This window comes from Vitis riparia, chromosome 15 (assembly GCF_004353265.1).
Source record: "Vitis riparia cultivar Riparia Gloire de Montpellier isolate 1030 chromosome 15, EGFV_Vit.rip_1.0, whole genome shotgun sequence".
NCBI classification, from domain to species: Eukaryota; Viridiplantae; Streptophyta; class Magnoliopsida; order Vitales; family Vitaceae; genus Vitis; species Vitis riparia.
The window spans coordinates 52,451-185,214 of record NC_048445.1 but is presented as its reverse complement, the minus strand read 5'-3'; the positions used below and the strand labels follow the sequence as shown (position 1 = coordinate 185,214).

Below are 132,764 nucleotides of genomic sequence, written 5' to 3'. Positions count from 1 at the left end.
TCTCTTACCGGTCATCAGGAGATTTCTCTACTTGAAGTTCTTAAGAGGTGCAAGAAAGCAATAGGATGGAAAATATCTGACTTGAAAGGAATCAGTCCTTTGGTTTGTACACATCACATATATATGGAGGAAGAAGCTAAACCAATTCGTCAACCTCAAAGAAGATTGAATCCTCATTTACAAGAAGTGGTGCGAACTGAGGTATTGAAGCTACTCCAAGCGGGTATTATTATCCATATCTGACAGCCCTTGGGTGAGTCCTACTCAAGTGGTACCAAAGAAGTCAAGTATTACTGTGGTTTAGAATGAAAAAGGCGAAGAAATTGCTACACGCCTCACTTCAGGTTGGAGGGTGTGTATTGACTACAAAAAATTGAATGTTGTGACAAGGAAAGATCATTTTCCACTCCCATTTATTTATCAGGTGCTGGAGAGAGTCTTTGGCCATCCTTTCTATTATTTCTTGGATGGGTACTCAAGGTATTTCCAAATTGAAATTGATGTTGAAGATCAGGAGAATACCACTTTCACATGTCCGTTTGGAACATACGCCTACAGAAGAATGCCTTTTGGTTTATGCAATGCACCTGCAACATTCCAAAGATGTATGCTTAGTATCTTTAGTGATATGGTGGAGCGAATTATGGAGGTTTTCATGGATGATATCACCATATATGGAGGTACATTTGAAGAATGCTTAGTAAATTTGGAAGCGGTTCTTAAAAGATGCATTGAAAAAGACTTGGTGCTCAATTGGGAGAAATGCCATTTTATGGTACGTCAAGGAATTGTCCTTGGCCATATCATCTCCGAGAAAGGCATTGAAGTTGATAAAGCAAAGGTGGAACTTATTGCCAAATTGCCATCCCCAACCACTGTAAAAAGAGTAAGGCAATTTCTTGGTCATGCAGGGTTCTATAGGAGATTTATACAAGACTTCTCTAAGCTTTCAAGGCCTCTTTGTGAACTTTTAGCTAAGGATGCTAAGTTTGTCTGGGATGAGAGATGTCAAAAGAGTTTTGATCAATTGAAGTAATTTTTGACAACCGCTCCAATAGTAAGGGCTCTGATTACTACCAAAAAGTGCTATTTTGTAGACCTAACCAAATGGTTTTAAGCACCTTTGTGTAGTAATCATATTCATTTAACCCAATTAATTCATTAAGGTCCTTAGTAATTGGTTTTAACCATTTTGTGGCAAGTTTACATGTTTTTATCAGCTTATGAATCAATTCAAGCATGCCAAATGATGGAGGAGCTAATTAGACAAGTTAAAGCAAGGATTTTGGAAGTTTACAGGCTTGAATTTCAAGTGGAAACACGAGCACAAGCAAAGAGAATGCAAAGAGGAAAAACAAGCAAAGTGAAGAGGAAAACAGAGGACAGCAGCTGCAGTCTTCTTTCGAACTTTTGGAGCACTTCCCGAAGTCCATTTTCTACATGCTATATACCATTTCAAAGCTCAGGAAGTCAAGAATCCAACGCTTCAAACCGTGTACAATTTGGAGCTGAAATGAGGAAGATATGGCCTTCGGAAGACAACTGCATCAAATCTTGTGAAAATTTCGCAAGGTGAATTTCTCCTTGCGAAATTTCGCAAGGAGGATTTAGGCACATTGCGAAAATGCCGAATTTCCTCTGTTTCTCCACGCACGCACCACCGACTTCCCATATATTTTTAGCTTGATATTTTCTCATGTAAATTCCTTTTGTAACCTTGTAATCAACCAATGAAAAGGTTGCTTTTGTATTAGCTTTTGTAATTTAGCTTGTTATTGTCTTTAAATAGAGGTGAAGAGCCTTAGACAAAAAAAGCTTGTAACCCGTAACCTTAGAAATTATAAGAGCTCTTTTGTTCAAAAGCTTCTTTTCTCCTTTCTTTCTCATTTTCTTAGTAGCCAAACATCCTTGGAGGATGAAATCCCCAAGGATGAGAGGCTAAAACCTTTTAGTTTCTTGAAGTAATGGATGCCATGTGAAGCTCCCGTGTGAGGATGGAGATTTCCAAGCCATAAATGTAAGTAGCCAAGCATCATAAATGTTTTCATTCAAAGTAAAGCTTTTAATCCCTCTGACTTGCTTTGAATGGCCAATACTTGATAACCTTTTGGTCTCAGTGGATTCTTATTGTTAGATCCATTGACGTTCATTAGTTATCTCCTACGAGCCATTGTATTGCAAGGGAGGAGATGTCCTATATCAATAAAAGAGCATTTATGAGGTTCAGCTACCCTTTTTGTAAGTTTTCAAGGACTAAAACTTAGTTGTTAAACTCATACCGGTTCGGGAAGTAAGCATCACCTTAGTTGCTTCCCCAACTCGAGGTGAAAAGTCCCAAAATCTCCATTTTTACACCGTGAGTTAAGCATGGCTATCCAAAGCTTTGAGAAACTTCTTTTTCCATCTTTTAACCTATTTTCATGTTAGTTTAGTTTACAACACCTTCATCTTTTTATGTTTTCATCTTAACCTAATTTTTATTAAGAAAAGTTCACTCCATCCTCCGAACTTCACCAGTTAAAGTAAAAACCCATCCCAGTGTTCGATCCTAGAGCCACTATACTATAGTAGCTTTGCTACTTTAGTGTAAGGACGTTAGGTATAAATTTTGTTGATACCCTTACATGCCAAGCTACCAAGAGTCGGGTTATCAAATGGCGCCGTTGCCGGGGATGGTGCTACTTCACTGTGAATACATCAGCCGGAGGTAACTTGTGAGACTTCTCATGAGTAAGGTGAATTCTATCTCATTTTTCATTTACTAGCTTTTTATTTTAGTTTTAGAGCATTTTTAACTTAGTTTAGATAAGTTTCTTTTAGCTTTTAACTTTCATTTTTAGTTTATTTTTCATACTCTGTTTTTCCTTCCGCATGCTCTGTTTTTTTTTCTTTTTCTTTGTTTTGTTTATTTGTTTTGTTCCAGCTGAATCCGTGCATGCCCTATTGGATTAGAGACCAAGAGGGAAGGTTAGTGCGGATAGAGACTCCACGAGCTACTGAATTAGAGATTATTTTGGAAGTCATGGAGAATCAGCCAGAGGACCAACATTCACAACACGGGCAGGGGAATGATCCGAACTTGTATAGGTCCATGAGGGACAGGATGCACCCTCCGAGGATGAGTGCACCATCTTGCATCATTCCTCCTACAGAGCAATTGATTATCAGGCCACACATCGTGCCTCTGCTTCCTACTTTCCATGGGATGGAAAGTGAAAATCCATATGCGCACATAAAGGAATTCGAAGATGTGTGCAATACTTTTCAAGAAGGGGGAACAGCTATTGAGCTTATGAGGTTGAAGCTCTTTCCATTCACATTAAAGGACAAAGCCAAGATATGGCTCAATTCTTTGAGGCCGAGAAGCATAAGAACATGGACAGAACTTCAAGCTGATTTTTTGAAGAAGTTTTTCCCTACTCACAGAACGAATGGATTGAAGAGACAAATCTCCAACTTCTCAGCACGTGAGAATGAAAAATTTTATGAATGCTGGGAGAGGTATATGGAGGCCATCAATGCATGTCCTCACCACGGCTTTGATACATGGCTTTTGGTGAGCTATTTTTATGATGGCATGTCATCTTCAATGAAGCAGATATTGGAGACAATGTGTGGGGGTGATTTCATGAGCAAGAACCCTGAGGAGGCTATGGATTTCCTAAGTTATGTCTCAGAGGTTTCCCGTGGATGGGATGAGCCCAATAGCAGAGAAATGGGGAAGAGGCCAGTTCAGCAAACGTCAAGAGGGGGAATGTACAATCTGAGTGAAGACATGGAGATGAAAGCCAAGGTGGCTGCCATGGCTAGAAAAATAGAGGAAATGGAGTTGAGAAAAGTTCACGAAGTCCAAGCTATTTCAGAACCTCAACAACAAGCCAATCCTTGCTCCATCTGTCAGTCATTTGAACATATGGTGGAAGAATGTCCACTATTCCAGCAGCAAGAGAAATGTTCGGGGAACAAGCTAACTTGATTGGCCAATGGAAGCCAAATTCAAATGCTCCTTATGGCAACACGTACAACTCTAGCTGGAGGAACCACCCAAACTTTGCATGGAAGCCAAGGCCAAACCCATATCAGTCACCAGCCCAATCAAGCCAACAGAGTCAAGGTCAATCCTCAGTTGAGCAAGCACTCGTAAGCCTTAGCAAGGTTATGGGTGACTTTGTGAGTGAGCAAAAATCCATCAACTCTCAACTAAATCAGAAGATTGACAACGTAGAGAGTACATTGAACAAGAAGATAGATGGGATGCATAATGAGTTGTCTCAGAAAATTGACAACATCCAATATTCCATCTCAAGGCTCACAAATTTAAACACTGTCAATGAGAAAGGGAAGTTTCCCTCTCAGCCTCACCAAAATCCTAAGGGGATACATGAAGTGGAATCCAAGGATGAGGATTCTTCAAAGGTGAGGGACGTGCAAGCTATTATCACTTTGAGAAGTGGTAAGGAAGTGCATCAGCCGGAGCATGATCAGAGGAAAGCCAAAGAAGACAAGGCTGATAGAAAAGAAGAAAAGAAGAAAGAACAAAAGGGAAAGGAAGTTCAGATGAAAGAAAGCATCATTCCTAGCATGGGTGAGGAACCTCAAATTCTTTTAAAGGAAGGCATGATGAAGAATCACATGCCTCCTCCTTTTCCTCAAGCCTTGCGTGGGAAGAAACCGATCAAGAATGCTTCTGAGATTCTTGATGTGCTAAGACAAGTGAAGGTGAATATTCCTTTACTTGATATGATCAAGCAAGTACCCACATATGCAAAGTTTTTGAAGGACTTGTGCACTGTGAAAAGAGGACTCAATGTTACAAAGCAAGCCTTCCTAACCGAGCAAGTGAGTGCTATAATCCAATGCAAGTCTCCAATCAAATACAAAGATCCGGGGTGTCCTACAATCTCAGTCAATATTGGAGGAACCCAAGTGGAGAAGGCATTGCTTGATTTGGGGGCAAGTGTTAACTTGCTTCCATACTCTGTATACAAGGAGCTGGGGTTGGGAGAACTCAAGCCAACATCGATCACCCTATCCTTAGCTGACCGATCAGTGAAAATCCCCAGGGGGGTAATAGAGGATGTATTGGTTCAAGTTGACAAATTCTACTATCCAGTAGATTTTGTGGTGCTTGATACGGATCCCATTGTCAAAGGGATCAACTATGTTCCAATCATCCTTGGAAGACCATTCCTTGCAACATCCAATGCAATCATCAATTGTAGGAATGGGGTCATGCAACTCACTTTTGGGAATATGACATTGGAACTCAATATCTTCCATCTATGTCAAAAGCACATCCATCCTGAAGAAGATGAGGGCCCAGAAGAAGTGTGTATGATAGATACCCTGGTGGAGGAGCATTGTAATCAGAGTATGCTTGATCAGTTTAAAGAGAATCCAGATGAAAGCCATGAATATCTTGATGATGGGTTAGCTGAACCCATGGGAATGAATGCCGTTATGTCAAACTGGAGACAAAAGCCAGTGATCCTCCCTTTGTTCAAGGATGAGGAAGAGATGAAAAAGCTAAGGATGCAATCCTTAAGCTTGAATTGAAGACCCTTCCTGCCGAGTTGAAGTATGCTTACTTGGAGGAAGGCAATAAAGCCCCGGTGGTAATTTCTTCTTCTTTAACCGTTTCACAAGAGGACAATCTTCTAAGAATCCTTAGAAAGCACAAGAAGGCCATCGGATGGCAAATTTCTGATTTGAAGGGGATAAGCCCATTGATTTGCACGCACCATATTTATATGGAGGAGGGAGCTAAGCCAACTCGTCAGCCACAGAGGAGATTGAATCCTCATATGCAAGAGGTAGTAAGGGCTGAAGTGTTGAAGCTTCTTCAAGCGGGCATCATTTACCCCATTTCAGATAGCACTTGGGTGAGTCCAACCCAAGTTGTTCCAAAGAAGTCCGGGATAACCGTAGTCAAGGGGGAAAATGGGGATGAAGTGTCCACACGCCTCACAACTGGTTGGAGGGTGTGCATTGACTACAGGAAGCTGAACACAGTAACGAGAAAGGATCACTTCCCTTTACCTTTCATGGATCAAGTCCTTGAGAGAGTATCTGGGCATCCTTTTTATTGCTTCTTGGATGGGTATTCCGGGTATTTTCAAATAGAGATTGATGTGGAGGACCAGGAGAAGACTACCTTCACTTGTCCATTCGGCACCTATGCTTATAGGCGGATGCCTTTTGGATTATGCAATGCTCCTGCTACCTTCCAAAGATGCATGCTTAGCATTTTCAGTGACATGGTTGAACGAATCATGGAAGTCTTCATGGATGACATAACTGTGTATGGGACTTCTTTTGAGGATTGTTTGTCACATCTTGAAGATGTTTTGAAAAGATGCATAGAGAAAGACCTCGTACTCAATTGGGAGAAGTGCCATTTTATGGTAAATCAAGGTATTGTTCTTGGGCACGTAATCTCAAAGAAGGGTATAGAGGTAGATAGAGCTAAGGTGGAACTAATTGTGAAGTTGCCACCTCCCACCAATGTAAAAGGAATAAGGCAATTCCTTGGGCATGCCGGGTTCTATAGGAGGTTTATAAAGGATTTTTCCAAGATTGCCAAACCTCTTTGTGAATTATTGGTGAAGGATGCCAAGTTTGAGTGGGATGATAAATGTCAAAGGAGTTTTGAGCTTCTTAAGCAATTCTTGACATCAGCGCCCATTGTGAGAGCACCAAATTGGGAGTTGCCATTTGAAGTGATGTGTGACTCAAGTGATTATGCCATTGGGGCTGTTTTGGGACAAAGAGAAGATGGTAAACCTTATGTGATCTACTATGCAAGCAAGTCTTTGAATGATGCTCAAAGGAATTACACCACCACTGAGAAGGAATTACTTGCTGTGGTGTATGCTTTGGATAAGTTCAGAGCTTATTTGATAGGGTCTTCCATTGTGGTATTCACGGATCATTCAGCTTTGAAGTATTTGCTAACCAAGCAAGATGCCAAGGCTAGGTTGATTAGGTGGATACTTTTGCTTCAAGAGTTCAACCTCCAGATCAGAGATAAGAAAGGTGTTGAGAATGTGGTAGCTGACCACTTGTCAAGGCTCAACATCGCTCATGACACCCATGGACTTCCCATAAATGATGATTTCCCTGAGGAATCCTTGATGCTTGTGGAGGAAGTGCCATGGTTTGCACACATTGCCAATTACTTGGTCACGGGAGAAATACCAAGTGAATGGAGCTCTCAGGATAAGAAAAATTTCTTTGCCAAGGTCCATGCATATTATTGGGAGGAGCCTTTTCTCTTCAAGTATTGTGCGGACCAAATTATAAGGAAGTGTGTGCCTGAACAAGAGAAGCATGGGATCCTATCTCATTGCCATGAGAATGCATGTGGAGGCCACTTTGCTTCTCAAAAGACGGCGATGAGAGTTCTTCAATCGGGTTTTTGGTGGCCCTCACTTTTTAAGGATGCCCATGAGGTAAGTAAAGGATGTGATAAGTGCCAAAGACTAGGCAAGCTTTCAAGGAGAAACATGATGCCTTTGAACCCCATCTTGATAGTGGATCTTTTTGATGTTTGGGGCATAGACTTCATGGGACCTTTCCCTATGTCTTTTGGCCACTCCTACATCTTGGTAGGAGTTGATTATGTTTCAAAGTGGGTTGAAGCTATACCCTGTAGAACCAACGATCACAAAGTGGTTCTCAAGTTCCTAAAAGAAAACATCTTCTCGAGGTTTGGAGTGCCTAAAGCAATCATCAGTGATGGAGGCACTCACTTTTGCAACAAGCCCTTTGAAGCTCTTTTGGCCAAGTACGGAGTTAAGCATAAGGTGCTACACCTTATCATCCTCAGACGAGTGGCCAAGTAGAGCTAGCCAACGGGAAATTAAGAACATCTTGATGAAGGTGGTGAACACCAATAGGAAAGATTGGTCTGTTAAGCTCCTTGATTCCTATGGGCGTATAGGACGGCTTATAAGACTATCCTTGGGATGTCACCGTACCGTCTTGTTTATGGCAAAGCTTGCCATCTTCCCGTTGAGATTGAGTTCAAGGCATGGTGGGCCATTAAAAAGCTCAACATGGATTTAACTAAGGCTGGGCTAAAGAGGAGTTTGGATTTGAATGAGCTTGAGGAATTGAGAAATGATGCCTATCTCAACTCAAAAATAGCTAAGGAAAAGCTAAAGAGATGGCATGATCAGTTGGTGATCAACAAAAAATTCTTCAAGGGACAAAGAGTCTTGCTATATGACTCTAAGCTTCACCTATTTCCGGGAAAGCTCAATCAAGGTGGGTAGGGCCTTTTGTCATCCACCAAGTACACTCACATGGAGTAATTGAGTTACTCAACTCAAAAAGTGAAAAGACCTTCAAGGTAAATGGGCAAAGACTCAAGCCCTACATCGAGCCATTTTCCCGTGACAAGGAGGTACTCATCCTCCATGACCCATCACATCCTTGAGAAAGTGTGGTAAGTTGATGAGCTTAGCATGAAAAGCTAAGTGCTCATCTCTTTTTGTTTTAATTTTAGTATTACATTCTTGTTTACTTTGCATTTTTAATACTTTTGCACATATTTTGTTTAGGTTTCTTAGTTTTGATTTTGATTTTTTTATGTTTTTAATGGAGCTTTGATGTCCAATAGCAGGTACGAAAGCTCACAAGCTCACAAATGTGGAGAGAAAGGTGAAATAGGGGAGAAATATATCTAAGTCCAAGCTTAAAACCCCATTTCGCAACTCAACAAGTGAGTTGCAAAATTTTCGCAAGGTGAATTTCACATTGCGAAAATTTCGCAAGGTGAATTTCACATTGCGAAATGCACATTTTGGCAAGATGCAAAATGCAACCTCTCGGGATTGCACTTTCGCAAGGGGAGTAACCAGTGCGAAAATTTCGCAAGGTGAATTTCTCCTTGCGAAATTTCGCAAGGGGTAACCAGTGCGAAAATTTGCAAGGTGAATTTCACCTTGCGAAATTTTTTCAAAGTTTATCTCCAATTTTAACACCCCTGCAAGCTACATTCAAATGCCATTGCAACTTATATGAGTATACCATCATGGCATGGACCCTTTGAGCCTTGTCCTCAGCTGCTCAAAGTGGGGCCCACTCATCATTTTTGTAAATATTTAGTATAAATTCCTCTCTCATTCAATTTTTGAATTTTGAAAAAGGTGGTTCAACCTTCTCAACTCCAAGTCCACATCATAAGAGGTACCACTTCCTTCCTCCTTATTTTCGATTCAAACATTGAGGACAATGTTCATCTCGGTTGGGGGAGAGATGAGGAAGTAAGTATTAGTTTAAATTTTTATCATACTTAGTTAAATTAGCTACTTTTTAAAATTTTTAAAAATTTTTGCTTTAAACTCCATGGATATTAAGGATTAACTCTCAAAATTAAATGAGAGAAGTCGAGTTTCAACTTGATTACATGAGTCTTAGAGTTTGTATTATGCTCTTCTAAAAGTTGATGAATTGTTGAAACTCCCATTGCATGCAAACTTATCTCTTCCACCTTAAGCTATTCGCACACACATACATTAGATTCCGGTTATAAGATGTGAAACTATCTCACCCTCTAAGCTTGAGAAATCATAATTTGACACCTTTAACCTCTCTTTAATAGTGTTGGGACACCTCATAAAGACCAATGAGTCTTTGAAAAAATAGAAAAAAAAAAAAGAAAAAAAAAAAAAAAAAAAAAAAGAATAAACTTCTTTGCTTGCCTTGAAACCTGAGCATGGTCCGAAGGGGTGGCGAAAGCCTTTAAAGCCTGGTGCCCTAAGCCTTTATTGGTTGGGAGTCACCGATCCTCTGCTTGTTACATGGGTGAATTGGTTAAGTTTAGTAAGTGAAAAGAATTGTGAATAAGAGGTGCGTTCCTAGCCTATCAAGAGATGGTTAATTTTGCTAAGCTTAAAGAAAGACTTAGGTTGGGGGGAGATGATAGTTATCCATACTATACTCGGAAGCTAATCACATTAACACTTAGCTTTTAGTGGAAGAATTTGATTTGGATCTTTTGAGAGTGGAAATTCTTTTGATGCTTAAACTTGCATAATATCCATTCTTTGTACTCTATGATCAAGTGAATGCTTTTGACAACTCTTATTATAGGTTGAGTTTCACATCTTTATTGATCCATGGATGTCCATCATGCCACTCATATCATTTTTTGGAGTGATTTGCATGATCCCTTTTATGTATATTATTATAGTTACTTAGTTTTTATCTCCTCCATTGCTAAGGGACTAGCAATGAGTCGGTTGGGGGGTGTGATTACTACCAAAAAGTGCTATTTTATAGACCTAATTATAATGGTTATAAGCACCTTTGTGTAGTAATCATATTCATTTAACCCAATTAATTCATTAAGGTCCTTAGTAATTGGTTTTAACCATTTTGTGGCAAGTTTACATGTTTTTATCAGCTTATGAATCAATTCAAGCATGCCAAATGATGGAGGAGCTACTTGGACAAGTTAAAGGAGGATTTTGGAAGTTTACAGGCTTGAATTTCAAGTGGAAACACGAGCACAAGCAAAGAGAATGCAAAGAGGAAAAACAAGCAAAGTGAAGAGGAAAACAGAGGACAGCAGCTGCAGTCTTCTTTCGAACTTTTGGAGCACTTCCCAAAGTCCATTTTCTACATGCTATATACCATTTCAAAGCTCAGGAAGTCAAAAATCCAACGCTTCAAACCGTGTACAATTTGGAGCTGAAATGAGGAAGATATGGCCTTCGGAAGACAACTGCATCAAATCTTGTGAAAATTTCGCAAGGTGAATTTCTCCTTGCGAAATTTCGCAAGGAGGATTTAAGCACATTGCGAAAATGCCGAATTTCCTCTGTTTTTCCACGCACGCACCACCGACTTCCCATATATTTTTAGCTTGTATTTTCTCATGTAAATTCCTTTTGTAACCTTGTAATCAACCAATGAAAAGGTTGCTTTTGTATTAGCTTTGTAATTTAGCTTGTTATGTCTTTAAATAGAGTGAAGAGCCTTAGACAAAAAAAAAGCTTGTAACCCGTAACCTTAGAAATTATAAGAGCTCTTTTGTTCAAAAGCTTCTTTTCTCCTTTCTTTCTCATTTTCTTAGTAGCCAAACATCCTTGGGAGGATGAAATCCCCAAGGATGAGAGGCTAAAACCTTTTAGTTTCTTGAAGTAATGGATGCCATGTGAAGCTCCCGTGTGAGGATGGAGATTTCCAAGCCATAAATGTAAGTAGCCAAGCATCATAAATGCTTTCATTCAAAGTAAAGCTTTTAATCCCTCTGACTTGCTTTGAATGGCCAATACTTGATAACCTTTTGGTCTCAGTGGATTCTTATTGTTAGATCCATGACGTTCATTAGTTATCTCCTACGAGCCATTGTATTGCAAGGGGAGGAGATGTCCTATATCAATAAAAGAGCATTTATGAGGTTCAGCTACCCTTTTTGTAAGTTTTCAAGGACTAAAACTTAGTTGTTAAACTCATACCGGTTCGGGAAGTAAGCATCACCTTAGTTGCTTCCCCAACTCGAGGTGAAAAGTCCCAAAATCTCCATTTTTACACCGTGAGTTAAGCATGGCTATCCAAAGCTTTGAGAAACTTCTTTTTCCATCTTTTAACCTATTTTCATGTTAGTTTAGTTTACAACACCTTCATCTTTTTATGTTTTCATCTTAACCTAATTTTTATTAAGAAAAGTTCACTCCATCCTCCGAACTTCACCAGTTAAAGTAAAAATCCATCCCAGTGTTCGATCCTAGAGCCACTATACTATAGTAGCTTTGCTACTTTAGTGTAAGGACGTTAGGTATAAATTTTGTTGATACCCTTACATGCCAAGCTACCAAGAGTCGGGTTATCAATTAATCTATGTGATTATGTAAATATTTTTACAGAAGGCTCATCAATAAGAAAGGTTAGCAACTTGCTTGGAGGGTGAAACTCTACTCAAACAGAAAACTTTAGTTTTTAACATGGACTATGTAGCATATATTTGGATAAGGTTATGCTCCAATCTCCACTGCTAGCAAAAATAGGGGCACAACCTCAAGGACCTGACTTCCCAGCTAGAATTCTTCTTAGGTACTGTTTTTGTGGATGGGAGAGGATAGTTGATATAGAAGAGAATCCAAAAGAAACATTAGTCAATCATATACGTCACAATTTCAATGTTTCTAACGTATTTCTCTCCAGTAAACCGAGGCCCTTCTTTCCTCACATAGAACAACAACAAAAGGTTCTCCATTTTTGTGGTTGCTTCAGATAAAGTGGTCTATCACAGTACAAAAGACATTCCAATTGAAGGCAAATGGAAAATTTGATATCTTAAAAAATCATCATAATTATTGAAATTGTCAGAGACATTCATAAACATATTCTCAGAAAATGGGGAAATTGAAAGGAAAATTTTGGGTAAATTGGGTATGCTGTAAATCATCAATCCAGGAGTATCCAAGACTTGTGATTGCCATAAGAAGAACCAATTAAACCAGAGAAAAAAAAAAAGGAAAAAAATCATCAAGAAATGAGGGTTTCAATCTCACCAAGATATCAAGCTTCCCAAACTGGGCTTTGATGAAATTTGCAATGGAAGAAATACTAGCAGGATCCCCAACATCAAGCTAATGAAAATCCAGATTAGAGAGACCAGATCCTTTGAGACTTTCTAGAGCTTCAAGACCCCTCTTCTCATCTCTAGCTGTTAATACCACTCTCACCCCATTGGTAGCCAACTGCCTACATATTTCCAACCCAATCCCTTTATTTGCTCCCGTAACAACTGCATACCTGAGTCACACCCAATACACAAGAAAGTAAGAAAAACAGTTGTTTTATATGTGGTTGGAGATTGTGAAAAGGGCAATGGGATAAAAACCAAGTACCTTGTTGCTGCTTCAGCCATTGTTGATGAGATGGGTATTGTGTTTGAAGTGCGGAAGAAGATGGAATTTTGTTTCCTTGCAAGGTTTGTTGTACTAAAAACAAGAGTAATGAAGATTATTGTAATGCATTCGATTGAGACAGAAATTACAATTTACAAGTAGAGTTGTTGTTTCCTTTCTTATTTTTTGTGGTACTCATGATTGGATATCGACAAATTTAACAGGCTTTAGTTTGAATTGTTTGGCAAATCAAACTTGGTGTTTGGTAATTGTTTCTAAAACTGCTATACTATATCACCAATTTTTTTGATAATTCATTCTAAAAATATAAAGTTTTTAAAAATAGATTTAATATATTTTTTTATCATTTTGTGTAAAATATTATTAAAAATTTACCTTTGATTTTTCAAATACAATCTTATTTTAATTATTTTTAAAAATTATTCTTGATAAAAATAAAATAAAAATAACAAGCCTTAAATTTTTTTATTATACAAAGTCTAAGGTTAATTATAAATTTAGATAAAAAAATTCCTACACAAAACAAAGACTTTTAAAAACAAGTATTAGACTTGGAAGAAAAAAGGAAAAAATGAAATTCTATTTCATATATTATGAAAGCGTGAGCTTTTTTATAATTATTTCATTTATTATGAAAATGAGTTTTCTAAATATTCCCTTATATTACCCATGTGATAGATGGTTTCTCTTCTTGGATATCTTTTCAATTACTCTCTAATTTCAAATCATTTGACATTAACAAGTTCAACAAGACAAATTAAAGTTTTGCCCTTTCAATTTAAGGCCTTGTAGACCCCTGTTGTGGTGAGGGCCCGGGGGAGAGTTGATGTTTCTTTTTCATTTTCATTGCATTTTTTTGAAGTGTGGGGGACCCCTCTCTAGGCATGGATCCGGCTGCATTGGACATGTAGCAGCAGGGGGTGATGGCTGCCATGAAAGTGGTTGAAGAGGCCATGCTGGCTGATGGATGAACAGGAGGGCAGGTGGTGGCTTGCTAAGCAAGGAGGTATCCGGAGAAAGAAAGACGGGGATCCAAAAGTAAAAGGGAGACATTCTGGAGCCCGGGGGGGAGGGGGAAGAGAAACAAAAACTGGAGGAGGAAAAAAAAGGTAACTAGAGAGTTGAGTTGCTTGAGGAATATTTGAGAGAGATTCTGAGCTGAGCATTTACCCGAGACTGAGCAGTAAGTTGCAGCTCAAAACACCCAGCTGAAGAAGAGACTTTCAAGTTTGGTTACTATGCTTTCCGCGTATGTTTTTCCACTCTTCATACCTTTCGTATCTCATTCTCTTGGATTTTGAATTCTGTTTGTTGGGTTGTTGTGGTCTGTTGATTTTTGGTTTAATATTTGAAGGGCTTGCTGTATTTTTGTGCTCTGTTCTTATGAATATCCTCTGTTTTTAACCCATTGCCAGTTGTTTCGTTTGATACGCATGGTAAGAGTGCCTCTTCTCATCCTCCAAACCCATCCTCCATACTCGTTTCCTCGTTTCACTCACACACCATCATACCTGTCACCATACATCATTCATCCCACCCTTAACCTCACACCGTTTATACCCATAATAATTTACTACTCAATCTCCACATCTCCCATACACACTGTGGGATCCCCACTAAAAAGTGCCATGTGTCTCCCTCTCCTTTGGCCACACGGACGATTCCCTTCATAACACATGGCATAGCTAATTCCACCTGGATGTCTCCCAGCCGCCATTATGTTCGGCCAATGATCCACCTCAACCAGGATATCTCATATCCGGATCTGGCCGACGTTCCACCTTCTCCAAATACTTCACATCCGGCGCATTCCACCGGATGGAAAAGGATGACGATTCAGCTTCCCCGGATAGACATGTCCGGCTACTCTAGTGATAACATACCCGGGCAGCTTATCTCGTCAAACACTCGCGATTCGCCGGATCCATCTCTGCCCACAATCGAAAAGATAACTCTAACGACACTGACAACCAAGTTCCCAGAACTGTCACTCATCATTAATGCAAGATACATTCAACAAGACATTCCTAAGTCTTCTCAAGTTTCCTGACACATCCCCGATATTTAAAAGTCGTAAATTGCTGCAACGTCCACCGCCAAAATACCTTCCTGACAACCGCCTTCTGACACCAGAAATGTCACGATTGCTTTGCCTATGAGCCACAATCATGACAATGGGACCCACTAGCCAAGCGGTGCCATGCTTTCTGACACTCTATAAAAGAGGCTTCGTACAAGAAGGAAGGTAAGCTAGTTATCCATAAAAAAGAAGGCCAACTATCTCCAAAAACAACCTGATAGTTTGATCTCCTGATCCATGGCTGATAAAACCGTCGGAGGGTGTGTTTGGACATCCCGTTCGGACACCTTTTTACAGGAGGAAGGAGGAATTGCTACTCTGTGTTGACCGAGATTCCATTGCTGTTGACGATCACTGTAGCGGGGGAATTTCGCCATCAACATACACCACATCTATATACATTCATTCCATTTCACCACATTTTCTCTCTCTACGTTTAAGAACAAACCCAAAAAGCTCTCCCTTCTTTCTCGCTCTTCCTTTCTTTTGTTTTCTGTCTACACATGTATTTGGGTTGTTTTATCCATCAATGAGTTGTGACTCCAGCCACCATTTCGGAGGAAATGGGGTGCATGGTCTTGCGGTTAGCGGCGAAATTCACCTTCTTTCCGCTGTCGCCGACGACGTACCAGGTGAAGAAACGCGATGATGGCAGGCTCGTGGCGGTGTCCTCTTCGATGCAGATTCCACTTACCGACGATAGTTCGCTTGATGTTCTGCTTGTCGATACCAAGCGTGGCAATAAGATCGTCGTTTTCTATCCGAGAAACCCTTATGCTCGCCTCACTCTGCTGTACTCTCATGGCAATGCTGCTGACCTTGGCCAGCTTTATGATCTCTTTGTTCAGCTCAAGGTCAATCTTAGAGTTAAATCTCATGGGATATGACTATTCTGGCTATGGAGCCTCTACTGGTAAGCCCGGTGAATCCAATACTTATGCTGACATAGAAGCAGTTTATGAATGTCTTGAGACTCAATATGGAGTTAGCCAGGAAGACTTAATTTTGTATGGGCAGTCAGTTAGAAGTGGGCCAACACTGCACTTGGTTGCTTAAATGCCCAGCCTGCTGGAAGCCCAGTTGCCCAAAATGTTGGTTGGACCCATATCCAACCTTGGGCCCATATCCCAAATGCCCTACACCTACATGGCCATGGCCACTACACCACCTAAAATACCACATTTCGTTTTTTTATTTTTTTGTACTTTTTTATATTATTCCTCATACCTTAATATCAAAGTTTAATTTTTCAGATTCCAAATCCTTAAAACTTAATTTTTCGAAAATTTACTTTTTTTTTCTTTCTTTTTCTTTTTAAAAAAATATAATAAAATAGTAATAATAATAATAATTTTCCAAAAATTCTAATTCTTCAATTTAAATATTCGAAACTCTAATTCCTTTCAAAAAAAAAAAAATTATTGTCAAATAATTTTTCAAAGTCCCCTTTTCTTAAATTTAATTTTCGAATTTTTATTTTCCAACAAAATTCCAATTTTCTAATTTCCACATTTATTTACTTAATCATTATTATTTATGGTATTATTATTATTTTACTTATTTATTTTTAAAATTCCACCTTTTAGTAATTCTTCAAAATTTTGATTTCCAATTTTCAAATTTATTTATTTGATCATTATATTTCTGTTACTATCATTATTCTATTTATTTATTTTTTTAATTTTTTTTTAAATCCCATATTTAAATCATTCTTTAAAATTCCGATTTCCAATTTTCAAAATGTCAACTCTCACATTTATTTATTTAATAATAATTATTTTCATTATTATTATTATTTTATTTATTTATAATTTTCAAAACTTCTATCTTTAAATAATTTTTCAAAATTTCGATTTCCAAATTTAATTCCTAATTTCCGAAATTCCAATTTTCCATTTTTTCGATTCCCAAATCAAATTTCCAATTTCTAAATCCAGAATTCCAATTTTTGCAATTATTTATCTAATCACTATTATTTTCATTATTATTATTATTCCGTTTATTTATTTATTCACTTATTCATTTATTTAAAATTCCATCCATAAATAATTCTTCAAATTTCCAATTTCTAAATCCAGAATTCCAATTTTCGCAATTATTTATCTAATCATTATTATTTTCATTATTGTTATCATTCCATTTATTTATTTATTGACTTATTCATTTATTTAAAATTCTTTCTCTAAATAATCCTCCAAAATTCCAATTTTTGAATTTAACTCTCAGTTTCTGAAATCCCAGTTTTCTAATTTTGGAACTTAGTTTCCAATTTCCAAAATACCGATTTTCACATTTATTTATTATTATTATTATCATTTTATTCACTTATTTCTAAAAAAATCAGCCTTCGAATGATTTCCAAGATTTTATATTTTGTAATCCAATTTTCATAGTTTCTACTTCTCAAATAATTTTCAATTCTGATTTCTTTTAAAATTTAATTTCCAAAGCCCCAATTTTCGTAATTTATTTATTTTTAAATCCCAAACTCTCAAATAATTTTCAAAATTCTAATTCCTTTCAAATTTAATTTCTAAAATTCTCATTCTTACATGTAATTCCTAAAGATCCAATTTTCAAATAATCTATAAAACTCCAATTTTCAAATAATCTCTAAGACTCCAATTTTCAAATAAATTTCAAAAATCCAAATTTCCCTCGAACAGTTTTAGTTTATGTTTGGTGATACATGTGATATGTTTTGTACTCTTTATTATACACTGACCCCATTTTTATGATAGCACATTGCTCGTTTGTGGCTCAGGTATGCATCCACTCCCATTCTAGTAATTCTCTATGCATGTTTTGATTCCTATATGTATATAATCGATTTGAGTATCCATTGATTTTCCTATTGATTGTCATGTCAACTTCATTTTATTAGTAGAAACCCAACTTTAAGGACTTAGAGGGGTGCTATGGTTTTTTTACTGTACTTTCCCGATAAGTAACCTGACCCCCGAGCCCTATCTGGTTTTTTGTAGATCACTTTTTCCAAAATGAGGAGTCACGCTTAGGGTTTTCTTTCTTATTTTGTTTACCCTTTTAAAAAATAAAACAAAAATAAGTGGCGCCTCCAAGTCATTTTTCAAACGATAAAATCATTTTCGAAAATAAAATCAAGCTCGCCATTTAGTGGAAAAAGCATGAGCCAAAATGCGGGATCCACAGGCCTTAATTTGAATTAAATTATGCAATTCTTTGAATATTTACAATATATATATATAAGGGTTTGGCTTTGACAAACTCTTCTCTCCCTGCCCTTTGCACCTTGCCCTTTGAGGAATCTATTGGAAAAAAACAAGACACCTGTAAGAAACAAAACAATCCAGAATTTTAATTTAGAGCAAGACAGATGTTGACTCTTCAATATTTTAATAGATAACGAATTTACTATAGGACAAGTTCCAAAAAATTAATCAATTTATAAATTTATTCTAATCTAAACCTAATTTTTTAGCATACGAACCACACCTAAGTTTCTAAATATGTATGTGGTCATAAAAGCAAATGCAAATGCAAGATAGATGATGACGTTCATGTGATAATAAAGATTGATTTTTTTCATATAGGAAAATGACATTGTGACATCATGGATCACGCTTTGGATAGTAAACTGCGTCTATGATGTCACTAACAACGTTTTTTACAAGGTTCAACCAATGAAACATCATTAATTTAATTTTTTATAATCATGTCATGTGGTCATATATAAAAGCAAGCACAATATTATTATTGTAATGAAAATTGATATTCTTAAACGATATAATCCAATGACTAAGTCAAAAATTAAATTAGACGGTTGGTTTTCATTTCTTATATTTTTTTGGTACTCATGATTGAATATAAATAAAATTAATACTAGTTTGAATTGTTTAAAAATAAAACTTAAAAAAAAAAATGGTGTTTTATTACTGTATAACTGTTTTGAGAATTGTTATATGATGTAACTATATAATCGTTTTAAAATTTTTGAAATATGGTTTTTTTAGAATAAATATGAAATGTTTTTAAATCATTTTTATGGGTTATTATTAAATATAATTGAGATTATGACAAGTACGTATTTGAGATTTTTTTTACATTCAAATTCTTAGATGTAATCTTGTTATAATTATTTTTAAGAATAGTTATTAATAAGATAAAAATCCCTAAAATTTTCTATTATACTCATTAAAAAAAACTCCTTATTGTAAGGTCAATAAATAAGAAATTGATTATAATTTTAAAAAAAAAAACCTCTTCTATTTAAAAAAGAACAATTTGGTTTTAGAACAAATACTGATAAAAACTAGTTTCAATTGTTCAAGAATCCAAGATCACAAGTCATTACGCAGTTAGAAAGACATTCCAACATAAAAATTAGTCACCCTACAAATCTAAGCTCACATGCCATATGTACTAACAAAGCATTCCAGCATAAAAATTAATCATAAGCAATTCTGGGTGGTCTTATTAGCCTGGGATTCATACATATTATAGAGAAGCCATAAACAGTATCTCTGTGCTATGATGTTCTTAGTTCATATGAAGTAATGAATCTTTTTCAGTTAAAATTCAGACACTTCCTTCCGAACGAAGAATTGGCCGGAAGGCCCCCCATCAGGCAGCAGAGCCAATCTCACAGGGCTTTCAGCACCTTCTTCGATAGTTAAGATGCCACTGTTGTAGTTTAGATCTGTTTTGACAAAGCCAGGACAGACACAGTTGATGCAAAGAGTAGGATACTTCCTGGCCAGAATCCTTGTGTAGGCATTCAAGGCTGCTTTTGAGACTGTATAGCCAGACAGATTAGAGGGCCAGCTTTTAGCTTCTAATAATCCCTCTTTGAAATCTTTTAGAAACTGGTTTAAGACCTCATCCACCCTCTCTTCTGTAAGGTTTTCAGCATCACTTAACACTGCTTTTGCCCATTCATTCTTAATATTCTGGAACAACACAACAAGAAAAGTAATGTAAGCAAAAATAAGACTTGGGGAAATGCTTCATGGACTCCCACACAAACAAAAGGCAACAGCCCTTAATCATTCACAACAGATGATTTCCAGGAAAATAAGCAAGTTATGTGCATTATATAATAGTATGCATTACCTCAATATTATTAATTACACTTACCAAACAGCATCAATCAACCCTTTTCTTCATATGGTTTTCTTCTAAACAAATCAAGATGTGACAAGTAGATCTTCCATCACCAATCTAAAGTTCAATAAGCTTACAAAAATATTTTGTTCTGTTGATTCAATCAAGGCATCTTTTGAGTGGAGCTGTAATGAAAAATTCACAATGAAACTTGATCCTTCCAAGTTTCAAACTGAATCATTTGGCTCCAATCCAACTCTACTGAATTTCCTCAAATTGCCCAATTACAAACATGGTTGAACATCTTAAGTATATATCAACATTGTATTCTGAATGAGGATTAGTGTTATTTTGCACCTGCAGCTTTCCCATTGAGGAGGAAACATTGACAATCCTTGGCGAATCTGACAACTGGAGAAGAGGAATGAAGGCTTCAATCATCCTCTTTGGCCCATAATAGTTTATTTTCAGGCATTCTTCCACCAGCTCGAAAGGCTCAAGCCTTATTCCCTTCCAATTGACTTTTCCTACTTCCTGCAAAATAAAATGAAGAAAATCTCAATCCTCTTGGTAGCCATTATATTCCCTACTCCAACATAAAAAGAGAAGAAGAAAACTGCTTCTGGTATGCAACAAGATTTTCTTCCATAATTCTAGTTTCTAGAAAAGATTTTCATCTTCCTTTCAAGAGAAGGTAGAAGAAAAACTCAACAGCATGGGGCCTTAGAAGTCTAAATGTTGCTCCTTTTCAACTTTCAAATATACCCCAATGGCTATTAGAATTTCAAATCCGCTCTTCTTTGAACTTACAGCCACAATCAATTGCTTTAAGCCAACAAAGAAATTGTGTATGATACCTTACCTCAGCAGAAGCATATCTTGACCTTAAAGCATCAGGATCCGTTACAACCGTTCCACCTATCCCTGCATTGTTCACCTGTCCAGTATCACACATTTCTATTATCCAATTTTTAACTATAAAAGAACAAAAAAATAAAGAAATAAAAAGAAAGTTATTAGATACCTTCCAGCTATTTAGAGGTCCTCCATTCCTCAAGAAATATTCACTTCAAAAATTTTCAAGGAATCATGGTGGATGAGGAGACATTTGTTTTATCAAGTGCAAACATATATGGAATTCATTGGCAAATCCACCTCATAAAAGTTTATGCAACTCCATATGGATTGATGGATATAAAAAAGAGAGAAAATGATGGAACCGAGGAGAGTAAATAGGGCACTGGTTTATAGTGGAATAAGTATAATGATATACAATCTGGACATTACACAATACAAAAATTCTACTTGTGGGAACGGTCAAACCAAAGGACACATGTTATACGAAGAGACACGAGTCATTTGGCGATAGGGATTTCAATGGCAATGACCTAGAATGACCGCCCTGCTTTGAGGCAACCATTGCAACAAGATGTGAACCTGTCCCCTCTTAGGATGGCAGACGTTGCATCTATTGTGATGAGATAAACAATAAATGCTATTAACTCCTCCTACATTGCATCAGAAGAACCTTTAACATAAATTATGAAGCTATGATAGTTAATCAAGGACAAGATTAGGTGATCAATCACTCAGCTATAGAATGGAGCAGACAGCTCAATAACTGGTGGGATCAGACCCACCAAATCAGTGCAACCCTGAATGATATAAAGACGCACAAGGGAAGGGGGATTTCTCTATTTTGAATTCCTTCTCTTACCAATTTATCTATTTAAGCCCTTGAGATGCCCATCATCGACTTGATCATCAGAAAAGAATTGGCCTAACTGGCCTCCCCACTCTAACCATGCATTTTAGTGTTATAGAGGAAGGCTCATCAGTAAGAAAGGTTAGCAACTTGCTTGGAGGGTGAAACTCTACTCAAACAGAAAACTTTAGTTTTTAACATGGACTATGTAGCATATATTTGGATAAGGTTATGCTCCCATCTCCACTGCTAGCAAAAATAGGGGCACAACCTCACCAAGAAATGAGGGTTTCAATCTCACCAAGATATCAAGCTTCCCAAACTGGGCTTTGATGAAATCTGCAATGGAAGAAATACTAGCAGGATCCCCAACATCAAGCTGATGAAAAACCAGATTAGAGAGACCAGATCCTTTGAGACTTTCTAGAGCTTCAAGACCCCTCTTCTCATCTCTAGCCGTTAACACCACTCTCACCCCATTGGCAGCCAACTGCCTACATATTTCCAACCCAATCCCTTTATTTGCTCCCGTAACAACTGCATACCTGAGTCACACCCAATACACAAGAAAGTAAGAAAAACAGTTGTTTTATATGTGGTTGGAGATTGTGAAAAGGGCCATGGGATAAAAACCAAGTACCTTGTTGCTGCTTCAGCCATTGTTGATGAGATGGGTACTGTGTTTGAAGTGCGGAAGAAGATGGAATTTTTGTTTCATTGCAAGGTTTGTTGTACTAAAAACAAGAGCAATGATGATTATTGTAATGCATTCGATTGAGACAGAAATTACAATTTACAAGTAGAGTTGTTGTTTCCTTTCTTATTTTTTGTGGTACTCATGATTGGACATCGACAAATTTAACAGGCTTTAGTTTGAATTGTTTGGGAAATCAAACTTGGTGTTTGGTAATTGTTTCTAAAACTGTTGTACTATATAACCAATTTTTTTGATAATTCATTCTAAAAATATAAAGTTTTTTAAAATAGATTTAATATTTTTTTTTTATCATTTTCTGTAAAATATTATTAAAAATTTACCTTTGATTTTTCAAACACAATCTTATTTTAATTATTTTTAAAAATTATTCTTGATAAAAATAAAATAAAAATAACAAGCCTTAAATTTTTTTATTATACAAAGTCTAAGGTTAATTATAAATTTAGATTAAAAAAAATTCCTACACAAAACAAAGACTTTTAAAAACAAGTATTAGACGGGAAGAAAAAAGGAAAAAATGAAATTCTATTTCATATATTATGAAAGCGTGGGCCTTTTATAATTATTTCATTTATTATGAAAATGAGGTTCCTAAATATTCCCTTATATTACCCATGTGATAGATGGTTTCTCTTCTCAATTATTTTGAATATCTTTTTAATTACTCTCTAATTTCAAATCATTTGACATTAACAAGTTCAACAAGACAAATTGAAGTTTTGCCCTTTCAATTTAAGTCCTTAATTTGAATTAACTTATGCAATTCTCTGAATATTTACAATATATATATATATATATATATATATATATATATATATATATATATATATATAGGGTTTGACTTTGACAAACTCTTATCTCTTTGCCCTTTGCACCTTGCCCCTTGAGGAATTTATGGGAAAAAAACAAGACACTTGCAAGAAACAAAACAATCCAGAATTTAAATTTAGAACAAGACAAATGTTGATTGTTCAACATTTTAATAGATAACGAATTTATTATAGGACAAGTTTCAAAAAATTAATCAATTTATAAATTTATTCTAATCTAAACCTAATTTTTTAGCATACGAACCACATCCAAGTTTCTAAATATGTATGTGGTCATAAATGCAAATGCAAGGCAGATGATGACGCTCATATGATAATAAAGATTGATTTTTTTCATATAGGAAAATGACATTGTGACATCATGGATCACGCTTTGGATAGTAAACTGCATCTATGATGTCACTAACAACGTTTTTTACAAGTTTCAACCAATGAAACATCATTAATTTAATTTTTTTTAATCATGTCATGTGGTCATATATAAAAGCAAGCACAATATTATTATTGTAATGAAAATTGATATTCTTATACGATATAATCCAATGACTAAGTCAAAAATTAAATTAGACGGTTGGTTTTTATTTCTTATTTTTTTTGTGGTACTCATGATTGAATATAAATAAATTTAATACTAGTTTGAATTGTTTAAAAAATAAAACTTAAAAAAAAAATGGTGTTTCATAACTGTATAACTGTTTTGAGAATTGTTATATGATGTAAGTATATAATCGTTTTAAAAATTTTGAAATATGGTTTTTTTAGAAGAAATATGAAATGTTTTTAAATCATTTTTATGGGTTATTATTAAATATAATTGAGATTATGACAAGTACGTATTTGAGATTTTTTTTACATTCAAATTCTTAGATATAATCATGTTAGAATTATTTTTAAGAATAGTTATTAATAAGATAAAAATCCCTAAAATTTTCAATTATACTCATTAAAAAAAAAACTCCTTATTGTAAGGTCAGTAAATAAGAAATTGATTATAATTTTTTTTTTAAATCTTCTATTTAAAAAAGAACAATTTGGTTTTAGAACAAATACTGATAAAAACTAGTTTCAATTGTTCAAGAATCCAAGATCACAAGTCATTATGCAGTTAGAAAGACGTTCCAACATAAAAATTAGTCACCCTACAAAACTAAACTCACATGCCATATGTACTAACAAAGCATTCCAGCATAAAAATTAATCATAAGCAATTCTGGGTAGTCTTATTAGCCTAGGATTCATACATATTATAGAGAAGCCATAAACAGTATCTCTGTGCTATGATGTTCTTAGTTCATATGTAGTAATGAATCTTTTTCAGTTAAAATTCAGACACTTCCTTCCGAACGAAGAATTGGCCGGAAGGCCCCCCATCAGGCAGCAGAGCCAATCTCACAGGGCTTTCAGCACCTTCTTCGATAGTTAAGATGCCACTGTTGTAGTTTAGATCTGTTTTGACAAAGCCAGGACAGACACAGTTGATGCAAAGAGTAGGATACTTCCTGGCCAGAATCCTTGTGTAGGCATTCAAGGCTGCTTTTGAGACTGTATAGCCAGACAGATTAGAGGGCCAGCTTTTAGCTTCTAATAATCCCTCTTTGAAATCTTTTAGAAACTGGTTTAAGACCTCATCCACCCTCTCTTCTGTAAGGTTTTCAGCATCACTTAACACTGCTTTTGCCCATTCATTCTTAATATTCTGGAACAACACAACAAGAAAAGTAATGTAAGCAAAAATACGACTTGGGGAAATGCTTCATTGACTCCCACACAAACAAAAGGCAACAGCCCTTAATCATTCACAACAGATGATTTCCAGGAAAATAAGCAAGTTATGTGCATTATATACTAGTATGCATTACCTCAATATTATTAATTACACTTACCAAACAGCATCAATCAACCCTTTTCTTCATATGGTTTTCTTCTAAACAAATCAAGATGTGACAAGTAGATCTTCCATCACCAATCTAAAGTTCAATAAGCTTACAAAAATATTTTGTTCTGTTGATTCAATCAAGGCATCTTTTGAGTGGAGCTGTAATGAAAAATTCACAACGAAACTTGATCCTTCCAAGTTTCAAACTGAATCATTTGGCTCCAATCCAACTCTACTGAATTTCATCAAATTGCCCAATTACAAACATGGTTGATCACCTTAAGTATATATCAACATTGTATTCTGAATGAGGATTAGTGTTATTTTGCACCTGCAGCTTTCCCATTGAGGAGGAAACATTGACAATCCTTGGCAAATCTGATAACTGGAGAAGAGGAATGAAAGCTTCAATCATCCTCTTTGGCCCATAATAGTTTATTTTCAGGCATTCTTCCACCAGCTCGAAAGGCTCAATCATTATTTCCTTCCAATTGACTTTTCCTACTGCCTGCAAAATAAAATGAAGAAAATCTCAATCCTCTTGGTAGCCATTATATGCCCTACTCCAACATAAAAAGAGAAGAAGAAAACTGCTTCTGGTATGCAACGAGATTTTCTTCCATAATTCTAGTTTCTAGAAAAGATTTTCATATTCCTTTCAAGAGAAGGTAGAAGAAAAACTCAACAGCATGGGGCCTTAGAAGTCTAAATGTTTCTCCTTCTCAACTTTCAAATATACCCCAATTGGCTATTAGAATTTCAAATCCGCTCTTCTTTGAACTTACAGCCACAATCAATTGCTTTAAGCCAACAAAGAAATTGTATATGATACCTTACCTCAGCAGAAGCAATTCTTGACCTTAAAGCATCAGGATCCGTTACAACCGTTCCACCTATCCCTGCATTGTTCACCTGCCCAGTATCACACATTTCTATTATCCAATTTTTAACTATAAAAGAACAAAAAAATAAAGAAATATAAAGAAAGTTATTAGATACCTTCCAGCTATTTAGAGGTCCTCCATTCCTCAAGAAATATTCACTTCAAAAATTTTCAAAGAATCATGGTGGATAAGGAGAGATTTGTTTTCTCAAGTGCAAACATATATGGAATTCATTGGCAAATCCACCTCATAAAAGTTTATGCAACTCCATATGGATTGATGGATATAAAAAAGAGAGAAAATGATGGAACCGAGGAGAGTAAATAGGGCACTGGTTTATAGTGGAATAAGTATAATGATATACAATCTGGACATTACACAATACAAAAATTCTACTTGTGGGAACGGTCAAACCAAAGGACACATGTTATACGAAGAGACACGAGTCATTTGGCGATAGGGATTTCAATGGCAATGACCTAGAATGACCGCCCTGCTTTGAGGCAACCATTGCAACAAGATGTGAACCTGTCCCCTCTTAGGATGGCAGACGTTGCATCTATTGTGATGAGATAAACAATAAATGCTATTAACTCCTCCTACATTGCATCAGAAGAACCTTTAACATAAATTATGAAGCTATGATAGTTAATCAAGGACATGATTAGGTGATCAATCACTCAGCTGTAGAATGGAGCAGACAGCTCAATAACTGGTGGGATCAGACCCACCAAATCAGTGCAACCCTGAATGATATAAAGACCCACAAGGAAAGGGGGATTTCTCTATTTTGAATTCCTTCTCTTACCAATTTATCTATTTAAGCCCTTGAGATGCCCATCATCGACTTGATCATCAGAAAAGAATTGGCCTAACTGGCCTCCCCACTCTAACCATGCATTTTAGTGTTATAGAGGAAGGCTCATCAATAAGAAAGGTTAGCAACTTGCTTGGAGGGTGAAACTCTACTCAAACAGAAAACTTTAGTTTTTAACATGGACTATGTAGCATATATTTGGATAAGGTTATGCTCCAATCTCCACTGCTAGCAAAAATAGGGGCACAACCTCAAGGACCTGACTTCCCAGCTAGAATTCTTCTTAGGTACTGTTTTTGTGGATGGGAGAGGATAGTTGATATAGAAGAGAATCCAAAAGAAACATTAGTCAATCATATACGTCACAATTTCAATGTTTCTAACGTATTTCTCTCCAGTAAACCGAGGCCCTTCTTTCCTCACATAGAACAACAACAAAAGGTTCTCCATTTTCGTGGTTGCTTCAGATAAAGTGGTCTATCACATTACAAAAGACATGCCAATTGGAGGCAAATGGGAAATTTGCTATCTTCAAAAATCATCATAATCATTGAAATTGTCAGACATTCATAAACATATTCTCAGAAGAGGGGGAAATTGAAAGGAAAATTTTGGGTAAATTGGGTATGCTGTAAATCATCAATCCAGGAGTATCCAAGACTTGTGATTGCCATAAGAAGAACCAATTAAACCAGAGAAAAAAAAAAGGAAAAAAATCATCAAGAAATGAGGGTTTCAATCTCACCAAGATATCAAGCTTCCCAAACTGGGCTTTGATGAAATCTGCAATGGAAGAAATACTAGCAGGATCCCCAACATCAAGCTGATGAAAAACCAGATTAGAGAGACCAGATCCTTTGAGACTTTCTAGAGCTTCAAGACCCCTCTTCTCATCTCTAGCCGTTAACACCACTCTCACCCCATTGGCAGCCAACTGCCTACATATTTCCAACCCAATCCCTTTATTTGCTCCCGTAACAACTGCATACCTGAGTCACACCCAATACACAAGAAAGTAAGAAAAACAGTTGTTTTATATGTGGCTGGAGATTGTGAAAAGGGCCATGGGATAAAAACCAAGTACCTTGTTGCTGCTTCAGCCATTGTTGATGAGATGGGTACTGTGTTTGAAGTGCGGAAGAAGATGGAATTTTTGTTTCCTTGCAAGGTTGGTTGTACTAAAAACATTCGATTGAGACAGAAATTACAATTTACAAGTAAAGTTTTTGTTTCCTTTCTTATTTTTTGTGGTACTCATGATTGGATATCGACAAATTTAACAGGCTTTAGTTTGAATTGTTTGGCAAATCAAACTTGGTGTTTGGTAATTGTTTCTAAAACTGCTATATTATATCACCAATTTTTTTGATAATTCATTCTAAAAATATAAAGTTTTTTAAAATAGATTTAATATATTTTTTTTATCATTTTCTGTAAAATATTATTAAAAATTTACCTTTGATTTTTCAAACACAATCTTATTTTAATTATTTTTAAAAATTATTCTTGATAAAAATAAAATAAAAATAACAAGCCTTAAATTTTTTTATTATACAAAGTCTAAGGTTAATTATAAATTTAGATAAAAAAAATTCCTACACAAAACAAAGACTTTTAAAAACAAGTATTAGACTTGGAAGAAAAAAAGGAAAAAATGAAATTTATTTCATATATTATGAAAGCGTGAGCCTTTTTATAATTATTTCATTTATTATGAAAATGAGTTTCCTAAATATTCTCTTATATTACCCATGTGATAGATGGTTTCTCTTCTCAATTATTTTGGATATCTTTTCAATTACTCTCAAATTTCAAATCATTTGACATTAACAAGTTCAACAAGACAAATTGAAGTTTTGCCCTTTCAATTTAAGGCCTTAATTTGAATTAACTTATGCAATTCTTTGAATATTTACAATATATATATATAAGGGTTTGACTTTGACAAACTCTTATCTCCTTGTCCCTTGAGGAATCTATTGGAAAAAAACAAGACATTGTAAGAAAGAAAACAATCCAGAATTTAAATTGAGAACAAGACAGATGTTGACTCTTCAACATTTTAATAGATAACAAATTTATTATAGAACAAGTTCCAAAAAATTAATCAGTTTATAAATTTATTCTAATCTAAACCTAATTTTTTAGCATACCAACCACACCCAAGTTTCTAAATAAACCACGTACCAAAATAATTATTTTATCATCTTAATTGTTTTTTAATAGAAAAACAAAAAAATACAATAAAGGCTACATGTGAATGTACATAAGAGGAGCGACACAAATGCAACAGAAATAGCGACTAGGAATAATTAATTAACTATGACCATCTACCATTTAAATCATTAATAAAATGTACATTTTACAATGATTTTAAAAAATATTTTTAATATTTTTAATACTTAAATTTTTTTTCAAATATTAGAAAAATTAAAAATATTTCCTAAAATTATTATCAAATGCCACCAATGAAAGATTCTTCTACTTTTTTTTTTAATTGCTCCTCATATTAAAATAAAAATCTGATTCCTTTAAAATATTATAAAAGGAAGAAAAAAAACATAGGTGGTGTTTGTTTTTTTACTTAATTCTAAATAGAACCTTAATGCTTAATAGTGTTAAATATTAGGTTGTTTGTTTTTATAGTATTTTATTTCTATTAAGTATTAAAAAATTAAAAAAACCAATATGTTATTTTTTTCTATTTAAAAAAAACTACATATTTTAGCTTTTCCTATTTAGTAAAAAGTTTATAATAAGTCGTGAAAAAGTAGAAAAACAAACAACCTAAATTCTAAAACTAAATTGCTTTTAGCAAAAAACCAAAAAAACAAACACCACCATAATTTATGAGGAGTCTCGAGTAAAAAAGAGAGAAAAAAAGTTTAACCATAAATTCAAGAGAAAGAAAATTTTGTTTACTGGCCAAAACCACAACTAGTGCTCTCAACAGCCAAATGAGTGAAGTGCAAAAACCTTAAAAGTATGATACAACCTACGTAAGATCACAGACGATTATAACTTGCCTGGGAGAGTTTCTTAAATGCAAAAACCAGCATTTCAAGGTCAAACACCATTTTTTAATTAAACTAAAATTTTAAAAAATGTCGAAGTTATCCATATTACCCAAACATAAAACTAAGCCTTCGTGGGTAGTCTAATTAGCCCGAGATTCATGCAAGCCATATGAGAAGCAATCAACAGAGTCTCTATGCTATGATGTTCTTCTTTCACATCCAGTAATGAATCATTTTTAGTCAAAATTCAGACACTTCCTTTTCTAGAAAGAATTGACCAGAAGGCCCGCCATCAGGCAGCAGAGCCAATCTCACAGGGCTTTCAGCTCCTTCTTCAACAGTTAAGATGCCGCTATTGTAGTTTATATCTGTTTTGACAAAGCCAGGGCAGACACAGTTGATGCAGAAAGTCGAGTATTTCTTGGCCATAATCCTTGTGTAGGCATTCAAGGCTGATTTCGAGACTGTGTTGGCAGAGAGAAAAGTAGGCCAGCTTTTAGCTTCTAATGATCCCTCCTTGAAATCCTTTAGAAACACATTCAACACCTCATCCACTCTCTCTTCTGTGAGGTTTTCAGCATCACTTAACACTCCTTTAGCCCATTCATTTTTTATATTCTGTGACAACACAACAATAATAGTAAGGTAAGCAGGCATTTTCTAGGAGCACATTTCTCAATTTGGAAATAAAAACTCAAAATTTAAAGATAGTCCCTTCACCAATGTCTCAAGAGAAGGCCAGTTGGGAATAAAAGAAAAGAAACATTGAATGATTCACGCATACAAAAGCCAACAGCTCTTAATCATTCACAAGAGATCATTTTCAGAAATATGGGCAACCCATGTACATTATATTCATATCATACCATGCATTACCCCCTATGCGAGAGTATTGATCAACACTTTCCTTGATGTGGTTTTCTTCCAAACAAACAAGATGCGACAACTAGTAAATTTTTTGTTGCTAATCTAAACTTCAATAAGCTCACTAAAAGCATTTTGGTCCGTTGAATTAACCAAAGCAAATTTTGAGTGGAGTTGAAATGAAATTTCAGTACCAAACTTGACCCCTCCTAGTTTCAAATGGACTCTATGTGGCTCTCATTCAAGTCAAATTGCAGTTCCAAACTTGATTGAACATGTGAGATGGGTGCCACCACTTTATTTTTGTTTGAGGATTAATGTCAAATTTTTGTACCTGCAACCTCCCCATTGAGGAGGAGACGTTAACAATCCTTGGCGAATCTGATAACCGGAGAAGAGGAATAAGCACTTCACTCATCCTCTTCGGCCCATAATAGTTTATTTTCATGCATTCTTCTGCCAGCTCGAAAGGCTCAATCATTATTTCTTTCCAATTGATTTTTCCTACTTTTGCCTGCATTATTAGAAGAAAAACTCAATTCTCCAGGCAGCCATTACACCCCTACTCCACTGACCCAAAAAAAAGGAGAAAGAACAACAAAACTGTGTCGGGCAGTTTTCTAACTTTTGGCAACCTTTAATACAAAACAGTTTTTTCAAAATTTGTTCTGAAAATAGATTACTATTTTTATAACAATTTGAAGTGTTTCAATTGGGATTTTTTTTTTTATAGAGTATTATGAGCAACAATTGAAAATATGAAAAGTATTTTACAAACTATTACATTACATGTAAGTGTATAAACCCTTAGAATAAGCCAAGAAACTTGTTTTTCATATTTGAGTTCTCAACTAGAACTGTTCAGAACAATCTTTGAAAGCATTGCCAAATAGGCTTACTCTCTTTCCTTTTCCAAATAATCACTCCATGTGCGATCTTTTAGCCATCCACACTCACTTAATTTCAGCCAACAAAGAAATTATATACGAAAACATACCCGAGCAGCAGGGATTCCTAATCTGAAGCCATCAGGATCTGTTACAAGCGTTCCAATTATCCCTGCATTGTTCACCTGTTCAGAAGTCCACATTGCCAATTACCCAATTTTTAACCATAAACTGAAAAAATAAAGTAATGGAAAAGAAAGTAACCATTTGGAGGCCATCTATTCCTCAAGAACTAATCATAAGATTCACTTCAAAATTTTCAAGAATTATAAGTGGGTAAGGAGAATTCTTCATTTGGGTGGTTGTGCATCATATAAAAGTAGTCTACCACAGTACATAAAGCATAACAATTGAAACTCAAAGCATTCAAACTCCCAATATTAAGTTCTAATCCAATGAAATTGACCATCTTCACAAAGCATCAAAATCATCACAGACATATCATATCAAAAAGGAGGGCAAAATCAAGGGAAAAATTGGGTAAGTGGGTATCCCACAAATTTTCAATTCCGAAGCATTCTACATATTTGACTTGTACAACAAAAACCCAGAAAAGAAAAAAGATGGAAATGAGGGTTTAAATGATACCAAAATATCAAGCTTCCCAAACTGGGTTTTGATGAAATCTGCAAGGGAGGCAATGCTGGCAGGGTCCCCAACATCAAGCTGATGAAAAACCACATTAGAGAGACCAGATCCTTTGAGACTTTCAAGAGCTTCAACACCTTTCTTCTCATCTCTTGCTGTTAACACCACTATCACCCCATTAGCAGCCAACTGTCTACATATTTCCAACCCAATTCCTTTATTTGCTCCTGTAATAACTGCATACCTGAAAAGATACAATGTAGAACAAAATAAGCACAGTAGTTGCCGTTTATGTGTTTGGAAATTATAAATAAAAAAATAAAGAATAAAAGAGTTAAAAAAAAAAAAAGGGGCCATGGGAGAAAAACCCAAGTACCTGTTTGTTGCTTCAGCCATTGTTCTGGAGTTGGGAATGCTGTGTGAAGTGAGAAACTAGGCTTGTAGAAGGCAATTGATTTGTATTTCTCAATTTTATTTTATTTTTTGCGGTACCCATGAGTCAAAACTCAAAGAACACAGATAGATAAGATTTCAACGCGCTTCAATTTTTTTGAAAAATGAAACTTAAATGAATTTGTGAACCAGTCTATAATTATTTCAAAATATTGTAAAATTATGAGTTATATTATTTATCCCAAAATATTCCCCTTTGATTATTCATATATTTGTTATGGATCGTCTCTCACTTAATTTTTTAATTAGGTGGATAATATTTTTTGAATCACTTCAAGTTATTCAATATTAATGATTTCAACACGTTTGAATTTCTTTAAAAACTAACAAATTTAGTATGATAGTAATAAAATGTTTAGAAAATTTTATTAGATTATAGAATTAATCTAATCCAAACCCAATTTATTAATAATCCAATTTGACAGTCTAGAACTCAGTTTCTAAACAAACCATGCAGCAACTAATAATTTTATCATGTTAAAAATGACAACTTGCTTACTCTTAACATGATTCTTCCATATAAACTTGATGAAAGTATTCAAGACTTCTTTTTTATAGATTTTTCTCTTTTTATGTTCCTGATACCTTGAAACAAAATGTATAACTAATTACATCATGTCAATACTTGTTATTAAAGATATTAAATTTATTTTTTATAATTATATTTTTAGTCAAATAAATTTTATGTGAATGCTTGTTAAACAATGTAATTTTCTTTTAATGGTTGATAATTAATTTTATTTTTAGAAAGATTAATAGGTTAGTAGAGTTAACAACTATTGTACTAAATTATTTTCCTAAGAATTCATGTTTTCATTGACCCAATGAGAAAATATAATAAGTGAAGGCAATTTGACACTTAATTAATTACTCACTAAATACAAGATGAATAAAATATGAAATCAATTCTATAATAAAATAAATAAACAAATAAATAAAATATATTAAGAACGAAGAAGTAATGAATAGATGTTTTTAGGTTCAATATTACTTTGGTATTGTATGGATATATGCTATTATTGTATATTATCGATCATTATTTTTTTATAAAATGAATAAATCTTTAAAAAATGTTTTTGAGATAAGGAGAAAGGGTTAATTTTCTTGTAATTTAAAATTTTAATGTAAATATACTAAGTTACCATAGGTTTTAGATTTCATTCATCTAAGATACTATAAATCTATTTCATATATAAATTTTATTTTTTAAAAATAAAATTTAATTTTTAAAAAATGATTTAATATTCCCATCTAAAATATTTTATCTCAAATTTCTTCCAAAAATAAATTTATGGGATTGCCAATGAAGAGATTTGAAAACAAATATAGGAAGAATAAATAAACGAGAGGGAAATGTACCTGAGGGAGGCCATGCTGGTGTGGATGAGAGTGGTGGCTGTGATTATGGATCGTGGGGATGTGTCTTGCTTTTAAATGAATACCCAGAAGAGAAGAAACTGCTGTGGTGGGCAGGAAACTTCCAAAGAAGCTCAGAGACTGGAAAAGAAAATGATGGGTTTGACGGGAACCTCAGCTGCAGTCTCCATGCTGTTTGAAATGGCCGTGGGTATCGGTGATAGGTCGTGTATGGGTGAGGTGGTGAGGCTGTGAGTACTGGATGGTGAGTAGGTGGAGATGGAGTTGTGGCTGAAGGTGCTGGTGGGTGTTGAGGTTGGAAATGGTGGCCGCTGCGGTGAGGGTGGTGGGGTTTAAGATGATGGCTGTAAGCGGTGGCTATGGATGGTGGGTGATGAAGAGAGTAGCTGTAGCCTTGTAGGAAGCGGTGGGTTTGAGGTTGTAATCCTGGGTGCCTCCAAATTTCGAGTATTTTCGACCTGCCTTTCTCTCCCCGGAAGGAGGGAAATCCTCTACTTTTTTTGTTGGATTATTTACCCCATCATTACCTAATACCTACCCAAGTTTTTCAAAATATTTCATAAAATTTAAGTTATTAAACAGTAGAATAAATATATATATATATAAAGCTTAAAATATAAAATAAGAAAATTAAAGCAACACCCAAATAAAATAAAAAAATGATTTTGGTACCATAGGTGGAACCTTTTGTTTTTTCTCTTCTGTCACATGCATACCTTTTTGTCTTTTTTCTTTTTCAATCCACCATCTCAAAATCTACTCCATCACAAAATACCACAAGACTTGCTTTCTTTCTCTCCCGGTATCAATCCAAGCCTCATATGGTTTGTTTGTTTTTCCCTTTTTCTTTTTTTTTTTTCTTTTAAGTTCGTTGACCACTTTAATGCTTTTTTTTGGTACCATAGGTGGAACCTTTTGTTTTTTCTCTTCTGTCACATGCATACTTTTTTGTCTTTTTTCTTTTTCAATCCACCATCTCAAAATCTACTCCATCACAAAATACCACAAGACTTGCTTTCTTTCTCTCCCGATATCAATCCAAGCCTCATATGGTTTGTTTGTTTTTCCCTTTTTCTTTTTCTTTTTTCTTTTAAGTTCGTTGACCACTTTAATGCTTTTTTTTTTTCCCCTTTGTTAGGGAATTTTTTAATTTTGCTACTTGACTTATTTGGTACCCGAAAGAATCTAAAGTTTCATGGCTCCATTTTAGGGTGAGTTCAACTATTAGGATTTTCTCCACCTATATCCTTTAGAATATTTGATGGACGGGTTTTTTTAGAACTTAGCATTAGGAATTTAGACAGAGATCCCAGTATTAGGATTGTAATTTATGTTCATGTAATGTGAAAGATCAAACATTTAATTAAATAAATCGATTCAAATAGGATATGCATAATAATTAGGCTCATATGAATCCAAATAAGATGTAATTTTTAAATAAGTAATATGTTGTATAACCCATTTAATCCATTTAATAATTAAATATTATTTAATAATCAAATTAAGTTAGTTATTATATTAATTTATATGATTAGCCTCTCAATATAATATGATTATGATTCAATTTTTACCTATTTATTTTAAAATCAAATTTTAAATGAGTTAAATAGGTTTTAATTATAATTAAGTTAATTAACACAATTATTAAATAGATCAATTTGAGGTACATTTGTTTAATGCAAATCAATCCAAAATAAATAAATTTATACAAGCCAATATGAATTTGATTCAAATAAGATTATGTTAAACTCAAACCAACAAAAAAAAGTGTCAAATGGTATAAAACTTTATCACTCCTCCATTTGCCCTCTAATTCCAACTCCGAACTCAACCACTTTTTGTAGAGCTTGGGATGTTAGTCTACTCTTAGTTTGGGCACATTTTAAAGAGGGCAGAGTCGAAGCTTGCTCCCCTGCGCCTAATCCATTATTTGTTTTTGAGTTGGATCATGGATGACATTGAGCTCTAGTTTAAGGTGATGTTTGTTTTTTGGCTGAATAGAAAAAGTCAAAATATTTGACTTTTTCTATTAAGGTAAAAGTAACATGTTGACATCATCCAATATAACTAAAGTGAACTTGTTATCAATAGGTTCAATTTAGTTATGTTGAATGATGTCAATAAGTTACTTTTAACTTAATAGAAAAAACCAAATATTTTAACTTTTTCTATTCAGCCAAAAAACAAACACCACCTAAGTTTCTCCACATTTAAGGAGTTGGACTCTTAGCCTGCTTGCCAAAATGTGGCTGAACTCAAAGTAGGCACTAAAGAGCAAGCTCCATAAAATGTGGTTAATGTCTAATAGCACGATTGCCAAATTCACAGTATGCACCTAAGAAACAAGTTAAGAGTCTCCTCCCCAGAATATAACTAAACTTAAGAGGAACATTGAAGGGAAGGCAAGGCACACGAGATAGTAGGCAAGGTTTGTTATGTTGGGCTTGCCTGATCCATGTCTAGGCTGGGCCACTTCGCTTAGACCCAACTTTCCACATGAGCGGCCCAAGCTTACAGCACATTTTTATGGAAGAAACGATGAGCCGATAGGGTACTGGCCTGAGGGTTTGTTGAGAAATTTCACGAGCCATGCAACCACAGCAGTATGGGGAGGAACAGCTGTTGGGGAAGATCCTTTTCCACCAATGGGAAGCGGCCATAAGTTCACAGAATCGCCGGAGGGAGGCTACGGGTCTGCATGTTATATTAGAGGGATGAAGGTTGTAGAAAAATTGGGAGGGAATTTCACTGATGTTAATGATGGTATGCTTACAAAATTTGAGAACCGTCCCATATGCTACACTGTGGGGGGTTCAGGGGTTATGGAATTTTTGTTGGAGGGGCTGGTGGACTTTGTGGATACAGCGGATTATAATTATTTTATGTGTTCATTTCGATGCCGTAGAATTCTCCATATATTATTTTATGATATGAATAATAATAATAATGTTTGTGTACATGATGTTTTTATAATTTTGCTATCTTCCTCTTTAATCACTTCTGTTTCTGTACTCAATAATCAAATTCCTAAAACTAAACCACCCATCCATTGACTTAGATTGTCTAAAAATATATTTTTTTTTAAATAATAATAATTTTTGGAAGAGGTTGGACTGGTTTGATTGATTATGTTAATGTTGTGACATAAACAACTAAGAAAGGGTGCTTACAAACTTTAGAATAAGTTTATATATTTAGTTACATTCATTTACAAGTTGATAAACATAAAAATTATGTGCATTAAAAATGTAGTGATTTTTTTTAGGATAATAGAATGATAATGGATATGTGAATAAAGTTTATTTTAAAAAAAAAAAGATTTTGTGTGATTTTTTTTAGATGTCCTTAATAGTTGAATTTTGTATTTGTTTTATTAAATGAAATTTGAAATGCTAAATATACATTTATATTGAATAAATATCATGATTATATTTCTATAAATGTTAATATTAAATATAAAAAGAAAAATGGAATATATATTCAATTTATATTTCTATAAATGTAACTCCATTATAAGTGGATAAATATTTTTGTAGTCGATTTATCCCGTGCTAGAATTAAGCTTCTTGTTAATATGTGCATTTCCCTCTCTAACAATTATATGAATTACTCAAACAATCCTAATCATTATCTGTTATGATGGTAGAAAAATAATAATTTGTTTGATTGTATGATTTAAAAATAGTTTTTTATTTTTAAAAAACAAAAAATTGTTTTTAAAATTTTTTAATATTGTTTGATTGTTGTTATTTGAAAATAATTTTTAAAAATAAAGTAAAATATAAAATAATTTTTAAAGAATTAGAAATTATTTTCACCAATTTTTAAAAACAAAAGCAAACTATAAACCCATTTACCCATGTTTTTTAAAAAACAAGTTTTAAAAAACATGACTATTTGGGACTTAGATTATTACTATTTAGGGATTTTGAAGAAAAAATATGCAACAATTTAAAACAAAAAAAAAAGGGTGTGAAGTCGTGGATATCCCTTTTGTGGTCTCCTAAAATGAAAATATTCTAAGTGAGCACCCTTTTCAAAGGTCCTATCGACCAATATTCGAGTGGCACTTGTGGCTCTTTTTTCCTTCTATTTACTTTAAATCATTCTACAATTATTTTTAAAAACAATAAATAAAAAATAAGTGAAGAAAACTTAAAATAATTAAAATATATTCTTTGAAAATACCTTATTTTTTAAACGAATTTTAGAAAATTATTTATGCTAAATAAACCTAAAAACATTTTTTTATTTTAAAAAAACAAAAAACTATTTTTAAATATAATTCACAAATAGGTTCATAATGTTTTCTAGAATAAAAGTATGTTTGGAGAATATTCTTAAAAAAAATTATTGGGAAAAGCTCTTAATATTTTCTAAAATAAAGCATGTTTTTGGCCATATGATTTAAAAATGGCTTTTTGTTTTTATTAATAAAAAATTGTTTTTAAAAACTTTTAATACTATTTGACTAATGTTATCTATAAATAATTTTTAAAAATAAAGTGAAATAGAGAATAATTTTTAAAAAATAAGTGGAAATTGTTTTAACAAGTTTTTAAAAACAAAAGGAAAACATGAATCCATGTGATCATGTTTTTCTGAAATTTGTTTTTAAAAAACAATTTTTAAGTTAAAAAATAAAAAATAGTTTTTAAAAACAAATATTAAAAAATATGGTCCGACGAATCCAATTTGTTTAAAAACTTAGACCCTATTTAAAATATTGACAAACATACTTTTGTTATAAACAACATCAAACAACAGTTTTTAAAAATTATTTTCAAAAACAATTTTTAAAAGCAATTAGTAAACATAATTTTAGAATATTTTCAACCTTTTTTATGTTTTCAAATTTTTATAAGTATTTTATTTTAAATTATTCCCCATATTTATATAATTATATTTTAAAATCATTTTTAAAAATAATTAAAATATATTTTTTTAAAATACTCTATTCTTGTGAAATTTTTCAAAAACCCGAACATCAACAACCATGTTTTCTTTTTCATTTTTTTTCTCAAAAACAAAAAATTTTCCCTCACATCCAAATCCAAACACATAATAGATTTTTTCTTTTTCTTTTTCTTTTTCTTTTATCGGTTATTCTAACCCAAATATTCAAAATTATTCAGGAGAAGTTAACACATTGAAATTTTATAATTATCCTCATTTTGAATAAAAATACATTCAAATTCTTGAAACTATGGTTTCAAAATCAAAATAGAGAAGATAAAGGAGATTAGAAGTCAAATTTCATCAATATTTTAATGGAGATTTATTCAAAGTAATATTTTTGGATAAGAAGAAATATTTTTTTTTTTAAATTCATAATTATCCTTATTTTGAACAAAAATACTTTCAAAATAAAACTCCAAGATATAAAATTCAAGCTTATATTCTCCCCACCATTCATTTTAATCTTTGGGTTTTGTGTTTTTCTTTCTTTCTTTTTCCATATATCAGAAATGGTCTTGTTCCTTAGCCAGCCTGAACTCAGCGTGGGTGTTTTTCAGGGAATGTTGCAGGGGATATTAGAAAAAAGAAAGGCAAAGAGACCAAACAAACCACCGTATGGAACTGAATCGAGACGCGTCAAAATTTTGGCATGTAGGAATTGTAGAACCCCCTTCTCCTCTACTTTGACTCACCCTATAGAGAAGGTAATGTCTCTACATTCTTTTACTTTCTTGGTATTTATTTTTTCTGCCATTTATGATTTATTTTATTTTATTTTTAGGTGAATGGCCTCGATGGGGAACCCTATCCAAATTGTTATCATGTTAAAAAAGGGTAAGTTGTTTTTTTTTCTTTCCTTCATTTTTAATTTAAGCTCTCTTTAATTTTCATAAAAGAATAAATTAAAATATATTTAAAATTAATACATTATTTTTGTATATGTTAAAACCAAAAAAATGAGATGAGGAACCCTATCCAAATTGTTATCATTTTAAAGAAGGGTAAGTTGTTTTTTTTTCTTTCCTTCATTTTTAATTTAGGCTTTCTTTAATTTTCATAAAAGAATAAATTAAAATATATTTAAAATTAATACATTATTTTTGTATATGTTAAAACCAAAAAAAAGAGATGGGGAACCCTATCCAAATTGTTATCATGTCAAAGAAGGGTAAGTTGTTTTTTTTTTCTTTCCTTCACTTTTAATTTAGGCTCTCTTTAATTTTCATAAAAGAATAAATTAAAATATATTTAAAATTAATAAATTATTTTTTATATGTTAAAACCAAAAAAATGAGTTTTTTTTTTAATCTTTATTTTAATACCTTACATAGAATACCAAACATAAAAAAAGATTTTTTTTTTTAAAATTGAATATTATGAGATTTTTTTCTCTATTTTTCTTAAAGGTATGTTTGGTTCTAGAAAATATTAAGGAATGAAAAAAAAATTATGTATTTTAAAATTATTTTATATTTATGTAATAAAAGAAAATAAGAGAAATTAGTTTGAAAAAGAATATAAAAATAACTTGTTGATTTTAGATTTATTTTTTATTTTTTTAACCTTTTTCTATTTTTTTCTTATATTTTCCTTCAATTTTTTCCAAAACCAAACATAATTTAATCCATGTTATATTTTCTTTTGGGGAGAATTGAGATAATATTTTTCTCACTATTACATTTGATTTATTATATATATATAGGGCAAATTTGGAGATCCAAGGGCCTAGAAGTTTTCATACTGCCCATCTCTCCAATGGAAAATCAATACTGTTATTGAGAGTGGTCTGCATTCCATGTCGTGTGTTAGCTGGCTTCCAAGTGGTATATATGTTTCTTTTTTGTTATATTTCAATAAATTTAATAAATTATTTTTATATATTGTTTAAATTTTTTGTAATATTTTAAATTTCAAGCAAATAATTTCTTATGTTATTTTAAAAATTCCTTTTAGTTCCATGTGGACCGGAACAATGATGAAGACATAGACATAGACTGGAACAGTGATGAATACTGGAACAGTGATGAATACACAGACTGGAACAGTTCCAGTGATGAAGACACATATTGGAGCAGTTCCAGTGATGAAGACACATATTGGAGCAGTGATGAAGACACAGACTGGAACAATGATGAAGACATAGACCTCGACGTTGGACACTTCATTCTGAATGCAGTGTAAGTTATTTAGGTGTGTTCGATAATAATTTTTTTGAGATAGTTTTAATGAAAATGACTTTTTAAAAAATACTTTTAAAAGAATCACTTCAAATATGTTTTTTATGAAATATTATAATTGATTTTTTAATTTTTTTAGAAGTGTATCCTTAATTTTGTCTAACTTCTAATTTCTTTTTCAAAAACCGTTTTTGCTTAAAAAGTACTTTTAAAAAATATTTTCAAGCCAACTCTTATATATATATATATATATATGCTATTCTCATCTTACTTTGCATTATTTGAAAGTGTATTTATTTGAATGTTTGTTTTTAAAATATATAACTTTTTGTGAAATTTTAGCATACTTGATTTTTTGTAAAATTTTTTATTTAAATAATATTATTTTTAAAAATAGTTTTTAAAATATATTTACAAAAATACAACCCTTTAAATATTAAGATCCTCTCTTCAAAATAGGATTTTTTTTTTTTAAAAAAAAGGATTTTATCATTTTTTTTAAGAATTAAAAAAAAAAAAAAACTTTCCTTAAGCCTTTTACATCTTACAATATATTTGTATTATATTTGATAACAATGATGTTCTTGATTTCAGATTGTCCAATTCCATTCCGTGAGTTCGTGAAGCAATTAGGGAAGTAGTGGAATTCCTTCAATAAATTTTATTTTGCCATTAGCGAAGAAGTAGTGGATTTACTTCAATAAATTTTATTTTGTTTTTGGACTCTTTCTTGATGTGGGAATGGGATTGACTGAAGCATAAATAAATAATCAAATGAGAGGTCCAATGAATGGATTTTATCGCCTCTTCCATTCATTCCAATTTTGCATTTCTCATCTTTTATTTTTATTTTCTTTTATTCTTAAATTTTGCATGTAGCATTGAGTAATTGAAAAAGTGATGCTATATATGTGACATTGGGCATCAATATGCATTTTAAAGAAACTATTGAATTATTATTCTACTATAAAAAAAATATCGATTTATTTAGAGTTGTTTGATAATAATTTTAAAAAATATTTTTAACATTTCTAAAATATCACTCTTAAAATATATTTAATAATGATTTTAAAAAGTGTTTTTAATATTTTTAATATTTAAAAAATAAAAATTTTATTAAAAAAATTGAAAACACTTTCTAAAATCACACTCATTTTTATATTTTTTATTTAAATAAATTAAAAATACATAAATTTTTAATTATATTTAATTTTCTTTTATATTTTCTATAGTAAAACCAAATATAAGAAAACTTAACATTTCTTTCTTTCCTTGATACTTCCTATCAACCAAACCTTAACGTTTTTATTGGAACACTACTTATCAAATATAACCTCTAATAACGTTGTTGCTCACAAAAAGTCCTATTAACTTTAGCATCCATTTCTCCTTCAAGAAAACTAGTAAGAGTGTGTTCCACAGTATCTTCATTCAAATTGCTTTTAGAGAGACCGTTTTCTTTACAAATGTTTCCAGGCAAAGTACTTTTTCAAAAGCGTTTCTTACACTAGAAGTGCTTTCTAAAAGCACTGCTAAAGAGACCCTAATTTGCCTCAACCCATACGCTAGTATGGTAGAGGGAGGCTCTTGCATTGTGATTGTTAGGAGAGACTCTTGCATTGTGAGTGTTAGGAGATTAAGTAGAAGGCCTCATCTTCAAGTCTACATGTAATAAAAATTATAAAATGATCCTGCGCCATATAAAAAAAAAAAACTACAGAAAGTAAGAGGTGATCAAAAGGGCGGTCAGTGGTCGAGCAGGCCAGGCCAGGTCGGAAGCGGACTGCTGGAGAACATCTTCACATTTCTCTCCTCCTATAGAGCCCCCTCCTCCGTCGAGAGGGAATGTCCCTCACAACTCCCTTCACCATCGTAGGGCAAGAAGGGCAAGCACAAGATTATAACCACCTGATGAGGGATTTGCTCATTGTGGACCAAATCAAGAATGGAAGTTAACCATAAGATCAGCTGTCATCATCTACGGCACCAATGTAGGTGAGGTCTGTTCGCCGCACTCTCACAGTCCCTCTAAGCCAGTTAGATGCCCTAAGATTAGCGTGGTCACCACTGCCATCTTCAAATTGATAAATTGTAGTTTTTTTCATTCATACTTTCATTCGTTCATGTACAGAGTATATATAGAGGGTAATCACCATTCTAAGAATGGGAAAGAATGATACAAGGAAATAATGATATAAGGAAATAACAACTAATATCCTAATATCTCAACTTTCCTAATATCTCAATATTCCTAATATCTTAATATTCCTAGTATCTCAATATTCCTAATATCTCAATATTCATAATATCTCAACTTTCCTAATATCTAAACATTCCTAATATCTCAACACTAAATGATATAAGGAAATAATGATATAAGGAAAACATTCCTAATATCTCAACACTCCCCCTCAAGTTGGTGCATAGATGTCACACATGCCCAACTTGTCTAAAAATTTTGAGAACACTTGACTTGAGACAGCTTTGGTAAGAATATCGGTCAATTGATCTTCTGATCGAATCTTAGGCAATTCCACAATCTTATCATCTAACTTTTCCTTAATGAAGAATCTATCCACCTCGACATGCTTTGTACGATCATGTTGTACTGGATTATGAGCAATATCACATGCGGCTTTATTGTCACAAAACAATCGGATTGGTTGCCTAGATAGGTAACCTAAATCCTGTAAGAGGAGTCTTAGCCATAATGCCTCACAAAGTCCTAGAGCCATACCTCTAAATTCCGCTTCTGCACTTGAACGAGCGACAACATTCTGTTTCTTACTTTTCCATGTCACAAGATTACCACCTACAAAGGTAAAGTAACCAGATGTAGATCGCCTATCATCCACTGCACCAGCCCAATCAGCATCAGTATATACTTCTATACTCTGATGATCAACATTTTTTGCGAATAAAATTCCCTTCCCAGGAGCATTCTTCAAATACCTCAAAATACGCATGACTGCATTCATATGTTGTTCTCCAGGATTATGCATGTATTGACTCACTACACTCAATGCATAAGCAAGATCTGGTCTTGTATGAGCTAAGTACATTAATCTCCCCACAAGTCTTTGGTATCTTCCCTTATCGGTTGATACTTGATTAGGCTCAACACACAATTTCAGACCTTCTTCTATTGGTGTATTAATAGGTTGACATCCTGACATTCCAGTCTCCTGTAAAAGATCTAAGGCATACTTTCTTTGAGACAGAAAAATTCCTTCACTTGATCGAGAAACTTCAATCCCAAGAAAGTATTTCAGAGGACCTAGATCTTTCATTTCGAATTCTCTAGATAGATAATTTTGTAGAGCTTTTCTTTCTTCAAGATCATTTCCTGTAACTACCATGTCATCCACATATACGATGAGTGCCGTAATCTTACCATGTTGCTTTTTTAGGAACAAAGTGTGATCTGAATTACTTTGACGATAGCCAAAAGCTCTCATTGACTTTGTGAACCTTCCAAACCATGCTCTCGGGGATTGCTTCAACCCATACAATGACTTCTTCAATTTGCACACCTTCTGACATTGCTTTTCTGACACCATGCATCCTGGTGGAAGATCCATATATACTTCTTCAGATAACTCGCCATGCAAAAAGGCATTTTTCACATCAAATTGTTGTAACGGCCAATCTAGGTTTGCAGCTAAAGACAGTAATACTCGAATTGTGTTGATCTTAGCTACATGTGCAAATGTCTCTGTGTAGTCAATTCCATAAGTTTGAGTGTACCCTTTTGCTACCAGTCTTGCTTTAAATCGTTCAATACTACCATCTGCCTTGTACTTCACAGTATAGATCCAACGACACCCAACTGGCTTCTTTCCTGGTGGACATTCTACGAGTTCCCATGTTTCATTCTTCTGCAATGATTTCATCTCTTCATTCATGGCTGCTTTCCACCTTGGATCAGCTAAGGCTTCCTGCACACTGTTAGGAATAGATACAGTAGATAATTGATTTACAAATGACTTATTTGATTCAGACAAACGATGGGTAGACACATAGTTGCTCATGGGATATTTGACTTTAGTAGACAATTCAGGTTCATATGTGGGTTTAGGAATACCTCTATTATGACGATGTGGTAACCGTTTCATGAATGGATCAGGCTCCAAATTAAGAACACCCTCAACAGACGACGATTGGTTTGGTATTTCAATGAAGACATCTTCGGACCCAAATTGTTGACCACTCATATCCAACTCACCCACTTCTTGGTTCACTAGTTCAGATTGTCCAGATTCATCTTCCTCAAAAATATGATAATCATAATCGAGAGTCTGAATTTCCTTATGGTACTCCCCCTGAAGTTCAGACTCAGATGAAAAATACATTGAATCTTCATGAAACACCACATCCATTGTAATATACATTTGTCGAGTTGGAGGATGGTAACATCGATATCCCTTTTTGTGCAATGCATATCCAACAAACACACATTGCAATGCATGAGAAGTTAACTTGGTGCGTTGGTGCTTGTGTAGATGCACAAATGCCACGCAACCAAAAACACGAGGAGGTAGATTTGGGACGGTTGGGGCAACTACGACATTAGTAAGAGCTTGGAGAGGTGTTTGAAAGTTAATTGAGCTAGAAGGTACCCGATTGATCAAGTATGCGGCAGATGTGATTGCTTCTCCCCAATAAGATATTGGTGTTTTTGCTGCTATCAAGGAAGCACGAACAACCTCTAACAAGTGTCGATTTTTTCGTTCAGCGACTCCATTTTGCTGGGGTGTATTGGAACAAGTAGTCTGATGAATGATGCCATGTCCTTCCAAATACTTTTGAAGATCAGAACTTTGAAGATGGTATCAGAGCCATGGAATTGAAATCCTGGATATTTTGTCGCTATGGTAGTCCGACAGCGATCAACCATCCTAAGACAAGCCCTAATATTGATAAGTCAACCTTCAAATGCACTCACTGCAATAAGACTGGTCCCACCAGTCTGGATATCCCACAATTTCAAAGCAACGACTCTTGGTATGACCAGGAAAACAATAAGGAACCGAGGGTTTGAACCATGGACCTTTAGATCATGTTTAGGCTATCAACACTTTGTTATTAATTATAATAATCGTGATCAACGGAAGAAGGATTCCAAGAAAACCTCGACTGCAATTGTTGCCGAAATAAAAATAGAGGCTAATGTTGCTGAGAAAGCCTCTGCATTGGTAGCCGCTACTGATCATGGTGGTAAGTTTTTAAATACTTTTACACCTGTTATTAATAGTACATGGATAATTGATTCTGGTGCTACAGATCATATGACTTTTGATTCTAGACAGGTTTCACCCCTTAGACCTTCCTCACAAAAAATTGTTTCCACAGCCAATGGTAACACAACCCCAGTTATTGGGGAAGGATCCTTAACTCTTACTGATACTTTGAATTTGGATTCTGTTTTAGTTGTTCCATCTTTAGATTACAATCTTTTGTCAGTTTCTCAAATCACTACAGCCTTATCTTGTATTGTCATTTTTTGGCCTGAATTTTGTGTGATTAAGGACATCCAAACAAGACAGACGATTGGTTGTGGTATTAAACGGGGAAAACTCTATTACTTGGACTTGCAGTCAAAGGATTCAAATAAGTTGCAACAAGCCTTGATGGCAGATGGATCTGAGGGGGAGAAGAAAAAGTCTGAAATTTGGTTGTGGCATCGACGTCTGGGACATGCTTCCTTTGGTTATTTAAAAAAATTGTTTCCTAGTTTGTTTGCAAAGAGTGATATTTCTAGTTTCCGTTGTGATATTTGTGAATTGGCTAAAAGTCATCGTGCTTCGTTTCCGTTAATTTTGAATAAAAGTCTGTTTCTTTTTATGGTTATACATTCTGATGTTTGGGGCCCATCCAAAGTCCCAACTTTGAGTGGCTCACGTTGGTTTGTTACTTTTATTGATGATTGTACCAGAATGACATGGTTATGCTTGATGAAGACCAAAGATGAAGTGAACTTGTTGTTTCAAAAATTTCATAAAATGATTGAAACTCAATACAATGCAAAGGTTCGGGTTTTGCGTAGTGATAATGGTGGAGAATATCAAAGCTCTGATACCATCTTCAAATTGATAAATTGTAGTTTTTTCATTCATACTTTCATTCGTTCATGTACAGAGTATATATAGAGGGTAATCACCATTCTAAGAATGGGAAAGAATGATACAAGGAAATAATGATATAAGGAAATAACAACTAATATCCTAATATCTCAACTTTCCTAATATCTCAATATTCCTAATATCTTAATATTCCTAGTATCTCAATATTCCTAATATCTCAATATTCATAATATCTCAACTTTCCTAATATCTAAACATTCCTAATATCTCAACACTAAATGATATAAGGAAATAATGATATAAGGAAAACATTCCTAATATCTCAACATGCCAATCACAGCAGTGTTACCTGAAGATGGTCCGGCCCCTGCCCCGTCTTCCAATTGCCTCCATGGATCAATTTCTATATCGTGGTCCTGCTGCAACGGCATATTCTTTAGTTTCCCAGGTCGCACCAAAGAACTGGAATTCCTTTTGAGACTGGTTTGTATTTCCAGGGTGGAATGCAGGAAATGAGAGGCTCGGTCGAAGTGAAGCAAGGGCGGCGGAGGAGACAGATGGTGGCTGGCAAGAGATGGAACACCCGCCAGAAGGGACAAGAATTGGCATTGCAGCTTGGATACGCCAGCGGATGCAATTGCATGCAATCCAAGTCATTCTGCACTATAAATAAGATATGTAGAGAGACCATTCAGCATTCTTCCTTTTTTTGCCTTAAGATTTGAAGGTTGAACTAAAAAGTTCGTGCACACAAAGTGTTCGAAAAAGGAAGGGAGAAAAACAAAACTATACAAGAAATCGGGCAATTCCCTATGGTTAAACAATTGTCATCGAGAGAATTTAAGGGTATGCTCATTAACAATGAAATGATGTCAAATAGTATGTCAACAAAGAATCGAATAAATTCTCTGCTCCCTCACGATCAAATCCAGAAAATTCCTTGATAGATTCAGTGGTTGACTTTGAGGCAGGCTTCGACTTCAGCCAATTCGGCTGACAACTGCTCAACAAACCATGGAGAACCAACAACAGCCGATCAAAGAGACTTTCACCAGATAAATCAAGAGAAGCAGCAGTAGAAGCCTCCATCAGTGACTCTGTCTCCCTCTTTGAGGGAGGACTCTGCGTGGAATAAAGGGAGAGATAAGTATTACTGAGGCAAGACTTTGCCTCATGTTTCGTGATTGCTCCCTGACCAAGGACAATAAATTGTTTAAATGCTTGTCCTTTGTAATTTTACGCTGAAGGTACTTCACAATTTGAAGAAATGGCCAAACACAACCACACATGCATAAACCAATTTGTGTTGTTCCACATCGAATAGGGGAGAAAGTTCCTAGTGCTATATATGTAGAGTTCATCTTAATCAAGTAGACGCATTTTAAAGCCGTGAGGATCCCTTTGGATCCAAAGTGGACAATATTTACATGGTTGGGAGCGGGTCGTTACACAATTACTTCAAAAAAAAAAAAAAATCCATTTGTTAGCCAATAACTTGTAGGTGACCTACAAGAAAAATCAGCAGATTTGCATAGGTTTGTAACATATGACTAGGTTATTAGTGGATCAAAAAGGCCAAAGCAAGCTTATACAGCAAGAATGAGTTATCTGTGACCAACATACATGGGAACAATTTCCAGTAAAACCAAACAAGCCACAAGACATAAAGTGTTTCCGATAAAACACACACAATATTCAATGAATTGCACTGAGAGAAGCTTTAACGGGTTAGCATATAATTACCCTTCTGCACAAATGATAGGAAGCAATCTTAGGAGGAACTGCAACCCCAGTGCCATGGAAGCTCGCAATGCTGCAGGGGAGGGTGGTGCAGAATCAGCTACTCCAGTTGGTCGCCTAGCTAAACCAGGATTACCACCTCTCATACCTTTCCTTTTATTGCCTTTGTTTGCAGGACCTTCAACTCCAGAAAGAACAGCTCCTGCCTGCTTAGTTGTCCCACGAGTAACTGTATTTATTTGTTGTTCAATAATATGCCTCTGCTTGATCAAATCACTTGCAAAGGCATTGCGTGAATCGTCAGAGCTTTGATCTATGCAAGGAAGAACCAATTCAACAAGAGCTCTCTCAGTTGCATGCTGTTGGCTGACATTGAAACCTTCAAAGTTAGACATTTGGGTAGAACCCTTTTCCATATCTTTTGGAGTCTGTACCTTCTTCTACAACCTCCCCTTCTTCAAGGGAAGTGACTTCGAATTTCTTCTTATCTCCCTTGGTGGCAACTGGATCCAAACTAGAATAAGACCAACCCTATGGCTTCCAAAACTGGACCTTAGTGGAGAGACCTTTACTCTCAGCAATATTAATAAGTCGTTGTCTAATGGATTTCCTTCCAAATAGAACATCTTGACCTACCAAAAATCCATTTAGCTTGCAACAACGTTGAATCTTCCAAGGACCTCCCAAACAAGTGCACCACCTCTGAGAAAAGGGTTGCGGCATAAGGCCAGACAAGTAACCTTGTCAGAATGATCAGAATGAAGTTGTTCTCATTCTTAGAAGCCACAGTTTTTTCAGGGTTGGGTGAGATAGAGTGAATAGCCTCTGCTAAGGACACATCATGGTTGTTGAGTTTTTCAACAAGGGCTTGTTCATTTAGCAAAAGCCTGAGCTCAACCCATTGCCAATGAAATTTTGCAGGTTGCAGGGTATCCAAAATATGCACTAGCTTATCCAGAAGCTTGGTCTCATTTTCTGCATATGGAACTTTCGATTCAGCATGTTCAGAAACCCAATTTACATCATCTTGTGTGAATAAAGTGTTTGGCATTTGGCAATCAATGATGGCATTCAGGAAAAGCCTTGCACGTAGATGAACAAAGGTCATAGCTCTCAAGTGCAGATCTGGACCATTCAATTCTAACATGGCTGCAAACTCAGAATCACTAGCATCTACAGCTACAAGATCATAGAAACCGTGAGTGTCTCTCATACACACATCCAGAAAAGGCAGATGCTTTATGGCATCGCTTATGGCCATTGTTAAAGATTGATACAATTGGTGGATGTCCTCACGGTTTGTGATGTTAGCATTAAGAATAAATGGCCTCCATACAACAAATGAAAATATTGAATATGCAGGCGGAAATACTAAATTAAGAGGGAGTGTTCGTTGCATCCTTGATAGACCTACTATAGATGGTTCACCCATGAGATCCACAACTAATCCATCACAAACAGTTTTGCAGTTCCCAATCAGCAGCCTAAACCAATGCACACAAACTTCAACTGAATTATCCACCTTAAAAGCCCCAAGTGACCTGGGATTCCCATTCGACTTGGATCGTGTACTTCGTATAAATTGAATAACATCCAGGCCCTCCTTTAACCTGAAGACAGTTACCATCCTCTCCAAGCTAATGACTCCATGAATAACTGGCCCAATAACAAGTGCTGACGCAGCAGCTAAAATATTGGTAGCTCTCCCAAGTTTGGCAGAGTTATTCAGAATTTCATTTGACACGGATGCATTGGAATCATGAATTTCAGGAGACAACTGAAACTGACTACAAGGAGCCTTTACAAGAGCAAAAGTTATAGCAAAAGCAAACGAAGCTTCTACTGCAAGTGCTATCTCAAATACACGGCTTTATCGCTCTCCAAGAGCTTTCTTAAGTAAGCATAGTGTCACGGACTTAATCTTTTCCTAAGCTCGTGCGGTACTTAGACAAGTCAAGACACTTGATCTTGTTAAGTCAGCCTGACTCCCCATGCTTAGCTTGCTAGGCTAAGATGCTCACAACTCGAAAGCTTTAGAAGTCGTGGTAGGCAACTCTTAAAGAATGAAAACTTTTATTACTCAAGGAAGCCTTTACAAGTGCTTTGAGAACTCACTTGCTTGGTGTCTTGGCCAAATGAGCCCCTCCCCTCCCTCCCCTAAAATTTATAGGCACCAATGGAACTCTCTAGAACCTTGGAGGGTTCCTTACAATTCAAGAACATTCTAGATCTTCCTACACTAATCTATGTACAAGTCTATGTACATGAGGCTTTTAGAATTCTCTAGAAAGCCCTGAACTCCTCTCATGCCTTCCACCAGGGTGTAGAGATGTGGAGACTTCTCTAGACATTTCTAGAAGCTTCTACACTCTTCCCACTAATGGCTAAGTGTAGGAGTCTCCAGAAGCTTCCTGGGCTCTATATAAACCCATTGGAAGGCTCATTTGAAACATCATGTGACACTCTCCCCCACCTGAGTTGCAGACGTCCTCGTCACACCTTCTGCCCGGAACTACTCAATTTGCTCTTGGAATTGCCATAGTGCATCTACTGGCTCCCAGCTAGCCTCGCTCTCTAGTAGTCCCTTCCATTTCACTAAGTACTCCGTAGCAGGAGGCACACCTCATCTCTTGATGACTTGGTCTACAATGATGTGTTCTACCTCCTTGTCATAGGAGGTCACGACTGTTGTAGGTGCCCTCTTAGACAACCCTCGACTTGGATCATTCTTGTCTTCGTGATATGGTTTCAAGTAACTCACATGGAAGACAGGATGGATCTTCAACCTTGGTGGTAACTCAACTTTATAGGACACCTTGGCGACCTTCCTAAGTATAGGGAATGGTCCTTCATACCTCCTTACAAGGCCTTTATGCATTGGCCTTAACGATTTGAATTGTTGAGGAAGGAGCTTGACAAGTACCATATCTCCAGCCTTGTACTCCGTGTGACATCGCTTCTTGTCAGCCCACTTCTTAATCTTCCTAGTGACCCTGTCCAAGTATGAGCATGCTATGTCAGCTTGCTCGTGCCATCCTTTTGCGAACTTGAAAGCCATCGGACTTCTTCCCATATAGCCTATCGTTAATGTGTGAGGAGTTAAGGGTTGCTGCCCAATGGCTAGCTCGAACGGGCTCTTATTGGTTGCCTCACTCCTTTGCAAGTTGTATGAGAACTAGGCTATATCTAACAACTTAGCCCAATCCTTATGGTTGGCACTCACGAAGTGCCTCAAGTATAGCTCTAGCAAGGCGTTCACCCTCTCAGTCTACCCATCTGTCTGTGGGTGAAAGCTTGTAGAGAAGTGAAGCTCTAAACCAATAAGCTTGAAGAACTCCATCCAAAACTTCCCAGTGAAACGTGGATCGCGATCACTAATAATATACTTAGGCAACCCCCAATACTTGACTACGTGCTTTAAGAATAACCTAACCATCTCCTCCACAGTGCAGTCAATAGGAGTTGCTATGAAGGTCGTGTACTTAGAGAACCTGTCCACTACTACTATGATAGAGTCGTTATCCTCTGACTTGGGTAGCCCGATGATGAAGTCCATGGTGACGCTATCCCATAGGCGCTCTGCTATTGGTAGTGGTTCCAATAGGCCTCTAGGTTGTCCTTGTTCCACCTTGTCTTGTTGGCACACAAGACAAGTCCTTACATAGGCCTCAATTTCATCCCATATTTGAGGCCAATAGTAAGCTGACTTGAGTAGTGCCCTTGTGCGTCGTTGCCCAAGGTGCCCAACCCACTTGGTGTCATGGCACTTCTTAATCAGATTTCGCCTTATATTCCCCCACTTAGGCATGTAGATTCGTCTCCCCTTAGTGTAGAGTAGGTCGTCCTCCACCCAGAACCGTTTAGTCTTCCCTTGTTGAGTGTCAGGGCGATGAGGCTCTTAGCCATTGGATCATGTTGCAGCCCCTCCCTTAGAAGATCCATTATGTCTCCTTGGGGCTGGCTCGTCATAGATGCTAGCTCTGCCTTACGACTTAGGGCATTGGCCACATGATTAGCACTTCCTGGCTTATACTCCAGTGTATAGTCGAATTCAGCCAAGAAGTCTTGCCACCTAGCTTGCTTAGGACTCAACTTCTTGTGTGTTTGGAAGTAGCTGATGGCAACATTATCGGTCTTCACTATGAAGTGAGACCCTAGAAGATAGTGCTTCTAGGTGCGCAAGAAATGGACGATGGCGATCATTTCCTTTTCCTGCACTGTATAGCGCTTCTCCGTGTCATTTAGCTTGTGGCTCTCGAAGGCGATTGAGTGCCTATCTTGCATAAGGACTCTCCCAATAGCGAAGTATGAGGCTTCTGTGTGTACCTCAAAGACCTTGGTATGGTCGGATAATGCCAACACCGGCTCCTCAGTCACAACCTTCTTCAAATCCCTAAAGGCTTGTTGGCACATTTCGTCCCATTCCCATGCCTTATTCTTCTTAAGAAGATCAGTGAGTAGAGATGCCCTTACCGAATAACCCTTGATGAACCGCTGGTAGTAATTAACTAAACCAAGGAAAGATCTGAGTTGAGGTACCTTGGTTGGTGCATCCCATTCTTGGATGACTTTCACTTTGCTATCATCCATCATCAGTTTGCCATCCTTGATGCGATGCCCTAGGAAGTTCACTTCTTCCTTAGCAAATAAGCATTTCTCCTTCATCACATGTAGCTCATTCTACCTTAGGATCTTAAAGACCTTCCTTAAATGTTCTACGTGCTCTTTCAGGGTGTTACTGTAGATGACTATGTCATCCAGGTACACCACCACGAACTTGTCTAAGTAGGGGTGGAAGATCTTATTCATGAGGGTGTAGAACGTTGCTGGGGCATTGGTGAGGCCAAAGGGCATCACTAAGAATTCGTATGAGTCATACCTGGTCACACATATAGTCTTCGACTCGTCCCCCTCTGCAATCCTTACTTAGTAGTAGCTTGACCTTAAGTCCAACTTCGTGAAGTATCTCGCGCTACCAAGTTGGTCAAACAAGTCAGCGATGAGCGGAATAGGGTACTTGTTCTTTATCGTCACTTTGTTGAGTGCCCGGTAGTTGATACGCATCCGTAAAGACCCATCATGTTTCTTTTGAAATAGGACCGGCGCGCCATAAGGAGCCTTGGATGGTTGAATGAACCCTGCGTCCAGCAACTCCTTAAGTTGTCTCCTTAGCTCCTCTAGCTCGGGTGGCGCCATTCTATATGGCCCCATAGCAGGGGGCTTAGCTCCTGGTTCCAACTCGATCTTATGATCTTCCTCTCTCCTAGGAGGAAGTCTTTTAAGCAACTCAGGCAACATCACATCTTTGAACTCATCAAGGACTCCTTCGATTTCCTTAGGCATGAGTTCTCCCGACTTTTCATCATTTTCTTCCTTAAGAGTGGCGAGGTATGTCACCTCTTTCCTCTTTAACCCCTTCTTTACTTGCATAGCCAATAACATAGGGGTCTTGGGCGAACCTTCGGTGATCGTAGGGACCACGCATGGCTTCTCTTCCTCTAGGATAGCCATTAAGCGTAGGAAAAGTAGTGGCATAGCCTTGACCTTCTGTAAGAAGTCCATCCCTAGTATCATTTTGAAGTCGTCCATGGGTGTCACTGTGAAGTCAACCATTCCTTCCTATGAGCCGATGTGCATGGTCACTTCGCGAGCTACTCTGTGTGATGGCTTGGCAGCTAAATTAACTGCCTTGAGCCAACCTCCTTCTTTGGATGCTTGGAGCTCCAGCCTCTTTCTCTCATCCTTTGAGACAAAGTTATGAGTGGTACTAGTGTCCACCAGGGTCTTGGTGCCCTTCCCATTTACAAGGGTTTTTACATACATTAGCCCTTTGTTTTGAGGCGTCTTAGGCACCGACTTGGCCTTAGGGCGTTTAGGAGTTGTAATGATCCCACATGAGCATTACTCTCCTCTTTTTCCTCAATCATAGCATTTAGGCATTTCTTCTTAGGACAGTCCCGTGCCCAGTGTGGACCATAGCATAGGAAGCAGTTGGTCTTAAGCGTGAACTCCTTCCGCTTGTCTTTGCCCTTACCATCCTTGCCACTAGAGGTCTTACTTGATCATTCCTTAGGGGTGTACCCTCTTGATCCCTTGTCTCCCCCACTTTTAGCATGACTACCCTTGGACTGTGGCTTGGGCTTGGAGGAGTCTCCCCTTTTATATTCCACCAAGGACTTTGCTACCTCCATGGGCGTGCCTAGGTCTTGGACATCACGTCTCCTTAACTCTTGCTTGGCCTAGCTTTGCAGGTTGTCCATGAAGTTAAATAGTAACTCCTCCTCAGACATGTTGGATATCTCAAGCATAAGTGTAGAGAACTCTTTGACATACTCACGGATCGAGCCTGTGTGCTTGAGACGCTTCATATTTTTCCTTGCTAGATAGGCCACATCTTCAGGGTAGAATTGCCTTTTGATTTCTTGCTTAAAGGCATCCCATGTATCTATGGTACACGTTTATTTTTCTATATCGGCAAACCTCCGACACCACCATAGAGTAGCATTATCAGTGAGGTAGAGGGTCGCGGTGCGTACCTTAATAGCTTCATCCGTCAGTGCGATAACCTCAAAGTAGCTCTCCATGTGCCACAAGAAGTTATCCAACTCCTTAGCATCCCTCTTGCCACTGAACGTGGGTGGCTTGGGCACCTCCACCCTTGGTGCCTCATGAGTGGTCATGACTCGTGCTGATACAACAGTCTTATAGATGGCCAACTCTTGTCGAATCTCCTAATCTTGGGCCTCTATGCGCGCAGCCAAGGCCTCCACCCTTGACTCCACACTAGCGAACATGTTCATGACCTTGTCTTGGAAGGACATGAACTCCTCGTGTGATACCGATTGAACTTGTGAGCCTAGCATCCCCTCACGAAGGTCTTGGATCTGCTCCTTTAGATCCTCTAAACCCTTCTCCATGCCTTGCTTGATCAAGTCCACCTATTCCCGGGTATCCGCCATGGCTAGCTCTACCTTGGCTAGTCTTGCCTCCATGTTGGCTATGGTGTCATGGGATTTATCCTTCCTACCTCTACCCAGTGCAGTGGGCTCAGTCTCCCTCCCACGGGTTTGCTCGCTAGTTTCCTCAACGTTGGAGCCCGACATGCTTTCCTTTACTATGCATGCTTCGTAGCTGCGCTTTGATACCAATTGTCACGGACTTAGTCTTTTCTTAAGCTCGTGCAACACTTAGACAAGTCAAGACACTTGATCTTGTTAAGTCAGCTTGACTCCCAGTGCTTAGTTTGCTAAGCTAAGATGCTCACAACCTGAAAGCTTTAGAAGTTATGGTAGGCAACTCTTAAAGAATAGAAGATTTTATTACTTTAGGAAGCCTTTACAAGTGCTTTGAAAACTCACTTGCTTGGTGTCTTGGCCAAATGAGTCCCCCTCTTATTTATAGGCACCAATGGAACTCTCTGGAACCTTGGAGGGTTCTTTACAATTCAGAACATTTTAGATCTTCCTACACTAATTTATGTACAAGTCTATGTACAAGAAGCTTTTAGAATTCTTTAGAAAATTCTGAACTCCTCTCATACCTTCCACTAGGGTGTAGAGATGTGGGGACTTCTCTAGGCATTTCTAGAAGCTTCTACACTCTTCCCACTAATGGCTAAGTGTATAAGGATACAAGTAAATTGAATTTGAGTACGAACAATACTCTCTGAAAATGAGTACAGCACACGCACACCACACCTTTTAAGTACTAACTGAAAAAAGTACACTTTGATAGGAGCTCAAACATCATCAAAAGATTGAGAACTCCCCAAATGAAGGGTACAAGGGTTAAGAAAGAGAAGTAGTTTCATTTTCTTTTCTGACTTTCATTAACCGACATGGTCTTCAGAGAAGATGAACAAATGCCACTACCGGCTGTCTTTGTTGCCAGTTCAGATGTTTTTACCAGGCTGAGCTATGGAGAGCATTTGTTAGAAAAATCCAACAAAATGGCACCACATGTAGAAAGTGAACAGAAAAATCCAATATTGTCATGGTCCTAACTTCTAACTCCTAACTAGAGATACAAGCACAGTTCGGTGAGGAAGATATTTACCTTACCTTCGAAGAAAAGGTGAAAATCATACATACATGGTAGATGGATTTCAATTTCCCAACAAACAGCCCTGACACCACCCAGAGTGAGTTTGTACAAGTCCGACTTTTGAAAATAATGCATTTAGCTTTCTTTTTCCAGAAAATACTACTTTTCAAGCGTTTTACAAACATGGGCAAAATATTTTAAAATATAATTTTTTTTACGTTTGGTTTTTCATGCAAAATAAATATACTTAAAATTAATTAAAAATTCATATATTTTAAATTTATTTCATTTTTATATAAATAAAAAAAACAAAAAAAAAACAAGTTAAATGAGTTTTAAAAAGTATAAATAATTTATTAATTTTAATTATATGTTTTATTTTCTTTCACATTTATTTTCTTCTATTTTTTCTCACTTTTCATAAATAATAATTACTATTATTACTATATGAAAAAAAATTGAAGGAAAAATGGGTGGTTGGGAGCGACAATTTGAAACAAAATCAAGAACCATCTTGCCCAAAGGACTGCTACCAAAAAGGAAAATTAAAAAAGGGTGGGGGGTTGGGCGTATTCCATGGTACCAAGATAACCCACGCAAACCGGAGCTCCGCAATAACAAGCTGATGAAAGGTTATATTAAAGAGACTAATCCTAAAGGTTATTTCTGTTTAAAAATCAAATTATAAAAATGGATTTTGTGGATTCAATTTTCAATAACCATAAAGATAATTTTAAAAACTGATTTTGTTAATTTGAATTTCAGTTTTCTTGCTTTCAAATCAATAAAACCCAAACTAAACAACATTCAAAGATTTATATATAATTATTTAATATTTAACAATTTTTTTTTGTATGCTTCTTCTAAAATAATTTATTATTCTTAGACTATGATTAAATTAATTTTTAAAAGCATTTGTTACATTTTGTACTAAAAATATTATGATTTTAAATCCAAGTTGGCTTTAAGCAATTTTCTAAAAAACTTTGATTTAGGGTCTAAATTAACTTTCATCTAAATCGGACCAAATCAAACCTTAATCAAATTAGATTGGTTCAACTTTTTCCATCATTAAAAAGTCGGTCCAATTTTGATGAATAAAGTCTCAGAAAACCAACGAAACCATGCCCTTTTACACAATTACACTAACACTAGACCCTTTGATATTTTCAAGAGTTTCACTACCCCTCTTGTCATCTTTAGCTGTTAACACCACTCAAAAACTCATAAGCACTCTTAACTGCCTAAATATTTCCAACCCCGTAAAACCGATTATGTGACAGGTTCAAATAAACCCAACTCGTTGAGCTGATAAACACGTAAACTTAACTTCATTTTCCTCAGTAGCCAAAACCATATGAACTCCAAAAACATAAAATATGACGATGCATAAAACTAAGTCAACAGTCTATCATGTACTTCATAGACCATCCAATATAAAAGATCATAAGCATTTCTGGGTGAAGGTATTAGCCTAAGATTCATGCAAAGTTGCAAGCCATAGGAAAAGCAACAAACAGAGTCTCTATGCTATGTTGCTCTTGTTTCATATCTAGCAATGAACCGTTTTCAGTTAGAAGTCAGACACTTCCTTCCTAACAAAGAATAGACCAGAAGGCCCGCCATCAGACAGCAGAGCCAATCTAACAGGGCTTTCAGCACCTTCCTCAACAGTTAAGATGCCACTATTGTAGTTTATATCTGTCTTGACATAGCCAGGGCAGACACAGTTGATGCAGAAAGTCGGGTACTTCTTGGCCAGAAGCCTCGTGTAGGCATTCAAGGCTGCTTTCGAGACTCTATAGGCAGAGAAAAAAGTGGGCCAGCTCTTAGCTTCTAATAACCCCTTTGAAATCTTTTAGAAACTGGTTCAACACCTCTATCACCGACTCTTCTGTAAGGTTTTCAGCATCACTTAACACTCCTTTTGCCCATTCATTTGGAATATTCTGGAACAACACAGCAAGAAAGGCAATGTAAGAAGGCCTTTATTGCAAACACATTTCCCATTTTGGAAACAGAAACTTCTAATCCAAAGAAATCAAGTGACTGGGAAATGATTCATGGAGCCTCTTCACTGCTGTCTAAAGAGAAGGCCTCTATGAAATAAAGGAAAAAAGGATTGAATAATTCACACAAACAGAAGGGAAGGAATTCTTAATCATTCACAACAGCTCTTATCATAGCATGCATTATCTCCATACAAGTACCCTAATCTGACATCATCAATCACCCCTTCTCTTGATATGGTTTTCTTCCAAACAAACCAAGATGTAACAAGCAGGAGATTTCTTGTTAATCTAAAACTTCAATAAGTTCACCACCAGATTTGACTCTGTTGACTTAACCAAGGCAATCTACCTTGTTTCCCATTGAATCAAATGGCTTCCTATCAACTTTGTTGAATTTCAAGTCCAATTATCCAGTTCTAAACTTGGTTGAACATCAAAAATGAGTGCCAACATTTTATTTTTGAATGAGGGTTAATATCATTTTTGTACCTGCAACTTCCCAGCGGAGGAGGAAACATTGACAATCCTTGGCAAATCTGATAACTGGAGAAGAGGCATTAGTGCTTCAATCATCCTCTTTGGCCCATAATAGTTTATTTTCAGGCATTCTTCTGCCATCTCCAAAGGCTGAATCACTATTTCATTCCAATTGACTTCTCCTATTCTTCCCTGCATCATAGAAAAAGGAAAAACTCAATCCTCATGGTAGCCATTACACACCCGCTATACCAATTCATTCTAGATCCTTTTATCTCCCATCTAGCTTGAGAACTTCCATTTCCACTTTGTTCCATGAAAATAATATGCTATTGTGGTACATACAAGGTCTAGATATTGCCTTTGAGTATCCTAATTTCTTTCTTTGCTTTGATACACTATTGTTTCTATTTCATTCTGCTTCTTCACAATTTTTGTATTTCATCTTAAGAACTTCTTTCTAAATCCCACTATCTAGTTCTTGGATATATTTGGTTTTCTTTTTATTCTCTTTTGTTTTTGTTTAAAACTCGTAACCAAAAAACTATTGTTATGCGGATGGACTTGATTCTAGGGTAATTTTACCATCTTACAGCTGTATTGTCTAGACTCTCCATCTTAACCCAATGTGGTCATGTCAACATGACATAACAAGGTTGTGATAGTGGGATTCATGTTGGACACTCCTTGCTTTGGTATTGATGATGGGGGAAAGCCTTTTAAAGTTTATTCAAGGAAGAAAGGGAAGACCTAAGTAAACTTTAAGTAAGATTAATATTAATTAGAATTGAATAGGGATTGGTATTTGTTGGAGTCTAATTAGGATTAGCTAGTTGAGTTATAATAAAATTAGAATTTGAGTCATGATAGGTTATTAGAGTCCTAGTAGACTTTGGATGTTATAATTAGAATTAGAATCATAATAGGTTATTAGAGTCCTAGTAGACTTTGGATTTCTTAGAGAAGCCTATAAATAGGCTAATCAATGTAAATCAAAGGAATGAATTTGATGAATAATATTATATTTTCTTTCATTGCAAGGTTGCAACCCTCAATAGTGAGACTCCATTGATTTTCTTCTAGGTGAGACTCTAAGGTTTTTCCATCTTTTCTTCATTGTTTCTTCTTTCTCTCTATTTCTTATCTTATAATTTTCTTTACCATAAAATTTATTCTTTGTTCCTCTCCTTACACCCTAAAAATAAAATCCTAGCCCACCTACCCTTGAGTGTAGGCAACCATCCTAGGGTTGTCCTACATCAATTGACTTCTTTTTTTCCAAATAAAAGTGAAAAGAAAGGAATTTTTTTTTAAAAAAAAATTGCTTCTAATTGATTTTTTTTCCCCATTATTATATTATATCCAAGTTCCATTTAGGACCATTTTTCAACTGCGTCCCTATATCATAAAAATTGAATGTGAAGGATCAAAAACCTAGAAACATTCACACACTAGATACCCATACCTGAACCCATGTAACATAGTTGCATGGTGACCACAATTTACTCATCATCAAGAAAAATATATGGCTCTCTTTGATAAGTGTTTTCAAAAATAACTTTAAAAATTAATTCTTAAAAATTATTCATTGATATTTTTGAACAAAAGACTGTTTGGGAATTTGAAATATTTTTAACCTATTTTTAAATATGTTTTAAAACAAATTTTAACTATAATGATTTATTTTCAATTATTTTCCATATTTATAACATTATTTTTAAAAAGCGTCATAAAAAAACAAGTGAAAACAATTGAAAGATATTCTCAAAAAACACTATTTTATATTTTTAACAAAGAAAAAAAAAACATTTTCTATTGTCTAGTTACCAAACATGTTTTCTTGTTTTTTGTTTTTAAAACCCAAAAATTGTCTTTGAAAATAGCTTACAAACATACCCTATGTTATTATTTTTTTGGATAGATAAATGGAGTATTATATAAAAAGAGAGCTAAAACGAGCATACCAAAGTATATAGGACGTACACAACAACCGGCGAAAGGTGCAAGCTCAAAATAAAAGGGGCAGTAAAAAGCTACTCCCTCCCAATAATCATTTAGCAATGACTTGTAAGGCCCATCCTAGAAAACTACATATATATACACACTTTCATAACTATTAAAAATTAAAAGGTGCTCTAGATCAATTCCTTTTCCAATGGGAGTCATTTGGAACTCCTATGTACCATCTAAAGCAATTTTTTTTTCCTTGGGCTTGGGAGGCAAGATAGGGAAAAATATTGACTTTGGATTACCTTCCAAGAAAGGATGGTTGTTGGCCTTTCACTATACAAGGACAAGATTGTATGATAATTTTTTTTTTTGTTTGACATATCTTGGATGATATCTTTCACGGTTAGAGAGACTCTTAGGATGGCATGGTTGCTTTGTGGGAAAAAAATACGAAAGAAGTTGTGTCAAGCAACTTCTTGTGCATTTTTTGGACAATATAGAAAGAAAAAGAATTAAAGATCATTTGAAAATGAGGAGCATTCTAACTACTAAAGACTAAAAAGCACTTTTCTTAAGAAACTTTTCTTAATTGATTTTGTTGATTGGTTGAGTTTTGACAAAGGGAGGGAGTAGTTTTTTGTAGTTCCCCCTTGTTTGGTTATCCCTTTTGGTGACCATTGTATACTTCTATGCACTTTGCTACACTCTTTCTGGGTGTTTTTTATATACCTACTTTATTTACCCATCAATAAATAAATAAATAAATAATTTCAAAGTTGGTCTTTCTTTGAAGTTCCATCCACAACTGATTTCCAGAAATAAAGAAATTGCATATGAAACCCTACCTGAGCAGCAGCGATTGCTGATCTTAAAGCATCAGGATCTGTTACTATCATTCCATTTACGCCTGCATTATTCACCTGTCCAGAATTCCACATTTCTCATTATCCAATTTTTAACCATAAACTGAAAAAATAAAGTGATAAAAAAGGAAGTCAGTCGATACTTTTCAGAATATTACACATAAGATTACTGATTCTGAGATTCATCTCAAAATTTTCAAGAATCATGTGGATAGGAGAGTTTGATGATAACATGTAGCGCATGCATAAGTCACATGTGTGTGCATGTTGCTTTAACTTTATTAAAACATCGATTAAATTCACTAACAAAGCCTTCCTGAAGAAGTCATGCAACTCCATACTGATGTATATCAAAAGAGAGAGAATGATGGGACCAAGGAAACTAAAGTGGGCACTGGTTCAATGATAATATAGGATATTAACCAAAGTAGAAATCGGGTGATGTGTTGATTAATATGATAGATTTAAGTAACAGTACAGTGTGGCCTAAAGGGATGGCAAGGAGAAAGGATACGGCATTGGCTTAACTGTTTCCTGACCAGTGATCAGTTACAAAACACACAATTCAAAATTCTCTTCAAACAAAAACTAAAGACTATGATTTTGTTCCCGACAAGTATTAAGGAAAGAAAAAAAAATGCTAAAGAAATCATTTTCTCATGTTTGATTTCAACGTGGAAAATACAAAATAAAATCAAATATGATTAAAATTAGTTTAAAATTTATACATTCTAAAATTATTTAATATTTATATAACAGAGGGTTTAAAGAAGTATATAAAAATAATTTATTTACTTTAAATCTAATTTTTATTTTCCCCTCAGCCTTTCTTTCCTTCTCCCTTTCCTCTTTATTTTCTTTTTCTTACATTTTCCCAAAACCAAACATAGTCTAATAGCCTAATTGTTTTTAACATGATAAATAAACAGAATAGGGGGGAATCTCAAGTAGTTCAGTTCATTTTAGTGGTTGCATCAGATACAGTAGTCTATCACAGTACACAAGACCTGCCCAATTGAAACTTAGCAATGTATCATTCCCATTTTCAAGTTCTAATCAAGAGGCAAATGTGAAACTGGCAATATTCACGTATCATCAAAATCGGTACAGACATTCATACATACATATCCTGTCCAAAAGGAGGAAAAATCAAAGGAAGAATCGAGTAATAGAGTAATTGTGCAATTGGGTATGCTAGAAATCATCGATCAGGGATTTTCAGGAGCATGCCATGCTTATGTCTGCCACAAGAACCAAGAAAAAACGATGGAAAATTGATCAAGAAATGGGGGTTTCCAAAATACCAAGATATCAAGCTTCCCAAACTGGGTTTTGATGAAATCCGCAAGGGAAGCAATACTTGCAGGCTGCCCAACATCAAGCTGATGAAAAATCACATTAGAGAGACCAGATCCTTTGAGACTTTCAACAGCTTCAACACCCCTCTTTTCATCTCTAGCTGTTAGCACCACTGTCACCCCATTAGCTGCCAACTCCCTACATATTCCCAACCCAATTCCTTTATTTGCTCCTGTAACAACCGCATACCTGAAACAGAAAAAATATCAGAAAGCAAGCAAAACGGGTGTGTTATAATACGTCTTTAGACTTAGAGCTTGTAAAAGAGGCAACGGTGGAAAAACCCAGAACTTCTTTGTTGCTTCGGCCATTGTTTTTGAGAAAGGAATTGTGTGTGAAGACAGAAAAATTGGATTGGCTTTGAGTTTTGTTATACAGATATTGGTGAAGTTTTTCAACTTTCTTTCCCGAAAATGAAGTTTATGGGCATAAAAGTAAATGCAACGCTGATTTACTTGTCAATTCAATTGTTATAAAGATAGATATTCGCACATCATTTAATCCATTGATCGAGGCAGAAATCATAACTACGGCTGTTGATGGCAGTTGGATTTTTATTAGGAATATTTGACCCAAAAGCAAAAGAAGTAATCACCAATTGAATATTCTTACTTTTTAGACTTTGGCATAAAAATCGTTGTGGGTGTGAGACACAGGTAAAGGAAATATTTAATAAATGGTATTTTTCTTTTAAAGAAAAAGTCTATGGGTTTAAAAAGATTTTTTTTTTTTTTGTTAATTCAAGAGTAAATCCATCCCTTTTTATTTTTTATGGGGCTCCGAGGTCATGGAGTCTAGATAAGATTGCAACATACCATAATTTGAATTCTTTGAAAAACGATACTTAAATATGTCCCTTACATTAAGTCAATCTATATTTCATGACAGCCCTAAAAAGGCTTTGTGCAAGCGGTGAGATTGGGTTTCTGATGAACTATAAGTCTACAAAAGGGGAGAGAGGCGAGTCACGGGAGATAGAAATAAGTGCTGAACCGGCATTGCTGGCTAAAGTTAGAGAGAAATGAATGAAGAAGATAACTGTCACTTCAATTGGGCCCATCCATCATATACCCATATACCCAAATGAAACTAATCATATGAAATTGCACAGAAATCAGAGTCAACACTCGCCCATACGAAATTGCAGAACAGAGGAATCAAACTAGCCATTTTGATTGGGAAGACTTGGGGGGCAACGTATTGAGCGGTTTCCTCTGTTTTTGAAACTGCTGCCCATTAAAAATGCTCATATGGCCAGAGCAGCACTTTTTTTTTCTTTTTTTTTTTTCCATCAATTCAAATTTAATCATGCACGTTAAAACTCAAATTCAAAGTTTAGTATAACATAATCCTATTGATATAATTAGTTGTTAAATTTGACCATACAAATTAAGAGGCATTTGAAAGAAGTAATATAATTGTTATAATTAAAAAGAAAGTACATCTTATTTAAAAGTTCTTGACTCCATAGGCTCCACTCCACCTGTGGTATAGAAATTTTTAGGAAAGCCACAACAGAGGAAGAAATACGCTAGCCTCTAAGTTAGTTGAGCCCGTCCACCACACTATATAAGAATGAAAGCGTATGAAAAGTGGAAGGAATCGAAGTCAAACGGGTCTACCCACGGTATGATTTGTCCAATGAAATTGCATGGAAAAGAGTAGTAATCTTAGAGTCAGAGCCCATCACCAATAATTTTGATTAAAAAGCTTGTAATTTGTAATTCTTTCCAAACAGGATTTTTGAAAATCTCACCTACTGAATAATTCTTAAAAAATCATTTCAGCTAATTTTATAGATTTGTAAGATTTATAAGCACTTCCAATTGAGAACATTTATAACATTTCAAACAAGTAAACTCTTAATTTTTCATTAATTCTATAATAAAAGAAGAACATTTTAAATATCTCCAATAAAATCATTCCTAATTCCAAGGAACAAATTACTTTCTGAAACATTATTTTGTTTCCTCACATGTTCTAACAAGATTATCATTTCAAGTGGTATATTTGGATAAAATTACTCTTATAATCACCAACTTTTTTATTCAAGGGAATCAAGTTCATCACAAATTCGTAATAAATATTTTTAATATATGAAAATTTGTAACAAATAATATTTTTAATACAAGAGCACATCACCTCCCTTGATAAAAACATTTCCTTAAACCCTAATATATTTGGTTATTGAAAAATGTGAGAGAAAATAAAGAGAAAAAGTATAAAGAAAGTAAAAGTAAAGAAAAATAAAAAAAATGAAAAAAAAAAAATTTAAATTAATAAATTATTTTATATGTTATTTCAAACTTATTTCATTTATTTTTTATATGTATATAAGTATTAAATAATTTTAAAATACATAAATTTTTAATTAATTTTAATTATATTTAAATTTTTTTTCGTATTTTTCATATTGAAATCAAATATGAAAAAAAAATTTAATATTTTTTTTTCTTTTTTTAATATTTTACGAGACCAAACATAGCATAACCAAACATAGCATAAGGATCAAATAATAGTTTGCTACTAGTAGTTTAACAGTCTAACATCTCTCCTTCATCCAGCTCATTTTCTTTTCTCTTTTATCAACCACCTCGATTTTCTTTAATATCTTTGGATTATAATTCATGATAAACTTCATTAATGGAATGTATATAAAAAATTAAAAAAATTAAAAAATAGAAATGTTAGTATTTAACTCAAAATTCATTGTAAATATTTATGTTAGTTATTTCTTATATATCCAGGTTTTTTTGGTAGTATTTTGAACTTTTAATATATATATATATAAAGAAAATAAAGCAGTTTACTAGATCAAAATAAATAAATATTCATGTAACACAATTTACAAGAAATTAAAACATTCATAGTTTGGTTCTTAAAAATTGATTAACTTATCTAATTTAAAACTCCCTCTTATGATTAATAATTAGTTATGTTTTAACAAGAATTCAAATTCTTGGTTGTTTTATAATAAATAATTAATTGTATTTTTTATTCAAAAATAGTGTCTAAATTGAAACACTTTACCAAGCATTCAACTTTTTTAACTACAAATTGTTAACATTTTTTTCTTATCATTAATGCAATAGTTATAAAGGACAGATAAAAGACAAGTTGAGAAGAAAAAAATATATAAAAAAACTATTAATATAATTAATGGATTATGAAAATACTGATTATTTAACTTATTTTAGCATTAAAAAGAATATATATCCCTCTCTTATCATTTTGTTAAGTGACTGTGATGGTGTGAAAATATATATATATGTTTTACAATTTTTTTTTAAAATAATTCTTAAAAAGTATTTTTAAAAATGGTTTTAAATTATTTTTTTTAAGACAAAATTATGTTTGAAATCTCATATTAAAAATTTTTCAAATGTATTTTCTAAATTATAAAACTATTTTCCATTGTAAAGAAAAAAACCTGATTTCAAGATAACTTCTAACTTTTTTCAAATTTTCTTGGGCCACTACCATCTTATGAAATTGTTTAAAAAAAAAAAAAACCCTACAGAAAGGCTACTTGGCTAAATGACTTCCATTTTTATTCGTCCTTGTTCAACAGTCGAAATGATTAAATTTAACCATACACGTTACAAGTCACAACTCAAATGCTGAATTATTCGTTATGTCAGCACCCATCAAGGAGTAAGGACCACGGCATCTTTGCAGGTCTCTTTTCTTTCACAAAGGAATCATCCCCGAAATACGCAATAGCCTTCTAGAGTGAATTTCCATATCTTCTTTGACTCAACCATTTGAGTTCAAACCGAAATTGCCTGGAAAGTGATTTCCACCTAATGGAACCAACCTTTTCTTTTCAAAGAAACTTCTTTCAAACTGGTAGCTTTACTGGATTTAAAACCAACCACCTTGTTGTTAGTGGATCAGCAACAACGACTGTGGAAACAATGGCTGAAAGCATTGTAACGTTTTTTCTAGAGAAGTTAACCGACCTGCTTTCGCAGGAAGCATTTCTACTCAGCAGAGTAGAAGAGCAGGTGAAGCTGTTGAGTAACGAGCTCGAATGGATGCGCCTTTTTCTCAAAGATGCGGATGCAAAGCGCAGATATGATCCAAGAATCAAGCTCTGGGTGAGTCAGATCAGGGACGTAACCTATGATGCCGAAGATGTCATCGACAGGTTCATGTTCGAGATGAATCACCAACAGCAAGGAAGTCTCAAATGTCTCAAGTTTCTTAAGTTAAGGTTTGTTCACAAGCTCGAGTCTCGAATCAGAGAGATCAACATCAAGATTGAGAAGATTATGGCTAACAAATCAAGGTACGGTGTCGAAACTTTACCAGCTGCAAGCTCTTCCAACGAAGTTGTGCCACAGAAAGAGAAGAGGGTTCCGATCGTTGAAGAAGTCAATGTGGTGGGGATACGAGAGGGTGCAAAAAGTGTGAAGCAAATGCTGCTTAATGGAGAGAGGCGGAGAGCAGTGGTGTCCATCGTGGGCATGGGTGGCTTGGGAAAGACCACCCTTGCTAAGAAAGTTTACAACGATAACGATGTCCAGCAATACTTTGATTGTCATGCTTGGATTTATGTCTCTCAAGAGTATACAATAAGGGAGCTTTTGCTAGGCATTGCTGATTATGTTATGGTTCTATCCCAAAAGCAAAAGAGTCAAATGAGCGAGAGTGAGTTAGGGAACAGGCTTCGTGATTACCTGACCACCAAGAAGTACTTGATAGTTATGGATGATATATGGAGAAATGAAGCTTGGGATAGGTTGAGCTTGTATGTTCCTGACTCTATGAATGGCAGCAGAGTGTTGATCACCTCCCGCAATAAAGAAATTGGTTTTCATGCTGATCCACAAACCATTCCCCATGAACTTCCCTTTCTAACTGAAGAAGAGAGTTGGGACCTCTTTCTCAAGAAAATTTTTCTGGCTGGGAGTGCAAATGCTGTTTGCCCCAGAGAATTGGAAGAGCTGGGAAAGAAAATTGTAGCAAATTGTGGGGGTTTGCCCCTTGCAATCGTGGTCTTGGGAGGCCTTCTATCAAGAAAAGAAAAGACACCACTCGCCTGGCAAAAAGTACTTGACAGCCTAACTTGGCACCTAAATCAAGGTCCAGACTCATGTTTGGGGGTCCTTGCTCTAAGCTACAATGATATGCCGTATTACTTGAAGTCCTGTTTCCTTTACTGTGGCCTTTTCCCAGAAGACTCAGAAATCAGGACAGATAAGTTGATCCGCTTGTGGGTTGCAGAAGGGTTTATACAAAGAAGAGGAAAAGAAATAGTGGAAGACGTCGCGGAAGATCACTTACAGGAATTGGTACATAGAAGCATGATTCAAGTGGCTGACAAAAGTTTTGATGGAAGAGTGATGTCCTGTCGTATGCATGATTTGCTTCGAGACCTTGCCATTTCTGAGGCTAAAGATACAAAATTTTTTGAGGGATATGAAAGCATTGATTCTACATCCCCTGTCAGTGTTCGTCGACTAACCATTCATCAAGGTAAGAAGACCAATTCTGAACACTTGCATAGTTCACGTCTCCGATCTTTCATTTGTTTTTCTGAATGCTTCCAAGAAAACATTTTAAGATCTTTATACAGGGGTGTCAAATTGCTCACTGTACTGGACCTAGAGAGCATGGATATCTATACCCTCCCAGAAGGTATAGGAGAACTTATCCACCTTAAGTACTTGTGCTTAAGGAGAACCCGCATAGAAAGGCTTCCATCGTCCATAGGTCATCTTATTAATCTACAAACCCTAGATTTTCGAGGCACTTTAATTGAAATAATTCCTTCTACCATTTGGAAATTGCACCATTTGAGACATCTATATGGTCATGGTGTGGTTTCAAGGCAGTCAGTGATAGATAAGTGTATGAATGGTCCTTTGGGTGTTGACCACCTAACAGCCCTCCAATCATTAAGTTTAAGAGCAGGAAGTTGGTGCAGTGCAGAAGGGTTAGGAAAATTAACCCAGCTTAGAGAACTGAAAATCCGATGGACTGAAATACCTCAAATAATGTGCAAGGGCTTTTCTGAATCTGTTGAAAAATTAACTGCTCTTCGATCCTTGTATTTGTACACCACTGACGGGGAGGAAACATTAGTCATGCCACAACTCATGCCTTTCTTACACCACACACACCTTTACCATGTTCGTTTAGGGGGGAAGCTCGAGAAGTTTCCCAATCAAATTGAATTCTACCCCCCAAACCTTATTCAGTTGGAATTGGAATATTGTAATATAGAGCAAGACCCAATGGTGACTCTGGAGAAGCTGCCAAATCTAAGGATTCTCCAGTTATTGTATAGTTCATACGTGGGAAAGAAAATGGTCTGTTCTTCGGGAGGATTCCAGCGACTGGAAACCCTTAAGCTCAAGGGTTTGAAAGAACTAAGAGAGTTAATTGTGGAAGAAGGGGCGGTGCCAGATCTGAAGGTTTCAATAATTGCCAGTTGCCATAAAATGGAAAGACTTCCTCGTGGATTGCTGCAGCTAGAAAATTTGCAGTACCTAGAGTTGTTTCAGTTGTCACATAAATTGATTGAGGAGGTTAATCAGACAGAAGGAGAAGATTGGGACAAGATCCGGCTTATCACCTCCATATTACAGTAGAGAAAAGGCAACCTGACGGCTCAGGATCCACACAGCTTGGGCAGTATTGAAGGCACAAAATTTCTGATGCAATAAATCTTTCTCTACTTGTCTAAGTTTGTGTTTTTCTTTTTCTTTTGTATTTGCGTACGATAATTCCCTTGCTTCCATGGCCTCAAATAAATTGTTCGTGCAGTTTGTAATCAAACCCTCACAATGAAGCTCCAACAGAAAATATATGAGAGTGAGAGAATGGCCTCCTAATATCAAAGATGTTTTTTCCTTCTATCCCACATTGATATATCACAACTAGGTTTAATCAGATACCTCAAAAGCAATAGCAATTAGAACTGAACAGATCCATTAATTAACAAATCGGACTACCAGTGTTGCTTCAATCTGATCAGAAATGATCTATTAACATCTGCCATTACCCCCATTAGCAGAATTCATCTTTTTTTTGCTTTCACTTTTTCATCAGCAGCATGATCCTTAAACCACTTGTAACATTACCACATCAAATACATAACAAATCCACAAATAGATTTCTATTTGCATAATAGTCTAATGATGAAAATCATATTGCTGACAACCCAGTTGTTCGGCCGTTTCATTTTTAACTATCTCTTCCGATACTTAAAAGCGGTGACAAAAGATTCTTACATATTTCAAATTTTCGGCGGCTGGTGATCCGAGATTCAACCTAGAATTCAATATAAAAAAATCCCCCGACATATCAAACAAGTATAACATCGATTGAACAATATACCCACAAATTTCCTCAGAAATCAAGGTTTTGATCGAGCTACGTATCAATTAAAATTTTCGATCGTGTCCTGCAAGATCCATAGATTCATAGAGAGATTTGACCTGCTATTGTAAAGAATACGCCGTCTGGCGAAGGAGCTTGACAGAGGATCGGAGGATGCTGGTGGATCGACGCCACGAGCTTGTCGGAGGATGATTGTTGATGTGGATCGAGTGTCTCAACTAAATTATAATTTTACTCTTTATATTTCTATCAACGCATTCACATTATTGAAGATACTAAAAATAATTATGTTTTACATTTCAAATTCAAACAAGATAACATTATAAGATTCATATTTTAGTTGTAATTAAGTTGACCAACAAATTGTGTACACTCAAAAGCGTTTCTCAATATAACATATTAAAACATTATTAAAAAATCCAAACACAAAGATTGTCCTTAAAGGTGTTTCTCCTAAAATGGATACTAAAAATACATAATAAATTAAAAATATTTTAATTAGAATAACTTTCAAATGGGTTCTAAAAGGTCTGAAAACGGCAAGATCAAAACTTAAATAAAGGCAATGAATTTTTAACTATTCATCCACCAAGAGCAACCGAAGAAAGAGAGCTCGACCCGGATAAAAATCTCTCTTGTACAGGGATCCTTCCCTTTTTTTTTTTTTTTTAAGGTAGCAGCCATCTGAAGGAAAGAAGCTAGAGTCCTTGCAAATGAATTTTCAAAGAACTGATAAATTCGTTACAGGATGTCCAGAATAGAACTATGGAATTATACTTGGGTGTTGCTCATTGAATTAACAACACATAATTAAGGTACATCAAGTTTATCTGGTTTGGAAGGGGCCTGATCTATAACAATTTAATGCTCTAAGAATTAGGAGTTTACCAAGAATTAACCACCACGATTACAGATGGCAGCAGAACCCTGAGAATCAACCGCAGGAGAATAACCTTTGAAGAAAAACAACAATAGCCTTATTTCTCATGAACAAGAGGGCTGTAAATGGGGAACCACATATTACGTATGATGTATTCCACCGTCTCCTCCTGCATTCACAATCAGCAAAAAAGGAGTGTCATTATATTTACGCTTGTTTTGGCAGCACTTCCAAAATATTTTTCAAAAAAATAGTTTTTGAAAACAGTTATTAATTGTTTTGTAGAAACAGAATTCTATTTGAGAACTCAAATATGAAAAAAAGAGTTTTCTCAACATATTTTCTGTGAAGGGTACTACATACTGTACAATGTAAAAGTTTACAAAATATTTTTCATATTTTTTATTGTTGGTCATAACACCTTATAAAAAAAACAACAAAAAATACTTAAAATTTATTCTAAAAAATAATCCTTTTTCAAAACAAATTCTCAAAATACTGTTTTCGATCACAAGCCAAACTTGTTTTCTATTCTAAAGAATAAAAATTTGTTTTTAAGGGCAGTTTCCAAACAGACCTTAGGTAATTTGTGCTTCTTATAATATTCTCATATTTTCTCTTTTTGGCTTACATTCATCATTTGATATTAAAAGCTCTAATATGGTGCATGTATGTGTAATTAAAGGCCATTTTTACCAAAATGAGCCCATGTTTTCGCTAGTAAGAATTGTTTGAAATCAGATCATACCTTTGACATGTGCTCAAGCTCTCTTGGCCCCACATCACCGTGTCCTTCGGCCAGTTCTTCAGCAACAGCAGCTCGCAAAACAGCAGCTCCAACCTCTGCTGTAATATGCCGAATGCTGCATGATACATAAATAGCAAAGAGGAGGTCATGCCATGCCATTGAAAAATGAGAATTGAGTTCCCTTCATCTCTATAACTAAGCAATAGAACCACCTATCTAATGAAGATAACATGGACTGAATCCCATTCTTTCTTTTAGTTCAGGGTGCAAAGCACTGCCAGCAAATACTGACTGCTTAACTTCGGACATTTTAGAAAGAGAAATCCAAAACTAAATTATTGAATTGGGCATGCAATGGAAATGAGAAGAAATAGAATCAAGAGAAGAATATAGTAATGTTTAACAGTATGAACTGATCGTTACTTGGGTATATCCATGGCATACCATGATTAGATCCAAATTTTAGTGGGCTAATGGATTTGTTTATACAAAATACAACTGATTTCCAATCAAAACCTACAACTCACTAGGGCCTCTACCATCAATCTAGTATAGGATGAATAAGTTATTGGGTAACTTGGAAATCAGGTTACACACTATTATCCTTGCCACAAATACATCTACAGAGTGACATTTTTTTATTGGCTATATGCTTTTTATGAAAGCTAAAATTTTTAGCAGCATTTTTAAGAATTTTCTATTCTGTCTTATTCAATTCAAATATCAGAAAAAGAGTAGATGAAAGCAACAGTAAATATCACAGGGAACCAAGAAATTACCTGTCGATGGATGGATACAAGATGCCATTTTGGGTTTCCTCATCACTCATATAAGAAGCAAGGCTGTGAAGATATCATTATATTAGCAACTTAGCATGGAAAAAAATGCTTCATGCCAGGTTATACTATCCAAAAAGAACACAGATAAATCAACCTTGGGTTAGAACATATCTAGCATAATACATAAATGCGAAGTTCATATAACATTCCCCATATGGATGCCTGTGCATGCATGCATGCATGCAAACCACATATTTCTCCTATATAATCATTCATTACTCTAAGACATACATCATTTTTGTTATTTGTATGATTGCATTGTACAATTTTACAAAAGTAACAAAAGTAACAAAAGTAACCAGATGTTAGTTTTGACCATGGACCTGGTAAAGAAAGAAAAAAGTTAAATCTGACATTTAGTACAAAAGGCCTCCTAGAACTCCTGCAGAAAGATTATTCGATTATTTCATTCTTTGTGGACTTGATCATTCAACAGTCACATAGCCATTGCAACAGAGATGAGATTTTTGGATAATAAGCATGTGAAAACAACGGAAAAAAGAACCAGAAGAAATAGCTTCTGATTTAAGGTTAAGATCTTAGCATCCACATTACCGACTAAGTCTACATGTGAAAACAAAGAGAGCTTCAAGTATTAAACACATGCCAGGTCCATCCCTGCCAATAAACTTAGAAATACGATAGCCGTTAGCATGTATAACTTAGAGCCCATGGGAGTGATTTTGAGAAGGCTAGAAATGTTGTCTAATGTTTGGAACCGCTTCCTTATAAAAATTAGGTGTTTGGTAGAAATTTGAAAATCACTTTGGGAATCTGGAGAATCACTTGAAGTGATTCAATATCAAAGCAATTTTTGTTGTTTATATCCAAACACCAACTGCTTCTCCTTAAAATCATTTCCAATGAAAGTATTATGGAGTAAACACAGTTTAACCAAAATCACTCCCAAACAGGCTATTAGTAAATTTAGTCTCAACTGGCTATTTGTAAACTAAAATTGAAGCTTAATTTGATGTTTCAAACATGGATTTTGACATCTGTGGATAAAGTTCTTATATTCACATTGAACCTTAAAGGTCAGCAATTCGGTAAGGGCCTGTTCCACGATGAACTGACTTGACTGAGATAGTGTAGATTAAAGAATGCACAGAATGACTGATGAAGCCTCAATGAAGACAAGAGGAAAGTAACAAATGAGAGAAATGCCAGAAAATCCCACTGGGCCTCCAGGCACTGCCACATCTTGTGGAGACGAGGTAAACAACCTGATAAGATAACATTGTATGCTTGTAACAAATAAAGAATGCTGTAGGCCAATTGGTGACTCTTAGGAATACAGGCTCAACTGTAACCAAGATCATAATTTTTTTTTTTTGGTAGCCAAAAGGGACTTGCATTAGAAGCACCTAAAAGACAGCGAAACAAGTACACACGAAGCATACAAACAAAGCCCAAAAAAAGCAAGGAGACCAAAAAAAAACTTTCTCCATACCTAACAAACAACCACTTTACAAAATCTATCAAAGACAATGAATGATCCTCTATATACACCCTACCCCAATTCACAAAAGTATACATGAAAAGAGATTTAATAGCTTGGTCGGATCGCTCAACATCATTGAAAGCTCTTCTATTATTGCTTTCTCTCCAGCACAAAATGTCCTCCACTTCCCTTCTAACAACCAAAGATTGTAATTTATGAAACAAATTATCCACCTCTCCCATCTCCTAGTCGCTAAGATGTCTTGAAAAGCGAGGGCTATATGTGGATTCTTGTAACCAAGATCATAATGCGGATTCTTTTTCTCCAATATGTATTTTCTCTATAGGGAACCTTACCATCGCTCTCATCTCCTTTGAAATAAATGTATATTCACTATTTTTAACTTCATAGCCCCTATAGAAAGCCAACAGGCATCATAATTAATGCCAAGAGTGACTTATAATACCAAAGTTTTCTGGAATGCACAGAATTACAGGAGACGGGAATACAAGCCCAACCCTGATATTGTAATTTCAAGGACTCTAACGAGAGTCTGGGCAGACTTCTTTCATTGTTTGTACAAAGATCAGGACAGCACAACAAATTTTACCATAATAAGTTGAAGGCCACAAAAGTCAAATAAACTATTTTTCCTAAGGATTCTTCAATTTTGTAAATTTTGGTTCTCTAAGGGATACAAATAATGTTTAAGTGCAAGGAAGAAAGTAACTATTTTACTCATACCATTCAGCAGCTGCTTGCAACATGCCATCTGAAATAAAATGAGCACCTGCGAGAAGAGTCCCCAAACCAATCCTGAATTATAGACAACAAAGTTCTATATGAATTTAATGACAGTCTAGGAATAGCCCATAAATTAGTAATGACTAAGAAATGAGCACGAACCCAGGAAACAGGTACATGTTATTTGCTTGATTTACATGACCTACTTTTCCATTCCCTGCAAACAAGTATAGGATTGTAAGTCATACAAATCAAACAATAAGCAAAAATGCCAATAAGTGGCCCAGTAGCCAGCCCTTGCTGTATGTCTAGAAGAGGCCAGGGTTCAAACCCCTTCCACCTCAACTCCTTTTGGCTAAGTTAAAAAATTCAGCCTGTTCTTAGAAAACTGGTCGGTCCAGCCAGTTCAATGGTCAAACCATCAGGTTGGCCAGTCCAAGGAGGTCTAATAAGAAAATGAGCCAATTCAAGACTCAAACCAGAAAATGGTCTGGTCAACAGTGGAACCAGTCCAAGCAGCCTGTGTTGTCCGAGTTTAAAAACATTGAGGAAGGGAGTGGAACCTATTGCTTGATGTTAGGATGGAAAAATAATTCAAACACAATTAGCATTCATAAGAAGGAAAGATACCTAGATCAACATTTGCAAAAGGACTCCCACTTGCAAAAACTATATTTTCTCCTGCATGCTTGAAAGCATCAGCAGCTGTGCACTCAGCTACACCATAGAATATGCAAAGAAAAAAAATGTCAATGGAGGCCATATGTCTGCCTGAAATAAATGTAAGTGCTTGATAGGGTTTGCAACACAAACCATTCATGGTGGGATTTGACATTGCAAAAACTGCAGGTTTGGTAGAATCGGATTCTCGCATGGCCTTAAGCACCTGATTTATGCGCCAACAATACAAATAAGGAACTCAGCCACTTACAAGTACGCATGCTTACAATGAAATGTATCATTAAACAGCAATAGGGGATGCTACCTTAATAACACAAGGTATATACATACACTCATCATAGAATTAATAGGCTAAAACCTCACATAAATAAACAAAAACTATTCATCCCTAAAAGGTTGTGCCCATGTCTGCAGCAAGTGATGAGGAAAACAAACTTGTAAAAGATTTTTTTTTTTTTTATCAGTATATAAAACATTACTCTTTTCAACAAAATATTCAAAGAAATCAGATCAGCCATGAATCTCCAAATACATTGCCAAAGAATCATATAAGGTATAGACACACCAAATCAGAGTGTTCATCAACAACTAGCAATATAGCATGCAGGTCCAAATAGATAAAATCAATTTCACTTTTTAATATGCTTTAAAAAGATATAGACAAACTAGAGGGATGCCCACCTCCTCATTGAAGACACCACCAACTCCAGACAAACCAAGAAGCACATGGGGTTTAACCTTTTTAACCTGAAACATTTGTTTTCAGCAATTACAATTCCTGAGTAATGATGATATGTAAAATTGTCAGCTAGTCAATCTTTTTCTTTCCACATTCTATCATCCTTAATAAAACTTGTACTGATAAAGGCAGCTTAAATCAATCTAATATGATTTACCACTTCAAGTAAACTAGCTCCCTCTCTCAGTCCCTCAATCTCTCCTGGGCCTTTAGCAAATGGTGCTGCAGCTGGATCTATATTTTTCCTCTCTTTTGTGATGAGACCCTGCTTCCAAACAAATCTTTCTCAAGCAAAGTTGAATAATAAGTTGAATGGATGATTCCAATGCATGTTCAACCTAAAGCCACACCCTATAGATTTCTGTACAGTGAGATTTAATGATATTGATTCATTAACATAATTTTTTCCACTACCATATAGATGAATATATGATTTCTATTAGACCTTAAATGTGCTTTTTTTCCAAAATCGAGGATGAGAACCCACTAACATATTGTTAGACCACCAAAGTGAAAAGTGATTAAGTGCAGAACCACACATCTTTATCTAGTAGATAAAATTGATGATTTGGTGATGCCCCAGTGTTCCCAGCCATCCTTGAGGCAGCCTGTGCAGCCATATTAAGCACACCAATCCCTGCACTGCAGTCCAGATAAAAGAACACAAAGAAGTAAAGAGAAGCCTCCGATAACAAGCACATACAGCTGAAGCCAAAGTTCACCAAAGTTCTCATTCACAAATTCACTTCTAAAAAAAATACCTTCCTGCTCCAACTACAACTATCTTTTGGTTGACAAAGTCAGTCAACGGTCGACCTTGTGCTCTAACAGTTCCTAAAAGTCCCGCCAGAGCAACACCAGCAGTTCCCTATACGACATGAATATAAGCACAAACAGAACTCTACATCACATCATATGCTTTACTATATCCATATAAAATAGCAGATCCAACTAAATACTAACCTGTATGTCATCGTTGAACATGCAGAACTTCTTACGATAACGTTGTAGTGTTTCAAAAGCCCACTTCATTTGAAAATCCTCAAACTGATATGATTTTCCCGTCCATCCAGTTAACAATATGACATGCATTAGATAAAATATGACAATAGTTTTAGATTTAAAGAAATGAACCTGTACAATAGCCTTGGGCCAACGAGTGAAAATAGCTTCCATTAATTCATCAACAACTGATAGATACTCTTCTCCTTCCAATCTAGGCTGCCGAAGTCCTAAATCTGTCAAACTAAAGTCATGTGAAAAGAAATCCTTATGGTGTTTGCTGGAAAGAACAAGTTAATTAGTACTTTGCGTAGTTCACACATTCCCCTATTCTAGATGAATATGAAGAGAACAAAACAATCAAATAGTCCATATGATTCAAAGTCAGATAGGGATAAACCTGAACTAATAAATCAATGTTCGAATTTTTAACAATGGGTGGTAGATCCAACTTGAAGGAAGAAAAAATTAACATGCATTTAAAAAAAAGTCCTCATAGGTTCCTGTGGACCATAAGTGTGAGAAATAAAATAGTTTTTGAGGTAAATAAAATGAAACAATTAACAAAAGGACACCCTAACTCAAGGATACAAAGGGCTCGAAAATCTTTAAGATGATGGACTAAAAAATGAAGGTTGATATTACTTTCAGAAAACAACACTCATGATACAACAATACCACCAGACCTCATCTGACTATCAAATATTTTTTTTGATTGGAATCATCTGACTATCAAATTCAGTCTAGAAACTTAAATGGAACTGGGGCATGGTTCTAAAACTTGGTATTAAATTGTGCAAAGCCAGCTAACTCAAATTTGGATTGAATGCCTGACTATCAAATCAAAGTATATTGGGCAGAACAAAATCATTTCTCTTCATTTTTCCACTACAAGATTTTAATTCTTATGCAAAAAAATTTATGTTCTGCTTATCATTGTTTATTAGCATCATAACCTCACAGAAATGGCAACAAAACCACCAGGCAAGAAGCCTCTTTTGTTTTTGGTAATATACCAACTAGAACATTTTTTGACTGAAAGTTTCATATAATCATCTTATGATACTGATCACGTATGAACTCTGTCTCACAATCAAACTATCTTTGTACTAATGTATATTTGTTTAAGCATGAGGGAGAGAGAGAGAGAGAGAGAGAGAGAGAGAGAGGAACTCAATCTTAAGGTGTAGCAAACACCTAAAATCTCACTATTCTGTAAAAATGGATAATACCTCCAATTATAACAAGCAAACAAATGTAATCAGATAGATTTAATATGCAACTGGCAAAGTAAAAAAAGGCATAACTAATCTACACGTAATATTATTAAAAGCACAATTAAATAACCAAAAAAAAAGAACTCCATCAAAAAAAAAATGAATTGGGCTTCTGAATTAGGAAATAAGAAAAAAATACAAGTGCACATATTTCTGCTTACAAAGGCGATCTTCAAGAAGCCTTTGGTTGTTAGTGCCAACATCAAGCATAATTGGAAGTATCTGCCAGAGATAAACATAGGTTGATTAATGAAAAAAGAAAACAAAATTGATAACCATATCAAGAACAAGAAAAATAGTTGAATACTTATTATATATTTTGCCTTCAAAAAAAAAACAAGAAAGATAGTTGAAACATAAACATATAATTACCAAGGCTGGATTGATTAGCATTGTGTTTGATGTAATTTACAGAACCATGAGTTATCACTAAATAATAAGAATCACATCTATAATCAGGTACTTATATAATGCATGTGTGTGAGAATATCATAAACACAAACCTGTACATATCATATAAAAAGTGCATTCACACATGCACATGCACAAACACGTATTCATGATGCAAATCCTAGCCATGCTATAATGCACACCAAAATATAGCACTTCCCCTTTGTCATCCAGGAACCATGTGCCTGTGTTTGTGCTTAAAAAGGTGTATGAACATATGCACATGCACACCGAATGAGGAGCTGCACATACTCTCTGTGGATTGATACCAGCAGCGGCAACATACATATCAAGTTTCCCAATAGGTATTCCAATTCCCTGAACTCCAAGGTCACCCAGACCAAGAATACGACTGCCATCTGTTATCACTATCATGTCCACCTGCAACACATAAGAGAAACAGAACGTCCATTACAAGACAAGAACAGTGAGAAAATCCTAATCCTACCACCAAAGAATGCTGAATACAACCATTTTTACTTCTTAGTAACAAAGAAACTTTGAAGCCATAAATCATAACACAGTCAACTACCGGCAAAATCATTGGTAAAAAGGTCAAATCAAGGGACAGTTACAAGACTAGGAAAAGGTTCTCCATAGGATGCATATCAATTCTCCACTAATGTTATATGAATATTGACTTTTCCAATTGAAACTCTTGCAGACAAATAGAAACAAGTATATAATAACAGAAATATACAAATATGTGGTGAGTTTCACAATGCTAGCAGTACTTCAAGCCATCATAACCAATCAAGATCCAGAAGCCAAATTCCCAAAATATGTCAAAAATTTGGACAGGTTACCTAGGAAAACATAAATGATATATAATATAATGCCATAGGATTAACATAACTGATATATAATATAATGCTACATTAAGATGGACCAAATCAAAATTCCAAGGACTTAGCCACTCAGCAAAGAGGAATTAAAAAGGCTTAATCTAAATATCAAAGCAGAACTAATGATCTAGACAAAACTTGAATACATGAAACTCAGCAACACTAATTATTTGGATCATAGTTAGCTATTTAGGGTATCAAGGACAGATAGGTGGGAGAAGGCACTTGGTCGTATGGGAGAACATAGCATGGAGTAAATCAAAATGTCACTAGGACAACCAATTGATCTAAACATGAAATTCTCTTAAATAACCAAGGAATAGAATACTTATTTATAGCCTTCACTAAGAGCCTCATAAAGTCAACAACTGAACCATGTGAACTATCACCATGTCTCATAATTATTATACAAAATGGTGAACGATGTGACCATCCCTCCAATTTTAGTTACAACTGTCTGTAATTACCAGCCACCAATTCAAATCTAGAGCTATCAACAACCACCAACTATTATAGTTCTCCTAAACTGTCTTTCATGCTCTTTCCCATCTTTTATTTTTACTTCTAAACCTCCACCTTGGATGATAGTACTGAAACATCAAAAAATCTAGATCTTAGATCCTACATATTTTCCTTCTCTACATATATTTTCTTTTCTTTTATGAGTAGTAGCTATATAGATTGCGCAGATTGCTGGAACAATCTCAAGTTTTGAATCCAGATGTATCTATCTAATCAACTTCCTGCTGCTCCTTCAGAAGGAAGGAGCCATTTGGACTATCCAATGGTGGAGCATCTCCATAAAATGGTGTATTCCATCCAAACTCAACACATAGGATGCGTCATATTTTAAATTAAGTTGGATGCCAAAAAAATAATGCCTCTGACAACTGTGAAGTTTGTCGTCCACTTGACATAAATCCTGTGAGCCAATATCAAACCAAATGTGAAAAATGCCATTCCATATTATATCCAAACTGGTACAGAGATAGAAGTTATGGCCTAAAGTGAGTTGAAACTTAGAGTGATGGTTTCTGGGTTGTCTTCAAGAAAAGAAAGTCAACGATCAGTCAAAACATAGAGTATTAAAATTATTACCAGATGGTTTCGTTGTACTCAAATCAAAGATTCACATGCTTAATCATTCTAAAAGCTTGTATTTTCAGTAAATAAACATTCAAATAAGAAGACTCAAGAATCTAGTCAGAATAAACCTTGGTACCAAATACAGAAGGAAGAAAGATTTGGGCATAATTAATTAGGTTTAAAACAGCTATATTACAGAACACAGGAAATTGATTTTAGGATTAGTTGGCTTTGTGGATATTGTTATTTGATAATAAGAAAGATGAGTTATTAATTTCAGCATTTCAGATTTGTCTTTGGGACTTATTGATTAGGTTCCAAACTCTCACAAGCTTTTCTAACCTAAAATGTTGACTATAAAGATATAACAAATGGAATGTTAAATAATAACTATGGAATAGGGATAGATAAAGGGGAAATACCATGTTTTAATTAACTCTCTTCCAAGATTCACACAGTACCTGGTGAGCTGGCCAGTTGTAGATCATGGACATCATCTCTCCTTTATCCTTGCCACTGAAATACATTCCACGTGGACGTCTAAACAACCCCGAGTAGTTTTGACACACCAATCCAACTGTGGGAGTGTATATTATCGGTGCAAAGTCTTTGATGTTATCAATAAGAACCTGGATGAGAAATCAATAGGATTGCTTTATTAGATTAAAATGCTTAAATGGGCTATTACCAGCTAGTATGCACCACCACCAAACCTACCCGGTAGTACAGTGTCTCATTCCTGTCATGTAGTCTATTTAAGATCCTCCATTTTGCTAAGGATACAACACTATCTGGTTGGCCCAGAGTATTTTTCTCCAATGACCGATATGACTCCACTAACATTCAAATAACAGAATAATGGGCTTAACCTCCACAATATATAATCATCAGAAACAAACTTTATTAGAAAGGATGAAGAAAATCAAAGCACAAATGACAGAACATTGGAAGGTATCCCCAATCTGATGCTGATGTACTTCAAGAAAAGGGTTCTGATACTTAAACCAGAAAATCTGTAGGAGACATTGATATGCAGAAACTATCATATTATTCCACTTAAACTCCACAGTTAAAGAAATTAAATTCAAAGATCAACCAAACTCTAGAGTTTTTGGAACCACAGGGATTGTGTAAATAAAAACATGTTGTATGGTAGCACAGGTAAATTTCATATTGATTCATCCATTACTCAGTTTTCATGTGGTCAACTTAATCCTGGGTCCATATGTAAGATTCTTTCTATACAAGTTAATGGACTTTAACAGAAACGAGAAGCCAAAGTACATGCTTTCAAACTTTTCATCTCTCACATTACTGTGCTACAGAGAGTCCAGGTCATATACTGTCATCTGTATTTATAAATTTATTTGACAAGAATGTGTGGCACTTTTTTCTTAGTAACGGTTATTCAAATCTAGATATTAGATAATGGCATATGTTGGATGTCCTTTCTTTGTTTTCTTTTTTCTTTTTGACTTAATAAATTATTTCATATCCATTAAAATGTAAAACTTAATATTTAATGACATAACAAAGCCAACAGATGGGGGAGGAAGGGAGGGAGGGAGAGGGAGAGGGAGAGGGAGAGGGAAAGGGAGAGGGAGAGGGAGAGGGAGAGGGATTATGCTGGATATATGTCTCATATTGGTACTCATGTATTCCATACCCTAGACATGTATAAGCCTCACATGTGGTTTTATCAATGAAAACCCCTCATCCTAATGGGACGCTTCTCTCACTCAACAGGATGCTCTCTTCAATTTGCAGGAAGCCACTCTTTCACCTCCTGCTTCTCCCTCCCCCCATCACCTCCCTTTGTCTCTCAATTTTGGCAATAAAATGAAAGGACCCTATCTACCAAATAAGTTATTATTCTCAAGAAATAGTAGATAGTAATTCATAAATTACAAAACACTGAAGTCCACCCAGGCACTCTTTGTCTCTGTTGGTATTTTTCTCCAGTAACAAGCTTGGTAGAACTCCCTATCTCATCACGTACCAAATCATTCTCAAGAGACAATGCCTCAGTTGAATTGATCAATCAAATAAATGCTTGCTCGGTTTCTATTTCCACATGAAATAGCTATCAGAAATACAGACAACCCTTGGCCTCAATAACTCTGTTTATTTTAAGATTGAAGCAGAGTTGGCCTTTACATTCACCATAAACATAATTATATTAGTCAAGAAAATATATTATGTAAGAATTTCAGAACAAGAGATATGGAGTCTTACTGAATCGAGCATACTGATGCTCAAATGAGATAACACGAGGAGGGAGGAGACCTCGCAGCCCAAGTCGATCTCTCTCTGTCAAAGGGAAGCCAGTGTCCTGCTCTCAAAAAATAAAAATTGTAAATGCAAATTAAGTTCCAAATTATCTTGTCATTCATCACTTATGAACAACAAAAATTCGACTTCAACCCTTTACAACTTATTCCCATATCATCACAAATCTCAAACTTACTAAGATTTTAGTGCTAGACATGGAAATCTCATCAAAGGCAAGCAAAATCTCCTACTACCAATAAGTCAGTACTAAAATCAAAGTTCTTTCCCCAAAAAAAAAAAAAAAAAAAAGTCGGGAGTTTTTTCAATTTTAACAAGAATCTATAAAAATGATGGCCACAAAAACACAACAAAAATAAAAAATGACCACACAAGTTACGAAAAATCAAAACACCACCGGTAGAACAAAATGAGAAATATAACCTTATTAAACCACGGATCGTGGAGAATATCTGCACCACGCTTGTGAACAATACACGGACCCGGAATCGCCGTGGAGAACCGCCGCGATCGCCGGAGGCACGACGCTGCGGCAGATCGAGCGATGTTTCTCCACATTCCTTGACCTAGAAATTTAAAACTCTCAAATTCTGGGTACCAAAAATAGGAACAAAAGCTTCAAATCCTCCTCTCTTCAGAATCTCTTTCACCACATTTGATTCTTTAAAAGAAAATGGAAAGACCAGTGAAGAGCTTTAACAAGTCTATACCCTATTTATATTGAGATCGATCTTTTTTTCCTGTCGCTTTCTCTCACTTTCTTTCCACTAATTTCTCGGCTGCCTCTCAAAGGTGAAACAGTTCGAAGCTGTAGCAAAGGAAGTGCTGCCCGGGATTCACGGGCAGAGTTGGCGGGCGGAGGGGGAAGAAGGGAATATGTACGAAAATGCCAGACCAGTGGTTGGCAAAAGCTGCCCAAGAAAGCCGGGCAGAAAGGGCGTATTTGTCATTTTGAATTATTAGGTAATTGTACGAGTTGGTAGAACTTAAAAAGCACGTGGAGGGTTTTCTTAGTTTTTACTGGGTAACGTTGGTGTTCCGGTGGATGCTGGACCATGGAATGTGCGTAGTCCTTTCCACGTTTTGTTGTGTGAAGACCTTTTCGCAGAATGACTGATAATGATGGTAAGGATCGTGGGATTAGTGGTAGTTGAACTTTGCCTATGTGGGGAAACCGGTTCCTTGTCCGAGCCTAAATATTCCATTGTCCGTTTTCATTGGTAAATTTCCTAGTCAGTTAAAGGAAAGAATTGTCTTTTCAGTAAACCATAGAAATTCTGCCACGTACTCATAACATTACCTGTCTGATATTAAATATTTTTTTAACGAAATTAATAAAAATCAATAATATAACAATAGTTTTTTTAACTTTTCACAAGTGATGCGACGACACGACCGATGAATTCTTAGGTCAAAGTTTCAAATTTTCGAACTAATACTAATAACTTTGCCCCATTAAAGTACTTTTATTGAATAACAATTTCATGAGAAAGTATTTCAAGAAAAATTATTTAATGTTCCTATATAGTAAAATAAATATTTTAATAGCATTTTTGTGAATCCATTATGCATTATATAATAAAACTTTTTTTTTTTTTGAAAAATCGTTAATAGGTTGTTATTGGGATAAACTTTGCATTTTATTTTTTCAAAAACAAAAAATAATAATAACTATATAAAATTTTAAAATAGTTTTTATTGAACATTTATCTGTTTATTAGTGATTTTAATTAAAATAATTATAATTTATATTGCTATTCAACACAAATCACTTCAAACCAACCTCTACGTTTTCAATAATTTTTAAATATTTACCAGACATTAAGGCTATGTTTGGTTCCCGGAAAGTACAAAAGAAAGAAAAAAAATGCTAAGGAAAATGATTTTCTCATGTTTGGTTGTCCTATGAAAAATATCAAAGAAAATCAAATATAATTCAAACTAATTAAAAACTTATGTATTTTTAAATTATTTAATCTTTATATTGATGAGTTAAAATAAATAAAATGAGTTTAACGTAACAAAAAAAATAATTTATCAATTTTTAATCTATTTTTTTATTTTCCTTCACTTTTTCTTTCCTTCTATTTTTCCTTTGTATTTTCTTTCCCTCGCATTTTCCCTCAAATTTTCCGGGAACCAAACATAGCCTAAATTTCTAATAGAAAGTTCTTCCAAGCATTATGATCTTTGAAAATCATTTTCAAATATTCTACCTTTTCTATAATAAAAAAGTTTAGTATTTTATATATTGAAAAATAAAAAATAAAAAATTTATTAAAACAGAAGTCAATCCAAATGATCCTTTAAAATTTTTTTTATGTGAATTTGAAAAACGGTTTAAAAGAAAAAGTTCATTATTAAATTACATTTGCAATAATCCAAAATAAATATTCATAGAAGACCTATATGGCTATATCGCTTCAATTGTATTATTTAATTACTCCACCCTCCATATTAGATGTAGATGGACACCCGAAAAATTTTAATCGAGATAATTATCTACATTCCTTCTTAACCAATTTAATTAGAAAAATAAATTTGAATATCATAAAATCTTATCTATTTATTTATTCTCCTTTTTATTAAACTCACAATAAAAATATTTAAATTCTAAAAAAGATATTAAAAAATAAATAAAAAATAAAAATTGAAATAGAAGTTGACACTACTAAAAAATTGAAAAAAATTATTTCAATCTACATATTATCACTTTTAATTGATTATTGCATTTTCCGTGTGTTACCCTCTCATAAAAACTTATAACTTTCAGATATTGCGAAGGGATCATCTTGAGACTTAAGGCAACCGGCATTAAGATTTTTTTAATTGAAAAAAAAAGTGAGAACTAATTGTGAACTTGACCGATAAAAAAATAATATTATTTTACCCTTCTTATAAGAATGTCGTAATGATGTGACAAGGTAAAATAGTTTGAAAATCATGACAACTTCCATTAGAAACCACACCATCTTTTAAAAGTGGGAAGATCTAAATTATGAGCACAAAGAACCTGGCACCTTTCAAAAGTAGGAAAGATCTAAATCATGACCATGATGCAATTCCCCTCCTGTGAGGCAAAAATATCAAACATTTTTTGTATGATGAAAAGCAGCTCACTAAGACCTATAAAATACATAAAGTTCAAATTTGGAATAATTCTACTTTCCCAAGGGAATGAAATTCAGCTGGGGGATTGTGGAATTCAAAACCATACGAATGCTAACTTGATCAAAGAGAATAGATTCCATATGAGTGCGGAGAGAGATGGGAGGAGGAATGAACCGAAGCATTGCCTATAGAACAAAAGAACAAGCCTTTTGCCTTGTTTAATTTAAAGCTACAAAAGCCCAAGCTGTTTTCTGACCAGGATTTCTTGTTCAATCCTTATCATATGCAGTATAGGCCAAAGACCAAGAAGAAGAATCATGTTCGGGAATTTTCAGAAGCTTGACCATATTGTATATATCTAGACCACCGCAGAACAATTAGTGTTCATGGATTCCAGAAAGAAAATGATCACCCTCTTTTGATAGGGTGCTTAAAAGGAGAGCAAAGGGGTGTTGTATTTCAGAATCAAAGGGCAAATGGTCCTGCAGAAAATCAAGAAGGCAGCAAAGACTAGAGCCCTTTTCGAGACTACCAAGATTGAAACAGAGAACAAGTTTCACTTAAACTTACAATGTCATCTTCAACATTTTATTTCATGAAAACTGGAAGCAAGGGGGCTTTGTAACTTATTTTCATGAGGATGATGTGGTAATAAGAGTAGTCCAGCCAATAAAGTTGTAGATTCAATCATTCAAACTTGAAAAAGCATTATGCAAAGCAAGTTGAGGAGGCAGCTGAAATTTTCTGCAATAAAAAGATAGAGGAATGCTTTCCCAGACTGCAAGATATAGAGGTCCAACCATCACCAATTGTTTGTAACTAGATGATTGTTGAGGCTTCTAATACTCCTTGTTTCCAAAATTCTTGCACCAGAGCTGGGAAGGAATTGGACGAATAGGTTGATGAGGCCGTTGCTGCAAGAAAATATTCTTGTAAGCTCTGTATCACAGTCATCATAAATTCATAACGCAGATAATATACATACAAATAAAAATTGGAAAGGACAAAATTCGACGTCCTGTTTTCATATAAATTTCAGTCTATAAAATAGAGTAGGAAATGTTTGTAAGAAACTCATGTCTCTGTTGCGTATGCCATGAGTGGTAAGATTGAGACTAGAGAAAATCCAAAGGGATTTTCTTTGGGGTGGGAGGGGGATGGAGAAGAAGTCTCATCTTATAAAGTGAGTGGTTGCTTGTTCCAATAAAAGAAAGGGTGGTTTGGGGGTTAGATGTCTCTCTAAACTCAATAAAGTTCTATCGGGTAAATGGAGTTGGCACTTTGCAAAAGAAAGGGGGACTCTTTGGAAACAAGTTATAAGTAGGAAGTTTGGGGTAGAATAAGGGGGGTGGTGCACCCGAGAAGTAAGGGAAGGGTATAGTGTGGGGTTTTGGAAGGAAATTAGGAAGGAATGGCCTTTAATGAAAAGCAAAATTGTTTTTTCAGAGGGGGATCGTAAAAAAGTGAGATTTTGGGAGGATAGGTGGTATGGAGACTATGCTTTGAGTGTTTCTTTCCCTTCTTTGTATGCTTTAGTGACCTCAAAAGAGGCCTGGGTGGTGGAGGTTTGGGATTCTTTAGAGGAGAAGGGGGGTTGGAATCCATGGTTTTCTGGGTTGTTTAATGATTGGGAGATGGAGATGGTGGAAAGATTCCTTTTCTCCTTACAAGGGAAGAGGGTGGTTACTAATTTGGAGGATAGGATTTTGTGGAAAGAGGCTAAGGATGAGAATTTTTCTGTTAGAACCCTTTATAATGTTATAGAGGGCAGCAGCACAGTTCTGTTTCCGAAAAGCGTTATTTGGAGCCCTTGTGTTCCTACTAAGGTTGTTTTTTTTGCTTGGGAAGCTTCATGGAGTAAAATTTTAACATAGGACCAACTAAAGAAGAGGGGCTAGTCACTCTCAAATTGATGTTTCCTTTGTTGTGCTACTGAAGAGCCTATTGATCACCTTCTAATCCATTGCATCAAGGCAAGGGTCTTGTGGGAGTTGTTATTTACCTCTTTGGTGTGTTGTGGGTTCTCCCTTTGTCAGTTAAAGAGATCCTTCTTGGGTGGCATGGCTTTTTTTATGGGAAAGAAGCGAAGACAGGTTTGGAGAGCAGCCCCACTGTGTCTCTTTTGGATGATTTGGAAGGAAAGAAATAGGATTGTTTTTTAAAATGAGGAGTTTTCGATCCAAATGATGAAATATTTTTTTGTTTGTAATTTTTGGTCTTGGACTAAGTTGTATATTGATGAAGGGCCTAATTCTTTAATTAACTTTTTTAATTGGTTGGGATCTAGATGAGGGTGGATGCGATTTTTTGTACCCCTTTCTTCTGTTTTTTGCTTATAAGCGTATACTTCCTGTATGCTATGGGTTGACCCTTGAACGCCCTATTTTTTATTAATATATACTTATTCTGTGCTTTTACCTATCCAAAAAAAAAAAAAAACACTTAGAGCCGAATGGCATCTAATGGCTAGTGAAATGAATCCCAATGGCCAAATGTTGTAAAGCATAATAAACATGCCAATGAATCAGTACGAAACGTAAAAATTTTGCAAGTAAACAAACAAGGATATGTACAAATGGAATGTGGAAAGGATAAAATTAGACATCCAGGTTTTCCTATAATTTCCAGGCCATAAAATAGAGTAGAAAATTTTTTGGAAGCAAGTCAGGGGCAAATGGCATCTAATGGCTACTGGAAGGGATACAAACACTTAGCGCCATCCTGCAGTAGATAGCAATGAAAGCATTTAAATGCAGCAAAAATATAGACTTAGCTTTGAGCAACATGGCTCTATAGAGTTTCACATCAAAAACAATTGAAGTTGTTGACCTAAGGCTCTCACAGATAAGAGATGAGAAAACGAATTACACCTGACCAATTTGGGATCAGAAACTCTATTGTTTCAACTTTCATATCAAAGTGCCGAACACTACATGACTATTCCAATGCAGTGTGATTTGGAATTTTGCATTGTTAAAGTTACATTAACCAACAACATTAATACCTTATAAGCTAACCTGAGTACTTGATATCACAATGGAAAACCTCCAACTTAGACTTCTCTTGGTATATAATCTTGGTATCATTTAATTAGCATTTTAGAATTATGTTCTTGTTCTTATTTTCTCCCAAAAGGCAAGAAAACTACTTCCAAAATGCTTAACCAATGATGGAAAATTGGGTGGTGGTGGTAGGGGTGACGGGTGGTGGTGATGGAGACAATAGCAGTGCATTGAGAGTGGCAACAGCAGCAATTCATTTAGGAATGAGGTGCTATGGTGCCAATGGTGATGACAGCAATTGCATTGACATGCAATGGTGAAGCTGGTACCATCAGCCCATGGTTCAAAGTTGCGGTTGGTCATCTACTTGGAGGGTCTTGAGACATAGCGGTCTTGGCATCTCGGCTCGGTATCGGATGACACTCAAAATAAGAAATAAAAAATTATAAAAATATTATATTAATTATTATAAATAAATAAATTTAATTAAATAAGCTTAAAAATTAATAAAATAAAATACTATGAAAATTGGAATTGTTCAATAAATATTGAAATTGAAAACAAATCAACCTTCAATTAGCAAACTCAAATTAAAAAAAAAAAAAAAAAGTGACTATTTTTACCACACATTAGCATTTAAAACAATAAAATAACACATCACTACCGTGCAATTTATATTACAAATATTGGCATTTAAAACAATAAAATAATACATTAGCCCTGTATTCAAATCCCCAATTCTCAAACACACTAACCCACCCCACGGAGAGAGAGAGAGGAGAACCTATTTTGGCAAAAGCAGAGAGCTTCCTCTATAGCCCACACCCACACTAGTGGCACCATGGAGACAAAGTAGAGAGATGAGAGACCAACACCTAAGATCGTCACCAATGAAGGATGAGGGATCCATGAAGGTGTTGCACCCTATGGTGAGGTTAGCAATGAAATGCCCTCAACCTCCTATTTTCATACACCTTAAAGACAATCATAGCTTGGACTAAAAAACTTTTCAAAGACTTCATCGGGGTTGTCTTCTTCATCACAAGTCTTCAATCATAGGTTGTGATTCTCATGAAAAATTCTTCTTTAGAAGAGAATCACTTATGTTTCAAAGATTTCTCAGTTTTAGTTGTTGTTTGTTGTTCTTTTTCTCAGTTTTGGCTATTGTTTGGTGTTCATTTGTTGTGATTTGGAAGGAAATTTTTTAGTTTTGGAAAAAAGATTTCAATAACTCAGATGATTCACCCAAGTCAACTAAGTTTAACTGATTTCTGGCTGAGTCTTTGCCTAAGATGGTATCAAATATCAAACTCGGCACAACAAGGACTCGGTCAATACTTTGAACCATGCATCAACCCCTAGCTTAAATGTGATTTTTCTAAGTTTTTCTTAAGTACCTATCAAGATATTTCATTATAACCCAACAAAATTTCTCACTAAAAAGGCATTATCAACTGAATGCATTTTTGTATTAAACTTAAAAACTTCAATATATGGCAACTATGGTAATTGTGTGCTTACAAAGAGTCAATCAAGAAAAAAACTAAAGGAAAATTTCTTTTAGAATAATGAAAGGACCATAAGTCCCAAAAAAATTTCTCACTGAAAAAAGACTTACAAAATGTTTGTATTAAGCTCAAACATGTAAAAATACAGAATAGTGGAAAGACCAAAAAAATGAAATCAGAATTACACATCAAAAAACACAGAAGCAGCCACAATGGGTTGTAAGATAATAAATAGCACCCATTTCAATTGGGAACATGTTTCTCCATGAAAACAGTGCATTGTTGAGGCATAATGTGGTAGGCAAGTGATTCCAGAATTGAATTTTTGAATAAAATGTCCTTTTGTTTCCCATTTTGCCTCCTTTCCCCAATGAAACTAATTAGAAGAGAGTTTTAAAAGTTTTATCAGGAAGGTGCCAAGCTCATTATCAAGGTAGCTTAGTAAAATCCATAAACAGCCAAAAATGGCAGCAATGAGAAAACGTGAGTTGATGCATGCTGAATCTTCAAAAAGATTGAGGAATGCCAAAGAAGGGATGGATTACCAAGAAAATCAATTTCATAATTTGATTGAACAAAAGATTTTTGACAATTGAAATGGCATAGCAAGATACATTTGCATTTTGTAAAACCATTGTCATTAAATGATTACTTCTATAAGAAAATGAACCAAACAGGCAAATGTTTAAGGAGACTTCATCATCAGCTAATCCCAGGCTATAGAACAAACAATAAAAGTACAAAATTTGAAACTATATTAACTTCACATTTTCGATTCCTTATTAACTTGCTATAGAAATCAGGTGTTGTGAGTCTATGGCACCAAAGGAAAACTACTAAGGGCATGGATTTACCAAATTAGATGCTAAAAGCCTTAAACAGTGTAGAACTTTTATATTTAAGATTTTGCCTTTCACTTAGAGCTGTCGCCTTCAATGTCATCTTTGTTTTTCATAGCTTTCAAGGATCTTATCTCATTTGTTCAGCATTTCTCAGCAGCACAATCCAAAGCACAGATAGACAATTCCATCTCCATGCCTTTTAATTAAAAGTACCCCCATCTCAAACTTTGCATTTGATGTTTGAAAACCCTTTATAAGTTATAAAAATTATACCAAAATCATACATCATAGTAACATATACGTAATTGTTGGTATCTCTCCACGGTTTAATGGTTTAAAAGTAATTTTAGCCTTCTAGGCTTAGACACAGGAATAAAAATGAAAATCACATAAACATCTTCATTTTAATCCCAATAAGATACTTATAATTTATTATGTTTTTATATATTTTATCTTGCCCAAATCCAGTTCTCCGTAGTTGTATGCAACCTCGGGTTGCACTTGGTTGCACAGAATTAGAGTTTCAAAATTTAAATCGGGATCAGATGCTATATTAATAATTCCACTGTTTGATTACTTTATCTACCAAGGATTCCACAATAACAACAAAGTTTTCCTCAACCAACAGCAGAATGATGAGATCATAATCAGAAGCCGTCTTTTCAAAGAAACTCAGAATTCAAAACGAGTACGACGGTTAGAGATCTCAGACTTCAAAAACTAATTCAAGAAATGAACATGTTAACGGCAGCAAGAACGAAGGGCAAAATGGGAAAAAAGAAAAGAGCGAAAACCTCGAGCTCAGCAGATTTCATGGCGATGGGGATGCAGATAAGAAAAACACCAGCCATAGCAATGGCAGTGTTCCTCTTCCAGTGCTTGGGCCTACAGTACGGCCCACCAGTCATGCTCCAGACCTTGGTTCTGAAATCTCCATGGGCCTCTCCATGACCGTGCTCTGCTCCCCCCATGATCGAGTGTACCTTCTCTTCGAAAAGAACGAAAGGATAGAACCATAGTTAGCTGATTGTGAAATAAGGATAGGGCCATCCGATTGGTTGCCGAGAAACGGAAAGAAAAATAGCGATCGGATAAGACGGAGGGCACCAAAATTGGGATGAATGTTACGAGATTCAATTTCCCTTTTCTTTTCCTTCGATTTCTCAGTGAGCAAACGGGAATTTAGGGTTTTGGGATGTTACCTGATAGAAGGCAGTGCGCCCTATTGCAACTGGATTCGGTGAGGATTGCTCTTCCGGGGTCTTTCTTCTCTTTAGAGGCACTTGTCGCACGTGGGAACTTGGTCCTTTTCTTGAACGTGCTTGTTTTCTCGGGAATTTTGTGGGAAATTTTGAAGATTTCTTGGGAAAACGCAAATAAACGACGTCGTTTTTCCTAAAACAAGCCTATTGTCCCAGAGGATCCACACCCCACTTAGCAATTCGACATAATATTTGAGAATTTTGCAATTGAAAGGTAATAGAAAAATAATTGATATATTTATATATAGATATTTTGCTAATCAAGGGCAATTTTAATTTTTTTATAATGATTTTTACCCAAGAGGTTTTTTTTTTTCCTTTTTATTAAGAAAAACAATTAAAAATACAAAAAATATTTTTAAAAAAATTGTTTTATTCATGAGTGTATGTCAATGATGAACAGGTGAATGGATTTTATAGATATATTGAAATGTATTGATAAATATGAATAAAAATTTTGACAAAAATATCAATGAAAGAAATTAAAAAAAAATGATAAAACAAGAATAATGCATTTATTCTTGTTAATTTTAATCAATAATACATGTATAATATAATTTATAATATTTATATATAAAACTTGAAATCATATTTTATATAAATAAAAAAATGATAATATAAATATATATATATATATATATATATATATATATATATTTATATTTATAATTTTATTTTTAAATTTATATTTTTATTATATTTAATTCTTATAAAAAGGATATTAACGACTCATTAAAAAAAATTACGATAATGGTTTTTATATTTTTAATAATCAATTAAATTGAATTTAGATATAAGATATTAAAATTAAATTATATACTAAAGTTCTATTTTAATATTTTGCATTTGATAAGAATATATTAAAAATATATTTATCTCTAACATTCTTTTATTAAAATGAGAGATGAAAAATTAAGTGTGTATAAATATGATAGTGCATCAGTCTAAGCGATAATGTATTTTTTTTTTCAATAAAGCAAGGTTGGAGTCCCATCGGTTACCAAAAAAATTTGGATTGGAAATATTTGTTACAAGATCTATCCATGGAATATTTAGGGGAGATACTGCCGACATTTCCCAATTTTTATCCTTGGTGCATGCCACCTCCGTGAGAATAAGTTAAAAATCTATTTCTGTTGTGAAATTATAAAGTGAAATGAGAAGAAAACAAAAATAAGAAATTAGAATGTAAGAAGAGAATAGAATTGATTTTCATTAGAGGTATCTCTCTTTTATAGAGAGTTACAAAGAGATATATATCAATATAGATGATCATCCACAAGTTCCCATAATCCGATAAATTCTCATATTTCATAACACTCCCCCTTGGATGATCATAAGAATATGTCTCATTAAAACCTTACTAGGAAAAACCCTTGGGAAAAAACTCTAGTGAAGGAAAAAGAGTACAATATTCTTTTGGATTACTATAACTGTCTCATTAAAAACCTTGCCAGTAAAACCCAATGGGATAAAACATAGATGAAGGAAAAAAGAGTGCAGTATATCCATATTATCATTCTCCCCCTCATGTAAACATGATTATGATTTCTTCAATATTTCAAATGGTAGATCTTTCAATCTTCACATTCCAATGTCAAACCTTAACTTTTTCAATATGGTCGAAGGTAATGCCTTTGTGAATAAATCTACTAGATTATTGCATGACCGAATCTGTTGAACATCGATCTCACCTTTCTTTTGGAGCTCATGAGTATAGAAGAATTTAGGGAAGATATGCTTAGTTCTGTCACCTTTTATGAATCCTCCTTTAATTTGTGTGATACAAGTAGCATTATCTTCATGTAACTTAGTTGCATTGCCTTTGATGGAAGGTAGTCTACATGTTTCTTAAATATGTTGGATCATTGATCTTAACCATATACATTCACAACTTGTTTCATGAATTGTTAATATTTCTGAATGATTTGTTGATGTGACCACCATTGTTTGTTTGATAGATCTCCATGAGATAGCAGTACCATTGTAATTAAACACATACCCTATTTATGACCTACCTTCTGCATATCCAAGCAATTGTTGTTTTGATTCTCTTGAGTAAAATAGACTCATACTAGTAGTTCTGCGAAGATAACGCAATATATGTTTGATACCATTCCAATGTCTTCGAGTTGGAGCGGAACTGTATCTTGCTAATAAATTGATAGAAAAAGCAATGTCTGGACGTGTACAATTGACAAGATACATAAGTGCACCAATAGCACTAGGATATGGTACTTTAGGACCAAGAAATTCTTCATCTTTTTTCGCAATGACGAAATGAGTCTTTTTTCACATCAAGTGATCAGACAACCATTAGAGAACTTAAAGGATGCGCTTTATCCATATAAAAAATGTTTCAAAACATTTTAAATGTATGTTGATTGATGTACTAAAACTCTATTTGGAAAATGCTCAATTTGCAGGTCGAGACAAAATTTTGTTTTTCCAAGATCTTTCATCTCAAATTCCTTTTTTCAAGTAATTTATTGTTCTTGTGAGCTCTTCAGGAGTTCCAACAAGATTTAAGTCATCAACATACACTGTAATAATTACAAATTTGATTTTTGATTTCTTAATGAAGATGCATGGGTATATAGGGTTATTCATATACCCTTTTTTAGCAAGTATTCGCTAAGGCGATTGTACCATATATGTTCAGATTGCTTTAATCCATACAAGGATCGTTGTAACTTGATTGAGTACATGCTACGAGGCTTTGTACAATTTGCTTTAGGCAATTTAAATCCTTCAAGGATTTTCATGTATATATCATTATTCATGGATTCATATAGATATGTTGTAATAACATTCATGAGACGCATATCTAGTCCTTCTGGAACTGCCAAATTAATTAAGAAATGATATATGATTGCGTCCATGACAGAAGAGAATGTTTCCTTATAGTCAATACTAGGTTTCTGCAAGAAACCTTGTACTACTAATCACACTTTATATCTTATGATCTCATTATTTTTATTACGTTTTCGTACAAATACCCATTTGTACCCAACAAGTTTTACATTTTCAGGTGTTTGGACTACAGGTCCAAAAACTTCTCATTTTGTTAATGAGTTTAATTTTACCGGTATAACTTTTTTCCATTTTGGCCAATCATTTCTATGTCGGCATTCTTCCACATTTTGTGGTTTAGGATCTTCACCATTTCTTATGGAGGCCACTTGGAAATCGAAAAATAATATTATTTTAATCCCATTTTTCTCCCGTGTATACATAGCTTATTGAGATCTCACAATTTTCAGGTACCCATACCTCTTCGGGGGCTTCTCGTTCAATATGTGCCTCTTCAGGGGCTTTCTACATTATTTATGCCTTTTCTGGGGCTATAAATTTATCAATTTTAAACTGATTAATTATTTTTTGATGACCCCTTCTAGAGTGCCAAGTTTTTCTTGGGTTTTCCTCTTCCGGGGAGTTACATCCTTTGAGCCGACAAGTCTACCACGCTTCAAGCGTATTTTAGATTCATTTGTTATCTAACCTACAAGGACATCAATTTGTGCTTGAATATTTGCAGCTAGGATATATGACTTTGTCTTTTTTTTTTTTTTTTGTATCAATGAATGCATCTTGTAATTGATTTGCAAGATTTTGCAAGTGAATGATCCTTTGAACTTCTAGTTCACATTGATTTGTACGAGGATCAAGATAAGTCAAAGATAATGCATTCCAAATAATTTCACGCCGTTCTTCTGGAACTGGCTTTTCTCCCCCTAATGGAGAGATAATTGTCTCATTAAAATGATAATTTGCACAATAAGTCATTCTACCTTTTAAGTGTATAGGTAGACTAGTCACTAAATAAAAAACTTCTGGTTTTATAATGTACATCCATACGATCTTTTACCCTGAGGGATCAAGTTGGTCTTATAAGATTCTTCTGGATCTTGTATCGTATAAAGTGTCATTCACATGGAATCAAATACTACTAGTGACATGGTATAAGCTCTTCTGGAGCCTTTAATAAGGTTTATATCACCTGATATAATATTAACATTGTTTGTCATCAATGTTGTGCAATTAATGAGACGAGTTTCATCAAAGTAACAAGTCATAAAACATTGTCATAAAGACCTATCTTTATAGAGTTGAAAAAATATTATCATAGAGAAATAGTTAAAATCAATGGAAAAATATTAGTCATCGATGATAACTTAACTTAATAAATTGTGTAAAAGCAATAAGAGCATATATAACACAATAAAACAAATATGAAAAGATAATTTAAAGTTATATATTTCGTAAGTATCTCACACATTTGATTTTGTAAGTGTGGAGCAATTTATACATGAAATAACTAGGAAATATTTCAATAATTAAACTAATTGTAGTGATGGATCAAGGTATTAGAGAGATCCATGTATCTTCAAGTATAAATAAATAAAAGAATTTAAATGATAAATAATAAAATGTGAAATAATTTATAAAAGATGGATAATAAACAATGTGTTCAAAGGTGATATCAAAATAAAAACATAACGTTTAATCATAACAAACATTCCCATCACCAATTAGATGGTCAATTTTCTCATTAGGATTCTCAAAGAAATCTGAAACATCTAAATGGGTTAGATCCACTTAGTCATCACTGTCAATCAAGTTCATTTCAACTTCCTTTCTTTTTGCTTTTATTGAGGCTTGATAAAGGTCAACAAAATGTATGGGCGTACAACAGGTACGCGACCAATGCCCCTTCATACCACATCTATAATAATTATTCTCATGGATCTTAGGAGGTTTATCTTGTAAACACTTCCCATTTTCTTGTTTTACCTCAATATTATTCCACTTTTGGTGGTGCAATGAGGCTTTTCTTTTCTAAGAATTTGGTGAATTATTATTATAAGAACCATGGTATCGGGGATTTCTTCCATGACCACGTTCTCGTCATCGTCCACGAGATTGAGACAATATTGCATTCGCTTCAGGGAATGACTCAAATCTAATTGGACGAAACTGGTGATTTCTCATCAAAAACTCATTTTTTGTTAAACCTTCATGGAGATGATGATGAAGGAAAATTTGTACATAGCTTCAGGCTATGAACTTCTTTTAAAATAAATTTGTATATAACTTCAGGTTATAAACTATTCATTTGGTAGATTTCTACATAGCTTTAGGCTATGAACTTTCATTATGTAGATTTATACATAGCTTCAGGCTATGAACATTTATTTATTTATTTTACAACTTTTGGTTATATAATATTGTTTGGTATAACATCTAATTATACTGCATAATTAAAAATAAATAATTGGGGATCATATACATAACTTTTGGTCATGTATTTGTAATTTTGTAATTTTTCCCCATAACTTCTGGTTATAGGAATTGTACATATTTTTCATAACTTCTGGTTATGAATTTACCCCATAATTTATAATTTATCCCATAACTTTTGGTTATAGAAATTGTACATATTTTTCATAACTTCTGGTTATGAATTTACCCCATAATTTATAATTTATCCCATAACTTTTGGTTATAGAAATTGTACATATTTATGCATTCGAATAAAATAAATAAAAATAGATATCAAAGGGTAATAAAATAGAAAATCATGATATAAGTTTATCACATACCTTTTTTGTGAGAAAGAAGAGAGAATAGTCTTTCTATTTCTCTGAATAAAAAAACGTCTTTCTATTTCTCTCTGAATAGAGGAAATTCTTTCTATTTCTCTTGTAGAGACTATTCGTGCTGATAACGTGTTGTAAAATTATAAAGTGAAAGAAGAAGAAAACAAGAATAAGAAATTATAATGTAGGAAGATAATATAATTGATTTTTATTAGAGGTATCTCCCTTTTATAGGGAGTTACAAAGAGATATACATCAATATGGATGATCATCCACAAGTTCCTATAATCCAATAAATTCTCATATTTTATAACAATTTCTCATATTTTGAATTGCGGGATATAATTTTGTTCTCTAAAATAATTAAAATTTATTTTTAAAAAGTTGTTCTCGAAAAACCATTTTTATAACTGCTTATGAAATATTATGAAACTAATTCTTACCATTTATCGTATCAACAAATAAAATTCATATGTTGTCAACCAACATTAAGACTTTTAAGCAAAATGGGTAGAATATTGATTTCATAACATAACAATTTGATATTTCAAAAGCATATGCATTACAACAAATAATAGAATGGATTGATTGGGATAACAGTAGGGACACACACACAGATATAAAGAAACTATCAAATCAGCCTAGCTACTATTCTAGGAGAAATTATAGCCTAAATATCAGCTTCCATATTACAACAATAATACTATTAGTTTTTTAGGGGGTAAGGAATGGAAGAGAGAGAGAGAGGGTTAGAGAAAGAAAGAGCGCGAGAGAGAGTGAGAGCGTTGATGGAATGCGAGACTCCCCGAGAGCGACCGAGAATGTGGAGGGCGAGGTCCATGCGAGGCCTGGGAAGAGTGTCAGGAAAGGTGGCTTCGGAGTGGAATCGAAATCATTTGAGGTTGAGGTGGAGGAGAAGAGTGGCAAACTGCAAGCCACGATCGTGGAAAGGAAAAAAAGGACTTTATCGTGGATTAGGTTGGGACCGATGAGCCTTGGGTTATTCCTCGAGTGCCTGGTTTTGAGCATTGAGGATGTGAGGATGGCTAAATGGGTAAGAAAGTGGCAGGAAAATGGGAGGGCTTACTCTTTGGTGTGCGATCATAATAGAGGGGGTGCTTTCTTCGACTGGATGTCGTGGATTTGGAGAGTAAGAGATTTAGCATCTTCATTCCCAAAGGAAGAGGAGCAAAAAGTGGTTGGGCTTCAATGGTGGAGACGTTACGTCATTTGGATTGTGCAGACAGAGGAATGACAAGCCAAAAGGAAGAAGAGCCACGCTCGAAGCCAAACATGGCGAAGACATTCGCGGAAGTGACCAATATGTCGAGGGGTAAAAAGAGAGTAATAGTAAGAGTGGAGGTCACAAAGAAGGAATTGGGTCGGAACTTAAACAAACTAGATCATTGTGTGGTTGGGATATGGAACCCTAGCGCAGCAAAGGGGGACGACCTAAGAAGTTGGGGGATCCAGTTAGCGAAAATCTGGAGTTTGAAGGGCAACCTAGGGTTAGCAAAAATGGAGAGGGGCAAGGTATTGATGGAATTTGAACTTTTGATAGAAGCAGAGCAAGCCATTAAACTTGGAAGTATCTCAGTTGGGGGGATCTTTCTTCGATTGGAGAAATGGAGGCTTGAGATGGGATGCTTGAGGGAGGGGGAGAATAAGAGTGAAGCTTGGGTGCGGGTTGTAGGCTTACCCGTTTCCTTATAGGAGCAGGACATCTTGAGAAGGATAGGGGATGAGTGCGGGGGATTTCTCATAGTCGACTCCCAAACGGAGAAAATGGAGGAGTTATAGTGGGCTCGGCTATTGGTGAAGCGTAACAATGAGGAACTCCCCAATGTAGTGGAGGTCTAGGTTGAAGAGATGTACTACTCGATAACTCTATGGTGAGAGGTTAGGCCAGTTATGAAAGTGGCGACGACAGGTAAGAGAGGGAAGGTCGTCGCAACGGGAGAGGAGGTTGGGGGTGAAACATGTACACGTGCGAGCGAGCGCGTGTTGGAGGCGAAGGAAGGCTCGAGGCTCGAGGCCCTGTTGCTACATGCCGATGGGATGCGGGGTTAGTCAAGCGGGTCAGGGAAAGTCACAGACCCTATTAGGAGCTTTGATGGGCCTTCGGGTGGGCCACAAGGTTTGGGCGAGCTTGCATTGTTGGGCCTAGCAGAGCCCTCTTGGCGGTCTAAGGATTCTAAGCCCACTAGGCTCGCTCCCCTATCGAACCCCCCCCCCCCCCCCCCCTTCCCAAGTGTAAATGGGTTGTTTAATCCTAGGTTGTCGTTTTGGAAGTCCCCTGAGCGGGCCAAGACTTTGGGGCTTCCTACGAGGGCTAAATTGGACAACCGAGGACTATTTCCTTTAGTTATGGTTAGGGCTCAGGTGGAGGAGGCCTGTCCTGCTTTGGTAAGTGGTCAAAGCCCAATGAGGGGCCCAAATGCTGGTATTTCCCCTTTCTGAGTGAAGGATGGCCTGCGGAGGCTTTCTGAGGAGGAGACTCAGTCGGAGGGGATTTCTAAGACCGACTGTGCATTGTTGGAGGAAGTTGCAAGGTATGAAAACGCCTCTTTCTCTTTTAATGGTGGTCTCTGCTCCTCCTTCTTCTCCCTCTTCTATTTATGGTAGGACTCCTTTGGGGGAGTATTACGACCTTTCTGGGGCTACCTTGGACATAACCCAGAGGGTTACTCATAGATTGTACAACGGTTCTGGGTCTACAGAGGAGGAAGAAGGAAAGTGTTGGGAACTGATAGAGGTCAATACTGATAGCATTGAAGAGAGCAGAGAGGCTTTGTGCCTTGCCCGGCCTATGCCACAAGAAGAAAGAGGATGGGAGAAAGTAAGCTGGAAGGAAAGTGATTTGGCTAGGTTCAGTAAGTTTTTGGGATTAGAGAAAGATATCTTGGAGTTCTTGGTCAAAATTAGAAAGAGGAAGGAAAAAGTTCATAGCAAAGTTCTGCTGGAGAAATCGAGATTCGAAAGGGAGTCGAAAAGGCTTGAATGTTCCATCAATTATGGGAGGGGGGGGGGGGGGGGGGGGGGGGGGGGGGGGAAGAAGAAGAAGTGTGCTGTGCAAGGAAGAGGGTGTCAGATTATGGAAGTCCAATGAAGATAAGGCTATTGAGTTGGAATGTGCATGGAGCCAATGACAACTCTAAAAGGAAAGTGATTAAGGCCATGATCAGAAGCCAGAAGGTTGAGTTGTTTTGTGTCCAGGAAACAAAAATTCAGTCAATGACAGAGGGTTTGGTGAGGAGTTTGGGTTCTGGGAGGTTTCTTGATTGGGGTGCCATGGGTGCTCAGGGAATTGCGGGAGGGATTTTGATATGTTGGGATAAAAGAACCTTGGAGGTTCTTGAGATGGAGATGGAGCAGTTCTCAATTTCTTGCAGGCTTAGGAATGTAGAAGATGGGAATGCTTGGATCTTCACAGGAGTGTATGGGTCGTTCTCTAAAGAAGATAAGGAGATTCTTTGGGAAGAGCTAGGGGCTATAAGGGGCATCTAGGATGACCCATGGTGCTTAGGGAGCGATTTCAATGCTACCCTATCCTAAAGGGAAATGAACAATCAGGGGGGACTGACTAACGCCATGAGAAGATTTGATCAGGTTGTTGACAAGCTAGAGCTCCTGGATCTTCCTATGCAAGGGGAGGGGGGGTGTCTTCTTGGAGTGGGGGCAGGAACAATCAATCTTAGGCTAGACTAGACCGCTTTCTAGTGACCTAAGAATGGATTGATTGTTTTAGTGGGGTTGTCCAGAGTAGGTTACCTAGACCCACCTCTGATCACTTCCCCATCTTGCTGAAAGGTGGCGGGATCAGATGAGGCCCTTCCCCGTTTAGGTTTGAAAATATGTGGCTCAAAGTTGATGGGTTTAAGGAGCTTCTTCGGGGTTGGTGAGGGAGGGATGGAGAGGAAGGGCCAACTTTAGATTGGCTACAAAGATGAAGGTCTTGAAGGGAAAAATCAAAGGCTAGAACAGGGACGTGTTTGGAAAGTTGGAAGTTAATAAAAACTTAGCACTTCAACAAGTAGAATTTTGGGATGGGGTGGAGAGTGAAAGGAGCCTGACTGAAGGAGAGACGGAGTTGAAAAGAGAAGCTAAGGAAGTCTTTAAAAAGTGGGTGTTTTTGGAAGAAACGCACTGGAGACAAGTGTCAAGGGAGCTGTAGCTTAAGGAAGGGGATAAGAACACAGGGTTCTTTCACTGGATGACTAATGCCCATAAAAGAAATAACTCCATGGAAAATATTAAGATCAATGGGAGGTGGCTGGAGGAGGAGCAAGAGGTGAGAGAGGGGGTTGTGAATGCTTTTCAGCAGTTGTTGTCAGAGGAGCCAGCTTGGAAAACTGATATTGAGGGGCTGAATCTTCAAAGGTTAAACCATATTGAAGCTGAAGGCTTGGAGCAGCCCTTCACTAAGGAAGAGATCCATGCTGCTCTGATGGGAATGAATGGAAATAAGGCTCCAGGCCCGGATGGGTTCACAGTGGTCTTTTGGCAATCTTGTTGGGACTTCGTGAATGAGGAGATTGTGGAACTGTTCAAGGAGTTTTTTTTTTATAAGAAGTCCTTTGCTAAGAGTCTCAATTCTACCTTCCTAGTCCTTATTCCCAAGAAAGGGGGGCTGATGACCTTAGGGACTTCCGGCCCATTAGTCTGCTAGGGGGATTGTATAAGCTCTTGGCCAAAGTGCTGGCCAATAGGCTGAAGAAGGTTTTAGACAAGGTGGTCACTGCGGACCAAAATGCTTTTGTGAAGGGAAGACATATTTTGGATGCCTCGCTCATAGCCAATGAGGTGATTGACTTCTGGCATAAACGTAAAGAGAAATGGTTGATTTGTAAACTGGATATTGAAAAAGCCCATGATAGCATTAATTGGAAGTTCCTCATGAAGGTCTTGCACAAGATGGGTTTTGGAGCTCGTTGGATGGAGTGGATCTAGTGGTATATTTCAACTGCAAATTTTTCTATTCTGGTTAATGGGGTGCCAGCAGGTTATTTCTCCAATTCCAAGGGGTTACGCTAAGGAGATCCACTCTCTCCCTACCTTTTTGTGTTGGGTATGGAAGTGCTAAGTGTGCTTTTAAGAAGGGCTGTTGATAGGGGATTAATTTCCGGCTATAGTCTTCGAGGGAGAGGGAGAGGGGGGGGGGGGGGGGGAATGGAGATGAATGTGTCATATTTACTATTTACTAATGACACTATTATTTTCTGCAAAGCAAGACAAAACCACCTTACCTCTCTAAGATGGATTTTGGCGTGGTTTGAGGCAGCCTTTAGTCTTAAAATAAACCTAGCTAAAAGTGAAGTAATTGCGGTTGAGGAGGTTGAAGACATCGACTAATTAGCTGTGGAGTTAGGATGTAGAGTGGGGGCCCTTCCTACTGTTTATTTGGGGTTGCCCCTTTGAGCCAATCACAAGGCCACGACTATGTGGGATGGGGTGGAAGAAAGAATGAGAAGAAGGCTAGCCCTTTGGAAAAGACAATATTTGTCAAAGGGCGGGAGAATTACCCTCATTATGAGCACTTTGGCCAGTATACCTATTTACCAATTGTCTCTTTTTCGAATGCCCAAGCTAGTTGCAAAAAGGCTCAAAAAATTACAAAGGAATTTTCTTTGGGGAGGGGGAAGCCTAGAAAGAAAAATCCACTTAATCAATTGGGAAGTGGTGTGCACCTAAAAGGAGAAAGGGGGTCTAAGCATTCAGAAGATTGATCTTCTGAATAAGGCCTTGTTGGGCAAATGGATTTGGAGATTTGCCATTGAAAAAGAAATCCTTTGGAAGAAGGTGATCGGGGTGAAGTATGGCTATGAGGGTTTTGGTTGGAGAACTAATGAGGCTTGCAAAACGTTTGGAGTGGGGGCTTGGAAGGAAATCTTGAAGGAGTCGAATTGGTGTTGGGATAATATAGAGTTCAAGGTGGGAGAGGGGACCAAGGTCAATTTTTGGACTGATCAGTGGTGTGGTAATGAGGCGTTGTCCCAAACTTTTTCCCAGTTGTTTGCCTTGGCGGCCTAAAGGAACGCCTCGGTTAATGAGATGTGGGATTCTAGCCTTGGCCAAGGAGGTTGGAATATAAGATTCTCTAGAAACTCTAAGGATTGGGAGTTGGACGCTATAGGAGAGTTGTTTCATATGCCGAGGGACTTGAGGATTTCTCCTGAAAAGGACTCAGTGATATGGAAAGGAGGGAGTCACGGTCATTTTCGGATTAGAGATGCTTACAAGCTGCTGACAGTTCCTAGTGACATCACCTTTCTGAAAAAGAGTATTTGGGTGGACAAGATCCCAACCAAAGTTGCTTTTTTTGTTTGGGAGGCTACTTGGGAGAAGGTCCTAACTTTGGATAGGCTTCAAAGACAGGGCTAGCATATTCCAAATCGTTGCTTTTTGTGTGGTTGTGAAGAGGAAAATGTAAATCATATTCTTTTACACTGTATAGTAGTCAGGGCTCTCTGGGAGATTGTCTTTGCCTTGTTTGGGGCTAATTGGGTATTCCCGGAGACAGTCAAAGAGATGTTACTTAGTTGAAGGGGCCCTTTTGTGGGGAAAAAGTTTTGGAATTCCATTCCGTTGTGTATTTTTTTTATAGTTTGGAAGGAAAGAAATAGATTAGCCTTCAGGGGGGGCTCTCTAGCCGTTCAGAAGTTGAAAAATTCTTTTGTTTGTAACTTGTGGAGTTGGGCTAGGGTGTATATGGGAGATAAGTCCTCTTCGCTTTTAGGTTTTTTGGAATGGCTTGTCGTTCCTTAAGGGGTGGTGAGTGTTTTGTTCATGTGTTTTTGCTTAGGCTGCTATGTATACTTCTTGTATGCTTTGTGGCTTTTCGCCCCCTAATATATTGGCACTCATTTATTAAAAAAAAAACAAATAATAGAATGGATTACAAAGTTCTGAACCATACTCAAGAAATGAAAAACTAAATGTTAAGAAAATTTATTTTTTCATGTTTGGATATCATGAAAAAAGGTGAAGAAATTTTTTTTTTTACAAAAGGGGAAAATCCCTCCCATTTTTTTTTGTAAGTAAAAAAAGTATTGTATTAAAAAAGTATACACGATGTATACATATACAAAAACCCAATAAAGACGACAATGCATAAAAAACGACTACACCTTACGTAGAGCCTAACAAATCCGCAAAATTTAACAAATAAGTGACATTATCCCTCGTATACACTCTAACCTAATCCCAAAATATGTACAAAAAAGAGCTTTTGATTGTTTAATATGAACTTTACTTGCCTTAAAGGCTCTCCTATTCCTTTATTTCAAAATAGACTAAAAATTGCAAAGTGAGGCAACTTTTCAAGCCTTTTTCCTCTTTTCGTCAATCAAGCGACTATTCCAGCTTAAGAGCACCCCTCTCACAAATGAATGCATCACTCATTGAACTTGAAAAGGAGCAAAGACCTTCTGTCACAGTAAGCTTGCTTTCGAACAATGCAACAAAACATGATCTCCCATTTCCTTTGCTACCTTACACATATAGCATCTGTTTGGCAACCTCCAACCCCTCCTTCAAAGCTGGTCTTGAGTCAATATTCTAACCCAAGTTGCCTCCCAAGCAAAAAAACTAGCTCTTACAAGGGCCCAAGAGTTCCACCCTGTATTGTGCGGGAAAGACTCAAAGCTCCTACTTGTTAGAGAGAAGTAATAAGATTGAATGGAAAGAATTCCATTCTTAGTTCCCATCCATACCATGTCGTCAATAGTACCCGAAGCAATGGAGTAGTTATGCAACCTCCCAAACAAAGAATCAACATACTCCAACTCCTAATCATTGAAATGTCTAATAAACCTTGGACTCCAACTACCCTCATCCCAAACATCTTTCGCCCAAGCATCCTTAGAGATAGTGATAGAATAAAGGCTTGGAAACGCATCCCTCAAAGGTGTTTCCCTACACCACCTATCACCCCAGAACTTCACCTTGCTCCTTGAACCGACCTTGAGCCTTGCATTAGCTTTAAAAATATCCCATCCATTTCTAATCGCCTTCCAAACTCCTACACCAAACCTCCCTCTCACCTCCTTTGTGCACCATGCCCCCTCTTGCACCCCATACTTACCAATTATTACCCGTTTCCAAAGAGGATCCCTTTTCTTCACAAATCTTCAAGACCATTTTCCCAACAGGGCCTTATTAAAGAGAGAAAGACTCCCATTTTCCTTGGATAAAAATGAGAAAAGTTTTAGAGAAAATGCATTCCATGATAATTAAATTTTCTTTCCTTCATAGACCACCTAAGAAGAGAAAAATTTTATAAATTTTATTTACCTTTTTCATTTCTTATATTTTTCCTCTCCATGTTTTTCACTCAAACCTTCTGGAACCAAATATAGCCTAAAGCAACAAGCTCCAGGCCCCTATTTCAATTCATTCCTGTTACATGAGAATGAGATAATGCATGATAGGAGATAAAAGAGATTCCCATAAATTGAATTCCATAAAAATGGTTATTTTCATATGTTTCACGACTGTAGAATTTGTTTACAACAATAGCACACAGAACAGAAGTAATGGCTGTTTTTCTGGAAGCATTTCCTAGATTTATTTTTCCTCAGTACCCAACACAATCAAACAAAATAATCAGGTTTTGGAATCCATCTTTTACCCCAATGGGCAACAAGCTATCATGCATTAAACAACAATTTACGGAAAGAACATCTAAAATCAAGAACTGGCCTGACTTTCCAGTGTGAGCTGAACACCTGCTCTAAAGGAAGTAGGTGAGATATGAAGTGTCTGAATCAGTTTAGTTATATCCATGGATATGTCAACTGGGGACTTAACGCCACGGTCAACCTGAAAATTGAAGATTACTGTCACTAATAGCTATCAGTTACCCAAAACAAACAACATATTATTAGTTGGACAAGAAAACGGGTTCATAGGTTTACCAAATATGAAAAAGAAGAAAGCATATCAATTGAAATTTATCAAAGCCAGCATCTAAGGTGATACTCATCCAAGAGAACGACCTGGCAGTTAAATGCCCAGGATTGACTGAGGAGCCAAGCAGGCCGTTCTTTGGACATAAAACCAACATAGGATCAATTTAAACCTACAGCAAAACAAAAATTTAATGGGATTCAGGCAAAAGTCCACATACTGATGATGCAGACACTGGTCTGATTAATGAGGTGTCGTATCCTCTAACATCTGCTACAGTCTCAGCTATTTGAGCTCGGGAAACCCTGTCTGGTCCACCAGCATTGAGGATCAACTTCATTTGCTTACCCTCTGGACCAAGCACCATGAACACCAGCAGTGTGAGTGTAGACGTTAAAACACACAGGAAAATGAAAAATAGGTAACACTAGAGACATTTCAAAGCACTTTGATTTGGAGGAAAAAAAAATCATTTACCCAATGGAAATGAGGAAGAACAAGATATTTAAGTATTACATCATTCCAAGTAAGAGTTAATATTCATGCTCATGCATACTAGGGTGATATCATTTTACATAAAGGTAATCTAGGGAATGCTTTTCTGTTGGAAAAAAAAAAATGAGAGTACATGAGATAAAATATGAGATTAACACCAAAAGATGACGATGATGATGATGATGATAACAATCTTAGCAAAAGTCAAAGGCACCGACTCAGTTTTGCTCATTTAATATAAAGCTTTTGCACAAGAAAAGACCATGTGACTTCAGAATGCCTCAAGAGGGCTCTCTTGTATATCAGAAAAATGGGTAGTTTTTTAATTTTTTTTTAGCAATGGATGCATTCAATTTTAACTAATAATAAGAACCAAAAGAAAGATATGGTTGAAAGTGATCATCTTTTAGATCAATACCAATACAACTGCATATTTCAAATAAGTATGAATAGTAGAAACTTCACACCTGCTATCCATCTGGTTGTTAAAGCTAGTATGATAGCCACCACATCTTTGACATAAACTGGGCAGCGAAACTCATCATAAAAGAAGTCCATCTTATCCCCCCTAGAGAGGACACCATCAATCCACTGCACCAGTAGGCATGGATCAGATCATTGGATTAAGGTCAATAATAATATATCCAATTTACTAAGATTGCTGTCGGTCACCAAAGAGAAATAAATAATTCAATTCTGTTATCCACAGCATTTTACACACGACCTTGCCAAGAAGAAGCTAATAGCATACGATGAGCATCTCGTTTTCTGGAATGAGGAAAAAGTGAAGGAAAATAAAAAATAGATTTAAAATTAACAAATTATTTTTACATGTTTGTTCAAACTCATTTAACTTATTTTTTCTTTACTATATAAATATTAAACAATTTGAAAATGCCTAAGTTTTTAACTAATTTTATTTATATTTGATTTTCTTTCGTATTTGCCATGGTAAACCAAACATGGAAAAATCATTTTCGGCCATGTTCAGTTCCTAAAAATTACTAAGGAAAGAAAAAAAAAAATGCTAATGAAAAAGGTTTTTTCATGTTTCGTTTCACTATGGAAATGTGAAAGAGAATCAAATATAATTAAAATTATTTAGATATTTATGCATTTTAAAATTATTAAATCTTTATATAATGGAGGAAAAAAAGTGAAATGAGTTTAAAAAAACATATAAAATAATTTATTGACTTTAAACCCATTTTTTATTTTTCTCCACTTTTTCTTTCCTTCCACTTTTCCTCTCTATTTTCTTCCCCTCACATTTTCCCTCAAATTTTCCGGGAACCAAACATTACCTTTGTATTTTTTTTTCCTTTCCTAACTACTTTATGGGAACCAAACATAACATGTGTAAAAGAGATCATGTACATGAAATGAACAGATCAATTTCAAATCCTACATAAAATAAATTGAATGGTTTAATTTCCAAGTGGTAGCCCAACATCCCCTGCAATCCATAGAAATGAGAATTCTCATTCTGGAAATTACTAATTATGCCATTTTTAAGACGAATTCTCACTGTGCAAATGAACTATCTTTCTCACACTTTTTGTTTCCATTTTTTGGTGGATGAGTTCTGAAAGTTTTGTTGAAATAATGGTTTAGTGCATAAAATTTCATAAGTTGCCATATCAGGCCCTAAATATAATAGGAAACATAGTATTAAAAAGAGATAGTAAAGGATTACAACCGGTCTCAGTTTATAATTCAGCCAAGATAGAAAACCTATGGCAGTCTCTACTGACTCAATAAAAAAACTAGAAGATCTCTTACAAAAGTACAATATGAGACAAGCTTGTGCACCTGAATTGGAAGTGACTTTGGAACAGGTGATATAGCCTGTGGCCCAATGATGATGCTGCTTCTCAAAATTGCATAATTTGAGAAATTTGTGGAAATAAACTGCTCTGCTGCCACTTTTGATTTTCCATAAACATTCACAGGAACTGTTTCATCCTCTTCTTTGTAGAAGGACTTTACCCCTTCATAAACTGGATGGTCAGCCATATCAGTGTCTATCTAACTATGATATGAGGAAAGCACAGATAACATTATTAAGCAACATGAATCAAATGATCTTGCTAATCTTAGATCAAGTTAAATGGGTAGTTCTCACAGATTTAGACACATTTTAAAGATTTTATCCATTTTGGCAAGATTGGGATGATTTGAGAATATTTGAAAATTTTGTGATTCAGGAATCGAGTTTCTTTGGCTACAAGAATATTTTAATTTGGGCATCTTTTAGGTTTCAGGCTCATTATAAAAAGGCAAATGGTTTACATATCGAGGTAGTTTTGCACTTTGCATTGATTTGAGTTGAGAAAAAAGGTAATTTTCATTATCTTTTTTTATTTCAGAATTGCTTGCATTGCATCAATAGAAAGTTTGAAATAAGAAAACCAACATATGATATATGATTCTGTTCTAACTTTTTAGCAAAGTGGAAAAAAAAAGTATAATGAATATAGATGACTGGAACTGCAATAACAGTACTTGAATCCAGAATTCCCTCATGAAGGTTTCAGTTGGGTTGATTAATCCTAAAAACCAGAAAATGCTCAATGTTTAAGAATAAGAAGCACAGTTGGTTTTATTTCATGGACCAAGCCATTCTACATAGTTGGTAGTTTGCCCAAAGAAAAACCACTGAATATAGAAGCTCAAATTTCTATCCATACTTGTTTCAGCACTGGAAGTAAAAGAATCCAAATGAGAACAAGATGGAAAAAAGACAAGATGATTTACCATAATGACAAAACTCAGTGTATGGTAGAGCATAAGAAGGCCAAGTAGAATAGAAGTGCCGGTGGTATAGACATCTTTGTTATAACCTCAAGGGCTTCAACCATTTTAGGTAACTAGTTACATGACAGAAAGAAACTTGAGATGGCTTGTGCAAGTCAAATTAGATGGAAAAGGAATCCCAGATTTTAAGAGATAGATTCACATTCTCCAAAACTTGGGCCTTTCCCCCATCATAAGCTGGACAACAGACTTCTCTAATCTAAGCCTTGCTCATTAGCTGACGATTTGAAAAGTTGCTAGTTTATGGCCTAGTTTGGATTGACTTTTGAGAAGTTGAAAGCTCTTTTTTAAGCTCAATAAGAGCTTCTACGCTAGTTTTGCTAATTTTGTTCAAATAACTTATGACTTCAAAAAGAGCTTCATATGAAAGTTAGGAAAATTCAATTTTAGCTTATATTTTTTACAGTATCAATCTTACTCTTTAAAAAAACTGGAACTTAAGCTTCAGCTTCAGCTTCGGCTTCAACTTCTAACTAGAGCAAAACACAAGAAGCTATCCCAAAGAGGCTCATATTAGCATTTATAAGCTACCCGCACTAGATACAAGAACTGGGTTTGGCATGGCTTACCTTGATCAGTTGATAGATGAATAAGAAGAGTATTACTCTCTTCAAAGCTCAATAACCACTTTACAAGAGAAGAAGGAACATTAATGGACATAGCAGCAGCGGGATCCATCTCACAGGATCGTGGTACGGATATTGCAGCACAATTCACGACTACATGAGGCTGGCATTTCAAAAACAAATATGTAAACATGTCAGCACCATACAAGTGAAATATGATGCCTATTTAGGTAATCTTCCTTTTCCCCTGTTTTTTCCTTTGATTTCCCGGACTCAGAACATCGTATCAAATCTAAGATCCAAATGTAGAAAAAGGAGAGAAATTTTCTTAAGTACTCAAATATTTCTATAATGAGAGATTAAAAGAATGAGTTATAAAGCAGCTCCGAATTCTCAATAGCCCAAATCCTTCCTCAGAAAATTAAATGCACCTCAAGAAATTTTCCCGTGAGGTAGAATTTTGCTATTGACCAAAGTAAGCGCACAAGGTAATGATCTGTTTGGTTGCAGATAAAATAAAACTTTAAAATTTTCCATACCAGAGAAAACTAAGACCCACTCAAGAGAGCCTATTACGACTACCCCTTGGTGAAAAGTGAAAACCAAAAGCGCACAAAAGAAAAGATTCAACATTTCCAGTTTCTTCTCTTCAAGCCCGGGAAACTATGGTACTGCCCTCACCAAACGGAAGCCTAATTACCTTTCCATTTCCCCATATTTTCTCAGCAACCAAACGGAACATGCGAAAACTAGATATGTACCTTTTCTCCTCACACTACATAAATAAACAAACCAAACAACCCCAAGGAGAAACACACAAAACATAAAATGAAGTACTCAAAATTTCATCTCTTCCCATATTTTCACATCGACTAAACATAACATCTAATTAATTAAAGTTGCACATTCTGCAAAACCCAATAAAGCTTCGTTAAAAAAAAACCATAGTTAACACACATAATTTTCAGTTGCTTCCACATTTTCTGGTAACCCAAACGGACCTGGCCAAATGAGCGTGAGATGGCTTCGAACCCTTCCCCAGACTGTAAGTTAACATGAAAAGCCCGCGAGTGAGGAATGGCATGTACCAAGGGCTGAGGAGGAGTGGAGTGGTGGGTAAAGGCCAAATCGAACGGATGGCCTTGGATCTCTGAAAAACCTTGTAGGAGATGCTGACCCAAATAGCCAGTGCCTCCCACCACCAACACTCTCTTCTTGCTCATTTTGCTGTCTCCTCAGAATGGCGGTGAGAAAGTTGAACTCTTCTGCAGTTGGGTCAGAAATCTTCTACAATTGGAGATTGATAGAGGTTTTTTTGTTATTTTGTTATTTTGGGGAAAAAAAATCTTTCATTTAAGGCTAAAGAAATTAAGTTGTCTATATATTGAAAAATATTTTTAATGAATTTGAGGATAATTTACACCACTTCAAATACTTTTATTAAATTTGAAGGTGAGATACATTTTTTTTTTTGTGTTCATAGAATTGATTAGAAAAAAATTGAAAAGATTGTTTAATTTTTTTCTTTATTTGAATGCTCAAGTCGAATAGGTAAAAAAAATCAATTTGAATTTTTATTAGATTATTTAAAAAAAATTAAAACTTTTAACTTCGTGACTTAATTTATATTGATCTCAAATATTTTTATTAAAATAATTTAATATCATAATTTAAATTTTAAAATAATTTTAAATATTAATTAATTTAATTAAAAATAACTTTAAATATTAGGTGAAAATAATTAATTTATTTTTATTAAAATTTAAAATTCTTTTTTTTAAAAAATAGAGATGGATATAAATTAAGTGATCAATTTAAATCATTATTGATTTACCATGCATTTTCTCTCTTTTCTATTTTTAGAAAATCCTTTATTTGTAATTACCATGTTGACTTTCACGAAAAACTATGACAGGATATGTGTAAAAGAAAATTTTTGTTTATCACATAAAAAATGAATTAAATTATACGATTTTTTCTCACAGTAATAAGGTACAGGGTCTTACTCACTAGTCTTCTAACACATAAAAAATTGAGCAACTAAAACCCTTTTTCATCTTCAATCCCATTTACTTCAGTTTGCAGCTAAGCATTGCATGCACTATAAATTAAGAATATCAAAGATACTTCTTATTTCATTCGACTGTCGGATAAGGTTATTTTTCATCATCATATAAAAAAAAGTGATGATCAATAATAAATGGTGACATCATATAAATGGTTTTCGATTTTATTTATTTATATTTAAATTTAACTTAAATAAAATGGACTAAAACATCTATCACCAATTTTTTCCTATTTAAATGGTTAATATCAACACAAAAAATATAGGAAAAAGTGAATTTTGATTCACTGATATGAAAATACATATATATAAAAAAAACTCTAATTTTTTTAAATCAATATTATCTTTTTTATTTAAAAATAATTTAAAATATAAGCACCTTTTAATGAATTATTTACTTATTTTCCCATTTTACTTATCATGTTATTAACGTCAGTCTCCTCCCTCTGTTTGATGAACCTGATTCAGCAGTTCATGGGACAAGCTAACCAACTTCAGTTCCAATAGATTTTTCAGTTGCAACAGCCCATGGGGAAGCTTCTTCATTTGAAGACAAAACTCGATTTCCAACTTCCTCAGCCATGGTGTAGGGACCCCTCCCCCTGATGACACGTGGTGCGCCTCGTTGTCCGGAGCAACTCCATCCGAACTCCCCCAAGAGGACACGTGGCGCGCTCTCTTATTCGGACTCCCTTAAGGAGAAGCACACGACACTCGCGTACACCAACACCCGGACAATAGCATATCCTATCTGGATATGTTATCCGGATCGTTGACTAAAGTAAGCATGCCTTGCTACATCACTCCGATAGCCTGACACAGCCCACGTTCCGCCGCCTGCAGAGCGAAAGGACAGGAATGATGGCAAGTCACCTCCCACGATCCCTGACAGCCGCCAGTAGGGTGATGATGGCCCTGCCACCACCATTCTGACACTATATATATGGACCTTCACATAAGGAAGAAGGTAAGCTTGTTATACCTAGAAAAATGCCAATTGCTTAATCTCTCGAGCCATGGCTAACAAAACCATCGGAGGATGTGTCCGGACATCTTTTGCAGGAACTACTGAACCAGAACTCAATCTTGGTTGAAAGCGTGCGTCCATTTGGCAGCTACGTGGATCATCGGGACACAAGGCCTCAACATTGGCGCCGTCTGTGGGAAGTTCGCTGATTCAGTCGCTGGCAAAGATGGCCACACCTTCCAAAAGCCGCTCGTCTGCTAGGGGAGAAGAAGATTATCCCGAATGGCGCCAAGCCATCGAGAGAAGACGGTTGGAAAGCGAGCGACAAATGCAAGCTCTCCTCCAGGAGACAGCGAGATTGAGAGAAGAAAACGCTGTGTTGCGCATCCAGGCTTCATCTGCGGGGCCTCCCCGTCGTCAGCGTTCAAGAGGACAGGTAGCAAACTCAAGGCCTGACCTAAAGTCAATATACCTTGAGATAGCAGGAGCAATCCCTGAAACATGCAACGTTAGGCCACATGAGCAACACACGCCCATGCACCAAGCTCCCCAGGAGGAAAGCTCAGACTCTACTCATCTCTCATCAAAGAGACAACGTGACAAAAGACCCCAATTGTCGGACGCGATGCGCGCGAGACTAGGCCCACAGGAGCCTGGGAGGCTAAGGCCGCCAGTAGCCACAACCTGGGGAGTGCGCCCTGACCCTCTGGTCACCCCTATGGTGCAGAACGTTCCCTTGCACTAAGAGGTATGACAAACTGGGAGAAACCTCCTAAACGAGCCACCCAGTGGCTCCATCAGCAAAAGGTTGGACGACATGCTCTCCACGTCTTTTTGCTCTCATATTGTTCATTACGAGCCCCCAAGGGAATTCCTTGTGCCCAAATTCTCCACGTACGACGGGTCCAGCGACCCCTTCGACCATATCATGCATTATCGACAACTCATGACTCTCGATATAGGAAACGACGCACTACTATGCAAAGTATTCCCCGCCAGCCTACAATGGCAGACCCTCTCATGGTTTCACCGCCTACCTCCCAACTTTGTTGATAATTTCAAGGACCTGTCGGAAGCATTCGTGGGACAATACTTATGCTCCGCTAGGCAAAAACAGAACATCACCACTCTGCAAAACATAAAACTGCAGGACAACGAGTCTTTGAGGGAATTTGTGAAGCAGTTTGGTCAAGTCGTGTTACAAGTAGAGGCTTACAGCATGGATGTTGTCCTGCATATCTTCAAGCGAAGCATCTGTCTAGGAACCCAATTTTTCGAATCATTGGCTAAGAAGCCTCCTACGACGATGGACGACTTGTTCCGGCGCGCGAGCAAATACTCAATGCTCGAAGATGACGTGCGAGCAGCCACTCAACAAATCTTGGTTGCCGGACAGGCATCCAGAAGTGGTGCGGAAAGAAGTGCCAAACTTCCGGATCGACCAAGGCCGTCCGGACGAAGGCAGGAAGAGCCAAGCCGCCCCTCACACCCCTTTCCATATCCTATGAGAATCTTCTCCCTATGATCCAAGACATGTCCGACTTCAGGTGGCCCGGACCCCTCAGAACGGACCCATCCAAAAGGGATCATAGTAAAAAGTGTGCCTACCATAAAGAGCATGGTCACACAACGGAGACGTGCATGAGCCTCCTTTATTTAGTCGAAAGGCTCATAAAGGCGGGACATTTGAAGCGATACCTCCGCTCAAATGCTAGAGGTAGAGACGCTTCCCGAAATCACAACTCTGAAACCCCTAGGGTTCCAGCCGCCCCCAAAGCCATTATAAACTATATTAACGGAGGCCCATTGGACGAAGAGTATGACTCCAAACGAAAGAGACAGAGGTTGTTGCGGGCAGCATCGGTGCATGAGTGCGTCAACTCCATACGGCCTGGGATAACTGGGGGGGGGGGGGGGGCCTCGCCCCATAGATGAGACAATCATTTTCCCACCAATAGACCCCACACGGATATTGCAGTCGCACCGCGACGCCCTCATTTTGTCCCTGGAGATGAGAGACTTCGATGTTAGACGCATCCTAGTTGACCCGGGCAGCTCAGCCGATCTTGTACAAGCATCGGTAATTAGCCACATGGGACACAATTTAATAGGCCTTAAAAACCCTAGGCGAATTTTGTCCGGATACAAAGGAGCGGCAACTACTTCCTTGGGAGATATTGTACTGTCTGTCCAAGCTGGCCCAGTCACTCTCAATGTGCAATTTTCGGTGGTGCAAGATTTATCACCCTTCAATGTCATCTTGGGGCGCACATGGCTGCACTACATGAAAGCCATCCCCTCCACTTATCATCAAATGGTAAGCTTTCTTACCGATGATGGGCAAATCGACCTATACGGTAGCCAGTTAGCCGCTCACCAGTGCTACCAGATAGCATGAGAAGCAGGGACCAGCCAGGAGGATAAACCCCTCCCTGAGTCCACCCATGCACTTGACCAATAGCAATTATTGAGTCCGGCGGACAAAGATCCCCCGGTAGCGGATCCCTTACAGACAATCCAAATTTCAGAAGATGGTACTCACGTTACCTATACCATTTCCCTCCTGACGCCGGAAAAGACCCGGAACATCCAAAACGCCCTCCGGCAAAGCCATGACGTCTTCGCATGGGCGCATTCTGATATGAAGGGAATTCACCCCTCTATCGTCTCTCATAGGCTTAACGTCTTGCCAACAGCAAGGCCCGTCCGAGATAGGGTTAGACGTTTTCACCCGAACAGGCAAAAGATTATCCGGGATGAGATTGACAAGTTGCTGGAAGCCGGATTTATCAGAGAAGTGGAGTATCCGGACTGGTTGGCAAATGTAGTGGTAGTACCAAAAAAGGAAGGCATATGGTGGGTGTGCGTCGATTACACCAACCTCAATAATGCATGCCTAAAAGATAGTTTCCCTCTACCGCAGATAGACCAAATTGTGGACTCCACTGCTAGGCAAAGGATGCTCTCCTTCTTGGACGCCTTCTCCGGATACCACTAAATCCCAATGTCCCCGACCGATGAAGAGAAGACAGCCTTCATAACGCCACACGGTCTTTATTGTTACAAAGTCATGCCATTCGGACTCAAAAACGCTGGCGCCACTTATCAGAGATTGATGACAAAGATATTCAAACCTCTAGTTGGCCGCACAGTGGAGGTATATATTGACGATATCATGGTTAAAAGCAAAACCCGAGAGGAACATACCACCCACTTGAAAGAGGTCTTCCACCTTTTAAGGAAGTATGACATGAAATTGAATCCTTCTAAATGCACCTTTGGTGTAAGTGCTGGCAAATTCCTAGGATTTATGGTCAGCCAAAGGGGGATAGAGGTTAGCCCGGATCAAGTTAAGGCAGTCGTGGAAACACCACCCCCCAGGAGCAAAAAGGAATTACAGCGCCTCACAGGCAAGCTCGTTGCGCTAGGACGCTTTATAGCCCGCCTCACTGATGAACTACAACCCTTCTTTTTGGCAATACGAAAAGCTGGAGCGAGCGGATGGATGGACAGATGTCAGAGTGCTTTCGAAAAAATCAAGCATTGCCTCATGCAACCACCCATTCTAAGCAGCCCCCTCCCTGGAGAAAAATTATATATGTACCTGGCTGTATCGGAGTGGGCAATTAGCGCTGTTTTATTCCGTTGCCCCTCGCCTAAGGAGCAGAAACCTATTTACTACATCAGCAGAGCGTTGGCGGACGTAGAAACAAAGTATTCAAAGGTGGAGCTAACGACCTTGGCTCTTCGAAGTGCAGCTCAGAAGCTCCGCCTTTACTTCCAAGCCCACTCGATGGTCGTGCTAACTGACCAACCCCTTCACAACATACTGCACAAGCCGAACCTAACCGGAAGAATGCTTAAATGGGCCATAGAGTTGAGCGAATATGGAATCGAATTCCAACCCAGGTTGTCCATGAAAGGCCAAGTGATGGCTGACTTTGTGCTGGAGTACTCCCGAAGGCCTATCCAGTGCAAGGAACCAAGTGAAAAAGAATGGTGGACTTTGCGGGTTGATGGAGCCTCTCGGTCATCAGGATTCGGAGTAGGGCTCCTGCTGCAATCCCCAACAGGATAACATCTGGAGCAAGCCATCCGACTGGGGTTCCCCGCCTCTAACAATGAAGCGGAGTATGAGGCCATCCTATCCGGATTGGACCTCGCCCTGGCTCTATCCGTCTCCAGGCTCCAGGTCTGTAGTGATTCCCAACTCATGGTAAGACACGTCCAGAAGGAATACGAAGCTAAGAATGAGCGCATGGCGCAATATCTTACTAAAGTAAGGGACACCTTACAACGGTTCATTGAATGGACGATCGAAAAAATTAAACGGACTGAAAATGGATGTGTCGACGCCCTGGCAGGCATAACTGCTTCCCTTCCCATCACATAAGCCATATTATTGCCTGTATATGTGCAAACCAACCCTTCCGTCGCGGAAGCCTTCACTTGCAATACCATTGAGGCAAACCAAGCAGACGGCCAAAAGTGGGCGGAAGACATTATAAGGTATCTCCGGACATGCACTCTACCCGAAGAACCCAAGTAGACACACAAGATCCGGATACAAGCCGCCTGTTTCACCCTGATCGGGGGGCACTTGTACAAACGGTCCTTTACAGGTCCCTATCTTAGATGCCTAAACCACTCAGAGGCCCTGTATGTATTAGCTGAATTGCATGAGGGGGTATGTGGGAACCATTCCGGCGGTTGATCTCTAGCGCACAGGGCCCATTTGCAAGGGTATTACTGGCCCACAATGAAAAAAGATGCGGCAGCCTATGTAAAAAAATGTGACAAGTGTCAAAGGCATGTCCCCATACCACATGTGCCGTTGGAGACGTTGAAACCAATTTTAGGCCCCTGGCCCTTCGTGTAGTGGGGCATGGACATAGTGGGACCCCTACCAGCCGCAGCCGCCCAGAAGAAGTTTCTACTCGTCACCACAGATTACTTCAGTGAATGGGTGGAAGCCAGAGCATACGCTAGCATCAAAGACAGGGATGTCACCAAGTTCATATGGAAGAACATCATTTGCCACTTTGGAATCCCCCAAACCGTTATAGTTGACAACGGTCCACAGTTTGATAGCAAAACATTCCAGAATTTATGTTCGGAACTAAACATCCGGAATTCATACTCCACACCGCGTTATCCTCAAAGTAATGGGCAAGCAGAGGCCACAAACAAGACCCTGATAACTGCCTCAAAGAAGAGACTCGAGCAAGCCAAAGGAAAGTGGGTGGAGGAGTTACCCGGCGTCCTGTGGGCTTATCGAACCACACCCGGACATCCGACAGGAAACACTCCCTTCGCCCTCGCATACAGTATGGACGCAGTCATTCCTACTGAAATAGGGCTACCCATTATCCGGACCGAGGCAGGACAACAGGATGATGCGAATGTGGAATTAGGGAGAAATTTGGACTTGGCAGATGAAACAAGAGAGACCGCATCCATCCGGATGGCTGACTATCAACAAAGGGCAGTTGCTCACTACAATCGCAAGGCAAGGGCCAGGAGTTTCAAAAGTGGAACGCTGGTCGTTAGGAAAGTTTTCAAAAACACTGCTGAGACAAGAGCAGGAAAGTTTCAAGCCAATTGGGAAGACCCCTATATAGTGTCCAAGACAAGTGAAAGTGGAGCCTATCATCTACAAAAGCTAGACGGAACCTCATTCCTCCGACCATGGAATGTATCTAATCTAAAGCAGTATTACCAATGAAAGAAAGATAGAAGTACAACCTGAATGAGTATGTTTTATTAATACTTGTGAAATTGTATACAAAAAGGTTCTCCGGACTACTAATACAGGGAGAAATCGCAGCAAAAATTACAAAAAGAAAAGCTCTCGTTGGGAAGGCTTGCGGCGCAGCTTTTCCTCCTCACCCGGGGGAATCGAAGGGACGTCCCGTTTGATACCATGCTTCTTCATGCAGCAACGGTAGCCGAAGAGATACATCTTGTCCACCTACTTCTGGTATTCTGTCTCGAGCTCGTCCCTTTGCGCGGCAAACTCAGCCTCCAATTCTTCTTTTTGCGCTAATAAGCGCAACTGCAAATCCTCTTTCTGTTTTTTCTCGATTGACACCTCTGTCCGGAGTTGTCTCACTTCCCCCCTTAACTGGGTCGTCTCACACTCCGCCTCATGCAAACGGGCTTCTATAGATTCCTCCCGACTCTTCGCCTCTGCTAGATTTATTCGGAGAGCCTTGTTGTTGTCTTGAGACCTCTTCAAAGCTTCGGCACTCGCTTCAAAGGCTCTCAGAGCAGCGGATAAGCTGGTTTCGGCATGCTCCAATCTCAAGCGCAGTTCATCTTCACTGTTCATGTGTTGGGAGACGAAAGCCTTCATATAATCGGCAGTCCGCAGCAGGTCTGAAAAAGGATCGCGTTGTTGAACCATGCCACAAATACCGCTCACCAGCTGTAGGAAAACCCACAACAAGTTCAATTACCAGCCATGTGAAAAACACACCAGTATGGCAAGAAAAATTAAGAGGAGTAAGCTATACCATTTCCGTCGCCTCAAACATTTTCACTGAAGGCAGAGCGACATCTGAGTCGGGTGGAATCTGTTTTAGCATCTCTCCCAACTCCACATAGCTGAAAGGACTAGCGACGATGTAAGTTGCATCATCAACTGGACTCCCCCCTGACGAGGCGTTATGGTGCGACTCCTCTCCTGGATTCGGGCCCCCATCGTTCACAGCCGGCTGGGTCTCTGCGGGCGAACCCTCATCCGGGACCGGCACCGAGTCGGTTGGGTTCTCTTCTGCCATCTCCGTCTCACTCCCTTCCGGATGATGCTCCTGGGCGGGTGAGCAGCTAACTTCAATGGTTTCCAGAAGACGATCCTGAAGCCGCCCGCTGATGCCGGACTTTAAACCGCGGGCCGGACGAGACCTCCCTACAGCCGTCCTCTACACCGGTACAAGGGCAAGGGGACTCGGTTCACAAAGGGGCGAACCCTGCCTTTCAGCCCCTGTTTTTTCCATTGAAGGTGCCGTAGGAGGCAACGTTTCAGCGCAAGAGGCCCCGGTTCATCCGCGTCCGAATGATGAGAGCCGGGCTGATACACTGAGGTTGCTTCCTCAGCTAGAAGCGCTAGCCGTTCAGCCGTTGGCATTGAAGGCCCCGATCCGTTTTGACACGGGACACGTACGGAGTCTCTTCAAACAGAGGGCAAGTCGGAGGGAACTGGAGATCTTATTACTATTCCCTTTATAGGAGCCAGAAATTTTATTACTACTCCCTTTGTGGGAGTTGGAGATTTTATTACAATTCCCTTTGTGGGAACCTTCTTCTTCCTTCCCGCTGGGGCGCCAACAAGAGGAAAGGGCGCGGAGCGTTTATCACCGGGAGCCTTCCGCAAAGCTCCTTCTTGCCTTCTTTCCTCCCGGTCGTTGAGAAGTGCTTGGCATGCCTGGGCGTCTTCCTCGCGCACCTCCGCGTAGAATGGGAGATCTTTGAGAACAAAGTGTTCTCCGGACATCACCTTTTTGGGCAGCCGCCTCGGGAATATGTTGAGTACGTACGGCTAGGGCTCTTGGGTAACTAAACGAAGATTCTGCGCGGAGAGAAGCGTCTCACAGCTCCTCTCATCCGCCGCAATCTCGAATAACCTGTTCAACCGGTCGAACGAAGCTTTTTCCACCCACTCTACCACCTTCCCCCTTCTATCCTTGCCTGCACCCAAAATAGTAAAGCATGTCAGCCATCTAATAATGCTAACCTAACTCACAACCGCGGGAGGACAGGGAGCAATTTATTCATACCTGGGGCCTTCAATGAATGGTTGGGAGCGAACTGCCTGTCCGGATGCATCGTCAAGCCCGCCCATAGGCCCTTGACCAACACGTGTCCTCTAGCGGCCCCCTTGGTCGAGTCAGGAAGGCCGGTCATAAACTGAAGGAATGGAAGGCTGGCGACAAAGCTGCAGATATCATTCTTCCCCTTCTTGATGGAGTAGATGAAAAGAACCTCCAGTAGTGAAAGGTCCAGGTTGAACAACATGCTCAGAATGCTGCACTCCATCAGCACCCAGACCATGTTAGGATGGATGTAGGTCAGGGGAATCTGGGTGAAGTGGAGAAATTCTTTGAACAACGATGGCAGGGGGAACCGGAGCCCAGCATTGAATTGCTCCTTGCTGAAGTAGATGGCGTTGTCCGGAGATTTCTCAGTGGACATGGCCTCTCCGTCCACAAGCTGAACGGACACACCATTCGGGATACAGAAGCGTTCACAAAACTCCCTCACGTTCAGCTTGTCCATGGACTTTTCTGCGTGGACTTCTCCGAACGCATCTTTGCCGCTCTGCCCGGCCGCGCTAGACGAAACAGCGTCCTTGTTCGCAGACATTTTTGAGAGTATGGTTGAAACGGAACCTGCATGGCAGAATGCCAATAGTAAAAACAAGGACCCGACCCCACAACCTTAACGACAAAAACGCTCAGAAAACCTAACATCACCAGCATACCAATCCCAACCCTTGACTCTACCCTAAAGAAGAATCGGTAGCTCACAAAAGGCGCAGGGGGGCAACAGAAACCCTAACGCACCCAAAAACACAATCAAAACCCTCCCGAAAAAGCCCTAGAAACCAATACCAACCCCCAGTCTCAAGTAGCTTGCTCAACAAGCCAGAAACAACCACAAAGCAAACACAACGAGGAGAAGGCAAGAATAGAGAACGTACCGAGCGTAAACTGGGAAAATGAAGATGAAGTCCGCGATACAGTCACCGTCACGACACGAGTATTGCTAGTAGAAACCCTAGAACCTCGTTTGCAGACGAAGATACGCAAAAGGCTGAAGAGAAAGCACTACTAGCAGAAAATGCAGAAGAAAAAATGCAAGAGTGAGAGGCTCGGTCTGCTATTTAAAGTGAGACAGCCCCTCGGTATTCTAACCGCTCAGCCGCGCAGTTATTGAAAAGACACGCTGCTTTGGAATTCCTAGAGATGGCGGCTCATCATAAAGGCTCTTCTTCCTCTTCGCCTCCGCGCAACACGTGGCCCAATGAGCAAAAAAAATAACCTCAGTTTCAAAAACAATTATTTTTAACCCGCCCATTCTTCCAGGGCAAAATCGGCAGGTTAAAAGGGGGCATTGTAGGGACCTCTCCCCCTGATGACACGTGGCACGCCTCGCTGTCCGGAGTAACTCCATCCGGACTCCCCCAAGAGGACACGTGGCGCGCTCCCCTATCTGGACTCTCTCAAGGAGAAGCACACGACACTCGCGTACACCAACACCCGGACGATAGCATATCCTATCCGGATATGTTATCCGGATCGTTGACTAAAGTAAGCATGCCTTGCTACATCACTCCGACAACCTCACATAGCCCACGTTCCGCCACCTGCAGAGCAAAAGGACAGGAATGATGGCAAGTCACCTCCCACGATCCCTGACAGCTGCCCGTATGGTGATGATGGCCCTGCCACTACCTAGAGGTATCATGACGAGTCAAAAAGTCTCCCCACCATTAAAGAGGGAGGCAGAGCTTCTGACACTATATATATGGACCTTCACACAAGGAAGAAGGTAAGCTTACTATACCTAGAAAAAGGCCAACTGCTTAATCTCTCGAGCCATGGCTGACAAAACCATCGGAGGGTATGTCCAGACACCCTGTTCGGACATCTTTTACAGGAACTATTGAACTAGAACTCAATCTTGGTTGAAAGCTTGCGTCTATTTGGCAGCTACGTGGATCATCGGGACGCAAGGCCTCAACACATGGCATTGCTCCTTCCTCCACCATCAACTCCTCCAGTTCATCCAAGCAAGAGAGTTTTAGGAATTCGAGATGAAGGAACCCCCCAGAAGAGCAAACCATTTTCTTTCCCACCTATGAATAGTGATATAACCTGAGAATTCTCAGGTTTGGCAACTTCTCTAGGGTCGCCATTGGATCTTTCTCCAGCTTGGACCATTGTAAGTCCAATTTGATAAGATTTGGAGGGTAAAATTCAATTCCATCAGGAAACTTCTAAAGTCTTCCTCCTAGGAACACTCTGTCTAAGTATGGATGGTGGGAGAAAGGGAGGAGTTCTGGGATGAATGCCTGTCCTTGATGAGCCATTAACTTCAATGTTCGAAGAGTGGTTAATTTCAAAAGAGACTAGAAAAACCTCTCCATCAGATGTTTCATTATATTTCCTCTTACTTCAAGCCTTCTAAGCTGTGTAAGTTTTCCTAAATCATCTTCTTCCAACCAACCACCTACCCTTAAAGCTAGCGTTTGGAGGTTCATCGGCTGGTGAACAACAAAAGGACCATTGAAGAGGATGCTCATCCTTAAATGGATTGAAACCATACCATCAAAACCATTTAGGTGTCTTAGTTGCTGCAATTTCCAAATTGTAGAAGGCAAGCTTTCAAGGCTACTACTTTTTGTTGGAATTAAGGGTATGGTAACAAAAGACTAACCCAAAAGACACAAACAAAGAACATAATAAATAAGAAGAAAAACTTATCAGTCGAGGCGTGACAAACACTGTCCTTGAAATAGATCCACCATCCTCGAAGATGAACTCGGTGCACTAGGGTACCAGTAGTCTACCTCTAGATCTCGCCTTGGGTGCACTCTGAAAGCGAGATGTGTACAACTTGGTTTTTGAATAAATTCCTCCAAATAGATGTATGAAAATACTCCCTAAAAAACTCGAATATTCTTTGGAAAAAATTGGGATAATAGATCAGAGAGGAGTGACTTGCTTTTGTAGGTCACTAGCACAGTTCCAAAAGGAATCTACTTGTAAATAGAAGATGACACAAAGTGGAAGGTGATTCTACTTATAAAATATGTACTTGTAATTATAAGATAACACAAAGTGGAAGGTGATTCTACTTATAAAAGGAATGAAACTCCACTTGCACAATCCCAATAGGACTCTTCCCAAAAATATAACACTATTAGATTAAAATAAAATAAAAATAATTCTCAATAGGACTATTCCCAAAAAATATGAGACTAATAGAATAAAATAAAATATAATAAAATAAATTAAAAAATAATTCCCAAAAATAAAAATAAAAATTATTTACACTCTTCCTACAATCCCCCATAAAGTGTAAACATAATTTTTTTAATTTTTTTTTAGGAAAAAAGAATCCAATGCATCAGTACTGGTGCATGAAGGTTATGAACCAGTCTTAGGATAAGTAAGTATTGAATCACGAAGCATGGTGAAAATAAATTTCTATGAACTAGTGTTTCTTGATGTAACTCAAGAGACTTTTATCCACATTGGTTTCTCAACTACATTACGAGCTGTACAAAACAGGTTGGTACAAATAGGTTATGTGTTCTGCCTGGATATTCATGAGAGCTCTAGAGAACCTGCCTAAGTTCTCATAAAAAACGACCCCACCTCCACTCTCATATAGGTGAATCCATCAAGTATGTTCTGCATTTAAATATACCATCCATAAGGAATATGGTATTCATTAAGAGTAAACACTCAACCTTAGTCAATGCAGAATATGCTCTATCTACACCATAGGGATGGACTCTCATACAATTAGAGTTGATAGAACACCTCAAGTCAATAAGTGATTTGTTATTACCCATATGAACCTACTTCATGGAATTTCCATTCTAATAGGTTGGGTTACCACCACTCTTGACTTCTGTAATAGGCATAAGCCTCATCCCCCTCGATATTTCTTCCACTAGTTTCTTATTTAGTGGTTTGGTCAAATGATTGACCAAATTCAACTCTGACATCACAAATTCTAAGGATATAACCCATGTTTCAAGCAGCTGCCGCACAATATTGTGCCTTAGGCATATATGCTTGTTCTTCCCATTAAATATTTTACTTTTAGCCTTAGCAATTGCAGCTTGGCTATCACAACGCATAGACACAGACGGGGTTGGTCTTGTCCATAAAGGGATATTTGTTAAGAGGTTTCTAAGCCACTCAGCCTCAGAACTTGTCTTTTCTAAGGCAATAAACTCAGTCTCCATAGTAGACCAAGTGATGCTAGTTTGCTTGGCAGACTTCCAAGAAGCTTCACTTCTACCAAGGATGAAAACATATCCATTAGTGAATTTCATTTCATCTGAATCTGAGATCCAATTTGCATCACTAAATCCTTCAAGGACACTTGAAAATCCACTAAAGCACAAACCATAGTTAATGGTGCCTCTCAAATACTTAAGGACTCTAAGAACAGCAGTCCAATGGTCCTGATTAGGACTTTGGGTGTACCGACTCAATCTACCTACTGCATAAGCAATGTCAGGTCTAATACAGTTCATTAAGTACATTAGGCTCCCTATGATTTGAGCATACTCTATTTGGGCAACATTATGTTCTCTATTTTTCTTCAGCTGTGAGTTGGGATCATAAGAAGTTGACATTGGTTTACAATCAAAGTGTTCAAACTTCCTTAGGATCTTCTCAACATAATGCTCTTGAGAAAGTTTAAGCCTGTTAGGTGTTCTAGTTATTTTAATTCATAGAATCATCTCTGCCTCTCCTAGGTCTTTCATATCAAATTTAGAACCTAGGAATTTCTTGGTCTCACACACAACCTCTAGGTTAGTTCCAAATATCAGCATGTCATCAACATAAAGGCAGGTGACTACATATGTGTTATCCTCATACTTGATGTAGATACACTTATCAACATCATTAATGGAATATCCATTAGTTACTAACACATGATCAAACTTGTTGTGCCACTGTTTAAGAGCTTGTTTTAACCTATATAGTGATTTAACCAATTTACACACATTTTTCTCTTTCCCTGGAAGAACACAACCCTCAAGTTGATCCATATAAATTTCTTGTAAGGTATTCTATATTGAATATGACATATGGATAAGATAACTTCCCCCCACAAGTTCAAGGGTGCTCCTGAACTTACCAACATTGCATCAAAGGTTTTAGGTCAGTCAAAATGTGTCCCAAGTTCACTATATCAATTGTAGAAAAAACCATTTGTTGTCATCTCTTAAAGAATGTCTCATTGAAGGGGTCAATTTTAGAGGTGTCAGGACGGGTGTGAACTAGGGAAGCTTCCATTTAGATATATTTCAAGATTGTTGGAATTTAGGGTATGGAAACAAAAGACTAGCCCAAAAGACACAAACCAATAACAGAATAAATAAGAAAAAAAACTTATCGACTGAGGCATGACAAACACTGTCCTTGAAATAGATTCACCCTCCTTGAAGACGAACTCGGTGCACTAGGGTACCAGTGGTTTACCTCTAGGATTCAACAGCCAGATCTCGCCTTGGGTGCACTCTAAAAGCGAGATGTGTACAACTTGGGTTTTGAATAAATTCCTCCAAATAAATGTATGAAAATATTTTCTGAAAAAAATTGGGATAATAGATGAGAGAGGGGTGACCTGCTTTTATAGGCCACTAACACAGTCCCAAAATGAATCTACTTGTAATTAGAATATGACACAAAGTGGAAGGTGATTCTACTTATAAAATATGTACTTGTAATTAGAATATGACACAAAGTGGAATGTGATTCTACTTATAAAAGAAATGAAACTCCACTTGCACAACCCCAATAAGACTCTTCCCAAAAATATAACACTAATAAAATAAAATAAAATAAAAATAATTCTCAATAAAACTCTTCCCAAAAAATATAAGACTAATAGAATAAAATATAATATAATAAAATAAATTAAAAAATAATCCCCAAAAATAAAAATAGAAATTATTTACACTTTTTAGGTCTAGGGTTTGGAGATTAGCAAGCCTACCTATGGATGATGGGATCTTTGTTATCTGAGTATGCCTTAAGCACAAGTATTTCAAGTGAATGGGTTTCCCCACATCCTATGGGAGTGTATGAATGGTGGCCACCCCCTGTAAGTCCAATACTGTTAGCAAATTGATACCTGCTTATAAACATCTCCAACTTTTTTCTTCAAGGCTTTCAGAAAAACAAATCAAAGATCTAAGGCGTGGACAGTGCGAGTGTAGAGAAATGTTGTTCTTGACGAGACATTTATGAATAGTAAGCCAACATACGGTGTTAGGGGACATAAAGTTCATATTTTCACATACCTAAAAAAACATAGCATATTTTCACTCCTCCATCTAACCTCTTCCTGCCTAGTTGAATCATGTTTCTGTGGATCAGTTCCTCTCAGTAATCTTCAGCTATGTCTTCCATAGTTGCTTCTCCCTTTCTTTGTATAAACCCCTCTACAATCCATAAGAGGGTCAACCTCTTCGCTTGGATTTCTAAGTACTCAAGAAACAGACCACAGTACAGAAAACACGACTTCAAGTAATAAGGCAAGTCATTGTAACTTAAAGCAAGAATTCCCAAACATGAATGAGAACCTTTATTTAGGTTCCAATTGACACTATCAAGTACTTTCCGCCATGAGTGTTGCGTTTTCTCTTTCCTTGATAAAAGGCCCCTAACACCACAATTGCCAGGGGCAAGCCTCTGCATTTCGCTAGTATTTTCTTTCCCAATTCCTCTAACTCTAGAGGGCAAATAGTAGTTATTTTTCCTGTCGGAAAGATTTTCTTGAGAAAGAACTCCCAACTCTCCATTTCATTCAGAAATCGGCGTTCATGAGGAGTGGTGAAAGGATCAGCATGCAAGGCAATTTCCTTGTTACAAGTCGTGATAACCACTTTGCTCTCATTCATCAAGTTAGGAAACTATAAGCACAGTCTATCTCAAGCTTCAATATTCCATATATCATCCACAACTATCAAGTACCTCTTGTTCCTCAAGTAATTAGAGAGCTTCCTTCCCTATTCACTCTCATCCATTTTACTCTTTTGCTTATCAGAGATACCTATAACAGAGGTGGCGATTACGAGCAAAAGCTCTCTGATTGTGAATTCTTGAGATACATAAACCCCGACACGACAATCAATGTATTGCTTAACATCACCACGATTATAAACTTTTCTAGCAAGAGTGGTCTTGCCTAGACCACCCATCCCCACAATGGACACCACCGATCTCTTCATATCTCCCTCAACGAGCATTTACTTCAGGCTTTCCACTTCATCTTTGTGACATCCCACATCGGATAAGGGAGAAAGTTCCTGACGCTATATAAGTATAGATTTCTCTTAACCCTGTAAACGTGTTTTAAAGCCTTAAGGGTCCATTTGGGTCCAAAGTGGATAATATCTACACGATTGGGAATAAGTAGTTGCAAATGGTATCAAAGTCGATCTTCGACCTCGATGTGGGGGTTTGTTTAGCCTCGTAGAGGTGTGTTTGACCCCGCAATCCTGTGAGACACAACGAGAACGTTGTGTCTGCATGAGGAGGGTGTTTGTGACATCCTACATCATATAAGAGGAAAAGTTTCTAGCGCTATATAAGTATGAACTTCTCATAACCTTGTAGACACGTTTTAAAGCCGTGAGGGTCTTTTTGGGTTCAAAACGGACAATATCTACACGGTTGGGAGTGAGCTATTACAAATGGTATTAGAGTCGATCCCTAACCTTAGTGTGGGGGTTTGTTTGGCCCCATAAAAGTGTTCGTCTGTTTGGCTTCGCAATCCCGTTGGATACAACAAGAACGTTGTGTCTGCATGGGGGGGTGTTTGTGACATCCCACATCAGATAGGGGGGAAAGTTCCTAGCGCTATATAAGTATAGACTTCTATTAACCTTATAGACGCGTTTTAAAGCTGTGAGGGCCCATTTGGGTCCAAAACGGACAATATCTACACGATTGGGAGTAGGTCATTACAAATGGTATCAGAGTCGATATCTGACCTCGATGTGGGGGTTTGTTTGGTCCCGTAGGGGTGTTCGTCTATTTGACCCAGTAATTCTGTGGGTCACAACGAGGACGTTGTGTTTGGATGGTGAGATGTTTGTGGCATCCCACATCGAATAAGGGGGAAAGTTTTTGGCGCTATATAAGTATGGACTTCTCTTAACCCTATAGACGTGTTTTAAAGTAGTGAGAGCTCATTTGGGTCCAAAGTGGACAATATCTACACGGTTGGGAGCAGGTCATTACAAATGGTATTAGAGCAGATCTTTGATCTCGATGTGGAGGTTTGTTTGGCCCCGTAGGGGTGTTCTTCTGTTTGGCCCTATAATCCTGTGGGATTCAACGAGGGCGTTGTGTCTACATGGGAGGGGGGGTTTGTGACATCCCACATTGGATAAAAGGAAAAGTTCTTGGTGCTATATAAGTATGAGTTCCTCATAACCTTATAGACGTGTTTTAAAGTCGTAAGGGCCTCTTTGGGTCCAAAGCGAACAATGTTTATACAGTTGAGAGCGGGTCATTACAAAAGGTATCAGAGTTGATCCCCGACCTTGGTGTGGGGGCTTGTTTGGCCACGTAATGGTGTTCGTTTGTTTGGCCCCGCAATCCTATGGGACACAACAAGGACGTTGTGTCTGCATTGAAAGTGTTTGTGACATCCCACATCAGATAGGAGGGAAAGTTCCTAGCGCAATATCTATATGGTTGGGAGTGGGCCGTTACAAATGGTATCAGAGCCAATCTCCGACCCCAATGTGGGGATTTGTTTAGCCTCGTAAAGGGTGTTTGTCTGTTTAACCCCGCAATCCCATGGGACACAACAATGAGGACATTATGTCTGCATAGGGAATGTTTGTGATGTCCCACATCAAATAGGAAAGAAGGTTCCTGACGCTATATATGTAGAGGCTCCTCTTAATCAAGTAGACGTGTTTTAAAGCCGTGCGGGCCTCTTTGGTCCAAAACGGACAATATCTATACGATTGGGAGCGGGCCATTACAATCTTTGACCCCTACCACATCACTTCTTCAACGGTGGGAAGCCTTTTCTCCTTCCTCTGCATCACCTCATAGGAAGAGCTTGAAGCATATGATGTCCTAAGATTTTCAATAGCATACCTCGATTTATTCACAGAAATCTTCTCAATCTTGATATCGATCTCTCTGATGTGAGCCTCAAGCTCCTGGACAGGTGGTAACCTGTCAGCCAAGCTGATGCATGAGGGTAAAAACCTGAGGAACTTGAGATAATTAAGCCTCTGCCGCTGCTGGCGATCCACCTTGATGATGAACTCATCGATGATATCTTCGGCATCATAGGTCACATCTTTAATCTGATTCACCCAGAGTTTGAGTCTCTCATCGTATGCGCTTTTTGCATCCGCATCTTTGAGACAAAGGCGCATCCATTCCAGCTCGTTGCTCAGCAGCTTTACCTGCCCTTCTCCTTCCAGTAGGGATGCTTCATGTGATACCAGATTGCTTAATTTTTCCAGGAAAAATGTAACAATGCTCTCTGCCATTTTTGGTCGCTGGTGTTCCTCCAATAACAAGAGGACCTTTTTTTCCTTTTTGGTCTAGCTGCGTTCTCAGTTTCCGGGTGATTTCATTTGGGCACAAGAGAATGGGTGAACATCAAAATGGTTGACTTATGATTCATACAACTGAGTTTCGTGCATCTTCAATTGCAGACGGACAAGGTTAGATG

At 36.7% G+C, this 132,764-nt stretch overlaps 9 protein-coding genes and 3 pseudogenes across 12 annotated transcripts; 4 read left to right on the top strand and 8 right to left on the bottom strand.

Moving 5' to 3' along the window:
- Positions 1-15,527: 15,527 nt before the first annotated feature.
- Positions 15,528-16,020, top strand: LOC117932520 (annotated as a pseudogene).
- A 3,324-nt stretch (positions 16,021-19,344) lies between these two features.
- LOC117932544 ((+)-neomenthol dehydrogenase-like) lies at positions 19,345-22,540 on the bottom strand. 2 transcript variants are annotated; one of them, XM_034853817.1, is made up of 5 exons: positions 22,392-22,540; positions 22,053-22,296; positions 20,909-20,983; positions 20,404-20,580; positions 19,345-19,892 (listed from the first exon to the last, which is right to left on the bottom strand). In XM_034853817.1, the coding sequence occupies exons 1-5, from the start codon at positions 22,409-22,411 to the stop codon at positions 19,515-19,517; spliced, it is 894 nt and encodes a 297-aa protein (XP_034709708.1). In that variant the 5' UTR covers positions 22,412-22,540; the 3' UTR covers positions 19,345-19,514. The 2 variants fall into 2 exon arrangements, with proteins under 2 accessions (XP_034709708.1, XP_034709709.1); XM_034853818.1 differs by lacking the exon at positions 22,392-22,540 and adding an exon at positions 21,071-21,113 and having other exon boundaries at positions 22,053-22,222.
- Positions 22,541-24,464: 1,924 nt separating this feature from the next.
- Positions 24,465-28,070, bottom strand: LOC117932541 ((+)-neomenthol dehydrogenase-like). The gene is made up of 5 exons (XM_034853813.1): positions 27,961-28,070; positions 27,622-27,865; positions 26,013-26,087; positions 25,507-25,683; positions 24,465-24,995 (listed from the first exon to the last, which is right to left on the bottom strand). Exons 1-5 carry the CDS (start codon positions 28,062-28,064, stop codon positions 24,618-24,620), a joined length of 978 nt encoding a protein of 325 aa, XP_034709704.1. The 5' UTR covers positions 28,065-28,070; the 3' UTR covers positions 24,465-24,617.
- A 1,768-nt stretch (positions 28,071-29,838) lies between these two features.
- On the bottom strand, positions 29,839-34,592 carry LOC117932543 ((+)-neomenthol dehydrogenase-like). Of its 2 annotated transcripts, none has more exons than XM_034853816.1 (5): positions 34,105-34,592; positions 32,293-32,536; positions 31,755-31,829; positions 31,092-31,271; positions 29,839-30,511 (listed from the first exon to the last, which is right to left on the bottom strand). In XM_034853816.1, the coding sequence occupies exons 1-5, from the start codon at positions 34,116-34,118 to the stop codon at positions 30,134-30,136; spliced, it is 891 nt and encodes a 296-aa protein (XP_034709707.1). In that variant the 5' UTR covers positions 34,119-34,592; the 3' UTR covers positions 29,839-30,133. The 2 variants fall into 2 exon arrangements, with proteins under 2 accessions (XP_034709707.1, XP_034709706.1); XM_034853815.1 differs by lacking the exon at positions 34,105-34,592 and adding an exon at positions 32,669-32,856.
- A 4,950-nt stretch (positions 34,593-39,542) lies between these two features.
- On the top strand, positions 39,543-42,029 carry LOC117932545. Its single transcript, XM_034853819.1, has 5 exons — positions 39,543-39,785; positions 39,863-39,915; positions 40,784-40,904; positions 41,035-41,258; positions 41,853-42,029. The coding sequence occupies exons 1-5, from the start codon at positions 39,591-39,593 to the stop codon at positions 41,872-41,874; spliced, it is 615 nt and encodes a 204-aa protein (XP_034709710.1). The 5' UTR covers positions 39,543-39,590; the 3' UTR covers positions 41,875-42,029.
- Positions 42,030-42,668: 639 nt separating this feature from the next.
- On the bottom strand, positions 42,669-52,139 carry LOC117932519 (annotated as a pseudogene).
- Positions 52,140-58,487: 6,348 nt separating this feature from the next.
- On the bottom strand, positions 58,488-64,188 carry LOC117932542 (annotated as a pseudogene).
- A 3,514-nt stretch (positions 64,189-67,702) lies between these two features.
- LOC117932518 (putative disease resistance protein At1g50180) lies at positions 67,703-70,384 on the top strand. Its single transcript, XM_034853793.1, has one exon. The coding sequence runs from the start codon at positions 67,703-67,705 to the stop codon at positions 70,382-70,384; it is 2,682 nt and encodes an 893-aa protein (XP_034709684.1).
- Positions 70,385-71,820: 1,436 nt separating this feature from the next.
- Positions 71,821-84,964, bottom strand: LOC117931764 (NAD-dependent malic enzyme 59 kDa isoform, mitochondrial). 2 transcript variants are annotated; one of them, XM_034852822.1, is made up of 19 exons: positions 84,583-84,963; positions 84,106-84,202; positions 82,588-82,706; positions 82,332-82,499; positions 80,192-80,320; positions 79,651-79,711; positions 78,345-78,448; positions 78,174-78,257; positions 77,972-78,078; positions 77,750-77,852; positions 77,368-77,475; positions 77,153-77,218; positions 76,604-76,676; positions 76,421-76,507; positions 75,953-76,007; positions 75,791-75,862; positions 73,543-73,605; positions 72,764-72,878; positions 71,821-72,184 (listed from the first exon to the last, which is right to left on the bottom strand). In XM_034852822.1, exons 1-19 carry the CDS (start codon positions 84,715-84,717, stop codon positions 72,113-72,115), a joined length of 1,818 nt encoding a protein of 605 aa, XP_034708713.1. In that variant the 5' UTR covers positions 84,718-84,963; the 3' UTR covers positions 71,821-72,112. The 2 variants fall into 2 exon arrangements, with proteins under 2 accessions (XP_034708713.1, XP_034708714.1); XM_034852823.1 differs by lacking the exons at positions 71,821-72,184; positions 75,953-76,007 and having other exon boundaries at positions 72,792-72,878; positions 84,583-84,964.
- Positions 84,965-87,807: 2,843 nt separating this feature from the next.
- On the bottom strand, positions 87,808-93,803 carry LOC117932703. The gene is made up of 2 exons (XM_034853993.1): positions 93,417-93,803; positions 87,808-88,184 (listed from the first exon to the last, which is right to left on the bottom strand). The coding sequence occupies exons 1-2, from the start codon at positions 93,591-93,593 to the stop codon at positions 88,110-88,112; spliced, it is 252 nt and encodes an 83-aa protein (XP_034709884.1). The 5' UTR covers positions 93,594-93,803; the 3' UTR covers positions 87,808-88,109.
- Positions 93,804-107,912: 14,109 nt separating this feature from the next.
- LOC117931536 (methionine adenosyltransferase 2 subunit beta) lies at positions 107,913-113,573 on the bottom strand. The gene is made up of 6 exons (XM_034852501.1): positions 113,271-113,573; positions 112,273-112,432; positions 110,699-110,886; positions 109,354-109,477; positions 108,612-108,742; positions 107,913-108,304 (listed from the first exon to the last, which is right to left on the bottom strand). Exons 1-6 carry the CDS (start codon positions 113,490-113,492, stop codon positions 108,173-108,175), a joined length of 957 nt encoding a protein of 318 aa, XP_034708392.1. The 5' UTR covers positions 113,493-113,573; the 3' UTR covers positions 107,913-108,172.
- A 2,545-nt stretch (positions 113,574-116,118) lies between these two features.
- LOC117932517 lies at positions 116,119-116,826 on the top strand. The gene has a single exon (XM_034853791.1). It carries the CDS (start codon positions 116,119-116,121, stop codon positions 116,824-116,826), a length of 708 nt encoding a protein of 235 aa, XP_034709682.1.
- The last annotated feature ends 15,938 nt before the right edge of the window (positions 116,827-132,764 follow it).

Bases quoted from the DNA above. Each gene is read 5' to 3' on its own strand.
- LOC117932544 (XM_034853817.1), bottom strand. From the start codon at position 22,411: ATGGCTGAAGCAGCAACAAG. The intron at 22,297-22,391 runs GTACTTGGTTTT...GGTGTGACTCAG, and splicing joins ATGGCTGAAGCAGCAACAAG to GTATGCAGTTGTTACGGGAG. The intron at 20,984-22,052 runs GTGAGATTGAAA...GATACTGGACAG, and splicing joins TTGGGAAGCTTGATATCTTG to GTGAACAATGCAGGGATAGG.
- LOC117932541 (XM_034853813.1), bottom strand. From the start codon at position 28,064: ATGTTTTTAGTACAACCAACCTTGCAAGGAAACAAAAATTCCATCTTC. The intron at 26,088-27,621 runs GTGAGATTGAAA...GATACTGGGCAG, and splicing joins TTGGGAAGCTTGATATCTTG to GTGAACAATGCAGGGATAGG. The intron at 25,684-26,012 runs GTAAGGTATCAT...TTTATTTTGCAG, and splicing joins CAAGAATTGCTTCTGCTGAG to GCAGTAGGAAAAGTCAATTG.
- LOC117932543 (XM_034853815.1), bottom strand. From the start codon at position 32,688: ATGGCTGAAGCAACAAACAG. The intron at 32,537-32,668 runs GTACTTGGGTTT...GTATCTTTTCAG, and splicing joins ATGGCTGAAGCAACAAACAG to GTATGCAGTTATTACAGGAG. The intron at 31,830-32,292 runs GTATCATTTAAA...ACTTCTGAACAG, and splicing joins TTGGGAAGCTTGATATTTTG to GTGAACAATGCAGGGATAAT.
- LOC117932545 (XM_034853819.1), top strand. From the start codon at position 39,591: ATGGTCTTGTTCCTTAGCCAGCCTGAACTCAGCGTGGGTGTTTTTCAG. The intron at 39,786-39,862 runs GTAATGTCTCTA...TTTTATTTTTAG, and splicing joins TGACTCACCCTATAGAGAAG to GTGAATGGCCTCGATGGGGA. The intron at 41,259-41,852 runs GTAAGTTATTTA...TCTTGATTTCAG, and splicing joins CACTTCATTCTGAATGCAGT to ATTGTCCAATTCCATTCCGT.
- LOC117932518 (XM_034853793.1), top strand. From the start codon at position 67,703: ATGGCTGAAAGCATTGTAACGTTTTTTCTAGAGAAGTTAACCGACCTG.
- LOC117931764 (XM_034852822.1), bottom strand. From the start codon at position 84,717: ATGTGGAGAAACATCGCTCGATCTGCCGCAGCGTCGTGCCTCCGGCGA. The intron at 76,508-76,603 runs GTTTGTGTTGCA...TCTATGGTGTAG, and splicing joins GTCAAATCCCACCATGAATG to CTGAGTGCACAGCTGCTGAT. The intron at 75,863-75,952 runs GTTCGTGCTCAT...TCTATAATTCAG, and splicing joins AACATGTACCTGTTTCCTGG to GATTGGTTTGGGGACTCTTC.
- LOC117932703 (XM_034853993.1), bottom strand. From the start codon at position 93,593: ATGGGGGGAGCAGAGCACGGTCATGGAGAGGCCCATGGAGATTTCAGA. The intron at 88,185-93,416 runs GTTTTCGCTCTT...ATTTTCTTGCAG, and splicing joins TGAAATCTGCTGAGCTCGAG to CAACGGCCTCATCAACCTAT.
- LOC117931536 (XM_034852501.1), bottom strand. From the start codon at position 113,492: ATGAGCAAGAAGAGAGTGTTGGTGGTGGGAGGCACTGGCTATTTGGGT. The intron at 110,887-112,272 runs GTAAGCCATGCC...CTGACCATCCAG, and splicing joins TCATCTATCAACTGATCAAG to TTTATGAAGGGGTAAAGTCC. The intron at 108,743-109,353 runs GTGTGAAGTTTC...TGCTTGGTCCAG, and splicing joins AACAACCAGATGGATAGCAG to AGGGTAAGCAAATGAAGTTG.
- LOC117932517 (XM_034853791.1), top strand. From the start codon at position 116,119: ATGCTCTCCACGTCTTTTTGCTCTCATATTGTTCATTACGAGCCCCCA.